At 40.1% G+C, this 144,179-nt stretch overlaps 4 protein-coding genes across 14 annotated transcripts; 3 read left to right on the top strand and 1 right to left on the bottom strand.

Moving 5' to 3' along the window:
- Window positions 1-21,512: 21,512 nt before the first annotated feature.
- Window positions 21,513-31,569, top strand: LOC131366133 (protein LKAAEAR1-like). 2 transcript variants are annotated; one of them, XR_009206769.1, is made up of 6 exons: window positions 21,513-21,637; window positions 24,859-25,199; window positions 26,862-26,981; window positions 28,991-29,129; window positions 30,554-30,666; window positions 30,961-31,569. XR_009206769.1 is itself a non-coding variant. In XM_058410334.1 (5 exons), the coding sequence occupies exons 2-4, from the start codon at window positions 24,906-24,908 to the stop codon at window positions 30,611-30,613; spliced, it is 474 nt and encodes a 157-aa protein (XP_058266317.1). In that variant the 5' UTR covers window positions 21,513-21,637; window positions 24,859-24,905; the 3' UTR covers window positions 30,614-30,666; window positions 30,961-31,569. The 2 variants fall into 2 exon arrangements, 1 of the variants encoding a protein (XP_058266317.1); XM_058410334.1 differs by lacking the exon at window positions 28,991-29,129.
- Window positions 31,570-33,243: 1,674 nt separating this feature from the next.
- Window positions 33,244-85,468, top strand: rgs19 (regulator of G protein signaling 19). Of its 9 annotated transcripts, none has more exons than XM_058410879.1 (6): window positions 33,282-33,410; window positions 46,431-46,541; window positions 66,985-67,124; window positions 68,911-68,997; window positions 69,960-70,194; window positions 77,139-85,468. In XM_058410879.1, exons 2-6 carry the CDS (start codon window positions 46,527-46,529, stop codon window positions 77,325-77,327), a joined length of 666 nt encoding a protein of 221 aa, XP_058266862.1. In that variant the 5' UTR covers window positions 33,282-33,410; window positions 46,431-46,526; the 3' UTR covers window positions 77,328-85,468. The 9 variants fall into 9 exon arrangements, with proteins under 9 accessions (XP_058266859.1, XP_058266862.1, XP_058266857.1 ...); XM_058410874.1 differs by having other exon boundaries at window positions 66,992-67,124; XM_058410873.1 differs by lacking the exon at window positions 33,282-33,410 and adding an exon at window positions 41,797-42,055 and having other exon boundaries at window positions 66,992-67,124.
- A 3,780-nt stretch (window positions 85,469-89,248) lies between these two features.
- On the bottom strand, window positions 89,249-98,653 carry tcea2 (transcription elongation factor A (SII), 2). Of its 2 annotated transcripts, XM_058410872.1 has the most exons (10): window positions 98,427-98,652; window positions 97,547-97,609; window positions 95,135-95,240; window positions 94,849-94,942; window positions 94,479-94,633; window positions 94,083-94,139; window positions 93,752-93,906; window positions 93,468-93,614; window positions 90,959-91,030; window positions 89,249-90,730 (listed from the first exon to the last, which is right to left on the bottom strand). In XM_058410872.1, exons 1-10 carry the CDS (start codon window positions 98,493-98,495, stop codon window positions 90,722-90,724), a joined length of 927 nt encoding a protein of 308 aa, XP_058266855.1. In that variant the 5' UTR covers window positions 98,496-98,652; the 3' UTR covers window positions 89,249-90,721. The 2 variants fall into 2 exon arrangements, with proteins under 2 accessions (XP_058266855.1, XP_058266854.1); XM_058410871.1 differs by lacking the exon at window positions 89,249-90,730 and having other exon boundaries at window positions 90,740-91,030; window positions 98,427-98,653.
- A 27,103-nt stretch (window positions 98,654-125,756) lies between these two features.
- Window positions 125,757-129,410, top strand: sox18 (SRY-box transcription factor 18). Its single transcript, XM_058410870.1, has 2 exons — window positions 125,757-126,331; window positions 127,369-129,410. The coding sequence occupies exons 1-2, from the start codon at window positions 126,007-126,009 to the stop codon at window positions 128,343-128,345; spliced, it is 1,302 nt and encodes a 433-aa protein (XP_058266853.1). The 5' UTR covers window positions 125,757-126,006; the 3' UTR covers window positions 128,346-129,410.
- The last annotated feature ends 14,769 nt before the right edge of the window (window positions 129,411-144,179 follow it).

Consider the following 144,179-nt stretch of genomic DNA (forward strand, 5'->3'; position numbering starts at 1 on the left):
ATCCAGACATATATTAGTATACTCTATGATAAGTATGAAGAAGCCATATCCACATGTTTATACCTTATGTGTACAATATTTACTGCTATGACTACAATGACAGAGAGAATAATGGGGTAATGCAAATCCTGACCATGTTTAATATGTGTAAGTTGGTGAGAGGCTCTACATCACAGGGCAAAGAGCAACTGTAATAATCACTTATCAAAGAGGGAGGAATGCAATTGTCTCTGCTGCCAGTCCCAATGGGTCATCCATCACCACGTTATCACTGGGCTCTTCGACGCAGCATTCCTCCTGAAACTCCTCAATACACTATAAGAAAAAGACAGCAAACTCCACCAGAGAACACTATTTATTATATATAGAATCATATCCGCTTTCACCATGCCCATGACATCCAAGAACGGTTCATCACCCCTCCACACATATAGACAATACTTCTCCTACTATATTCACCCTTCTGCAAAGTTTTTTTTTGCAAGTATTGCAAGCGATATGATACAGACCTGCATGAAAAAGTGGGTATTCTTAGGGGCAATGCATGAAAAATGTGAAAACACAACTCAAGATGCCCATGTCAGGGATAAATCTGGCATTCTAGACTCTGTTTTCGCTCCGGTTTGGCCAGAAAAAACATCAGCTGTGATACGAAGGAATCATCATGGCATTGTAACAGTATTTAAGATAATTAAAGCTATTTTTATCAAACTATTTGAAAGAAAAGTCTGTCTAGTGAAAAGGCTTACATTTTGTTTAATGTAAAAAATACTGGTTAAGTCATACATGATTCAAAATATTTTTTTTCTTCAAATGTAATGCTAGTGACCCTATATGTTTTGTTTTCTCAGTTTTCTAAATTACTTGTTTTTTCCTTTTTCTCTTTTTCCAATAAACGTGTGCTTGATGTACGTGTGATTCTGGATGGATTATAAGGTTTATGTGCTTAGTGTTTTTAATAGAGGTGTCAGTTGTCCAGGTGATTGGACACGTGTTAGAATCTTGGCAAGCCCTCTCTTTGGTTCTATTATATTATGAGTAATAATAAATAAAACAGAAAATCAGACACCGACACATAGTTAAGGAAAGATATGTTATAGGCAAGATAACATAGTTATCATAGTTAAGGCAAGATATGGACATTGGTGAAATTGGTGAACAGCCACTTCTTAAATACATCTGCTAACACGTGAGAACCAAGCGTGAACTTGCCAAGTTTCATGACAGGTGTGAGATACACAGAGATTAAAAGACTAAGAATCCCTAAGGTCAATAGGAACATTTCAGCAGAACCCAGGCATTAATTTACCTTTCAGTACTGCATGACCCTGCTGTTCCTAATGCTGTGCTCACCTGTTGCTAAGCCCCATGGTGCATGCATTAATTACTATAATTAATGCACTGAAAGAGACATGTTCCTTCCTCTGCCCAGTTTGCACCTTTTAAGAGATCTCTGAATGTGCTCACAGTGTACATAGTTACATTTGGTAATACAGTCCCTCCAGGATTTCATCATTTTGCAAATACAGAAATTAACACAAAATCAAGCATACTCTGTGATATTCGGAGAAGCTTGCAATTTCGTGAATTTTTGGCCAAGATACATTGTGTGATGTTATCACAGCACGCATTCAGCCAAAGCACTCTTCAGTTAATATGCACCCAATGTAAGTACAGATATCATACAAATCAATTACATATGGTAGTAGTTTTAAATAAGAAACCTGTGCAATTTTGCAAATTCCAGTAGTTTTATACAAATAAACAAATAAATGAAAAAATGAATACAATATATTGCCAAAAGTTTTGGAACACCCCTCCAAATCATTTAATTCAGGCGTTGTTTCTCAGGGGTTGGGCTCGGCCCCTTAGTCCTAGTGAAAGGAACTCTTAATGCTTCAGCATACCAAGACATTTTGGACAATTTCATGCTCTCAACTTTGTGGAAACAGTTTAGGGATGGCCCACACCAGTGTACTGTATTGTGACTGTAAAGTTCCATAAAGACATGGATGAACGAGTTTGGTGTGGAGGCTGGCCTGCACAGAGTCCTGACCTCAACCTGATAGAATACCTTTGGGATGAATTAGAGTGGAGACTCTAATTCCCATTACAATCATAAACACACTCCTAAACCTTGTGGAAAGCCTTCCCAGAAGAGTTGAAGCTGTTATAGCTGCAAAGGATGGGCCAACTCCATATTACATTCATGTACATGTAAAGGCAGACGTCCCAAAACTTTTGGCAATGTAGTGTATGCTGCAGTATTTTTGACTGCAACAATCACAAGCCTTGTGGCAGGACTGGTAAGATTTAAGAAAGTCTTTTGCAATTATGGGTATTTACATTTCCAGCGAAATTCTGCCCTTACAACCTGCATGCCTCAGCAGCAACTGAGATTCATCACACCTGGCGATGTGAGCCTGTGAGCTGTGTAGCTGCAGAATCCTCTTCATGTCTGGAGTGGAAACTGATGTGGTCTTCTACTGCGGTAGCTCTTCTGTCCCAAGAGTTGACTTATTCTGAGATGTTTTTCTGCCAACCATGGTTATATAGAGTGCTTATTAGAGTTACTATAGCCATCCTGTCAGCTGAAAACTGTCTGGCCATCATCCTCTGTTCTCTTTTATCAACAAGGTGTTTCTGCTCTCAGAACTGCTGAACTCACAGAATCACAGAGATCATAATTTTCTCTGTTTGATGTGAGTATCTATGCATTGTGCTGCTGATACATGATTGGCTGAATGGATAATTGCATGAATGAGCAGATGAAATGGTGTTCCTGAAATAATGGTCTGTAATTGTATTTAATCTGTCTGGAGAAGATCATCTATCAAGTCCAAGTATATTCCATAATTGCTCACTAAATGAACAGAGGGAAAATGATAATAGTAAACATAATAGTTTTTCATTATGTTTTTATTCATCGCAGGGCACCATGCAGAGTCACACACTTTTGGAAAGTGGCAGAAAATGTGAGATCCTGGAGAAAACCCACAAGGACATGGAGAGTCTATGAAAAACTTCATACACATAGTAACCAGAGAAACAGGGGAAGCTGTGATGTTACCCACACATCCACTGTGTCACCAACCGAACAAAGCTGTGGACAACTTTGTCTTAACTGACCTGAATGCATCTACAGCTATAATGATGGAAAAACAGTGCAGCCTTTGATTGCAGAAGATACCTCAGTATGTCATTCAAATGTGCTGGAGGAGAAATAATGATTTGGTGTTGCCAAAAAATGCTTATTGTTTTTTTTTATCCATTAGTGCCACTGTGACATTAGTTCCTATTTTCCTGACTAATTTTTAAAAACCATAGAGCAGAACAGCAGCACTGAACTTGATTAGCAGTTCATTATATAACCTTGTGTAACATCAGAGGAAAATGCTAACAAGATAGATGGTTCCCATAGATACACTAACCTTTTTAGCCCCATTTGTGCTGTTGTGTGTCTATGTTATTCTAATATTCACTAAAAGCTCTCTTTCTCATGTATGCATTTTATTGAAATGTCAGCAGCAACCTTGTGTGCTGGTGAAAGCTTTAGGTTATCTATCAGCGTGGTCTGGCTTGCTCGCTAAAGCAGAGCAATAAGAATGAATCAGGTGCAGGAAGATATGAAATGGGAAAAGGGATCCTTCCATCTTTTTTATTGTCAAAGAGCAATTTTGAAAAGATTGAGTTATATATAAAGAATGAAATCTACCCTTCTTTTTTTTGCTTTTAAATACCATAATGCATAGTTATCATTTAAGCTCTCTCTCTCTCACACACACACACACACACACACACACAATACTAGCCAGACCAGTCAGATTGCACATGCTGACCCCTGTCCACTGGCACACAAGCATCAGAACCTGCACTATGGAGTAATGATAAAGCCTGGTCTGATGAATCACATTTTCTTTTTCATCATGTGGACAGCCAGGCACGTGTGCAATGCTTACCTGAAGAAGATGACAAAGCAAAAGGATGTACTATGGTCAAGATGTTGACTTGGTCTCCATTCTCCAGATCTATGGAGGCCTCAGTTCTGGACGTAAACTTACTGGACATAAAGGATCTGCTGCTAAAGTCTTGGAGCCAGTACCTTATTGCAGAGTAATTCAGTCAGTAATTTGTGTGACCAATGTCAGTGAGATTATTAGATAGACCAGCAATGGCTCCTTGTCTTTAAAGGGCAGAGTAATTATGAAAAAGGAAAAAAGGTCATGTGCTACTTTCCTGGCAGTTGATTATTCGGAGACGTGCCTAGTGAGGATGCAGTAAACATTAACATGTCTCAAGGATGTAGACTTTCTAAAAGTGTTATATGATACAGGCATTTAATGTAAATATGTGTGTACTTGAATCTCCTAGGAACATAGTACCTGACTTCCCTGACTAGTTTTACTGTATCTGACATTAGTTGCTGGAGAGAGAGAGAGAGAGAGAGAGAGAGAGAGAGAGAGATATGCTAATTCTGGGCTTAAATCATACTCAGTGTGCAATACACAGTGCAGGGTAAACAAGCCCTCTTAGCACAACAGGCATTTTCAGAGACCACCTGCTGCACCAACCCTGCATTTATATTCCATTCTCTCAGTTCATGCTTGAAAGCTGCCTCAATAATGCCGCTTAGTCGTGTCCACGTTTTATATGCCGCCATTCTTGGGCTTATGTAAGTACTAAATGTAATTAAGATCTCTGGTTCTAATAGGAGTTGGTTTATGGTTTGCCTCTGGCAGGTTAATTATAGATTTGTCAGTGCCATGTCAGCCTTGTAGTTGCTGGTCCAATTATCTGCTCAGAATTTTTGATATGATTTTTTTATCTAGAAAATGATGGTGGCAGCATCGTGCCATGGGGCTGCTTCTCTTCAGCTGGGACTAGGACTTTTCAAGATAGAGGGGATCGTGAATACCTAATCTATTTGGACACAGATCTCAAAAACCTGTGGAATAATTTGAAGACACAGGAGGTTCTTTTACAATCGGATAAATCTGGAGCAAAGGATAAGTGGAATAATTATTAAATCAAAATATGCTTGAGACCTTTAGCTTAAAAGAATGCTGTATAAAATGCAGACGGTGCCTTAACAAAGTATTAGACACTTCAGAACGTTTGTTATTCACTTGAATTATGTTGGTTGCTATATTACATACGACAGTTTGGACTATGACAAGTGTACTAAATATCTTTAGAATTTAAATACAGTAAAGTGAATGTGTTGAACAGATGTTCCTGGCTTGAAATGCCTGACAAGCCTGTCATGCGTCCGAAAATCAGCCTCTTGATTTCACACAAAGCAACGATAAACAACCTAGAAATCATACCAATATCCGAAACAGAACATTTCTCAGTCTGTCTCTAGCATTACATTGAGTCCAGCTGGCAGACGGTTCCAGATGGTAAGGGGGTGACGAAATGATGATGTGCATCATTTCCCCAATTGAATTTGAGTCCCAAAATACCTCAGTGGCCAGCCACTAAGGAGTTTACTCCTGCCTCAATTACAACCCTGGAGGATTTGTTCTAGCTTGATGATGCTGGAGTGTTTCAGTGGGTTGGAGCTGACACTGTTCTGATACACTAATGGGTCACATAATGCATGCCCAGCCATGTTTCTCTTGTAAGTATAGGCTGCTATGGCAGAGAGACAGACAGGGAATGAGGGGCAAGTCTTTTGGATTTCGCTACACACAGATGGGAACATGAGGAAATGTCAAATGAGGAAAATGTTGGTTTACCTGAAAAACTGCCAGAATAGCTCAAAAAGCAACTTGGATTTTTTTTGAAACTGTACAAGAGGGATGAACAACATTCTTTCAAAAGCATTTTGAAAAATATTTCCTCAGTGTTTTGATGATGGTTGTGGAGAGCTCTGTCTAAAATGGGGATCCAATATCTCCCACAGGGGTTCAACTGAGATGAGATCTTCTAAATAGGTTTTCATCATAGGATTAAGATGTTCAATCAGATAAAGCAATTGACCAGTGGAAATGTGTAAGACATATATTTTAAGCATTTTTTAACAATAATGAGCAGTTATAATAGTATATAATAGTATAATAGTATTTATAACACATATAAACATGTGGTTTTAAATTACAGTATCAATATAGACCGATCAGTCATAACATTATGACCACCTGCCTAATATTGTGTTGGTCCCTCTTTTTTGCTGCCAAAACAGTCCTGACCCATCGAGGCACGGAGATCCCTGAAGGTGTGCTGTGGTATCTGGCACCAAGATTGTTAGCAATCCATTAAGTCCTGTAAGTTGCAAGATGGAGCCTCCATGGATCGGACTTGTTTGTCACAGATGCTTGATTGATTGGAGATCTGGGGAATATGGAGGCCAAGTCAACACCACAAACTCATCGTTGTGCTCATCAAACCATTCCTGAAGCATTTTTGCTTTGTGGAAATGTGCATTATCCTGCTGAAAGCCATCAGGGAATACCATTTCCATGAAAGAGTGTAGATGGTCTGCAACAATGCTTAGGTAGGTGGTACATGTTAAAGTAACATCCACATGGATGGCAGGACCCAAGGTTTCCCAGCAGAACATTGCCCAAAGCATGACACTGCCTCCGCCGGCTCGCCTTCTTCCCATAGTACATCCTGGTGCCAGGTGTTCCCCATGTAAACGATGCACACGCACCCGGCCATCTACTTTCTATCAGAACCAGCATTAACTTCTTCAGCAATTTGAGCAACGGTAGCTCGTCTGTTGGATCGGATCACACGGACCAGCCTTCGCTCCCCACGTGTATCAATGAGCCTCGGCCGTCCATGACCCTGTCGCCGGTTCACCACTGTTCCTTCCTTGGACCACTTTTAATAGATACTGACCACTGCAGACCGGGAACACCCCACAAGAGCTGCAGTTTTGGAGATGCTCTGATCCAGTCATCTAGCCATCACAATTTGGCCCTTCGTCAAACTCGCTCAAATCCTTACACTTGTCCATTTTTCCTGCTTCTAACACATCAACTTTGAGGACAAAATGTTGACTTGCTGCCTAATATATCCCACCCACTAACAGGTGCCATGATGAGGGGATCATCAGTCTTATTCACTTCACCTCTCACTGCTCATAATGTCATGCCTGATCGGTGTACAATGAATTTGAATCATTTATTCAGGTCCAGCTTTCTAGTATACTTGTATACTATACTATGATCATGCATTTTAGTAGTCTTTTATTTAGATTTGGTTAACATTCTCCAGCATGACAATGTTAATAGTAGCAGGACAATATCGATAACCAATTGATCTATTTCATCTTGATCTATTTCCATATATGTCTCTTTCTTAATTTAATGTAAATTTCCATTGAAAATGAAAATCAACAAGGTAGTGCTAAATCCAAAGTGGTCCTTTGTTGTTGTTCACGCTGTTGCCACTGACTTCGTTAAAAGGCAAAAGGAGCCGCCATTACCATATTTTTCTACTATTGCTTCCTTTTTCTACTTATTTCTCCACTGCCAGGTCTGATATAGCCTGCAGATAGAAATAACCATGGAGGAAATGTCAGGGGAAAACTCCCTGCCACGTCTCAGAAATAAAGTGCAGCAGTCCTCTGCTGCAGGGTCACTTAGCTTGGCATGAAAAAAATCACAGTATGATAACTGTGCAACCCAATATTACAGTTTCCGTATCACAACATGCCATATTCACAAAAGTGCTAGTGAATTTCTGGGCTCGAATTCTAAAGATTACATGTACATAGTTCACCCCTTTGAGATTGGTAGCATTATCTGAGATGTTTTGGCCATGCAAGCACTTGCCTTTAAATCAGGGAGATACTGCAGATTGTACAAGCAGAATGTATTGTGTTTTTTTCTTTGCTGTTAAATGTAATAAAACTTAAAGAGCAATTAACAGTTTAAGCATATGCAAATATAAATAATAAAAAGATGAGCAGCATCTTTCACTATCATGAAGCATCAGGTCAGCAGAACACAGAACATAAGGAGCCCCTAGCACAGTGCCTGCTTTTTTCAGAACCTCCATTATCACTCCAGTTCCCAAGAAACAGAAACTCTTGCTTCAATGATTACAGACCAGTTGCTTTAAAATCATACAGTATGTAATCATAAAGTGCTTCTAAGAATACTTCTGCACCACCCCAAACCAATGACTGGCACATTTCAAAATCCTCTCCAGTTCACATACAGGGCTAGCAGGTCTGCTATAAACCTGGCTTTGCAACACATTCCTCAGCATCTGTACAGCTCTTATACCTACTCTTGAATTCTGTCTGTGGATTTTAGCTCTGCTTTTAATAATCCCTGACCTACTTTTGGACAAACTAAGGCAGCTTAACATATCTCCACTTCTCTGCCAATGTATTATCAATTTCCTGTTCAGCAGGAAACAGTATCTCAGGATCAGGCCCTGCCTTACCTCAACACCAGTGCTATATGTGCTTTCTCCCCTACTCTATTCATTGTACGCCAACAACCTCACGTCTGAAAGTGACTCCATCAAGCTCATCACGTTTGCAGATGGGACTCATATCAAACATTCATTTGGGACAGAAATGAGTTGTCTGTTGTGCATCTAAAAATGTATAGTTGAACATGCAAAAACCATGGAGATAATTGATTTTAGAAGGAAGCATCCATCACACCTTCCTTTAGAAACAAATGGCTGAACAATCATCAGAGCAGAGTCACATAAATGCCTGGGTACGGGCATTCAGCGGGATCTCAAATGTGACCAACATAATCACCAAGACGACCGTGCAACTCATGAACCTTCTGTGAGAAAATTGAAGCTGTCAAGGAAACTACTGGTTATATTCTACAAAAAAAAAAAAAAAAAAAATCAATAGTCACATCGACTATTTCTGTCTGGTTCACTTTCCACTCCAAACCCAAGAAGCAGCTCAGACAAAAATGCTCACCATCATCCATGGGGAAGTGATGATGGGGAGAATCATGGCAGTCTTTTTCATCGTTACCCATCACACAATGGAAACCCACAATAAGAAATCCAATACCAGTTGACACCTGCACACTTTCTTCCCCCAGGCTACAATCCCTCTAATAAAGACCCTTCTTACACCCCTCCCTTCTGACACCAGTCACTTTATTACACCGGTACAATTCAATTGCAATTGCACTAACACCTGAAGTAACTGCACAATAACACTAATTAGGCATAGAAATGTTTATATTACACCTGCTCTATCAGAAATAATCCACATATTAGATAAAATACTACCTTCTTGTACAAATATATTATATTTAATTTTTGCATTGTATTGAACTGCATTGAAATGTTTTGTATTATACTGAACTGCATTGTATTGTATTGTGTTGCGTTGTACTCTGCATCATAACAATTCTTTGTACACCCAGTACATGACCCCTGCACACTTTCTTTCCCCCCAGGCTACAATTTTTCTAATAAAGACCCTTCACACATCCCTCCCCTCTTACAGGCAGCACAAGTCATTTTGTTACACTGGTATAATTCAATTGTAATTGACCAAATCCTGATGAAGCTGCACAATAAGACTAATTATAGTCATAATAATAGATATATTACACCCCTATATGCTGCTGTATCAGCCGTGTCCACACATTAGATAAAAAATAGTATTATATTGTATTGTATTGCATTGAGCTGTATTGTACTGTTTTGTATTAAACTGTGTGTTGTATTGTATTGTACTTTGTACCAAAATGTACTTGGCTGTAATAAAGGTTTTTGATTGAAATAAATATCTAATGAGTTTAATATACTGCCAGTATTCCAGTCTTGCTTTATGAATAGACATTGTTGTAACAATATGGCTTGAACCTGTATTATTCTCCAGGTTATAATATAGACATTGATACAGCAGATCCAAAGTCCAAATTCCAGCCCCAAGAACAAATGTGACCCATGGACAGATGTTAATTGGCCTGCAGAGAGAGTAAGCTAGATGGCTTCGCACCCAGCACTTTGAATTTTTTTCCTTCCACATGATTATATAAGTGGATTGTGTTAACATTGTTTGGGGTCACCAAAATGCATCATTGCTCCACATATTTAGATTGGGAACTATCATTTTTTTACCAACAATAATTCTTTAAGCAGCAATAAGAGCAAACTGGATTTGGAATCAAACCCAGGACACAGTGGTGAAAGCCCAGGATCCGAGCCATTTTGGCCCTCTTTTCTATAGCCTTGCTTTTCCCCTGACTAAAAGTGAAAAGGAACAATTTCAAGAACTGGAAATAATATTTTCTACCAAATTAGATCCACAGCAAATGTTTGTGTCTTGTATGTCACTTGAATATCAAAGGACATGAGGAAACAAATCCTGGGCACTAAAAAATATGCAGAGAATAAGAAGGCAGAGAAACTGAAGCAACTGGAAGGTGTCTGAAGCAACTTTTTATCTGAAAATGACACAAACGCTTACTAGAGTGACTACGCTTGCAACAAATAAGAAAACCTTTTGTGATCACTTGAAAGAGTCCTTAAAGTCGTCCATGTCATTTATCTTGACAAGAAGCATTAACATACTGGATGAATTAAACTTAATTACATAATTATTACACTAAAATAAAATTCTACACTCTATATTTAAGCTCTAAAATTATATATTGATGAATCTTGGATTTTGTTCTGGTCTACTATGGCCTAGTTTGAGAAAATCTGGACATACCTTATCTAGGTTCAGAGTGGCCGAATGCTTGAAACTGAATACAGAATGCAGCAGTGAATCATACAGTAATTTATCCACATAAAAATGTCTCTTGAGAAGCAATGCCCTTAGGGTAAGACATTATTTTTTTATTAGAATTTTTTTAATTATATTTTCAATACACAGACAATACAAGTTTATACTGTCATGTTGGTGCATTTTATTTTGCCCTCATATGGAATTCCATTTCTGTGTTTACTAAAAACTGTCAGAGAGTGGTGCTGGACTTAATAATGTTCAAAAAAAAAAAATTTTAAGTTCAAGGTCAGACACATAACACCAATATCCAATATCCAAAAGATACAAAAGCAGTAGGAAAAATGATACCCACCAAAGGGAGGACAAAGGAGTCTAGAGGGCAAGAGAGGGAGAGGCAAGAAAATGAGGAAAAAATAGAATAAGGAGGTAACAAGGAAGGAAGTATAAGCAAAAAAAAAAAAAAGATGTTTGTTTACTCCACATACAGCATCAGGTGGATGGAATTGAGGTTCTAATGCTTCACCATCATCTGAATCTAAAGCTACAAGGCTTTAGGAAAAGGAAATGTCAACTTGACTCCATAACTCTTTGCGTTTTGGACAGGTTATGATTAAAAGCTTTTTAATGGGGGTTGCATAACTTAAGTATCCGTCAAAGTGATAGGTTTGACAAGGCCAGGGGTATTCATCATGACATAAAAGGTTCCAGCCTGGTAGTGGATACAGCCTTTTATAATATATCAGGTTATCCTTCAGGACTATAGCATTGTGTACAGCCACAGGTAACCATAGCAACCAATCTAGGAACTTTCCCTGTGTGCTCACAAGTAGCTTGAATTTGTATATATATATGTATATATATATATATATATATATATATATATATATATATATATATATATATACATATACATATACATACATACATACATACATACATACATACATATATATATATATATATATATATATATATATATATATATATATATATATATGTGTGTGTGTGTGTGTGTGTATCTATATGTATATGTATATGTATATGTATATGTATATATATATATATATATATATATATATATATATATATATATATATATATATATATATATATATATATATATACAAATTCAAGCTACTTGTGAGCACACAGGGAAAGTTCCTAGATTGGTTGCTATGTATATATATTTATACATACATATATATATATATATATATATATATATATATATATGTATATTATTTAAATATTACATCCCATTTGCTTCTGGTGGCTTTAGATGCCATGGTGACCCTCACTGTATCCAAACATAATGTTAGCTTCTTACACAGCTCTTACACTTCTTACATAGCACAACTTAGAGAAGGCAGGTCATCAGCAGTGGGTTGATGCCCTGTGACATTATGTCTGTCTGGCTGACTTTATGAGTGGTCCTGTGGACAGCAGAGTGGGGATGCTGAAAGCTCTCGCACCCACACTGTCATCTTTTGCATCTTCTGCAAAAGAAGAAGAAAAAAGCTACATTTGTCCTCAGAAGTAACATCCTGCAGATCCCTGACCTATGGATGTTTTCAGACATTATGTGATTCTTATTTATTTATTGACTGATTTTTTCATTAAAAACGTAAGTTTATAATCGTGGTGACAACATAAATTGTGTCAGGTTCAAAAATTTCTTGCTTACGAAGATAAGAATATACACCGATCAGGCATAACATTATGAACATTGACCAGAAAAGTGAATAACACTGATGATCTCCTCATCATGGCACCTGTTAGTGGGTGGGATATATTAGGCAGCAAGTCAACATTTTGTCCTCAAAGTTGATGTGTTAGAAGCAGGAAAAATGGGCAAGTGTAAGGATTTGAGCTTTGAGTTTGACGAAGGGCCAAATTGTGATGGCTAGACCACTGGATCAGAGCATCTATCAAAAGTGGTCCAAGAAAGGAACAGTGGTGAACCGGTGACAGGGTCATGGGCGGTCAAGGCTCATTGATGCACGTGGGGAGCGAAGGCTGGCCGGTGTGATCAGATCCAACAGACGAGCTACTGTTGCTCAAATTGCTGAAGAAATTAATGCTGGTTCTGATAGAAAGGTGTCAGAATACACACTGCAGGACAGGTCAGGGCTGTTTTGGCAGGAAAAGGGGGCCACCACAATATTAGGCAGGTGGTCATAATGTTATGCCTGTTCAGTGTATGAATAACATGATGTTTAATGTTAAAGCGTCACTGGTTAGGTTGTGGCTATAAAACAGACAGTCTGGAGTGGTTTTCCAATCTGAAGTGGTTAACACTTTTGACACATGTCAAAGACTCGTCTGAATTGAATTTTTCATGCTCTTTGTCAATTCATCCAAACATCATCCATTACTATCACACACACTATCAGTTCACTGATCAGAACAGCGAGAAGGTAATTGTACTGTATTGAGCTGTATTGTATTGTATTATATTGTATTGTAATGAATTGTATTACATTGTATTGCAGTGTATTGCATTGATTTGTATTGCATTGTATTATATTGTATTGTAATGAATTGTTGTGCATTGTATTGTATTGTTTAGTATTGATTTGTATTGCACTGTATTGTACTGCATTGCACTGTATTGTACTGCAAAAAATGGTTATATAAAAATCTGTAAAATGTCAGTTTCTGTACTAATGAAATTCTTTCTGTGCTAATGACTGTAGCCCTGTAGCTAGTCTCTGGTCCTTCATCTGCATCATTTACAACAGGCTGCTACCAACGATCAGCTAGAGAAGACAAGCTGGTTCCTCAAGGCCAGTATGTTGGGGTTTTTTTAAGTACTCTAACCCAGGTTAAAGGTAACTGCAAAACATACATCATTTTGTGTAATTCCCTTTTCTATTATTGAAATATAATTGGACATGATTCAGTCAAAACCCTGAAGGAACTGATTGTGGACTCCCCTGGAGACACAATTCAACTGGAAATGTGTCCTATTCACAATGCTGAACATTACAAAATGAATCCAGTAGCATCTCTCTGAAAGGCTTGACAATATACTGGCTGCAGCTACTGAACATCTTCCACCGACAATTTCCTCTTCTATACACTTCGGTTATTGGAGAGCTTTTATAGAAAATGTCATTTTCAGCAACATCTTGTGTTTTGTTCCGGATCTGTTCCTCACGCAATGTTTACCAACTAGCTGTGGTCGCAGGTCTGTTTATATCTGAGATTAATATAATGTCACAGCAGGGACATAATTGAGCTCTTTGCTGATTAGTAATTTACATCACTTTTCTGTGGTCTGTGCCCTTCAGCTACAATCTGATTGCAGCGACTATCAATCAAAAGCCCATGGGCCAGAAGATTATAGGAGCAAAGCAACAAGCACCACAAACATAAAAGACTTTCATGAAAACAAACGTGACTAAACAGTTTTCTAATCGAATATGCACAAAAAAAGTACGCATACGCAGATACACCGTATTTACAGGCTATATCAAATTAATTCTAAGATGTTTAGCAAGCGATTTGTATCAGAGATTAATAGCATGCCAAGAAAACTGCTATAAAGCCAGAAAATAAAACAGCGTGCCTAGCTTTTACCCTATTCACTATGCAATCACTGCTAACATCAAATAACATTATAACTAACTTTTCAAAAGTCCTGCTTTTATAGAGTCTCTTGCAGCTTAGCTAATCAAGAGCATTTGATTAGCTGCTTTTGGACTGTAACTTACTTAGCTACTTTCAAGGGGCATTAAGCAGGAGTAATCTTCTATTCCCCAAGAATGGGTTTCTGACATTTAAAGCTCTGCTCACAGGACCTGTAGAGTTCAGCTATAGAGAGTTACCAAGTTTGACTACCATAAGGATTAATATTATCGTTAGCACGACATCACTTTCAAGTTAATACTGAGGAAACGTTTTTGATTCAGCTCTCTGTTAACATCGATATTGAACTATGCTGTTCATCAGCAGTTAACATATACAGAAGAAGAAGAACTGAGGGCAAGAAGCTTTTATTGTCAACACACATACATTACACATATCCCAGCTAAGGAAGTTGGCGTCAGAAGGTAAGGGCAGCTATGATACAGTGCCCCTGAAGCAGGGAGGGTTAAGGGCCTTGTTCAATTGCCCAGCAGTGGAGCTTGGTGGTTCTGGGGCTTGAACCCCGATCAGCAACCCAGAACATTTACCACTTGAACCACTGCTGACCCCAAAATAAATATAGGATGGCGGTGCTGGACTTTCAAAACACTTAGATTTGACTCTTAGATTGTTTGGCAATTGTGGTTTATTTACCCTGATTTTGCTTGTTAGAGCAGTGAGCAACAGAGCTCTGTGTATAGGCTGGCTGATGTTAATATTTCAGCAGTTCAGCTCCCGTCCACTTAGCCATTCAACATTTTCTCAGTGTTACGCTAGGGTCCTGCTTGTATACAGCAGCTAGCATCAGAGCTCTGTGGCTAATTTTTATAACCACTCTGTTAATATGGTATTAAACAGACACATTTCATGACAAGCAGATTCCCATATAGTGAGAAACTGATCATGTTATACAGCTATTCTGCTTGTTAAAGCAGCTACAATCAGATATCTATATTTCCAGTGTGCAAGGTGGCTGATGTTAGCATTTTAGCATTTGCTTACTTTTCCATTCAGCAGCATGATAGGCGATAAGTGATAGTACTAAACAATAGGTGAAATCTGACTCATAGTGAATTATGACATTTATTGTTAACAAATTCTCAGAGATTTTTTTTTTTTGCTGTTACTATTAGCATTGTTACCATAGCACCATGTAATATTCCATTAATTTCAATGTGATTCAGAAAAAGCATTTCTGAAACATATCTTTCCAGGAAAAACTGCAATTCCATTTCGTGCTTAATTTCATCATTGGTAATAAAAAAAAACCTGTCAGCTCAACACTCTCTGCAGGCCAGTCAAGTTCCTCCACACCAAACTCACTCATCCATGTCTTTATGGACCTTGCTTTGGTCACTGGTGTGCAGTCATGTGGGAACAGGAAGGGGTCATCCCCAAACTGTTCCCACAAAGCATGAAATTGTCCAAAATTTCTTGGTATGAAGCTGAAGCATTAAGAGTTCCTTTCACTGGAACTAAGGGGCCGAGCCCAACCCCTGAGTTCAATGATTTGGAGGGCTGTCCCAAAACTTTTGGAATTATAGTGTATTTTCTGAAGCCTCTCAGCTTGAAAAAAATGAGACATGAACACTCAGCCAGCTTCACCTACATCTTATAATAGCTATTTGATGCTCAATATATGGCTTGTTCGATTCCAAACACTTTTTGATATATTTGGGTTTTTACAGTGACTGATAACTGTCCAATATGTAGTGAACCAGGGTCCTTACTAGTGCTGAACTCATGTACACAATACACTGATTCACCACCTAGGGAGCTAGGGAGCTGACTGAGATGCACCCTTTGTCTCATTTCAAAATCATATCATGCCTCATGTCCTTTAAGTCCAGGCCTGTTTCCTGATTTTGGTTTCATATTGTACTCCTTGGGTTTGACACCCAGGCACCTCTTTTCCCCGTTTCTTATTCTACAGGGTGCGGCGAAATGATCTGACACATTTGTAGGTTTAATAAAAGCGAAATAGAGAAAAGAATGAAAAATGTGTTTTTATTTTCCAAATGTACATATAATGCCATTTTGTTTCATTTCGTTTGAAAAATTACATCAGTCAAATGGGTGCCGTTATTGTCCACACACTGTCGAAGGCGTTCACGAAACTTGTCCATAACTCGACGGGTCATTTCAGGTGGAATGGCAGCAATTTCTTGACGAATGGCATCTTTTAATTGTTCAATAGATCGAGGGCGATGAGTGTATACTTCTGATTTCAAATATCCCCACAGAAAAAAATCGCACGGGTTCAAATCAGGTGATCGGGCGGGCCAGCCGATATCACCGCGCAATGAGATCAAATGACCGGGGAACATCTCCCTCAAAATCCATTGAAAATCTATTGAACAATTAAAAGATGCCATTCGTCAAGAAATTGCTGCCATTCCACATGAAATGACCCGTTGAGTTATGGACAACTTTCGTGAACGCCTTCGACAGTGTGTGGACAATAACAGCACCCATTTGACTGATGTAATTTTTAAAACAAAATGAAACCAAATGGCATTATATGTACATTTGGAAAATAAAAACACATTTTTCATTCTTTACTCCATTTCGCTTTTATTAAACCTACAAATGTGTCAGATCATTTCTCCGCACCCTGTAGATTATTCTTCTTCAATGTTGCTGGTGTTAGATTTTGCTGTATTTGGCTGATCAGTGGTTTGGGTGGCTCACAAGCTTGTCGGTCTTCAAAATATCTTAATATCTGTGAGACAGATCTGTATACAAGAATACTGAACTGTAAGGACCTCATGTGGAGGGTCCTCAATACACAAAACTGAATGTCCTTTGTGTGTGTCGTCTGGCCCACACCTATCTCCTGTATGGGCCATCACCTGGCCCACACCCATCTCCTGTATGGGCCATCACCTAGCCCACACCCATCTCCTGTATGGGCCATCACCTGGCCCACACCCATCTCCTGTATGGCCATCCTGATGAAACCCCCCACAGACACAGTTGATTGTATCTGAGGGGCAGTCACAATGTGAATGTATTTGATTAATGATACACATAATCTTTCACTGGCCTGTGTTTTGCCACTTGCTGTCAATAAAGATTACTGGTTTTCCCCACCTTGAGTGTCTAATCTCTGTATTTATTCTGTCATTTCACACTGTTTAATTTCAGTTCCACATTTATTCCTTCAACCAAAGCAGTTGTTAAATGCTATACATGCATAAGAACATATTCATTTTGTAAGGTTTTTTTTTTGTAAGGCTGTTCTGTATCATTTGCATTGGACAGCAAAGTAGCAGAATTTACTTTTTTTATGGCAAAGCTGACACACAAGGAATATTATAAAGTGCTTTTCATCATCCATCATCTGAGTGTTATTAGATTGGCCAGTTAATTGTTGGTAAATTGAGCCATTAAATATTAAAAATGAAAGAAAGAAAGAAAGAAAGAAAGAAAGAAAGAAAGAAAGAAAGAAAGAAAGAAAGAAAGAAAGAAAGAAAGAAAGAAAAAACTCTATGTAATATGATATAACACCACAGATTGGTACTGTAAGTGGATATTGGATGATATTGTTCTCAGTGGTTGTGTTAACATGACTGAACATACAGGTCAAATCCTATTTTCGAGTTACAGAAATGTATTTGGTAAAATAATGTTTAAGAGGAACACACAGAGGTGTAAATATGTTGACACAGGGACACTGTCATTTTTCTACAGTTGAAATCAGTGCGATTTATGTACATAGACACCACTCGTGTTTTCTTTTTATTATTATTGTTATTATTACTGTTTGCCTTTCCTGCGGTCCACTGTAATGATTTAGAATCCAACTATCCAGTGTCACCCAAAAGAGGATCCTGGTTCATCGCAAGATCTCTTTCTAGCTGACTGATTAGAGATCTAGAAAAGATCTACAAAAGCTCCTTCATGACCATGTCTGTTGTTTGAAATGTTAAATGCCTTTTTGGAATTTCTTTGCCCTGGTTTGTTCAAGTAAAGCACATGTGCTACTTTAGTGACTTAGATAAGAACATTAATGAGATAATTCTTTAGTAGAGGGATATTCACATTTATGGCATATTGTTTACACAACAGACACCAACTAAATGTTCAAATCCAAATCACTTATAATAAAGCCTATTAAAGTATTCTGATAAACCACCATTAAACCATCATGGCACAAATCCTCCTAAAGAATACTGAATACAAGAATTTAATTCAAATATAATAGGGTAGCTATATAGTATAGTCACTTACTCCTTGCTTCTTCATGAAAGCCGAGGGATAAAAAATCTGATGCACTTTCCGTTAACATGCATACATTAGAGCTATTGTGCAAGGTAAGGGGCACCTCAGGCTTTTGAATGATTTGGACTTATCTCAGTAAAATGGTGAGTCATCTCTTCTCCTGCACTGTTCCATTAGACCACTAAAACACAAAAAGTCCACTGGCCTATTATGACAAATGGGAAGCTGACATACCAAAGTTAAGAGCCACAAATTGAGCAGAAGTTTTGACAGAACTGTCGATTTAGTATTTGTCACTCCTTGTCTTTGTGAAGTACTGGACCATGCTGAAATGTACTGCATATGATGATGCTTAATTGATTGTTCTTGCACAAATAATTGTGTGGACATGTGCAGGAATCTGGCCTGTTGATTAGTGCATAATGCTTGAATCTACCGGAAGGTTTTATTTTCTATTCTTAGTCAGTAAAATGATCATCGTAATAACAATCAGTGAGGATGAGGATGAATCCTTGAGATAAACCGCAGTCGAAAAGGAACTTTTTAATTATAATTGTTTTTATTTTCATTATTAGCTTAGTAATTATTTAATTAGCTTATTTGTCTCACACCTCTGGGGTTGGGGTTAGGGTTTGATACCCGACTCCACTATGTGTGCATAGTTTGTAGAAGTAGAAGTACTGAGGGCAAGAAGTCTTTATTATTGCCACACATACTTTACAGCACAATGGAATTATTTTCTTCACACATCTCAGCTGAGGAAGTTGGGGTCAGAGTGCAGGGGCAACACCCCGGGGGTAGAAAGGGTTAAGGACCTTGCTCAATGGCCCAACAGTGGAGCTTGGTGGTGCTGGGGCTTGAACCCTGATCAACTTCCCAGAGCATTTAACCAATTGAGGCACCTCTGCCAAAAATGTTTTCCCTTTGCTTTGGTGGTTTCCTCTATGCACGTCTTGACTCTATCAGTTTATTTGCCTTTTCTAAATTGTCCGCAGCGTGTGTGTATGTATGTAATTGGCCCTCTGATGGGTTGGCACCCCATCCAGAGAGTACCCGATCTTGTCCCCAAATGAACAGATGCATATTGCAGCCAGCTCAAATACAGTAAACATGTCTCCTAGTGACAGAAAGCAATGTCTACCACAAGGTGGATGGTATTATCATGATGGTATGAGTGAACATCTATGATCAATTTCAGTGTCAGAAAATGAACGTCTGTGTAACTGTAGAATCTGTGCTGATAGATAGCCTTGCACTTTACACTTAGTTCTGGGAAATCACTGTTAATCAGGTATTGACAGGAGAAATAATTCTTCAGCAGATTGCATGGGGCACTAATTAGCCCAACAGACTGTAGCATATTCACTTTCAGGCACAAATGGTTTTCTAGCATTAGCTCAAATGGGATTTGACAATTATGAAGTCTATAGTGCACTGCTTAGTTAATAAAAGATATTGCCATTGTCACATAGCACTGAGGAGCAAAATAAGATGGGTCAAGTGAATGACACCTATCTTTTCTCTTGCTTGCACCTAGAAACACTGCTCTAAGCCAGACAAATAGATTAGTGTCAGCCAAACACACTAGGCAATAGGCAGGTTTTAAGTAGCATTAACAGCGAACAGGCGATGAATTGCAAATAACCTAGCCTAATTATCCACAAGGAAGAATGAAGGCTGTGTGACTAAATGAGGGATAAATTGTAATTATATTTCCTCAGAGGCTGTTGTGTGTCAATACCCCCGTTACCCAGATGTAGGTTAAGAACAGTCATGTAGAATAAAAAAGAGATTTCTGAATTGTAAGTCAGCATGAGTTATTCAAAATCTACCTTTAATCCATGTCAAAGAAAAGTCTTAGTGAGCTTCAGAGAATTAACTTTAAGATTCAAGGCAGTATATGCCTCCTGGAAAGTAAAGCCTTTTATCTCCTTAAGAATGGAAAGCCGTCTCCTTTAAGGCAAGCTGAGATGCAACCAAAATCAATACAATCATGCTGGTTTGATGCTGGCTTGCTGAGAGGTTCTATGTGCAGTGAATGCAAAGCAAATGCAATATACCAACATACCAGCCCCATTCCTACAATACCTAGGGAGTAGCAGGATAACGAATAATATCTTACAGCCGGATGAAAAACGTGTGAAAACTGACCAGTGCCCCTGCAAAAGATTGCAAGGCTTAACAACACACATTACAGTGAAAAGGGTGCCATACAGTAAATATTGTTGAGCATGAATTTCTACAAAACAACAACAACAAAAGAATAGGGCTAATACAATGGGGATATCTTGTGTCTTAAGACATATTCAAGATCCTGGAGACAGGGTTGTACAGTGACACAGCAGTTTGTGTTGCTGCCTGACAGCTCCAACTGAGTCCCTGGTTCAATCATGAGCTCAGATTACTGTTTGTATTGAGTTTTGCATGTTCCCCTTGTGTCCACACAGGGTTCCTCCCACCTCCCAAATAAATGCTGGTAAGTGAATCAACTATTCTAAATGATCCCTATGTCTCAGTGTGTGTGCTTCATGCGATGAATAATACAGCATGAACTGGTGTATTACTGGTCACGTAAACACTTTGACATGTTCCTCAAACCATACCAGAACATTTTTACATTGATGCAGAGTGCATTATCTTTCTGGGAAGTGCCTTTAGGGAATGCCACTGAAAGACAAAGTAACATCCTCATTAATGCAGTACAATGCCTAGAGCATCACACACACACACACACACACACAAACACACAGGGTTAATAATATATATTAAACCAACCACTGGAAGTGCCTACTGTATAATAATGGGCATGTGGCTATCGGAACTGGACCATGGAACAATGGAAGAAGGTGATTTGGTCAGATGAATCTTTTTTCTTGTGTACAGCCACACAGGTCCGTGTGTGTCACTTGCCCGAAGAAGGGGGGGGTTATGAATGTGTAGTGCCACAACATTATAATGTCATTATATTAGATCACAGGTATGCGTTAGTGCGCGAGACCGCGCTTCTATGACAACGCCGGTACACAAAGCCGGTGTGAGAATGCGCGCTCCCGTTTTAGGAAACCGACGTTTATTTCACTTACAGTGGCACAAATAGCTCTGGTAAGCTACTACTATTCATTAGGCTGATTTTAATGTGTATTAACAGACGCTAAAGGCGATATTAATGACTATCATATAAATGTAATATTATTATGATGAGCATAATATTATTGTTTCAGCGAAATCTCACAGAGCGCCGGAGTAATGCATCATTTCTAAGTGTTGTCTGTGATAACAAGACTGTTAGATAAATAAGATATCTATCGAGTGTTATATAATGTAGATATATTGTGGTGATTTATGATTATGAATAATTGTTTAGTACTTTAACGTTTAGTTAACTTTTTTTCCCAGCTATTATAAAATAGTTGCCTTATAGCCTATAAACTACTGTATATCAGGGATCATGCTCAATCAAAATGGTAATACTTTACTATAAGGTATATACACCGATCAGGCATAACATTATGAGCAGTGAGAGGTGAAGTGAATAACACTGATTGTCTCCTCATCATGGCACCTGTTAGTGGGTGGGATATATTAGGCAGCAAGTCAACATTTTGTCCTCAAAGTTGATGTGTTAGAAGCAGGAAAAATGGACAAGCGTAAGGATTTGAGCTTTGAGTTTGACGAAGGGCCAAATTGTGATGGGTAAGAGCATCTCCAAACCTGCAGCTCTTGTGGGGTGTTCCCGGTCTGCAGTGGTCAGTATCTATCAAAAGCGGTCCAAGGAAGGAACAGTGGTGAACTGGCGACAGGGTCATGGACGGCCAAGGCTCATTGATGGATGTGAGGAGCGAAGGCTGGCCCGTGTGATCCGATCCAACAGACGAGCTACTGTTGCTCAAATTGCTGAAGAAGTTAATGCTGGTTCTGATAGAAAGGGGTCAGAATACACAGTGCATGATGGGCAGCAAAATGGAGACCAACACAATATTAGGCAGGTGGTCATAATGTTATACCTAGTTGGTGTAGGTGTCCATAAATTAAGTAATAATGTGATAATGTGAAATGACAGAAGGAAAAAGTCTTGTACACACTTACTGAAATTTACTTAATACGTACAAAAGCCTTTGTTGGTAATGACAGCTTCAAGACGCCTCCTGTATGGAGAAACTAGCTGCATGCATTGCTCAGGTGTGATTTGGGCCCATTCTTCCACACAAACAGTCTTCAAATGGGCTATGTAATTAACTTGGGAACTGCAAATTTCACAGTTTGTTCCAGCACAATTAATAGGTTGCTTTAAGACATTGTGATTACATTTAGCCCACTTTATTGACATGGTGTTAAAAAAATTGCTGTAGTGATGAGCTCACTGCAGCATTATTCACTCAAGCACAAGGTAAGGACTGTGGCAAGTGCTAATATGAGTAGTTGTGCTGATTTTTCACTATAAAATACATTTATTTTTCATGCCATAGGTGAAAGCTTTAATAATATGTATCCCTATGTAGTATATATATATATATATATTCTAATTCGTGCAATCTTTATTATTACCAAATGACTCACCTGATTTACAGAATAAGCAAATAAGCTCCTAATACTTGGCTATTATTAATGGCTATTCATATATGACTCATATACACAGATCAGGCATAACATTATGATCACCTGCCTAATATTGTGTTGATGCCCCTTTTGCTGCCAAAACAGCCCTGACCAGTCTTACACTATGTATTCTGACACCTTTCTATCAGAACCACCATTAGCTTCTTCAGTAATTTGAGCAACAGTAGCTCGTCTGTTGGATCGGATCACACGGGCCAGCCTTCACTCCACACGTGCATCGGTGAGCCTTAGCCGCCCATGACCCTGTCGCCAGTTCACCACTGTTCCTTTCTTGGACCTCTTTTAATAGATACTGACCACTGCAGACCACTTACCAGAGCTACACCCCACAAGAGCTGCAGTTTTGGAGATGCTCTGATCCAGTGGTCTTAGCCATCACAATTTGGTCATGATATTAATCAACTAAATGTATCTGTGGTGGATTTAGGTGTAAATTTTTGAAGGTTGCTGCTCTTTACTATGACTTTATACCTACACAACATTAATGAGGATCTACGAAGGTATAACACTTAGTTTCGATGTAGATATAAGATGCTATTTTTGAAAACTATGCATGCATTTTTATTTTTACTGTGATCATAACTAAGCTGTCAGTCTTGACATAGACACTTGGATACACATACACAGTCACATAGTGACTTATTACACAGATTTTCTGGAATGTTCCTGTAGTGTCAGCAGCAGTTCCAAAGACAAATGGCCTTTTTCAAGTCATATGCTTTCATAACTAGCGTCATATTTCACTCCACCTACATGCCAGGGCTGTAGGATTTACCTGGATAAAGTATTACATGAGAAACCTGATTTGTCATTATGACTAGCCAAAATGATGCTCGGAGCTGTCCTTCACACACACACACACACACTATTGGGAGGGATGTCATGTTTATCTTGTCGAACCTAAAGAGGCTTTCTGTAGCAGCTCTTGGAATGAGGGCTTAAAGCTCAGTCCACACTATATGCAATGGTAATTATTTTCACTACACCTTTGTGGCACCACACTGCTCCAAAGATGTACGGAATGTGTCTCTGATATGGTGACACTGCCAAGCAGACCCTGTTTTGTTAAAAACGCCCTGCATGCTGCTGTTTGGCTCCTGTTGCTCTGACAAGGACACATTTCCATCTGTGATGTTTTGAGTTCAGCCATACACTGATAACACACTTCTGAAAAGCCCGTAGCTCCAGCAAGCCTAGGAAAACCATTGCTGTGACTGTCTTCATCAGGCCTAGCATTCTCAACAGAAGCCACACATGGGATCCTGGCTGAATGTGAATTGAAAGCATAATAATATCTGGATGGCTAGCCTTTTTAATCTTCTAACAATGTGGCCTGGTTTGGTGTTAGAGCCCTCTGTTTCTATAGCAAATACTCCATCACGCATCACTTTGTTAGAAAGTGCCATGTGTACACAAATACATAAGATAATTCTTATTGTCCCAGGTGATGAGGAGGGGTGAAATATAACACTGAAATTATAGGCTAGGGTAGGGCAAACTAGCCAAGTAATGGATATAGAGATCTCTGGTCACTCAGTATGTAATGTAATCCAAAAACCATCTTATATTACTTTGTTAACTAGTATTTATAGATAAATGTGATAAAGATGTCTATGCTTTAGTATTAAGTAACATACTATTGTGATACTTTGAATAGATTAATTAAATACTTTAATAAGATTAATAAATATCTCATCTTCTTACAGAAAAACCTTAAAGCTCTGCTTCAAGCGTATGCAGTAAGCACACTGAGATGGAAAAGAAGAGGGGGAACAAAAAAAGTGTCGATTTGAAAAGGATGTGCCCTCAACAAAAGGCCCGATACCTAGCTTATGCTGAGCCCTCTAAAGAGGTACAAGCCTGGATGGCAGCTTCCCACCAACGCATCCTCTCAAGACTTGCTCATGAGAGAAAGAAAATACGGGTGAAAAATCCTCTTCGAGACCCGAATACAAAAGTGAACCATGACACACTTATTGGCCAATTAAAAGCCGCCGAAGCGAGGAACAGGATTCGACAGATGAGGCAGCAATGTCATAACTTGAAGGTAGGTTTGTCTTATAACCAAAGCTGAATGTGACATCATAAATTGCAATTACATTAATATATGTTAATACATTATTATTATTATTATTATTTTAGGTTTTGGTTGTATTCCAATAACCCAAGTGAAGTTCAGTAGCTTGAGCTCTTGGAGACACTGTCTGTTTATCTATCTATCTATCTATCTATCTATCTATCTATCTATCTATCTATCTATCTATCTATCTATCTATCTATCTATCTATCTATCTATCTATCTATCTATCTATCTATCTATCTATCTACACAAAGATATAAATAGAAATGTAAATCCTATTATATGACTAATGCAACCCCTCCTTTATAGGTGAGGAAAGCAAAGTGCATGTTTATATAATCGCTATATTATGTGTACATAGAAATAGGGGGTGTAATGCAATATTATACACCGGTCAGCCATAACATTATGAGCACTGACAGGTGAATAACACTGATTATCTCCTCATCATGGCACCTGTTAGTGGGTGGGATATATTAGGCAGAAAGTGAACATTTTGTCCTCAAAGTTGATGTTAGATACAGGAAAGGCTCACTGATGCATGTAGGGATTGCGGGTTGTGTATGGGGCTGCATGGCCACAGACCAGTCAGCATGCCCATGCTGACCCCTGTGCACCACCGACAGCGCCAACAATGGGCACGTGAGCATCAGAACTGGACCACGGAGCACTGGAAAAAGGCCTGGTCTGATGAATCTCATTTTACATCACGTGGCACCAGGATGCACTATAGGAAGAAGGCGAGCCAGCGGAGGCAGTGTCATTCTTTGGGCAATGTTCTGCTGGGAAACCTTGGGTCCTGCCATCCGTGTGGATGTTATTTTGACACGTACCACCTACCCAAACATTGTTGCATAGGTGGCCTCTGTCTCTTTCAGCAGGATAATGCGCCATGCCACAAAGCAAAATGGTTCAGGAATGGTTTGATCAGCACAACAACCAGTTTGAGGTGTTGACTTGGCCTCCGAACTTCCCAGATCTCAATCTAATCGAGCATCTGTTGGATGTGCTGCACAAACAAGTCCAATCCATGGAGGCCCCACCTCACAACTTACAGGACTGTTGCTAATATCTTGGTGCCAAATACCACAGCACACCTTCAGGGATCTAGTGGAGTCCATGCCTCAATGGGTCAGGGCTGTTTTGGCAGCAAAAGGGGGACCAACACAATATTACGCAGGTGGTCGTAATGTTATGGCTGATCGGTGCTTTGTAGGTATCCCACAGGATTTGTATTTGTTTAGAACACATATCAATAATAAAGAGAATACATCTGAATTAAATATATTAAGCACAAAGTATAAATGAAACTGGATCTATATTATTGGAATTGGAATATCTGCAATTCTACCTTCAAGTGTTGGGTCACATTTGCTGCTTGAGTCTAAAACTTTACAGGTCTGATAACATTTCTAGTTGCTGCTTTGTTCTTTTTAGCTCTGTGATATTTTCGTATTTGTTAGCCTTGTAAGAAAGCAAGCTTAAGGCTGAAATACAGCAAGCCTATTGAAAGGCTGGAGGGCTGGAGTTCTCCAGCAATAGGTTTGGCTAGATAATCTTGGGAGAGATGCTGCAGAGAGAAATAAATACTTGGCATTAAACACAATACTGTGTTCTGCGTATTGCTAGATGCAGGAAATTAACCTGATGATTTCGAGCCAGGCTAGCGTGCAGAGTGCTGTGCGTCTAGAGCTGCTCTTGGCAAAGGAGACACAGAGGAATAATGGAGACAGCCTGGACCAGCTACAGGTAACTTGGTGTCTGCTGCAGTGAAATAGCTAATGTGGGCTGCTCATTCAAAACGCAAGTGTATTTTCCCCCCAAAAATGTTTTTCACCATATATTTTTATGTTTCTGATTATTAATAGAAGATGTTGAATGTGAAGTTGTTGTTGTTTTTGGCTGTCGCCACGGCAGATCATTTGGTCCGAATGTTTCGATTTGGCACAGGTTTTACGCCGGATGCCCTTCCTGGCGCAACCCTCCCATTTTATCCAGGCTTGGGACCAGCACTGGGAGTTAACTCTTCAGTGGCTGGGTTAGCGCCCTGCCTGGGAATCGAACCCTGGCTGTGGCAATGAGAGCGCGGGATCCTGCTGCTGGGAGGCTAGAATATTGAATGTGAAGTAACGCCCTCAAATATATGAAGGTTTTCTGGCAGCTGGCCATTACTTGGAATGCATCATAAGTCACAGTGACAGGACTTGTGTTTTGCAATCATGAATATGCTGCACCACTCTACCAAATAGCTTCAGCAGTAAGTAAAATAATGAAGCTCCTCACAAGAGTGGCAAAAAAACGTATCTTCAAGGTTTTATGAGTCCAGACACTTTAATAGTATCTACTACTTGCATATTCTGCTCACTTCTTTTCCACTGCCGTAGCTCACGGTGCACTCAGCTGACAGCAGGAAGATGCAAATGGCGCAGTGACTGTAATGTAAATGAACTATCGGTGTGTTTGATGGGAGTCAATGGAGAATGTTTATTAATGTTTTTTTTGTGGGTGTGCATTTATTTTTTAAGACTTAAAGTCCATATTAAACCTGCAAAAATGTAGCACCGATTAAGCAGTTAAACTAAAAGCTAAAGGAAAATACTGACAAGCCTTCCAATTTATATTATCTGTGTTTTACAAAATCCCATTTGGCAATAACTACTCTGTACTTGGGATGGCTCTGAAGGCAGTTCGTCAAAAGGAACTACATATTAATTATTCAGAGATACTATGCACCAAAACAGAGGTTCAGATATCCCAAACATATCCAAGTCTATTGGTTCAACCTGAAAAAAAGCTCCTCAGGTACTAGGTGAAATATCTATAATATTAAATAAATAAATAAACAAACAGGCCCAGTCATCTTGCAACTTACAACTCCTCAATGTATGAAAACATTAATGAATCTAATTAAATGTCAAATGTTTCTATTCAAATATTCTCTGGTTTGGAAAACTCCATGCTGTAAAACCACATTACATCCTGTAAAAAAAAAAATATACAGGATAAAGAATCAGTTATTTGGTGCAGCCATCCCACACTTACATAAAAATATCTCTCACTGAAACATATCATCCCACATAGAAGAGCGCTAAAAATAGCTCATTTCCAACTGTAATTACTGTCTCTTACCATAGATTGTACAGGAGCAACTACTGGTTCTCAGAAAAGCTATCTATAAAAGTGCTGAGAGTCTTGAGTTATTGTCTGCAGATTTTGCCTTTCTGAATGTTAGCATTTAAACATCCATTTGGACAGTCTGTGATCCAGGGGGTAAATTAACTCCTGCTGTTTTGCTGGGGAAAAAATGTGTCACAAAAAGTGAGAATACTGTCACAAAGACTTACATTAACACTTTTGTGTGCTGACATTGGGATTGGATCTCTGGTCCGGTTAAACCAGCAAGATACAAATTGAACTATGACTTCTGATATTAGAGTCGTTAATCAGATATCATCTACATAATTCAGAATATAAAAACTCCCTCTAAACTAACTCCCAAAAGATGTATACGGGATTCGACCAGCTGTGGAAGAATATTGCTTCTTCTTTTTGTCATTTATCTGTCGGGTTCATGTTATAACAAGATCTCTTTATGATAAAGCTAGGAGGTATTTACATTGTTGTCATAAGCAGCAGTGTTTGGTGTTAAATCTGTACCTCCATAATGTTGTTGGTGTTGCTCTTTTCATCATTTGGTCCGCACGTTTTTTATTTGGCACCGGATGCCCTTCCTGATGCAACCCTCCCATTTAATCCAGGCTTGGGACCGGCACTGAGAATGAACTCTCCACTGGCCAGGTTAGTTCCTTGCCTGGGAATCGAACCCGGGCCACAGCAACAAGAGCACAGGATCCCGCCGCCGGACCACCAGGAGGATGTTTTATCTCCATAATGAGGGTATAAAATAGGCTACTGCCACCACAACTGCTGTATGTGCATGTAATAATTGCATGAACATATTTTCTATATAATAAATAAGCAACCTCGGAATGTTTTCATTTTCGAAATCTTCTTCTTCTTCTTTGTTTTAGCAAAATACACTTACTTGTTAAGCTTGACAGAAATTTAAGACAGTCGTTTTCCTGACATTTTCCTAGAGAATGACGAGTGCCACTCTTGCACCTCTAACCAGCTCGTTTGAAATGAAAGTGATGATTATGACACTATGGTTTTACAAGAGAATAGAGGACCACCATGCAGGTTTTCTTGTGTAGTAGTAAACTAAACTGTGTAGCCATAAAATATCCCACTATATGACGCTTATCCTCTGGTCATTCTTATCAACCCAAGTGGCCCATTTTGCCTAGTGGTCTTGCACTCACTCATGGAACTACATACACTGTTATGCTGCTGCATTGCGGCTCACAACTCACCAACATTGCAAAGGCTCTCAGTCTTTCTGTTCCTCAGTAACCAAGCCTTCTACCCATTTCTGAACCTATTTCATCCTAGACTGCTGTTCACTTTTCTCACTACAAGCATATAGCCTCAGAGAACGGATAACAAATAGGCAGCAGTACTTTCAGAGCCTGTGAGATTCATGCACTGCTATTGTTAGGCTGCATTTAGAGCAAGGCTCTGTAAATGATGGTTGAAGATGCTCCGGTCCCAAACAATTTGGGCAGTGATCATTGTCCATCATCCAATTTCGCCTGGCTTGGAAAAACAAACAGCTCTCCATCATGCCGGGAATTACTAGAGGTTAGGAAAGTTCAACAATCCACATAAACAAGAGAAGATGGCCAGTAGATTCAGAGTTTGTTGTAGTGAGGGACCTTTAATACCCAAGAACCCATGCTTTTGGTATTACACAAGGAGTCACTGACTCTCCTGTTGTGTCACTCAAACACTTTTATTTGTGGTTTGTTCTGCCCTTCATAACATCATTAGTATGTTAGCTGATTGTGTCCACCTGTTCTTTGTTACTCTTAGATTAGTGTGTTTGTTACAGCTTGCTGTTTGTGTAGCATTGTGAAGTGTTATGGCGCATATTTGCAGCTTTATGTCCCAGCCTTCATGTTGACTGCATCTGTTGTGATGAACACCATCAAGACTGAATATAATTCGGTGGCAATTCACCTTTACTCTAATGTTAACCTCTTCATCTCTCAGCTTATTGCTCAATTACACATATTAGAACATATCATTAGCTAATTGCTCTGATTTATTCAGAAACTTCAGTGATTCAATTTATTAAAAGAGTATGCAGGTAACAGTCTGTGGAATCGGTGAATCGTTGTGACTTCATGCTATATGCAGTTGCTTCTCTGTCTTGTTTTTTTTTCCACACACTCAACGTCAGCTGTTTCCTTTCTTTACAGAGACGAAGAGTAGAGGAAATTCTGGACGACGAAAAGGGCCTAACTATAATCAGAAGATAAGTGAAGACATAAAGGGGGAAAAAATGGAACTGTATCCACATTTCCAATCAATGGTGAATACAAAATAATAAACAATATTATCTATACATTCCTTGGCTCCATTTTTTTTTATAATAGCTAGAAGAAAAATACCATAATATTGTTACCATAACACTGGTGAATTCTTTACTGATGACGGATATTGTAATCCACTGCAATGGTTCCTGTTTGCTACATAACAACTTTATTGAATAAAATAGTACTCATATAGAAGAAGGTGGCCTGGTCTGATGAATCACGTTTTCTTTTACATCACGTGGATGGCCGGGTGCGTGTGCGTCACTTACCTGGGGAACACATGGCACCAGGATGCACTATGGGATGAAGGCGAGCCGGCGGAGGCAGTGTCATGCTTTGGACAATGTTCTGCTGGGAAACCTTGGGTCCTGCCATCCATGTGGATGTTACTTTGACACGTACCACCTACCTAAGCATTGCTACAGACCATCTACACCCTTTCATGGAAACGGTATTCCCTGATGGCTGTGGCCTCTTTCAGCAGGATAATGCACCGTGCCACAAAGCAAAAATGGTTCAGGAATGGTTTGATGACCACAACAGTGAGTTAGAGGTGTTGACTTGGCCTCCAAATTCCCCAGATCTCAATCTAATCCAGCATCTGTTGGATGTGCTGGACAAACAAGTCCCATCCATGGAGGCCCCACCTCACAACTTACAGGACTTAAAGGATCTGCTGCTAACATCTTGGTGCCAGATCCCACAGCACACCTTCAGGGATAAAGTGGAGTCCATGGCTCGACAGATCAGGGCTGTTTTAGCAGCAAAAGGGCAACCAACACAATATTAGGCAGGTGGTCATAATGTTATGGCTGATCAGTATACATGTACATACTGTATATTCGAATGACATGTAACATGTATGAGCAGGTAATTTTGTTCTAAACTGAGTTCCAGAAAACAGGAATGTTGTGATTATACTGTAATTTGATGTCTGATTAAATGTTTCACAATATGCAAAGAACTGTATGTTGTTCATTCAGTCATAGTGTGGACAAATTATAGTATGTAATACCCACAGTATTATTACATCCTATTTCCCTTGTTCTATAATCATAGGGCTAACACTGGTCAGCCTACTCAAACCATTCAATGCTGTGCAGAGGTTTGTAAAAGAGATGGTTCAGTAACAGCACAATCTCCATGCAGTGAAAAATCTTTAGCCTGAGGTTTGCCAGGTCTTGCAGGTAAAGGAATTTTAAAAGAAAGATGAGGTTTTACAACCAACAGGCTGATTATCTTTTGTGCAAAACAGTCACAATACTGTGCTTGGATATGAAAATCATAATAATAACCTGTATGAGGTACAAAGCAGGCACTCTGGTCTGTGAAAACCTCAGTATGAACTGAACTTTCAAATAACACTAATGAAATTCAGAACGTGAAACAGGGATTTAAAGCTTAAACCTTTGCTTTGGGATGCTTAAAACTACAAGAGACACATGATTTCATTTCATTTATATCGATTAGGGTACGTCTTGCCATACACACACTCATTTAAACATATCATAATCATTTTTCAGTACAAAATAAAAATAATCATCAATTTGGTTTGTTATGAAATGGGCATGAATTGTTATGAATGTCACATTCCACAGAACCATCTTTTTTTTTTTTACCATCACTCTACTGCATATTGTCATGCACATTAGCATGCAAGGAGCAAGCTATAATCAAAGCCCAATTTTGTCTCTTTTTTTTTGTAATTAAAATCAATCCTCAATTAATACAACCTAGAAACCCAGCACATCAGTTATGGTACCTGCTATAAATCAGCCTTTCACTGGACTGCATTGACAAGTTGTGGGCATCTACAATGAAGCAGAGAGCTCTACTGACACCAAGTGGCAGTTACACTTTATCCTTTAATTCCTGCTTGCTAGAGTGTGAATAAATATTTCTTGAAGTGCTTGAAATCCTGAATGAAATTTGCTCAGGCAGGGTCAACATCTCAAACCTGCTTGATTAACGCATAACTGCCTTTAGATGAATTTGCTTCGTTTATTTAATATGCAATCGAACAAACATAATATGCATTACTGTTAATTAAACCATAAGAGAAATTTTGAGTATTATGATTGCTATACTTTTGCAGACAAGGTGTTCCGAGACTTTTCCTCCAGATTGTAAAGTGTTTGGCGCCTCCTGCTGGTTATAGGCGGGATTTATCTGAAGAATGGAATTCACTCTGCTAATATTAACACTCATTTATATAAAGGTGCTAGGCAAAACTGTACCAATAAAATGCATTGCAGGGAATTACGACTTTACAGAGTTGTTCATTTACAAGAAGAAGGCGTATACAACATTTTATTAGAGAATATACAGAGGTTATGGAACGTGTTTTAGCTGTTTGTCAAATTTATGAACGCATAACGAAAAGGTAAAAAAAAAAGGTGATGTTTTTGTTTCATACATTATCTGATATATGACAAAGAGGTTCTTGAGTAAAGCGACAAAGAGAGGAGTTGAAAATTTGAAAAATGAAAAATTACTGAGGAAGTCCTTCGTCAATCGGCCGAGCAGAACTGACTGAGTTCGCGCATGCGCTATTCATCCTTAGCCTGCCTCCGTCAAGGGTGTCGATTCCGAAGCTGGAACACTGGAGGAGGAAAAAACCGATACTGTATACCTATATATATATATACATATATATAAAAACAGCAACAAAAAAAAGAAACGGATGTGCTTCAGAAAACGAAACGGCTACCGCCCTCCAGACCATTTTAATGCCAAAATTGTAAGTATAACTAGCGATTTTAAACGAAAGGTTTCAGTTTGCCAGCGGATGGTGGGTTTTCCCGTTTCGGAAAGGTTCGTGATTTCCTCGAGAACGGGGTCGTCCTCTGTTAAATCTCTGATCTCCTTTATCACATCAGCACTAAAGCTCTATTTTTTTTTTATTCGTACTATTTTGGCTAGCCTGTAAAAGCGTGTAGGACTTGAAAAAAAAAAAACACCTTTCCTAGAAACCTACTAATGCCCGTGATAAGCTATGTAAACTAATGTGGCTATTTGTAACTGAGAAGGCGACTACTACAGCTTTATTTCCCATGTGTTACTGCTGCTGATTTGGGTTGCAGTAAAATGAGATGTTGTCTCGAACCCAGAAGAGGAAACCCTAGTTGACATTTGTCTTTGGTGGATCTGCTGCTGTTTCGAAACCTTACGGCTATGATTTAATTTCCCCCCGAAGTGTTGCATCTGAAGAATCGTGCGTCTTCTGGGTGCATTTGTTTAGTATTATTATAATTATCATTATTATAGGAAGAGCCCGGTGTAGAATTAAGGTTCGCTGCTGAGAGTTGTTAAGAGCCAGTTTTCTTTTTCGAGGAAAGAGCCTGTAGCTATCGAGTCAGCTTTCTGAATACAACCGGTTTTTAAAACAATGTGCTGGTTTAAGTGGTATTTCAGTCTTTTTTTTTTTTTTAAAAAAAGACCACACCAGTGCAATGCATTGTTTTAAAGCGAGCAATCACAAAACTCATCTAATGCACAGATTAGCCTACAGCGGTGTGGGAGGGGGTCAAACATATAGGAAGTGTGGGCGGAAAAAACAGCTTCTACTTAGGTGACTTTTTTTTTTCGCCTGGCTAATCATATATATATATATATATATATATATATATATATATATATATATATATATATATATAATCGTTGATATGGTCGGCATTCTCTCCTCTTGCATGCTCTTTTTCTTCACATCTCGAAAGATGTTCTCTCTCTCTTTCTCTCTTCACCCCCCGGTTCTGGCGTAGTAAAGCGCGTTCCCGCGTCACGCGCGACACCTTCGGGTTGAATGAATCGGGAGCGCGCGCCGCGTGCTGGTCTAAAGAGGAGTGGGCGGGTCCTGGAGCAAGAATGGCGCGTGGCGGCGCAGAGCTTTCGAACGCGTTCGCGTGCGTCGTCGCGTAGAGCGCGCGCTCCGTCGCGCGGGGTGGAGGCGGGGATAAGGGGGTGCACTTTTGACGTCATTCCGAGGACTCCCGAGGTATTTATGTGTAAGAATAGAGAGAGAGAGAGAGAGAGAAGAAGCACATGTTGTAGTTTCTTCTCTTTTTTTCGCTTTGTGACCTGTGTGATCATTTTACTAGTCCATTGGAAGAAAAACGTGGTGTATCTTGTTATTACTGCTGTTTAAAAAAAATACAGGAAAGAGTGTGTGGTTCTCTGAATATTGTTTCGTTACTCAAATGAAGTGCACAGAGTTGCTTTCCTTTTCACTGGGGCGCTACCCTCATACCCTACTCTGTTTTTTTGTATCTTTAAGCCATAAAGGTGCATGTTGTGTACCTTTTAAAGCTTTTTGTAAGATAATGATTGTGAGGTCCAGTTATTCTTATATCCATAAGAAAGATTATTAAACGTTTCCAAGATGTACCCTTGAAGGTACTACCCCAGTGACAAAGAAGCCCAGTGTGTCAGACTAGAATCGCATAATAGTACAAGCTAATACTCATTAGACCTTTTGACTATCAGTACCTTATATTACAAAAAACACACTGGCTTAAATGAAGCCAAGTTTTTTTTTGTCTGATCTGTAGATAGTGAGATCTCTCACTTTATACAGCTGAGCCATTGAGGGTTGCTCAAGGGCCAAGCAGTGGCAGCTTGGTGGACCTGTGATTCAAACTCACAACCTTCTGAACACCTTAACCACTAAGCTACCACATCCTTCAGTAGGTCAGTACTACAGGTTAACATACAAGACAATAAACGGTGCCTTATATACGCTACAATTCATTTTTTTAACCTGTCTTTATTTATATACATTACTGCACAATGAAATTCTTTCTTCACATATCCCATCCCTGGGAGTTGAGGTCAGAGCGCAGGGTCAGCCATAATGCATCACCCCTGGAGCAATTGGGGCCTTGATCAAGGGCCCAACGGTGGCAGCTTGGTGGTGCTGGGGCTTGAACCCCGATCAATGACCCAGAGCCTTAACCATTTGAGCTACCACCGTCCCAAGAAAGAATTAACAGTTATGATCCTGCCTGTAATAATGTGACATTTGGCTGTTGATTAGAAGGTTGTGAGTTTAAATCCCTGGAACACCGAGCTGCCATTGCTGGGGTCCTTGAGCAAGGCCCTTAACCCTCAACTGCACATCAATAAAAACGTTTAACTGCAGCTTTTATACTGACACTCACACTTAGTGAGCAAATCTGTCGCACAACAAATTGCATGATTTAATTTAACTTGATCCCAGGCCAATCATAACACATTTCTGAGGTTCGTTAAGTATGTCCTGAATATGCAGAAGTTGTCTCAGCAACACTGTGTCAAGCCAAACAAATTTCAGACCTGATAGATTAATACATACACGCTCTTGCCTAGGAGCTTTCGTCTGTTTGAATCTTGTGTATATGCAGCACTGCGATAAGAAAAAAAAAAGACGGTTTTAATAGTTTTAATTAGCTAGAATTTCCTAGTTAGTGTTGCAGTTATGATAGTGATAAAGCAGTGTTATAGACATCACATAGTTGCACAGTCGCAGTAGCATGTAGCACTCTCCTGTAAAGTTACCATTTAAACCCTTGCTTTCAGAGACAGGTTGTGATTGCCCGGGACATCGCATAGAAAAGGTTTCACAACAAATGCATTTATTTCTTGTCTTTAAAACCATGGTGAATCTGGTAAAAGAAGCATCATTACTATACAGTTGATTTGTTTTATAAGTTTCTCAACAGACATTTAAAGGACAAATAAAGAAAAACGTACACTCGTTTACTTTTTATTACTTTTTAGGGGAATATTTTAGTGGGTGCTATTAATAAATAAAAAAAGAAAAAACAATTATATATATATATATATATATATATATATATATATATATATATATAAAATTGTTTTTTTTCTTCCACATTGACACCTTGAAGGCTTCTGGTTTGATTCTTGTTATTTTATTTCGTTCGTTCTTTAGTATTTGCATTGCTAGTTTTTTGTGATTGTTGTGGGCAAAAAAAGTTCAATTTTGATTTTACTTTTTTATTTAATTGTAATTAAATTTAATTGAATTTATTAATCAAATTTAATGTATTAACTTAATTAAATTAATTTAGTTTCTTTTATTTAATTTAAATTATATATATATATATATATATATATATATATATATATATTTTTTTTTTTTTTATTCATTTATTATATATATATATATATATATATATATATATATATATATATATATATATATATATATATATATATATATATTTATTATAAATGAATAAATAAAATAAATAAATACTAAATATACTAAAAATTTATTATTAGTTATTATTATTATTATTATTATTAATTATTAATATTTTTTTATATTTTTTATTTTACTTATTATTATAAGTACTTGAATTGGTGAAACTGCAAGCACAGGATTCTTCTTCTTTGAAAACGGCCACAAGTGAAGACACATGTCGCTGATTTCTATGATAACTGTACTCACGTTTGACGCACAAGCTTCGGAATTTGTGTTGTGATGATGTCAGGTAACGCATCTTGGCTCAAATCTGCATGGATTCTGAAAAACTGCATACTCCTTCGCATATCGTCTGCTTAATTTCACACTGATGCATGACATGCATTTGCTTAGAAGACATTTTCATATAAAGCGACTTACAGATGAAGTAAAGTGATATATCAGGCAGAGGACAGTGTAAGTAGTGTTACGATATTTTTAAGAATTTTATTGGAGTGCTAGAGGAGCAAAGAGCATTGAGTAGATTTGTAAATTTCTGCAAAATCCTGGTGAAGTTTTATTTATAAATCACATGACCATGCAACTGGGCAAGTTAACCTCCCTGTTTGTGTCCATTATAGCATAATCTGCTGGTTAAGATCGGTGTAATGGTACTTACATGTTTGTGTTCCGTTAGTCAGAAATAAAATATGACGAATTAGAAGCTGTGACGTTTAATATATGCTGGCACAGGAGCTCTCGTTTAGTGGCAACTAACCTGTTAACCATTTATGTCATGTTCTTTTCATCGACTTCAGTTAACCTGGTCATGGTGGCGTGAGGTTAGGACACACCCCTTAATATGACCACCGTGTACACACACCTTGACACATTCACGCCTACGGACAATTTATAGCAGCCAATCCACCTACTGATATGTTTTAGGGAAGTGATAATGGGAAGAAAAACAAAAAACGCACCCCAAATGCTTGTGTAGCTGTTTAGCAGAACTTGATTTGAATATTTTATTAGTAGTGTTCAGTCAAATCCAGCGTATCTTAAATTCTTGTCATACAAAGATCCTGATAAATAGCTAGGATCGCTACAAGCTGCCCTTTAAAGCATAACTATTTGAAGGGTGATGTTTTGCCTAGCTAGTCTCTGGTCTGATGAAATGCCTCGCAATATGAATGTATCGCAGTATATAAAGATTTGGAGCTGACAAATTTGTGTTTTATAGATCTCAAAATAGTAGAATATTCATGTTATACAACTTTAAGGTACACTATGTTGCCAAAAGTTTTGGGACGTCTCCCTTTACATGCACATGAATGTTATTTGGAATTGTCCCACCCTTTGCAGCTATAACAGCTTCAACTCTTCTGGGAAGGCTTTCCACAAGGTTTAGGAGTGTGTTTATGGGAATTTTTGACCATTCCTCTAGAAGCACATTTGTGAGGTCAGGCACTGATGTTGGAGGAGAAGGTCTGGCTCGCAGTCTCCGCTCTAATTCATCACAAAGGTGTTCTATCAGATTGAGTTCAGGACTCTGTGTAGGTCAGTCAAGTTCCTCCACACCAAAGTCACTCATGTTGGAACAGGAAGGGGTCATCCCCAAACTGAATGAAATTGTCCAAAATGTCTTGGTATGAAGCTGAAGCATTAAGAGTTCCTTTCACTGGAACTAAGAGGCCGACCCAGAAAAAACAACACCTGAGTTCATTGAGTATTTGAAGGGGTGTCCCAAAACTTTTGGCGATATAGTGTATCAGATTCGCTGTCCTAGCTGACTGAATAGGTGTAACGTACTGAAACCCTCTGTGTGCGCTTAATTCGATTTGCACATGTAAGCAGCCAGGTGTAGAGTTGATATCCATGCAGTCACATAACCTTTAATAACCTTTAAAAAAGAGAAGGCACTGGTATGACGATGTGCTTTGCTGAGGAACAGCGACAGCATACAGATTCTAATCTCACGTTGATAAACAGATCATTTATTTTCGCTGTTCTCCGTTTTCAGTGGTGACTGCAGAGGCTTTTTGTTTATAAGATATAACCAAACTGGTTGAAGCCCAGTACATCAGTCAGCATTCCAGATATGGTCACTCATTTCGCATCAGATAACCAGGAGAGCATGTTCTTTTTCAGGTTTTACTATCATCCGCGAGGAATCCTCACTCAGCTGAGGGAAGAACTCTTATGTCATCCAGATCAGGTTAAATCAAATGACATCATTCCCCCAACTTCGCTAACTGTTCCTTAACCGTCTTCCTCGTCCACATGAGCACCTGAGAATGACTTCATTCACACTTCCTATCCATCATATGTTCGCCAAACAAACACGGCCCCAGACCGACAAACATTTCTTTTCTCGCTAAACAGGCTATTCCAGTTTGACACACATTTTGCTGTTCTTTTTAGCTAATAAGGCCTAACTTCAGTTCAGCTAGTGCTAGTTCCGGATCAGGAGAAAGTTACATTTTTGTTTGTTACATACACAAACAAACACAGAATGGTTTCTTTGTATATCCCAGCTAAGGAAGTTGGGGTCAGAGCGCAGGGGCAGAGCGCCCCTGGAGCAGAGAGGGTTAAGGGCCTTGCTCAGTTGCCCAGTAGTGGCAGCTCGGCGGTGCTGGGGCTTGAACCCTCGATCCGCCGATCAAAAACCCAGAGCCTTAAACACTTGAGCTACCTTAAACACATTTTTATATTTTTCCATAGGAAGAATCTATGGAAGAATCAGTGGAAGAAAAAAACAGCATGTGCTACTCAGGTTTGGTCAGAGCGTCTGGGCGTACAACAGACGACTGTATGACGATACGCTCCATAATAGTGTTGATGGCTGAAAAGAGCATGTTTCATTGTCATGTGCACAGTAAAAACACAGCAGTTTAGACCATACAATGAAATTCTTACTATGTGAGTCTCCCTTACACGTAAAAATAATAAATAACAAAGAAAAATATAATGTATATGCACCGATCAGGCATAACATTATGACCACCTGCCTAATATTGTGTTGGTCTCCCTTTTGCTGCCAAAACAGCTCTGTCCCATCATGCACTGTGTATTCTGACACCTTTCTATCAGAACCAGCATTAACTTCTTCAGCAATTTGAGCAACAGTAGCTCGTTTGTTGGATCGGATCACACGGACCATTCTTCGCTCCATACATGCATCAAACAGCCTTTGCTGCCCATGACCCTGTCGCTGGTTCACCACTGTTCCTTCCTTGGACCACTTTTGATAGATACTGACCACTGCAGACCTGGAACACCTCACAAAAGCTGCAGTTTAGGAGACGCTCTGATCCAGTGGTCTAGCCATCACAATTTGGCCCTTCGTCAAACTCGCTCAAATCCTTACACTTGTCCATTTTTCCTGCTTCTAACACATCAACTTTCAGGACAAAATGTTGACTTGCTGCCTAATATATCCCACCCACTAACAGGTGCCATGATGAGAAGATATTTAGTGTTATTCATGTCACCTGTTCATAATGTTATGCTTCATCGGTATATATATATATATATATATATATATATATATATATATATATATATATATATATATATATATAGTACTATACAGACTAAAAATATGACAGAAGTCATGAAGCTCTGCTTGTTAGTTAAAGCCGGCTACAAAATGAAAGTATTTATATCACATGCTGCACTGAGAGTGGTTAATTCTGCCAATTTTGCAGATATTAATCTTGTAAAACTTGTTGAGTAATGATTACTCTGACTTGTCGAGTAACTACAGTGTAACTAATAAGAAAAGAAAGTATCGACTACTGCAAAGAGCGGGAGTTCATAGTTCATAGTCAGGTGCAAATCCTGCACAGGAGCAAAACCAGAGGAGTGGAAAGAACACACTAAGGGTTTTTAAATCATATGCAAACGAAAAGCAGACGTTCTTGGGCGACGGCCAATCAGATTGCTTCATGTCACACGGGTCTCGTGAGTAAAGCTTTTAAAAGCCTACAGCAAAAAAACAGCCAGAAAATAATAATAGGAAGAAATGACATTCAATACTCAAATGCACATGGATGGGAACGGATAGGTTGATAGGATAAAATTGAGTACATTTGGAATTTTCATATAAGAGACAAGAACAAAGAAAGTTTTTGTCACTCGTCCTGGTCTGCAGTGGTCAATATCTATCAGAAGTGGTCCAAGGAAGGGACAGTGGTGAACCGGCGACAGGGTCATGGGTGCCCAAGTGGGGAGCGAAGGCTGGCCCGTGTGATCCGAACCAACAGGCGAGCTACTGTTGCTGAAATTGCTGAAGAAGTTAATGCTGGTTCTGATAGAAAGGGGTCAGAATACATAGTGCAGGACGGGTCAGGGCAGCAAAAGGGAGGCCAACACAATATTACGCAGGTGGTCATAATGTTATGCCTGGTTAGTGTAATTGCTAATAATTGTAACAAATTATTACTATTTATATTTTATTTTATTTTATATATATGTATATATATATATATATATATATATATATATATATATATATATATATATATATATATATATATATATATATATTTTTTTTTTTTTTCTTTTTTTTTTTTTTTTCTGTCCTTCGTGTTTTGGTCTGAAGGAGGCAGTTGAAGTGCGAGTCACTAAGAGATTAGCCATGCTTCACCATAACAAAAGACAGATCCTAAAAAGGAAGCATGAGTAATGTATGTCATTCCGTGGTCATCGCTGCGTTTGCTCCGTCTTTCCTTTGCCATGTTTTTTGCCATAATATCCCCATAGCGGAATGCCGCCATTCGAAATCAGCCAGCAAGAGTTTTTCCCACCTTGTTGTTTTTTTCTTCTCTTCCATAATTGCTCTTTTGTCACGAGTAACATGAAGCTGGTGTATCATAAGCCCTGATACTGCGTGTTAAATTTTTTTCTTCTTATGACTACTTTTTAGCCTTTTGCTGTCTTTGTGTATTTTCCACAGTACAGCTTTACCAACTTCCCTTTCTGTACCTTCTTTTTCTTCTCTTGTCTGTTGCTCGTTTCCCCTTTTTTGAGCTGATTTCATCTTCCTCCCCTCTTCTTCAGCTAAAGGAGAAGTAAAGTAAAGTAGGAGATGATAGCCATGCCACACTCACTCGTGCTTTTAGATATGACTATAATCAGAGACCACCCTGGCAATCAAACAACTTATTAATATTTTTTTACTTTGCCAGACCTGGGACAATGTAAGTATTATCTTTCCATTAGTAATGGGGGAATTCACTGCTTTGGGTGAAAATGAAAATGTTTATTTAGATAGGAAACACAAGCTAAGGTTTGGTGTGCTCTCAAGGCTTGAAAGTTGATAGATTGTAAGGCTGTACTATAATAGCCAGAGTGATAAAGACGTGTGTTTTGTTCAGAAACAGCTGGTTTGGGAACCAAATATCTTCACTGCATTTGATTTTTTTACTTTCTACGTTAAAAGCCGGTCATTCATTCAGACCATCTTCAAGAGTGGACTATTCCGTAGTCAGGTTGGTCATGTGATTGTAGATATATAGTGTAGATAGATCGGCAAGACAGAACAGCGTAGGACCGAACAGACAGGCGAAACATATGAATGGGGAGCATGTGGTTTAATGCCGCAACGAGTTACTAAAAAAAATAAAGGACAAGATGTAACCTTAGCCATTTTGGTAATATTGCAGACAGTTGTGGTTATTTCATTTAAAAAAACATCCAAAAATTTATATAATCACTAAAATAAGACTACTGTTTATGGCCACAGATTTATGTACAAATTATTACAATCCTTCCCTTAGCCAAGAATAATTTCTGATATATTTTCAAATGTTGTTAGGTCCCATTAAAAGGTCCTGATGTCCGTATACCGTATATTAATAGTGCTTCTCAAATGAACCCCCACTGGGCTGTGAAACATAGCCAGGGGTCTTTTTAATTTATTTACAGTGGTGGACATTATGAATATTAGAGTAATAGTTTATAGTTATTGAGTTTACTATGATGGCTTCAGTGCAATTTATTTAACAGTTAAAAAGATCACTGGCTGTAAAGAACCCTCATATTAAAAAACTCTTCTGGGAACTGAAGTCTAGTGCGACCATTTGTGTATGCTGTGGTGCATATTGGGAGTTTCATTGTATGGTATAGTATCCATAGGTCCAATGTACAGGAGAACGATACAGAATTCTCTTCTGCATCCCTGAAGGAATCGCTTCGGGAGCAGTGCTTTCCCCTGTCTCCCCCTGGAGCATGGACAGGGTGACATGAAGCTTGTGGCACAGGTTAGGGTCAAGGATGTCATGTGATTGGTCCCAGCACTGCTCTTCTCGTTTATCCATAGGTCTGCCGGCATTCATTGTCAAGTGGAGGTACCGGGGTTATGGGAGGAAGGTTGGTGGCTATGGGGCTGGTTCAAACTGGTGATACGTGAAACTATGCAACAGTGTCCACTTGCTAGGTGATTTTATTAATCTGCTCACAGGCATGGGGTTGTTGTATGTCTCGGGTGGCGTGTCATCCTCGGTCTCCTGGTTGGTAACGCAGGGTTTGGCCTCTGTGTCAATTTTTGCTCACATGTTTGGTATTCTCCCAGATTGTTTGCTCCAGTTGTCTCCAGCAGTTGAGTCAGTGGGGCAGGTGTTCCAGGGAAATAAAAGGGGGCTTGTACCCGAGCACTGCACCCAATGTGGATATCTGAATCTTTGGTCCAGTGCCTTCTGCATATCCTCGTCCATAGCCTGCTGCTTGGCCAGTGACTTGGCTGCCTGGACAAATGGATCCCAGATGACACAGTTGTAGGGCCTGTAGTGGTGGTGGTTTGGTTGGGGTAGTCTACTGGTCTTGATCACCCTGAAATCTTCAATTAGATACTGGGACTCTGAGAGAACGGTGAATGAGTCCGTGGTTCTTTGCGCTTTCCAGAGAAGTGGAGTCTACAGTGAGCTTTTCTCTCCATTTATCTGCATCTCATGGCAGTCTTTGAACCTAGAAAATCCATTTTGTTTCTGCAACACTTACAGGTTACTTCCTGTGCAATAACACAAACCAAAATTAGTGCAATTAGAGCCATGTACATAAATAATTATCAATAAGTATAATATTTTAAAACCGATTTCTTGATGGTTGTGTAACGGAGGCCAGTGGAAGGTGCTGTGCAGGTAAACCTCACTCCCCTGATCTCAAAAGGCGCAATAGTGACTGATGCTAGTGGCTGCAGTCTTTAGTCTCCTTGTTATTGCGCCCGTCTCCCATGCCGGAGACCCGCTCGGAGCAGGTGCGAACACGACCCCGGGGGTTACAGTAGGACAACAAATAATTTTTTCTGCACAACATGAGAGCCCAAAAATATGTTTACTTCCTGATCCTGATCACGTATTTCGTTATGTTATTGTAATATATAATTCTTATCAGTTCAGGAAAGACTTTATGCAAAGACTGCAACATTCCTGTTCTTATCCAGGGAAAGTTTTCACTGCACAGTTATCTAAGTTGATTCGCATATTATGTAAATGTTGAATTGAGCTGTCCAAGATGAAGGGTTTTTGTTGTTTTTTAATAATATCTAAAACACAAATACTTGTGCTAAAGCCCAATAGAAGATCGGTGTATAGAAAATATGGCAGAGAATATCAGCCTTGTTGCTTTCAACTGCTACTCTACTGTAAGAGATTTAAGAAAGAAAATAATGAACATCCGGAATGATTAATAAAATGATATGGGATTGAGAAGATGGCAAGCATATAAAAGAAGCTAATAAAATAGCACTAGATTCAGTATATTCCTGGTCAGAAAGCAGGAATCTTAGGCTGGAGTGACTCCGTATCTGTGGAGTGATACAAGTAGGGCTGAAATGATACAGCGTGTGATATCGCATGGCTCAAAACAAGACTTTTCCCGAACAACAGTGTGCAAAATAGAGTAAGCCATACTCCAGACAATAGCGCTTATATTACGTGAAGTATAATAAGCTTTAAAATTTATTCAAACCCATACTCCTTTTTCTGAAAACTTCCTCTTTATCTGAAATCGGGAGAGGCTACAGGGGTTTAAAAATAGCAGGCTTCTCCTAAGCATGCTGTTTTTCACGAGTCATACTAGTCGGCACTAATAACAGACACACACACACATACACACACACACACACACATACCCTCTCTCTCTCTCTCTCTCTCTCTCTCTCATGCTCTAAGACAGGATTTCCCAGCTGGTTCATTCTGGGTTAAAGAGATCACTGCGCCGATCGGGAAGTTCATATTCACAAAAGTGAAGGTTTCAGAAAAATGTTAGAGCTGTATCTCGTTATAGAACTGCTAGATAACAGCTGAATGCAAAATATCCCTTTGCGTCACAGCGACTTTAAAGTCTCTACTGGCACAGCGACTTTAAAAACTCTCGGCGATGTTTGTTTGTTTGTTTGTTTGTTTGTTTGTTGGCAACAGTTAATTATACACAGATGTTTATGCGGTCATGAGATCATTTGTAATATGTGTTTTTAATTCGCTCGTTTGGCTGCTTGAATTAATAAATTAATGGCAAATATTTTATTAGTCTGAGGTATTTGTTTCTGATGGAATGTTTGTTTGTTTTTTTCACTACGTTGCAATTTCACTCTGAAGGTGGAAAATGTTTCGACATGATTTTTCGTTTTCTCGTGACAACATTTTATATCCATTGTACACTATATTGCCAAAGGTTTTGGGACGCCCCTCCAAATCATTGAATTCAGGTGTTGTTTTTCAGGGGTTGGGTTCGGCCCCTTAGTTCCAGTGAAAGGAACTCTTAATGCTTCAGCTTCATACCAAGACATTTTGGACAGTTTCATGCTTTGTGGGAACAGTTTGGGGATGACCCCTTCCTGTTCCAACATGACTGCACACCAGTGACCAAAGCAAGGTCCATAAAGACATGGATGAGGGAGTTTGGTGTGGAGGAACTTGACTGATATCAACCCCATAGATCACCTTTAGAATGAATTAGAGTGGAGACTGCGAGTCAGACCTTCTCAGTGCCTGACCTCACAAATGCACTTCTAGAGGAATGGTCAAATATTCCCATGAACACACTCCTAAACCTTGTGGAAAGCCTTCCCAGAATAGTTGAAGCTGTTATCGCTGCAAAGGGCGGGACAACTCCATATTACATTCATGTGCATGTAAAGGCAGACGTCCCAAAACTTTTGGCAATATAGTGTATGTGCGTAACGTGAGATACATTGAGACTGTACTGTATATATAAATATATAAAAATATAAATATACTGTATATATATAAAAATATGATATTTTAAGCCAACTGTCATGCTTTTGCTACGCCTAGTTCGATCTTCAGTCTATTTTTATTGTGTGTAGCGTTAGTTATGACCCGATGTAAGTTCTGCTTTCTTCCTGAATGTCAGTCCCGTATCTGCCATGTACTAATGGTCTTGATTGCATTTCTTGCAATGCAAATGTACTGAATAATGCATAAGCACTCAAACTGAAATAAGCACTGTCCTCTTCTTTCTCTTTTTTCCCTCCTCTATGTGTGCGTATGTGTTTGTTCCTGTACATCATTGCATTTCCACGGTGTGTGTGTGTGTGTCTGCGTGTTTGTGAAGGAGAGGTCCGCAGCCTGCGGGGGGATGACATGCATGTGTCCAGGCTTTTAACAACGTTGAGGATTGTAAGACTAGTTGGCTGCCGTCCGCCAAGCCATGATGGACATTCTGGTAACTCGCCTCTCTCGCTCGCCTGTGGTTGTCTCCTCTTTTTGTCCAGTTTTTTAGGAATGTCAGTATGACTCGACTGTGTGTTGTGTGTAATGCTGATGATGCACATACACATGCATGCAAGCCTTCTATAATGCAGTTAAATCAGTTTTGACAGGCACACCCTACAGTTTGCAACGTACGCAGCATTGTATACAAGAATATAAGGAACATGCTTACCTTATAAAACGTGCTCATAGCGTACACGATACGGCCAAAGGTTTTTGGACATCTGACCCATATGTGATTTTTTTGATCAGCCCGTTACAGATTTAGTCCATCTTTTGCTGTTTTAATAACCTGATTTAATATTTTGAAGCCTGGCTGCTGGTTCAGCCACAAGAGCAGTTGTGAGGTCAGGCACTGATGTCGAGTGACGAGGCCTGGGGTGCAGTCAGCATTCCAAATGATCCCAAAGGTGTTCAGTGGGGTTGTGGTCAGGGCTCTGCGCACATCTTCCGCACCAGCACAGGGGCATTATCATGATGAAACAGACCACTAACTTCCAGTGATTTAGCATTAAATTGTAATGCTAGAGTGTACAAATGTACGCTTTAAACTTAATGGCGATATGATCACGTATTGGTGTCATGTTCGGGTGTCCGCATACTTTTGGTTGTAGAGTCCACACTGCATGCGCACTGCATTTCTCCTGACTATATGTTACTCCTGACTTTTTCAGTCGGATTTTTTAAGTCTGTATTTAATGCTTTTGGACTTAACACCTCCTGTGTACCAGTATGTTTAAATTTTGACACCATGTGGGGGATGTGGTAGCTCAGTGGTTCGACTCCCAGGTCCTGCAAGCTGCCACTGCCTGGCTCTTGACCCTCAATTGCTTAGTTGATATATAAAATGAGATTAGATGTGAGTCACTCTGGATAAGGGAGTCTACCTAATGCCAGAAATGCAAATGATGTAAATGTTTACACCACGTCCCTAGCATGCTGATACGTCTCCGCTATTGTCATTGCCATCAACATGGGTGCAGCCAAAGTCTGCTGCCATGCACCTTTAGAGCTAGAGGCTACGTAAAGTCCTTAGATATTTTCTGCTGGTTTTCTGCTGAAGAAACTGTAACTAAACACCAACATTAGAGACACCCCGCCTGAGGGTGGTGGTAGCTCTGGGTTGTTGATCAGAAGATCAAGCCCCAGCATTGCCAAGCTAGCTGCGACTTTTGGGCCCTTGAGCTAAGTTCCTGCATCATGGCTGACCCCGCGCTCCAAGGATGGGATATGCGACAAATAAAGGCTACTTAAATACATAGTGGGCCATTCCCACAGCTGGGAGAGAAGTGTAATGAGGGAGAGATGTGTAAGAGTGTAGAGTGGGAGTGTGGGATAAGACTCAGAGTTAGTCACATGATTTACGTCCAGTCAGGCATGGCATCTGGATAAAGTTAGAGTAAAGCAAGATTTAGATGTAAAAACAGACAACCAGACGGACATTCTTCCTGTGCGTGTGTATGTGTGTAGAACTAAGTGAAGCCAGCAGAGAGCTCTTAAGCACTCGGCCCTGGTTGCATATCTTGCATTCATCTCGCATATCTCTAGGCTGTCACGTTTAGTTGTGTGTGAAACGCAAATGGAAATGAAAAGAAAAGTAAGGTGCTGGTCGCTACAAGCTGTCAGCTGTCACTTTCAGTGAGTCTTGCCATGGTTTCTCTTGGTCTGATCTGGAGGGATAAACGCCATTGTTCCAAAAGATTTTCCCCTCAGTCGGCGTTCTGACTATTGCTCAATGTTGTGTTAGGTTGAGTTGAGATTTGCTGACTGTGCAGGTCATAGCATATGATTTACTTCATGTTTATCCTCATCAAACCATTCAGTGAGCCCTTGTTCCCTGTGGATGGGGGTGGAGTCATCCTGATAGAAACCACACCCATCAGGATAGAAGTGTAAAGGTGGCAAAAGCAACAGTTCAGCCATAGCATTATAAGGGATACCTGAAAACCTTCCCTTTTATTATGTCTTCAGGTTGTCCGTCTGAGATTCTCGGTAGCGAAAAGAACGAGCGGTTGAATGTTTGTAAGGGTCTAAGTTGAATTATAATTGCAAGCAGCAGATGAACTGAATGGATTTTCGCATTTATTCATGCCAGATCAAGGTTACAGCATGGTCAAATAGCTTCTCGTACATTTGAAGTATACATCCAGGGGGATACAATTTAGTAACATGAAGGACTAGACATCTTTGTTGATGGCGTTGACATTGATTTCAACTTCACTTGTTTAGCCAAGCGTGAATTATGCACACCCAGCAGAAAAGGGGGAAAAAATGTGAACGCTTCTGGTAGCCATTACATCTGCTTCGTGATGACTTTATCAAAGCGAACTTCACAAGCTTTGGTCTTTAGATCTTGTTTCGGTCTTAGAAAATTACTGGGTAGGATTCCCACACCATTACACCACCTCCACCACAAGCCATGTTGGGCCCATGCTGTTGGTACTGAATTATAACCCTAGCATGTATGAACCTTATCAGGACCACACATTTTTCAGTTTCAACTCAGCTTCCTTTTTCGGCTACCAGAACACGTTATAGATTATAAGATGTGGTTATGTGAGTTATTGCTGCCTTGTACCGGTCTGGCCATTCTCTGTCGACCTCTCTCGCCAAGGCGTCTCCATCCACAGTACAGTCACTCACTGGATGTGTTTTTCTTTATTGCACCATTGTGATTAAACTCTGAGTAAGCTCTAGAAACTGTTGCGTGTGAAAATCCCAGATCAGCAGTTATAGAAATACTCAAAACAGCCCATCTGGCACCATGTCATGGTCAAAATGACTCTGATGGTTGATGCAAACATTATGCAAAGTTCTGCCTGGCCCAGATCTGCATGACTGAGTAGGTGTGCAGATTTTTCTTAATAAAGTGCTCAGTGAGTGTACAACCAGCGCTTGAGATCAAAATAGGTAGCGTAAATTTTTTTTATAGCATTATATTGTCTCTCTCTCTTACTCTTTCTCATGTTGCCCCCAGGGGAGACATGACTAGTCATAGTTTCTCATGACTAATGCCAGGTTATAGAAGTCAGTCTGGTTACTTTTGTTGGCACTCAGCACAGTTTTTTTTTTTTTGTCTTTCTATAAAAGGAGCTCTTTCGAATGGCTGGAGTTTGACTTCTAAAATAATGCATAATAATTCTTTAAAAAAATAATTGCCGCAGGGTGTCAAAAATCAAAATGATTCTTACTCTTTAATGAAACATGATCTTGTGCTACTGTTTGTGTACGTATGTGTATGAAAGGTCAGTGAAAACATTTTTCGCCGCTTGGCAGTTACTGACGCCAGGTTTTTGTTCTGAAAAATATAAAAAACTACCTTGAAAGCATTCATGTGATAAAATAGGATGTTGTTAAGGTGAGCACTATATGAGTCCCAGTCTCTTTCAAGTTGCATGCAGAACAGGAAATGACTTTGTTTCCTTGGGGGTGAGGCTGAAGATCTCGGAGCCAGCCTGAGATTCGCTTTTCGTTTGACATTTCCAAATTTAGCGTGTTGCATTTCAGTGTGAAGTTTGCATTGCATCATTCGGTTACCCTCTGTCTTTCACACTCTCAGAAACTCCAGATTGCCTCAGAAGCTTTTTCGTGAAGAAATCAAGTTACGAATATTGTGAATGTGAATTTTGAGCTTTTGTTTCACTGCTTGATCGAAGCAAAAACTCTTGGTGTGATTTAAGGCTTTGGAACACTTTAGACTCGAGTTTTTCTCTGGTTGTTCATGTTGCTGGAAAATAGTTGGAGAAAAAAACTACTTGTTTGTGTCAGGTGCTAATTGACAAATTTACGCCCGGTTCATTTTTTTAATTTTTTTTTACTTCCTGTTGCTTCATGTGAGTCGTGCCAGTCAACTTGACAAGCTTTGTTTTCCAATATTGAGAACAAATGACAAAATAAATGAATTTTTATAAATGTGACCTGCTTTGAGAGTAAGGACTGTTAAGAAGCCTTATTCTCATATGGGTTTTCCATATACCCTCTATTGCCAAAAGTTTTGGGACACCCCTCCAAATCATTGAATTCAGGTCTTGTTTTTCAGGGGTTGGTCTCAGCCCCTTAGTTCCAGTGAAAGGAACTCTTAATGCTTCAGCTTCATACCAAGACATTTTGGACAATTTCATGCTCCCAGCTTTGTGGGAACAGTTTGGGGATGACCCCTTCCTGTTCCAACATGACTGCACACCAGTGCACAAAGCAAGGTCCATAAAGACATGGATGAGTGAGTTTGGTGTGGAGGAACTTGACTGACCAGTCAAGTTCCTCCACACCAAACTCACTCATCCATGTCTTTATGGACAGAGTCCTGACCTCAACCCCGTAGAACACCTTTGGGATGAATTAGAGTGGAGACTGTGAGCCAGACCTTCTCGTCCAACATCAGTGTCTGACCTCACAAATGCACTTTTAGAGGAATGGTCAAAAAATTCCCATAAACACACTCCTAAGCCTTGTGGAAAGCCTTCCCAGAAGAGTTGAAGCTGTTATAGCTGCAAAGGGCGGGACAACTCCATATTACATCTGCATTTAAAGGCAGGTGTCCCAAAACTTTTGGCAGTATAGTGTAGCTCTGATTAAAGGACAATATAGATATTGTAGTGTTGACTGTAAGCATTATGTCCTGACTAGTGCAAAGTATATATAGCTACATGTTGAAACTGTGCTTTTTTCATAGGTTAAAACGTAGCGTGATTATTGTGGGGGAAAAAAACAGCATATACACCAGGACAAGGAATACTGGGATCAGTTTCTTACCACTGACACATGATATTCACAGCACCCCATCCAGACTGAGTGAGAGTGATGTTTTTACAGTCCTCCCACTTCCAGCTCCCTGTCTCCATGTGGCCCTTGAGGCCGATGCCTTCAGCATTTAGCCGCGCTTGCCAAATCGAATTTCAATTCATTTCACATGTTGATACTATATATAGCGCCGATTTTCTGTCACATTTGTTTGTGACCACTCTCTCTCTCTCTCTCTCTGTTTAATATTTGGTCTGGACCATCATTTCCTCACAAGGATAGAATATCTGACAGTTTTAACCATGTGGGGGACATTTAGCTGATCCCTACATAGTAAACATTTTTTACATTTTAAAAGAAGCAGATTTTATTTTAAGCTTAAAAGTTAGAGTGCATTAATACACTGTATTAAGACTTATTTCAGTAGAAGATCCTCACATGAATAATAAAGCAAGTGTGTGTGTGTGTGTGTGTGGGTGTGTGTGTTATGAGGATTATTTGATGATATTTATTTGTTGATCCCATGACTGTTCTGTTGTTTCTGTTCTATCTTTATTACACTCTTTTATATCTTTATTATGCTCTTTATTTCCACCAGCTTCAATATGCCTTCATCGAAAAGAATATAGTGTAATGTGGAGGTGATGGAATATCATACATTTATTAGCTAAACGTTTCAGTGTGCTGCCCAGTCCCATGTTGTGGGTAATTTAATAACATGGAGTGAAGTAGTGTGCTAATGAAGTACACTGATGTAGGTTAAAGGATCTTCCTCTGTCCTCCAAAAATATACATATTCTATTCAAGTTCATGTTCTTTATTTCCTCTTAACAAGTTTATCCGTGACGTGGTCATGTGGTGTAAGCAGAACAGTTATATGATGGCTTTGCAGCTTTTTTTGTGGTTTCTCTGTGTCTGTTATATGTGCACACTGATTGATCCACCTAGTAAAATTTGTCCTACTGTCAACCAGATCGTATGAGACATGCATTTCTAAAGCCTGAGGTCACTCATTTGGCTCTAGGCTACAGAGATACATACTTGGATAGAGTTTGGTCGCATGACTGTGAAGTGTGTAACATAACATATCACATGAAAACTTTGCATAGGTTTTCTCCAAAGGGTTTTGTGCTTCTATAGGTCAAATGTGCTTAGATAGGCAAAAGCTTGCTTCTATAGACATAAAATACGCTTTTACAGACAAAAGCTTGATTCTATAGTCAAAACAATTGCTTCTGTAGACAAGAAGTGTGATTCTATAGACAAAAAATGTGCTTCAACAGAAAAAAACAGGCTTCTATAGACATAAAATATGCTTTTATAGACAAAAGCTTGATTCTATAGTCAAAAAATTGCTTCTATAGACATAAAATGCGCTTTTATAGAAAAGCTTGATTCTATAGACACAAAGTGTCCTTTTATAGACAAAAGCTTGATTCTATAGACAAATACATTGCTTCTATAGACACAAAATAGGCTTTTATAGACAAAGGTTTGATTTTATGGTCAAAGAAATTGCTTCTATAGATATAAAATACGCTTTTATAGACAAAAGCTTGCTTCTATAGACGCAAAATGTGCTTTTATAGACAAAAGCTTGCTTCTATAGGCGCAAAATGTGCTTTTATAGACAAAAGCTTGCTTCTATAGACGCAAAATGTGCTTTTATAGACAAAAGCTTGATTCTGTAGTCAAAAAAAATTGCTTCTGTACACGAAAAGTGTGATTCTATAGACAAAAAGTCAACAGAAAAAAACAGGCTTCTATGGAAACAAAATGTGATTCTATAGACAGGAAATGTGCTGAAAAACTGCGATGAAATGTAAATTCTGTCGATAGCAAATGTGATTCTGTAGAGATAGAATTGCGTCTATAGACAGGAAGTGTGTTTCAATGGAAATAATGTGCTTCTATAGACAAGAACTGTGATTCTATAGACAGGAAATGCCTTTATACTGAGTATTCAGTAGTTTGTTCTTTTAAATAATGTACATTTGATTACTGTTAGTACTACTTCAGATATAAAAGAGCCTCAGCTCAAGTCTCTGCATTGCAATCAGCTGTTAGTAGTACCATTTTGTGCTGCCATGGACAGCTTTTATGGTGTGTTAGGAGACGAATAGAAAACGTCCAAGGGGAGGACATGAAGGGAAACCAATAATGATACAGCTGGTGATGGCTAGAAATAACATCAAGATAGCCGTGGGATACCATGGGAAGATGTTATGATCTTTTTGGGGGCTAGGAAGGTTTTTAGATGTGCTATAATGAAATAACTTTGCACACTCAAGTCACAGCTCTCTGTCTCACACTCAGAGGTGAATAATAGCTGAGTAGAAAAGAACAGTGTGGAAAAATGGGCTGGGAAGGCAAGTAGTGATCAAGTTCATGTCAAAAGCGGGAAGAGACCCGAAGAGTTCACCGCTGAGAACCTCATGTGGAGTAAATTTAATAAAACTGTATTAGTCTTATTTGTTTACTCTGCACATGCTCATACCCATATAAGGTGAAGTGGTTCCAATAAAACTTGCATAACACTTACTTCACATCGAAATCCCAAAACTTTTCATTTGTATTCTCATGCCCACATGGTCCTGAACCTTTTACCCCCTACGATCTCCGACTTCTGGCCTGTGCTGTAAGATGAGGGACTCTAGGGTTGGGTAAGACAGGAAGTCAGCACATCACTTTGGCATGATGCACTAAAGGACTCTGCACTTCCTTCTTTTACTTCAACTCCATTAATGGATTCACCAAATACAATAAAATAATAATAATAATAATAATCAGGGTATAAAATGAAATGGTGTTGAACACTTTTAGACACAAACACTGTGGTGTGGAATGCACACCGGCCCTCTGAAGAAGACGCGATCCTGTCTTCTAGCGATTTTGAAACTTGTACAAGACGTACACGAAAGTTACAGGCTGTCCAAATTTTCGCACAGAAACGTAGCACCGAGGACGTGTCTTCGTGTGTGTGCGCTTATCATTTTCTCTGGTCCGCAGAGTGGCAGAAAGAGGAAGAGACAACGCTGACTCACAAGGTTTCACACACGCCCTTGTGTCGCTTACAACATCGGGCCAGTTACAACACTTCCCTTGTCTTCCTGTTGCTCGCTTGCTCTGCTGTGGACTGTACAGAGGCCAAATCTCTGTAACTCAGGAGTTAACCATGTCCATATCACCCAGGTTTTGATCAGCCTGTATTCATTATGTTTCATGTGTGTGTGTTATTCTTCTTCTCCCATCCCTGTGCAAGCAGTTATTTATACTAGGATTCACTTACATGGACGTCAGACTGTTAGATAATTGTGAGTTTGGAGCGATATGTTCTGTTAAACATGTTCAAAAACGTTATATAAAAGTGTTGTGGCTTTCACAGAGGTTTCATTTCAACTTTAGATGGGGTCACGATGATGTGTTGAAGCGTGTTTGCTTATGAGGTTTATGAGTAAGCATGGCAGTCACAAACTCCTCAAAGCAATAACTGTGCCTTAGTGCCTTATCTACGGTGCCGCATGTCAACCACCGGATTGGTTAGTGTGTTCGGCTCCAGCTGCAAGCGAGTAGATCAGGTTTTGTTCACTGCAGCTTCGCACCTGACAACATGATATGATTGCGTTATTGTGTACGGAGTTGTTTACAAAAATCAAAACATCATCGCAGAATATATGCGTGAGGCTGTATTCTGCGTTCTAAAAGCCGACAGGATCGCACACATTCCTTTTTAAAATAAAATAGGCACGGAACAAGTGACGATAGTAGCGGACGATAGTAACTAGATCTAATCGGACTATTTAAATGTCTGTCCGCAGCTTTAAGATCTCCAAAAATAAACGATGCTCCAGCTCATAACGTGCAACAAGGCATCCTCGTTCTGATGCATCTTAGCTTCCCTAGTTCGTGCTGCCACACAGATACAGTCACAAACGTCTAACATCACGTGAACAGAGGTTTAAGTAAACATCACCATACAAGGGTTGCGTCACTGTACAACAGCTCAATACGTATCTTTGCTGCTCAGCACATGCAAGTTTAGTTTACATTATTTTTAGCGAGATTTATATTGAGCTTATTTAGCCTCCTGACTTCAGTTTTGCAGCTTTGCAAGCATTCCTGACTTTGATAATGAGTAAAAAAAATTTGACTAAATGCTAAAACTAGCAATTTTTCTACCTTACTTATAGAATGTTTCAATTCAAGTCTTTTTTTTTTAAATAAAAAACCCACAAAAACTGGCAGTTTTGGAAAATGCTGCAGCAAAATGAAGCATTTTTGGCAAAAAAAAAACAAAAAACAGTATGTCATATTGGAGAAACTGGTTTTTAGAGGATATATAAAATCACTCTTACATTCTATGTAACTATTCACAAGTCAACTTCACTTCTGTCATGTTTTATTTTATTTTGTTTTGTTTTGTTTTGTTTTGTTTTGTTTTGTTTTGTTTTGTTTTATTTTATTTTATTTTATTTTATTTTATTTTATTTTATTAGCTGCACTTCAACCTTTACAGAAAACAGGCCACTGACCTTAGGAGTGAAAATTGACATGCCATAGCCTCCACGTCAGTAGACCTTGCAGCCTCGTAGTTGTTTATAAAGTCGAGTTAAATCCTGTGTGGAAACTACTGAGCAAATGGAACACACAGGTATTAATATGAAGAGAATAAATGCTCCATTTGGAAGCCAGGCTATGATCTGTTTTGAATAGAACGTCACACAGGCTTTTCACAGAGGTTACAGGCTAGCGTGAGATGAATCCTGACTCCGGTTCTTTTTCACAACTGCGACCTGCACTTGAGCGAGTGACTGGTGAATTTTCTTTTGGGTTCACTTTTTTGAGAAGAAGTCCGGTTGGCGCTGTCTGCCACTAGAAGCCGATATATCGGGGAAAGGTAGTGCCAAAAGAACCACACAGAGTCGCAGTGCCCTTCAGAGTTTTATTGAGACGGGCAGGGAGTATTTATACGAACCAAAGACGTGGTTCTTTGTCATTATGTATTGTAAGTGACATATCCATGAGTAACAAAAGGACTTGAACGATTGCATTTCTGCCCTTATCCAGAGCGACTTACATTTTTAATACAACCGAGCAATTAAAGGCCCAGCACTGGCATTCAAACTCACAACCTTCTGAGCAGTAGCCCAAAACCTTAACCACTGTGCTGCTACATCCCAATTGGCAGCAGGTGTCAACAAAGATGGTTGCAGAGGTCACTACCGGAAAAGGTGTTGTCCATGGGTAACAAAAGGCATTAACGATGGACATCAAAGGTGTCAACAGAGGTGATATCTCTACAGACGAGCTAACGATGGAGTGTCTGTGCTCGACACTTTGTTTATTCAATCAAGACAAATGAATCCCTTGGTCTTAAACAAAGGTTATCGTGGTCATAAGATAAGGTCAGGAATTCAAGAAAACGCTCAACTGATCCATTCTGTTGCTAGTCAGTACACTGGTCAGTCCTAAACACTGTTGTTGATCTGTGTTAGATGAGTGTTAGATAAAGGCTAGACTGCAGCACTTTTTTTTTTTGCTTACAGTTTACAGTAACTCCTGGCTGACAGCGACTTAGACTCTCACATGTACTCAGTTAACCTCGGGAACTGCCTGTTCAGCTGAGGTGGCTGACTGTAAGCTATTTCCCGCTCGATATCTGCATCCGAGAATAAAACAAGGCGTGACAGAAACCGTAGTAGCCTCTGAACTGAACTTGTAGTAGTCTGACAGTTATCTGATTTTTACTGAGCATCCGTAATAGGAGAGGACAGTTCACTCTGCTTTGTACACGCTCCATACCCAAACGCCCCCTGTCTCCTTCCAAAGCTAGGCCCATGGCTATTAAATAAGCATGTTTAACTGTGAGACTAGACTAAATATGCATCACTTTAAGTGTATGACCTTGTGTTTAGGGGGCACTAGCTCCTCAGTGAGGTCAAATAAGGTGAAATGAAGTCTGTACTATCGTTCAATGCATGTTCCTACCGCTGTGACTCGATGTTGCATAATTTCCTCGATTTCATGTGTGACTTGACGCGCCCCTTCTGGAATCTCCATTTTATGAGCTGTGGAAAAACCTCAGTTTTTATAAAGTAGTATGCAAGTAGAGTTTCCTGACAGTGCAGGAACTGGCTTAATAGAATCTCCAGCAGTATGAGAGCTTGCTCGGTGTATCAGTGTCTATTCCCGGAGCTTCACACCATACATCTTATCTCTTATCATGCATTTTGGAATTCCAAACCACTTGTTAGTAAATTCCATGATTGGAGTCAAATGAACTTCAGGAGAGCTGGTGAGAATGTGAGTATGAACTTGTCTAGAGTTGTCTGTCTCTGGGCCTTTGCAAGAGCGCCATTCCTGCAATTCCCGTTTGCCGTTCCAGCCGATATTCCACCATCGTGCCGTGAGGTTCTGGGTATTTAGCACACTTATAGATGTTATAGATTGTTGTCAGATTGTGTACCACTCTGACTCTTAAGTGTCTCCCCGTAACAATACACTGACTCGGCTGGGAGTTTGTCCCTGATGTGATTCTGTTGATCTAAGACTGCAAGAATGGAAGACTAATCACACAGATTACTTCTCAAATAAGTGCTTAATTGGTTAAAACCCCTGAGTGAGAGTCATATTGCTCTTTAAACATACAGCATCAAGAGAAGACAAAAACCCCAGCCAGCTGCCATGCCCCCCCCCCCAGACAAGAATGTGCTTTCTATTTTTTTTGTCTGCTGCTCTTTTGGGTCAAGTGATGCAGCAGTTAGGGTTGCCAGGACTTCACCAAATCCCCCCCAATAGGATTTTGGAGGAAGGGTTAATAAGATGAGAAGTGGCTCAGCATATCTGGCTCCACACAAGCATGTTGAGATAGTGAGAAACACACTCACACACACCCTTGTTTTTTTGCTCACAGCTTTTTTTTTTAACCACAGTCGACCCGAAACCTCGAAAAAAACCTCTCACACTCATTGTGATTTGAGAGACATTGATATTGTGTGCAAGAAGAGGGCTGCAACTAATTGTTATTATTTTAAATACTGTGGATATATATATATATATATATATATATATATATTGCCAAAAGTTTTGGGACATCTGCCTTTACATGCACCTGACTGCAGTGATAGCAGTTAAAAGACACCGCCATGGTGTATCTCCAGAATGTCCTCATGGACAGAAGTGAGCACCTCCAAGCACTGAGACTCCAACCAGAAGTAAGGCATCAGGATGGATCAGGCAGCTCCAAAAAGAAGAAGCAGCCAAGGAACAACAAACTTTATAGAGTTAGTTAGATATCCATAAAATGATACACTATATTGCCAAACGTTTTGGGACGTCTGTCTTTACATGCACATGAATGTAATATGGAGTTGGCTCAACCTTTACAGCTATAACAGCTTCAACTCTTCTGGGAAGGCTTTCCACAAGGTTTAGGAGTGTGTTTATGGGAATTTTTGACCATTCATCTAGAAGCGTATTTGTGAGGTCAGGCACTGATGTTGGATGAGAAGGTCTGGCTCGCAGTCTCCACTCAAACTCGCTCATCCATGTCTTTATGGACCTTGTTTTGGGCACTGGTGTGCAGTCATGTTGGAACAGGAAGGGGTCATCCCCAAACTGTTCCCACAAAGTTGGGAGCATGAAATTGTCCAAAATGTCTTGGTATGAAGCTGAAGCATTAAGAGTTCCTTTCACTTGAGCTAAGGGGCCGAGACCAACCCCTGAAAAACACCACTTGAATTCAATGATTTGGAGGGGTGTTCCAAAACTTTTTTGGCAATATAGTGTATATATAGTGTCCCAAAACGTAGTGTATGTGCAAACATAGTGTATGTATAGATTACATTTATTAACAAAACATGATTTCATTGCTAATTCCAATTCAAACAATTTTCTAAATTACGAGATACGTTGGCACTGATGGGAACTAGAACAAAATTTAGGCAATGCTAGGTAACACATGCTAGGTAGAATGGCACGGCAGTAATTTGTCTTACGAAACACCAGCTTATGGGCTCAGTGTTTGTTTTTATTCAGGGCTCGTAAAATGAATTGTGTTGTTAATGTCGCTCAGTTCAGTCACGTGGAACACACCGATGTACACGTTCGAATTAAGTTGAAGCTTCTTTTTTTTTTTCAGCGTATTACCGATATTTAATCAGACAAGCCATCGAGGCAAGGGAATATCCAGTGCTTAAGTTCACCACTTTTTCAAATCAGACACCTAAATGAACATAAGGTTGGAGTTTCCGGAAAAGAATTTTGAATACGAAGGTTGAATTGATTTTGCTTGTCGTGACTGCACGAGGGGAATCATTTGATTGTGTAGAATCGACTCCAAAGATCTGGAATTGACTCGTGGAATCAGGAAAATGACTCTTTTTGGATCGACTCCCAGCAACTTTGATGTGAACTGAACACAGGATGATGATGATGATGATGATGATGATGATGACTAGAAACACAGTATATCCTTAAACATATACCTGTTATAGAAATGTTCTTTGTCAAATTACAGACTCTACTACAGGTTTGTTAACTGGTAACAAGAGAATTGATTCAGTTTCGCTACATAGGTGATACTATTACGCAACTCTGCGTAATGAGCACTCTGTTTTATTAATACAGGTCTTTATATATAAAGAAAATGTGCAAAAGGCACGTAGAAGAGTTTGGTATCATGGCATCGATTGTGCTGTAAAGTGAGAAAACGCTTAACTCATAGGCTTCATACATTCCAACAAAAGATATTGTTTTCCGAAAAGGGTAGGAAGGATCAATAAATACGATCAAGGATTTATTTAAAGGCACTAGTTATGTCACCATTCCAATATATTGTGATCCACTTTGGAGGATTTTGGCAATGCTCCAGTGCAGTAGCATTCTCGCTACAGTGCGCTCCTTAACACACCGTTAATAATTAATGAATATTATTGCCGTCTGTTTTGATAATCGTGTAATAGTGAGATATAAAGTTAGGTGCATCAGAAAGGAAGTAGATTGCCAGGGCTGAAAAAAAGACAAATGCTGTCCTGACAGTCACTGGACGGTGCCAGACGCAATCACATGAGTCTGTTGATGTCAGCCGAGCCAAGATTCTCCAGAGGTGAACTTACCAGGAGTGAGTGGAAGCCACCGGGGACAAACGAGCTGATTTTTTCCCCCTTCTATTTGCTTTAACAGTGTGTGTGAAAGTGTGCAGTGTGTTGTCACGCCTCAACTACCCTAACACTTCTCTCTCTCTCTCTCTCTCTCTCTCTCCCAGTCTCTCTCTCTCTCTTTCCCTATTTCTCTCTCTCTTTCTCTCTCATCCCCCCCCCCCCCCCCCAACCCACACACACATGCACACACAACGGCTTACCTCTCCTCTTGATGTAGATTAAACAGACGCTCACACCTACTGAACCCTGTGGAAGAAAATAGACTCAGCACTGAGTAGAAACAAAAGAAGAGCAGACAGGAGGGATACGGGGCTGCCAAGAGCTAAAAATATCCCGAGTTACTGTCCGCTGGCTGAAACTACATTATGTCATGCTGAAAAGCAGGGAGAGGGGGAAGGCCAAGAAGAGAAATTTGGAAAGGAAAGCACTTGCTCTTTCTATAAACATTCAACCAACACACACTGCTCTGTGCTTATTAAGAGCATTCTACATTCAGGAGAAGAATATGAAGAAGGTCTACATTGGCTTTTAAAACCCAGCAACTGAAGTGCAAAATCAAAAGCACTTTCTAAGAGGAAACGTACAATTCCTTCTTTATGCAGTTGTTCTTAGGAAGAAGAGGAGCAAACAGGGTTGGAGCAAATACAATGAAACCTCAGCATACAAATGCCCTCCCTTACGGATTTTCTCCTAAATTTGCATCGGCATACGAAGCATTTTCAGCATACGAATGAACCGAACCGAACGATGGCTAAGTTGCGCCTACGTCCGGGAGCCGTTCAGAACTTGTTTGCGGGAGTGGAAAGCCAAGCGAAGCGAGTTTACGAATTTTTTTTCAGTCAGCAAAATCTATTTGGAAAGGGTCAACCCACGATACCAACATTGCCTTTGGCATGCGTTCAAAAGCTAGTTGATTTTTCGGGCGTTTTTTTTGTTGACAGATTGGTGACGTTGGTGCTCTGTTCTATTTTAGAGCCCAAGCCCAAGCTTGGTGGCACGACTTCCTGTGAGGAGCCTTGACATGGAATGCTTGGCTTGGGTCAGTTCTTTGTAAGCAGCCGTACAGTTTCCATACGTTTCGTATTGCTAATATTGCGAATATTGCTAAGTTTTGGGCGGCTGGAACAGATTATCTGCGTTTACGTGATCTCTTATGGGAAAATTCGTTTTGCAATACAAATTTTCGCCTTAAGAACTTCCACAGAGCAAATCGAATCCGTATGTCGAGGTTCCACTCTACTTAGGAATGCTGTCGATCGTTAGGTCGTATTTGAAACTATCACTTGCAGTAATAATTGCACAAAAATCCACAGGTATAATAATAGGCTTTCTCTTATCCATGAGCAATACGATAAGAAGACGCTAGGTCTCGATCTGAATTCTGAATGCTTTCTTCTTTTCAGGAAGTCGCAGCACCTTTTAAAAGCTGAGAGCTCGAGTGTTGTAGTGGTGATATTCTCAGTCAGAGTAACGTGTGTCGACTATCACATGGTATATCGGCGAACAATTATTGCATGCTGTTGGGTACTCCACAGGATAAATGTCTACTTCCTTCCACCCTCACACACACTTCCCCTCGCTGTTTCAGCTCACGGCTGTGCAGCCATGCAAAGGAATATGATAGTGTGTGTATTGTCCTCAGCTACAGAGGGTTGTTGTTACAATTTAAGGCTTGTTGGTTTGGCCAGAGCTTTCATTATGAGATCCTTTTACTGTAACAAGGCAGTGTGTGTGTTTGGGTCTATAGAGCACCTCCATTCATCTAAATATGCCTCTATACTCTCATCAGGTCATTAAGCAACAAAGCACTTTTGTTTTAACACTCCCCAGTTCCCTTTCGCTTGCTTACTGACACACACACACAAACATGGCATGTCCTCTGTGTGTGTAGTTGTGGCTGTCATGCTACTCTGATGGTATTAGTAATGGTCAGTGGACAGAGGCATAGGGCCCCTCTATTTGGGCCTAAATGTATTTAGAAAAGAATTACGACAGCCTTTTTGGAAAATTAAAAATAACACCAGAGCTGAGGGAAAAAAAAATGTGGCTGTATTTTTAGTGCCTGATGTGCTAAACTGTTTGCCCCATGTGTAATTATACAGCATTCTGCATGAAAAAACAAATACATGATGTGAACAAAACTAAAACACAAACCTAAATGTGCAGCATGCAAAGTGGGTTGGGCTCGGCCTCTTAGTTCCAATGAAAGGAACTCTTAATGCTTCAGCTTCATACCGAGACATTTTGGACAATTTCATGCTCCCAACTTTGTGGGAACAGTTTGGGGATGACCCCTTCCTGTTCCAACATGACTGCACACCAGTGCACAAAGCAAGGTCCATAAAGACATGGATAAGCGAGTTTGGTGTGGAGGAACTTGACTGGCCTGCACAGAGTCCTGACCTCAACCTGATAGAACACCTTTGGGATGAATTAGAGCAGAGAGCCTTCTTGTCCAAAATCAGTGCCTGACCTCACAGATGCACTTCTAGAGAAATGTCAAAAACTGTGGAAAGCCTTTCCAAAAGACTTGGAGCTGTTATATCTGCAAAGGGTGGGACAACTCCATATTACATTCATGTGCATGTCAAGGCAGATGTTCCAAAACTTTTGGCAATATAGTGTATACTGTTCAATGTTCTGAAGTTTGGGAAATTAACAGCGACTAGTTTTGCATGTCATTTTCTCCAATTGCCCAAACTGGGTGTAAATTAAAGCCTGTGTGTTTTGCCTGGAGCTGTGAGGGCTGTATTTACCTCCAGAAATGGATTTTCAACTGATATTTTTATTTATGACAAAATGTGAAATAATGCAAGACCATTTTCAACCTTGTGTATTTAATGTATACTGTGTGTTAACTGTACTGCTTCTGTCACACAGATCTGGCTGCTGTGGGTACAGTATCTTCACATTTAATAAGGAAATAGACTTTCTTTTGCATGGGTGGCATTGTGTGACAAATTTCAAAAAGGAAATAGAAGCCACAGCTGAACACACAAACAATTTACACACAAAGCTCAAGAAAGATAATTACTAAGAAAACAGGCGTATTAGATGTTATGACATTTCATTTTTAGTACAGTAAAAACTTAGAAACTGTAGAAACTCGGGTTTCTGACACCAGTTCTGAGCAGTCCCTAAAAAGCAACCTGCACCTCACCTGTGGTAGCCAGTCCTAGCCAAAATTTGAGCTTTAGTGTTAATAAAATAATAATTTGCATATTTATTTCAAGTCTTCAAAACATGCAGCAGCTTTTTAAAGCATGTCACGTGTCTCCTGATATACTGTACAAACACCCGGGCCCCTTGTGCTTTGTTTCACTGTTGGTTTAATCACGTTTCCACTCTATCAGTCTTAAGAACTCCATGGATCTACATGGAATTTTAAAACTACTGCTGGCACTCATGAAACAATTTAACTTAACCCTGTACAAGTGTGAATGTAAAACTAGTCAGTAAATATTTACATCATTAAGCTGAGCAGTAGCAGGACACACACGTGATGTCACTGAGACGGCATTGTGCAGGGTATAACACAGCCAAGGCTATGCTAGACTGATGCTAGAGCAACATCATTCTCCCATACACTATATTGCCAAAAGTTTTGCGACGTCTGCTTTTACATGCATATGAATTTAAAATGGAGTTGGCTCACTCTTTGTAGCTATAACAGCTTCAACTTTTCTGGGAAGACTTTCCACAAGGTTTAGGAGTGTGTTTCATCTAGAAGTGCATTTGTGAGGTCAGGCACGAGAAGGTCTGGCTCGCAGTCTCCGCTCTGATTTATCCCAAAGGTGTTCTATGGGGTTGAGGTCAGGACTCTGTGCAGGCCAGTCAAGTTCCTCCACACCAAACTCGCTCATCCATGTCTTTATGGACTTTGCTTTGTGCACTGGTGTGCAGTCATGTTGGAACAGGAACATCCTCAAACTCTTCCCACAAAGTTAGGAGCATGAAACTGTCCAAAATGTCTTGGTATGCTGAAGCATTAAGAGTTCCTATCATTGGAACTAAGGGGCCGAGCCCAACCCCTGAAAAACAACACCTGAATATGCTATGCTATGACATTTTGGCAAATAAAAACCTGTCTTCTTTTGCTCAAATATTTGGACAGGATACACTATATGAGCCAAAGTATGTGCTCATTCTTAAACCATGGGTATTGACACAGAATTGGGCTACTTTTCTCAGGAACAGAAGTGAGGTCAGGCACTGATCAAGTAAGGAGCTCTGGGCATCCCAAAGATGTTCAGTACAGTTGAGGTCAGGGCAAACTTTGTCTCTATGGCTTCCTGGATTTGTCATGATGAAACAGGTTTGAGCATTTTAATTCCAGCAAATGCCCTTACAATTTATCACAATTTTTATACAAGTGAACAATTGAGGGTTAAGAGCCCTGCTCAGAGCAGCAGTAACAGCTTGTTGGACCTGGGATTTGAACTCACAACCTTCCAATTAGTAGGCGAACACCATCGCCCTGACATTAGCACAGGCTACATATGATGTTTCAGACATATGGGTGCGATGGTCAGGTATCCACATATTTATGGCCCTGTAATGTAGGTGAGAATGTCCTGTGCTTTAATAATAATTAATATTTAAATCTGCTCCCAAAACATGGCCAATTAACTTCAGGATGTTGAATTCATGGTTTTAAAGTTGGCATTAAAGTCCATATTGACGACATATTGGATGGTTGCTCGACAACCCCATCCGCCGTCTCGACCCCCTCACCAACTCCCCGGTCTGTCCACGTCTGAAATCTGGCAGCCCTATTTTAAAGTATTGTGATAATATCATGGTGTGTCCTTGGCACTTCTCTCTGGTGGAATCAGCAGGTTGGCGAGGAGAGTGTGATATTTCCGCGGGTGGATGTGTGTGGTGGTGAAAACCTTGCTGTCGCCTCATGGCACAACCAAGTGACTCATTATGCCGTCTGGTTTCCTTTGATTTCTTTGGCGCTCACTCTGATAGTTTATGTTCAGGGACAGATTTACTGACTGTGCTGTTTTTGGTACTTTTCAGATGCTCTAATAATTGGACAGATAAAAGTAGGACTAGATGATTGACTAATGGAATGTAGAATAGATTCTAGACAGACACACGGACTGACAGATAGATAGATAGATAGATAGATAGATAGATAGATAGATAGATAGATAGATAGATAGATAGATAGATAGATAGATAGATAGATAGATAGACAGACAGAGAGATAGACAGACTCGTAGAAGATCTCCAGCATCTTGTTGTAAACATTGAAAGATCAGAATATAGAGTCTGCTCATTCCCTTGTATACAGCGTCAGTGGGTCCTCCAGTTGTTTAAGTTTACACCCAAATACTTGTAGTTGTCAACAATTCCAACCTCCTTGCTCATGATGGATATTGATATGGGCTCAATCAAAGTTTTAGTCCTTCTAAAGTCCACCACCATCTCCTTGATCTTTATAAACCCAGTGGCTATAGGAAGCATGATCAACCTGTGCTTTTGTGGTATTGCAGTCACTTAAATTTACATTTCTATGTGATTGCATGACGTAATATCTGATAGAGGCTTTGTGTTTGAGTGTAGAGCAAACTTCGATTCCTCTGTGGTTGCATGACTGTGTACATCTCGATGTACAGTATGACCTCTGTATCGTGTGTGAGTGTAAATGTATTTTGTAAGTAATCATGTGATCACATGTCCCGCAGTGGAAAATAGGATCCAAAAGTCTGAGTTCACCCCAAGCACAGTTTTTTTTAATAGTAATGAAGCAGCAAATGCAGTTTTGTTAAATTGTACCTCTCACGCTGCACCATTCTTCAATAATATAAGTGACAATTATTTCTCTTTACTGCATGCAATATCAATGAATAATGTATGGTGGCCGAGAAGTGCAAAACAAAATAACGAATCAGAAAACAAAATATGAACTCATCCGAAAACATAATAATAAATAAATGAATCCAAAAAAAAAAAAAACAAATCCGAAAACAAAATAATAAATCCAAAAAAATAGCAAATTAGAAAAGAAAATAACAAAAAAGAAAACAAAATAAATCTGAAAACACAATAACAAATCCAAAAATCACAATAACAAAACACAAGGACAATTCAGAAAAGGTAAAGGTAGGTATAGGAATTCTTACTGCTGACTGGACAAGACATCTGTCAATCAAGATATCGTTATTTTGTTTTTGGCTTTGTTATTTTGTTTTGCACTTCTCGGCCACCAAGAGAACCATGTTGAACCATCTTAATATGAGGAATTGGACATTAAGATAAAAGATAAAAGCAACACAGTCTTGAGATCATAGCGAATAAATGAAATGAAATATACTGTCCGAATAAATTTGACAAATTGATTCAAAGACAGTATATTCAGATATATTTGGCTAAATCTAAATGGCTAAATGGTTCTTGGTAGTGGACTCACAGTTAGACACTGCTGGGTGTGTGTGTGTGTGTGTGTGTGTGTGCCATCCAGTTGCCTTACTATGTGTGTCTCAGTACACAGGCCCTGTCCCAGCAGAGCGCGAGTCTCCGATGGCACGGAGCGAGATGTCCCCGAGCCGGGCGCAGCACTCGCCGCCCACACAGAGACCCAACGCCTGCTGCTTCTGCTGGTGCTGCTGCTGTAGCTGCTCTTGGTATGACTTATTCACCAATTTCACTCTCTCTCATAATGGGGTTTCCATTCAATTGTTCATATGAGGACATAGAGCTAAAGTGTAGTGTATAGAATATGTCTAAAACCCCACATTTTTTTCGGATTCATTAACCAGTGATGTACCGATTGGGAGAAGTTAAGACATAACGCTATTAATAGCTAAATGAGCCACAATATAGCAAGTATGAACGTGTGTCATCATGTTGGTGCACAGAGATTCACACGCCGGATAGAAAAGCCATTGACTTTTACTTTCCCTACGTTTCTCCTGCACATTTACATTTACAGTAATACACTTATTTCCCACATCTGCTTCCCCCACCTCTATTTCAATTAAATTAAATTATTTTTAGCTTCGATTGGTTGCCTTGTGACTGGCGACCTGTCCAGGGTGTACCCCTGCCTTTCGCCCTAAGTGCGCTGGGATAGGCTCCAACAGACCCCAGTGACCCTAATTAGGAATAAGTAGGTATAGACAATGGATAGATGGATGGATGGTTGCCTTGTTGCAGTTTATTTGGTAGTCCTCAGTTGATCTCATTTCCTTTCTTTCTGTCACATGGAGTTTTCCAGCTACTTCCTCTTCATAACTGATTGCATAAGTTTTTCTGTCCGTTTACATGTGTTTCTGAATATGTCTGTGTGTGCGTGTGTGTGTGTGTGTGTGTGTGTTAGCGCTGTGTACTGGGAACTGTAGGAACAACTGTGATTAAGATTGCTCTCGTTTCTACCAAGAGCTCTGTGGGATATGGCAGCATATTCACTGAACACACTAACACACACACACACACACACACACACACACATGTACGTTGTTAGCCACTTGGGAATGCTTTTACTGCCTAATAACAGAGCTCCTCTAGATCTATTTCTGACAGGCTCCCCATAAACGATAGCATAAAGCTGCAACTGGAAGATCTAGCACTGCAGCCAGGCTACACACGTCTGTGTTAGGTGTAAGTGGTGGACCACAGTGCGGAGTTAGCAGCACGTGGCCACATGCTAAAGCGGGGCCTGAGGTTTTGCAGCCTGTAAGCCTGACAAGCTCAGTACTGCTATATTGGCAAGCTTTGTGGTCACCAGCAGAAGAAAGTCAGTAATGGAAACAGATTTGAAGACCACATTGACCATACAGCAAACTGCCCACAGTGTTCAAAGCAGAAACGTGTATATATATATATATATATATATATATATATATATATATATATATATATATATATATTCGGCTCTAAGTTGTAATATCGAAGGAGTGTGTAGGAGTGTGATGATTTAATGTAGCCATGTATTTGCATGCAGTTTCACTTAATATAACAGACCACAAACCACATGGGCAAAATTTAGTCACAGCCACACGAACTGTGTGTAATTGAGGTGGACAGATTACAGATGAATGAAAAATTTACATGGATCATTTGGACTTTTTTTGTCTCCTTGTATATGTTACAATCCCATTATACATTCAGGTCATTGATTAGTTGCCATGCAAGCGCACCCAGAGCGAGACGAGAATCCCAGGTCTATTCCATGACCCAAGATTGCAGCACTACACATGCTTTAACATCTCTGTGTGATAAATAGCATGTGTATGTGTACAATAATAAGGGTGAGCTGGAGAGCGTATGTGTTAGGAATGTTTGTCCCTTCATATCACGTGTATCTGTGTGCGTGTTTGTGTGTGTGTATGTGTGTGTATATGTGTGTGGCCAGGCCAAGATGGTTCGGGCACAACTGTTATTTCTCAATGCCGTTTTACCACCTTCCAGTCTCACTATTAGGAGAGAAGATGAGAGTCGCCGAAGATTGAAAGCCCAGGAGACTAAGCTGGAGACCATACCAAACTGTGAAGCTTGGTGAGATCATACACACACAAACACATACACATACAAAGACTTCATTTTTACTTATTCTCGGTGTGGGCATATGACGGCGATTTCTAGCTTGAGCATTATAATAAGTGTAAGAATCTCGCAACCATCGATATATTGTTTAAATATAAACAGCATGTTTATTCCGCTTCATTAGCAGTTACTATGTATGACATTTGCTCAGAACTACCAATCAAACCCCAGCACTTTTAGCCATCACTGGAATCCAAGTGTGATCGATCCCAGCACATAAGACAATAAGACATTTACATTTCTACCATTTGTTATTCACTTCAGAGTGTCCTTCCTGGTCCACATGACACCTTTCAAAATGACCAATTTTTCATGCAAAACCTGCTTCAGTCTTTTAGGCCTCCTGGTGGTCCAGCGGCAAAATCCCATGCTCTCATGGGTTCAATTCCTGGGCAGGAAGCTACGGTTGCATCAGGAAGGGCATCCAGCATAAGACTTGTGCCAAATGGACCAAACAGTCCATTGTGGCGATCCCGAGCAGGGAGCAGCAACGTGCAGGGGGAGCAAAGAACAACAAACAGTTATATGACTGTCAATTTGCCTGCTAGCTTGCCAGCTGATTACCCTTGTAGGTAGTTAGTTCAAAGGCAATCTAATGACGTAATAGATAGATACTTTTCATGAATCATAAGGGGAATTCTTCATGTACTGGAATACAGGGCAGGTTGAAAGCTGTAGGTCTTAGATGAATTTTTATCATTAGTGTGATGGACTTTGGAGATTTGCATACCACTGCATGCCCAAGCTTGTTCTAAGAAAGGGACAAAGATGAATTTCTGGCAAGCCACTAATAGTGTGAAATCTCAGGTGTTTTCTGCTCCACAGAGAATTTCTGTGCAGTGCATTGTCCAAAAACCCACTCATCTCCAGCCCGAATTAATTAAATGTTCTGTTTTGTTTTGTTTTTTTCTCAGCACCAAACCAACGGTGGAGGAGATTAAACAGTGGGCTCAGTCCTTCGATAAGCTGATGAAGAACCCGGCAGGCCGGAACGTGTTCCGCGAGTTTCTGCGCACAGAGTACAGCGAGGAGAACATGCTCTTCTGGCTGGCTTGCGAGGATCTGAAGAAGGAGATCAACAAGAGCATGATAGATGAGAAAGCACGCGTGATCTACGAAGACTACATCTCTATACTTTCACCAAAAGAGGTAACAATAGTAATAATTATAATAAGACCCTGTTGTCCATAATTGCAGTTCAAAGTGCAATGCAGCATGTGATAAAAACATAAAAAATAAAAACATGAGTACAAATCAATAGACAACACAAAGCAAGGTTTTTATTAGAGCAATTAGGTAAGGAAATAAAAATAAATAAAAATAAAACATTATGCAAAATGAAAATATGAAAGAGATCCAGTGCATAAAACCATAACACCAAAATCACTACACCAGAGAATGGTGTTAAAGGAACTAACTGTTCTACAGACTCGCGTGTAAGAATATATAAGCATATATTTACACGTTTTACATTAGTATTCGTATAACTCATGATGCGCCCGCATTTAAACACACTCTCATCTCCCTCACCATGCGCACACTGTGCAATATACACACATATACTTGTAGTGCGAAGTGCAGGAAAGGGTCAAGTCTGGCATCTGTGTGATGCTAGGCAGAACCGGGAATAACGACGAGCCTTGTTTGGAGCCATTGCAAATTTTTATTTATTTTTTTTTCTGATCTGAAATAATATCCTGTTTGCTGGGAACTTTCTCTGTAATACCAGCTTGTATTATTATGATGATTATAGTTATTAGGTTCACCCCTTTCTGAGATCTTACCAGAGTGTGCTGATCTTATCACAATATGTGTGTGTGTGTGTGTGTACACCTGGTTCTTTGGCATTACTGTAAATATATTTTGTTTATTTAGTCATATCCTTAATCTTACTGGAATTTTTATTATCAGGATGGCATGGTGGTGCAGTCAGTAGTGTTTGTGTGTTTGTTTGTTTGTTGTCCCAAACAAACATGTTTGTTTGCGTGGTATTTTGCAATGAGCTGTAGTCTCATCCTGAATTCCTGGCTCATGCCCAGCGTTCCCGGAACAGGCTCCGGATTCATCACGATACCTGACCAGGATAGTGCTGACCAAAGCTATGCTCATACATACAGCGACATCATCACTGCAAGTCACTATACTATCAAATCATCAGTAGGCGTTCCTATTACTAATTGCCGTAGTAATCATGTTGTTGGCACGACTAACATTTCACCTGACAGCAGATCAGTTTTCTTAAAAACTATTGAACATTCTGGAGGTAGATTTAGTGTTCAGCAGTGTATACACATACACTACTCACAAAAAGTTAAGGATTTTTGGCTTTTGGGTGAAATTTATGTAAAATGTAAAAAGTTCAGACTACAGTGAGTAGGGCATTTAAGTAGAAGCATGCAATGGTGATTTCCTCAACTCAAACAATTTATTGAAACAAAAGCCAACAACAGTGGTGGGTATACCACAACAAAAATCTCAATGTCTCAATAATTTGTCATGTGCCCTTGACCATCAATTACAGCTTGACAACGACGTCTCATGCTGTTCACGAGTCGACTTATTGTCTGCTGAGGCATGGCATTCCACTCTTCTTGAAGGGCGGCCCTCAGGTCATTGAGGTTCTGGGGTGCAGGGTTACGAGCCTCTACACGGCAACTCAGCTGATCCCATAGGTTTTCTATGGGATTCAGGTCTGGAGAAAGTGTAGGCCACTCCATTTGAGGTACCCCAGCCTCCAGCAGCCGTTCCCTAATGATGCGACCTCGATGAGCTGGAGCATTGTCGTCCATGAAGATGAAATTAGGCCTGTGTTGTTCATGCAGGGGCACAATGACTGGATTAATGATGTTATTCAGGTAGTATTGGCTTGTCACTGTACCATTCACAAGATGTAGGGCAGTTCTGTATTGAGTGGACACACCTGCCCAGACTGTAACACCACCACAACAGTGGCTGATGCATAGCGCTCTCCTTGACGTCTCCAACATCGTTGTCGGCCATCATTTCTGCTCAACGTGAATCGACTTTTATCAGAGAACAGCACTGAGGCCCACCGGTCCCTCGTCCAGCGTGAATGCTCCCTGGCCCAATGCCTGTGCCTGGTGGTGTGGTCAGGTACCCTTGCAGATCGTCTAGCATGCAGATGTAAACGGTTTCAAATGGTCTGACGTGACACTTGGGTGCCTCTCACCTCCCTTAAATGTGCCTGGAGTTGAGCGGCATTCATCATCCGGTTCCGCAGGGCACTGTTCACAATGAAGCGGTCATCATCGTGGGATGTGGCCAAAGGACGTCCACTTCTATTCCTTTCTGTGACTCTTCCAGTCTCTCTGTATCTCTGTCGCAACCTGCTGATGACACTCTGTGACACTCTAAGCTCAGTGGCCACTTCCCTCTGAGAACATCCTGTTTGAAGCCTCGCAATGGTGAGGTACTGTTGATCAATTGTTATGTGTGCTCTTGGTCTCATGATGTCAAAATGTGAACAGCATGATGAAGAGGACTGTTTAAGTACCAATTCGAATTGAACCAGAAAATTTATTGGTCGATTCATGGATCAAACACTACTTGTGAATTTTGCCGTTAAGCACCTTGTTAGAGAACCGCAAGTTATGCAAAAAGTACTGAAACACTGAGCAGTTGGACATGTGCATTCAAAAGTGTAGAGAAGGTCCAATTACCTGTAATCACCCATAAAGGTTATAGTGCATTTTAGGTGCATCCTGAAATTTCACCCGAAAGCCGAATATCCTTAACTTTTTGTGAGTAGTGTATATTACCAAAAGTTTTGGGACGTCTGCCTTTACATGCACATGAATGTAATATGGAGTTGTCCCGCCCTTTGTAGCTATAACAGCTTCAACTCTTCTGGGAAGGCTTTCTACAAGGTTTAGGAGTGTGTTTATGGGAATTTTTGACCATTCCTCTAGAAGAACATTTGTGAGGTCAGACACTGATGTTGGATGAGAAGGTCTGGCTCACAGTTTCAACTCTAATTCATCCCAAAGGTGTTCTATCGGGTTGAGGTCAGGACTCTGTGCAGGCCAGTCAAGTTCCTCCACACCAAACTCACTCATCCATGTCTTTATGGACCTTGCTTTGTGCACTGGTGTGCAGTCATGTTGGAACAGGAAGAGATCATCCCCAAACTGTTCCCACAAAGCTGGGAGCATGAAATTGTCCAAAATGCCTTGGTATGAAGCTGAAGCATTAAGAGTTCCTTTCACTGGAACTAAGGGGCCGAGCCCAACCCCTGAAAAACAACACCTGAATTCAATGATTTAGAGGGGTGTCCCAAAACTTTTGGCAATATAGTGTATATGCATCATATCGTATAAGAAGCACTGTCTGCTCTTTGACACAAGACAGTTGCTCCATAGTTGCATAAAGTTCAACTTTGATGTTCAACAAATTTGTCATGTTTGCTGGACACGCCCTCATCGGCTCTCTCGGGCTGTTTTGTCTGTACGAGTTTACACGTAGCATGAGGATGAATAGATGGATAATTGTAGGGACACTCACATACAGTTCTTTATAGCAGGTCTCTCTCATTTACCTAAGAATGGTGTTTGTAGTGGGATGATTTATTTCTCCAAGTTGTATTTGTGCATTGTTAAAATTGTAGATACCGTCCGTTTTTAGAATTGCAGAGTCATCATTCTGCTCTTCTTGACACCGGGGACAAAAAGCAGTATTTTTAACCACAATGGCTCTGCATGAACTAGCTGTTTAGTGTGTGTGAATATTTACACAAAGGTCAGAGGGAGAAAGGTCAGAGGGAGAAAGCTGTATGCGTCTGCAACTTACAGCAGTGGAAGTGGAAAAGACGTCAGGTTGTGTTTAATGCGTAGCATTAATAACAAATGCACACCCACTTCCACACACTTCATAATGAGGAACACGGCGCTCTTTCACGTTACCTAACCCTCTTCTGCCATCTGTCCGTCTAACAGCTCACTCTATCTATAGCCCAGCATGCTGATCTCTCTATGGTCTTTAATTAACTATCTCCTCTCTTTCTCTCTTTTCCGTGAGAGCAGGAAATAAAGATCTCATGAAGTAATAAAAGTGTATTGTGAGTAATGAAAGCTGCTTTGGGTCAGCTGTAGTGGAGTGGCTCAGCAGGAGTGGGTATTTTTTCTGTGTGTGTGTGTGTGTGTGTGTGTGTCTACCACTGCACTTTCCACACCACCTCCTCTTTCAGCAGAGAATTTGAAGTATCAAGGATTTGGCAGTAAAGCATTCCCCAAGTCTACACAAATTCTAAACAGTATTTTAACTTGGGCAAATTATTATAAGCTTCAATGTAGTGTGTGTGTGTGTGTGTGTGTGTGAACATGTACACATGTACATACAGGTTAGGATGTGACCTGCTGGAGCAGGTTTGGTTTTAATTTCCCAATCCGTGGAAACCCCATTAGATATCCAAGCAGCGATCCCAAATACTCACACACAGACACGTTGATTAATGTGATTGTAGATTACCTTTTTTTTTCAGGAAGGGATTAAACATTTCAGCGATCTGTATTAGGAAACACGTGTTCAAAGTGTGTCTGACATCCGCAATTAAATCCTACACTTTATTCTTTGGACCAGTGTGAAAATGGCGACATTTTCAGGAAAAGGGGTGTAACACCTGGCAACGTGATTTCAGTGTGAAAGTACAGATTATCAGGTTTCATGAAGCTATCCACATCATTTATTTTCTTATGATATGGAAGTGGGGATCATGCGTCCAAGTAGAATTTAGTCTGATCTGATTTAGTCTCACACACACTCCTAGTATCTCACTATATTTGACTTTGTTAATGGTATATAATAGCTAGCAACTATGGACACACTGAAACCACTGAAGAGTCTATAGACTAAGCTAAGCTACATTATGTACACACACGCACACGTGTGTTTATCTTAATATCCGTATTTGGACCTTCCAACGACATAATTGTGAATGTGTGCATACATTTGTGTGCATGTGACAGATATCTTTTAAATCTAGGGCTTATAGCCATTGTTATCCCCGCAAGGTCAAAAATGTTCCTTGAGGGAACATTTGATCCTCACCAAGATATAAAAACATGCCCAAACACACTCACACACACACTTAGTCAAAGTCGGTGTGTTTTTGTAATGCTTCATCTGTTGTCTGTACAATTACAGTACTTGTTCTGCATCATATGAGTGTCTAGAAGCAGTGTGTATTTGTGTGTCTTGTGTACATTAGTCTAGGCCTGCCTAATATAGACCGAAAATGTTTTAAACGGATTAAGAGAGTTCGTTTCACTGGAACTAAGGGGTCGAGCCCAACCCCTGAAAAACAATACCTGAATTCAGTGATTTGGAGGGGTGTCCCAAAACTTTTGGCAGTTTAGTGTACATGCTTGCTGCCTGATGGAATGCACGGGTCCTGTGTTAGGGCCAATGTTAATTTAAACCTTGTGTGTCTTTAATGTGTTATGCTAGGGTTGATTCATCAGTGTGTGTTGACTCACAGCACCTCTTCAAGAGCAATCTCTCTCTGTCTCTCTCTCTCTCTCTCTCTCTCTCTCTGCAACATTAGGTATAATCCACAGGAAGCTATAAATTGTGTTCCCTTTGGCCTCTAAGGCTGTAGTGTGCTGAGCGAGGGAGTTAGTGATGAAGGGATAGGGGGCTGGTTTTGGTGGGGAGGGGGTTGTGTTGGGGGTCACAGAAATGAGAAACAGGGTCAGTTTTTGCTCACGTTGACGTTGTCCCATACACAACCATATACAGTGCAGCATGTAGTGAACTGCGACTTTCTGCATCATAAACGTGGAATAAAACAGAGTTCCAATAAAAATAGAAATAGACTTACCTGTACATGTAATATCTGACATCTCACGACACTTTCAGATTTTGCACATGGTATTTTTCCATTTTTTTTCCCCCCACTTTCATATGTGGTGCTGATTAGTGATGGACTTCAGACTGACCAGTTAGAGTTCATGGAGCTCATCAATCCATCACATGTTGAGCAGAAATTCATCTTGTTCCTTTGTTTATCTTCTTGGTTATGTGGGCATGAAATTTAAACAGGATTTTCTTCTATCCTGGCCACAGAATAGTATTACAGGAACACTGTGCTCATGGCAAAAATACACAATAGGTGGGATAGCAGCCAGTCACAGGGCACCGCACACACACACACACACACACACAAACTCATTCACTCCTGAGGTCAATTTAAATGTGGCCCATCCACCTACCGTAATGTTTCGAGAGGTGGGAGGAAATCCAGACTATCCCAACATGTGGACAAAATCTGCAGTAACCCAATCTCAGGAATGAACCCTGTACCCTGGAGCTGTTAGGAATCAGTGCTACCTGCTGTTTTTGGAAGTAGGCCATATTAAAAGTCAGTGGTTCTCGAGGCTTGTAGAATGAACACAACCAGTCAGTGTGTCTTGCAGATTCTATATAATTGCTTCTGTTTTTTGTTTATTTATTTATTTTTTAGTATTAACTGCCTGTTCCACTAAAAAACCTACATTATATTGGCCAAAACTTTTGGGACGTCTGCCTTTACATGCACATTAATTTAACATGGAGTTGGTCCGCCCTTTAGAGCTATAACAGCTTCAACTCTTCTGGGAAGGCTTTCCACAAGGTTTAGGAGTGTGTTTATGGGAATTTTTGACCATTCCATGTCTTTATGGACTTTGCTTTGTGCACTGGTGTGCAGTCATGTTGGAACAGGAAGCGGCCATCCCCAAACTGTTCCCACAAAGTTGGGAGCATGAAATTGTCCAAAATGTCTTGGTATGCTGAAGCAAAAAAATTAAAAAAATTGAATCCTTAAAGGGTTGGATATGTATGTGATTTAATGAACAGTGGTTGGTAGAATAATGGGGAATATTATACAGGTGGCCAAAAGCCAGAAAACTAAAAGTCAGTGTTTTTATTTTTTTTTTTTATCTTGGTATAAAAAGTTAGATTATCGGTCTACCACAAACTGTTTAAAGCTTGTCACTTTTTTTGCCCCCCCCCTCTCTGTCTCTGTCTCTGTCTCTCTCTCTCTCTCTCTCTCTCTCTCTCTCTCTCTCTCTCTCTCTCTCTCTCTCTCTCTCTGGCAGGTGAGTTTGGACTCACGGGTGCGTGAAGTAATCAACAGGAAGATGCAGGAGCCAACTCCGCACACGTTTGAGGACGCACAGCTGCAGATCTACACGCTCATGCACAGAGACTCGTACCCACGCTTCCTCAACTCAACCATCTATAGATCACTGGTGCAGGGGGGCTCACGCTCCTCCTCTGAATCCTAGACCCACCTCTCTTTCTCTTTCTCTCTCTCTCTCTCTCTCTCTCTCTCTCTCTCTCTCTCTCTCTCTCCCCCCCCCTCTCCCCCCCCCTCTCTCTATCCATTCATCCTTCCATCACACAACCACTAAAGGAGAAAGTACATGTTTAGCTTCTTGTCATGGTTGGATAATCCTCCCCCCTGTTTCGGTTTGACTTCACCTCTCTGTCGTCTTGGAGGGGCACTCCATCCCTCCGGAATATTCTGAACCCGCACAGACTGAAACTGGAAGACACAGGGTTGAAGAAGTAGTCCTAGTCATTCCACTGCTTGTGACGATGGAAACAACTACTGATCCACGCGAGTCTCTTTGTCCTTTGTTCAGTTTGTTTTCCATAGGTACGTGTACGAACACAGTTTTAGAACTCGTTTTATCTTTTTATCTGATGTCATGAGTTGACAAAAGACGAGAGAGCCTCTGCAATAAGACACACACTGGAGTCGACTTTCTCCACTCCGCATACGACCGGTTTGCCTATTATACATATACCTTTGACCTGTCCACTGTCTCCCTTCTCTGAGATCAGCTCATGGGGTTGGGTGGTGGTGGATGGCTACGTTTGTTACCGGAGGGGCCGAAAGTTTCCCAGTTGCAAATAAAAAAATAATAATAATTTAAAAATAATAAAAAAAAATTTTTAAAAAAAAAGGAAAGAAAAGAATATTTAGAACGTTAACGAGTTTTAACAAATGCTACGGGGAACATAGATGTAGATACAAAGAGAAAAAAAAAAAGCGAGTGGTGAGAAAATGCGTAAGTCTTAATTAGACTGGTCACTCAAAATGCATTTTAAATTTAGTATTGTTCATGTTATTTATTTTCTATTTTGTCAACTTTAGTTTCTTGTATAGTCAGTTTTTTAAAAAAAAATCCGGTACGGATGACGCAAACCGAGCAAGGTCACGAGTGCTTCATAGTGCACTGTGTGTGGTGTGTGTGAGTGTGTGTTAGTGTGAGAGTGGGTGAGAGCATGCATGTGTCTGTAGGTAAGCAAACCTCAGCCTCTCTGGCACGTCCTTATTTACAGGATGAAAAGCTTGATGGGTCACATGACCTTTGTCCTTGGCAAAAATTGCAGAAAAAAAGAAAAAAAATCAGAGATGCTGCTTTTTGGGTTTCTTTAGTACTTCTTCAGTATTGTAATATTTTGGCAAATAAACTCCTTAATTCAGATGAATTTATAAGGATGGTTTATAGATGCAAAGCACCTCAAAAACCTCTCGTGCATGTGTTATTTTTTCACATATCAAGCGAAACCAGTGTTAGTGTTGCTATTACCTTATTACCTGAACAGCTGCACTGTGATTGTCCTCACTGGCTGTCCTTCTCTTCACATCCTCGTTTATTAATCACAAGAGGAAGCAACCTGTAAGGCTTTACTTAATGATGCTCACTTCAATTAGAATAAAAACCAGAACAACCCCTAGCAGAAAATCCCCTTCAGTTATATTTGGAGCCAAATCAGTCTGTCAGAGGTGGTGGACTCTGGCAGAACACCAAGCATTTTATAGCAAAAGTGGTGCTTCACATCTATGACATTATGCGTCCTCGTTGACATTTCTACAGTTTGTGAGTAGTCACTTATAGCATGACGAATGGAACTCTGCCTGAGCATCTGGGCCTTGACTTGACTTGTGCAGGACTTGCATTCATTGTGCTACAGGAATGTTTTAAAGTGCACAAACAGCTGTATTGAATTCATCTGATTTTAGGACCGCCAAAAGTCTGAAATTAGGCTTCGGCGCACAGAGGCTTGGGATGGGACTTCAGTGATATAAGATGGTCACAGATATCAGCAAGCAAACACACACACTAAGGCCTTGTCCACATGTATATGGATATTTTTGAAGACAGTATGTTGGGGCACTGAAAATGAAACCACCTGAAATTTTACATTTTAAAACTCACTGTTTTTTTGGGGGGGAAGGAAAGTGTTGCTTCCAGGAACTGTGTAGAAATTATTAATAGGACCTAAGCATTACCTTAATCACTAGTTCCATCTGAGTGTCAGGCTACATTTGTGAATTTTTCATTTTAGAGCTTTAATCGAGCCGCAACACTGACCAGAAGAAAACAGTAAAACAAGATGAACGTTTTACTAAATTACTGAATTTACTTTTGTTGTTTCTCCAAATATCTCTACCACTCAGTGCACATGCTTACAACAGTCTATAAAATACTACACTATATTGGCCAAAAGTTTTGGGACATCTGCCTTTACATGCACATGAATGTAATATGGAGTTGTCCCGCCCTTCGCAGCTACAACAGCTTCAACTCTTCTGGGAAGGATTTCCACAAGGTTTAGGAGTGTGTTTATGGAAATTTTTTTACCATTCCTATAGAAGTGAATTTGTGAGGTCTGTGTGAGGTACTGATGTTGGACGAGAAGGCCTGGCTCACAGTCTAATTTATCCCAAAGGTGTTCTATGGGGTTGACGGTCAGGACTCTGTACTGGACAGTCAAGTTCCTCCACACCAAACTCACTCATCCATGTCTTTATGGACTTTGCTTTGTGCACTGGTGTGCAGTCATGTTGGAACAGGAAGGGGTCATCCCCAAAAGCATGAAATTCTCCAAAATGTCTTGGTATGCTGAAACAGTAAGAGTTCCTTTCACTGGAACAAAGGGGCCAAGCACAACCCCTGACTGAATTTAATGATTTGGAGGGGTGTCCCAAAACGTTTGGCAGTATAGTTTATCTCCATCCAGTTGATTGGCCTGCTCATACAAACAATTTTGCATTTTTTGCATGGACAGTGATACTATATGAGCACAAGTGTGTGGAGACCTGATTATAACATTCCATATGTGGGTTTTTCTCGAATTGTTGCCACAAAGTTTAAAGCCCAAATTTAAATGGGAATAATTTCCCAAATTGACTATGTATGCTTTGGTATTAAGATTTCCCTTCACTGAACCTGTTCCAGCATGACAATGCCGCTGTGCACAAAAGTCCATAAAGTCATAGTATGCTAAGTTGTGGATGAACTCATCCCCACTGAACACTACTGAGCTGAATTTATACACCATGCCTTCTTGTCTGAGCTCACCACAGCCAAGGTCCAAAATCCCCCCCCCCCCCCCAAAAAATGTGCAGGCTGTTAACAGTAAAGGGAGGACCAGCCCCGTTATATTGGAATGGGATGTTCAGTAATCAATTGTCCACATACTTTTGACCATATGGTGTATTTTTAAACATGCTGATTGTGCAAATTTGTTCTTAAAATAAGAACCATGTTTTCAAAAATCACTGTATGTTTGTGGATGGGGCCTTATAGACACAAACCCAGCTTTAACCCTTACTGTGCTGATAGTGCTGGTACTGTATGTTTAGATGATAATCTTTTTTTTTCTTCTGGAAATTACAAGCTGTAGCCTATTCGTGTAACGCTGGGTGGATGGGTTGAGCTGAGCTGAGGCTTATTATACCTTTTCCCTTCAATAACTCCCTAGAACACTTGGTCTATTAGTAGTACATCAAGGCTACTGGAGTTGTGAAGACGTACTTGCTCACAGGGCAACTATGATAATAAACCCTTAATGCCAGCTGACCTAAACATTTATAATAAAGCCGCTTGCAGGTTTACCTAACATGACTGATATACCAGATATACACTGAGCTTCATGAACATCATGTATTGTGACATTCTACTGCTTGGAAAGTGTCACAACGCAGCCTTATGTTATCTAAACTCTGTTACTTGACTCAGGTGTTATGTCAACTTGACTTGAAACCAACAAAGCTGTCTTTATGGCATTCGATGCCTGTCGGAAAAAAAATCTATCTATATTAAAGTAGGGGTATATAAAAGTTGTTATGAAGGGCTTATGCAGGTGGCATGTAGCGCTATGAATGGCAAGTGAAATGTTTAGGACATATCTACTAAAGGGGCTTCGATTTAAAGAAAAATCTTGTTAAAGAATGGCTGCAAGTCTGTAAAACACTTCCAGAAGCCTTGATATGGTACTGCTAGAAACCTCAGTGACTAAAAACCTTCATATAAAGCAAATACGTTTTCCATATACTACTGTAAAAGTGTAGAAAAAGTGATCACTGTATACTATATTGATTTTTACGTTTGTCTCCTTTAAAAACCTAGGAATTATCCAATCTGGCAACTCTCCAAACACTTTCAATAAGCGCTGTCTCCTAGTCAGGGTCGAGGCGGATCCGGAGCCTATTCCCGGGAACACACCCAGGATGGGATGCCGGTCCATCACCGTGGTACCAGTCCGCAAGCAGTACATGTTTATCATTATGTAAATACTAGGCCTGGCATGACAGTGCAGTTTCATCTAAGAGCATTAAAGTCTATTTAGGATTCCGTAGCTGCTCCTACACACACACACAAACGCTTTAACATTCCCACACTATAGCTCAAACACAACACAAAGTTCTATGAAATCCATTACATTTCTATATACATCAGTTATTTTAATTAGCATGATGCCTCACCTAAAAAAAGAAAAAGAAATGGTCACTTTATAACCAGCTAGCTTTCTAGGATTTCGTTTCGCTGTAGTTTCTAGCCGCCTCGCATGCACCGCGAGTGCTACGAACTCCATTTTGGTGTTGACCTGAAATCGATGCTGGTGCTACCACTGTGAGCTTGTGTACCTCCCATGCCCTCTGCGTCTGTACATTTCAATAATGTGAATTTGAACGACAACCACTGTTCTGTGTGTGTGTGTGTGTGTGTTAGTCCTCAGTGCGAGAGGAGAATTGGGCAGATCCAATAGGCAGTGTTATGAACTCTTTCATTACGGCACTGATCTAAATACTGTTTTTATTTGTTCATTAGCTGTATTTGTGTAAAGCCATTTCTACCTGACTGAGGCATACCTTTCCCCTGAAATCCCCAGTCTGGAGGACGTTTTGGGTCAATATTGTTTTGAGTATCCTTGCTATTTGTAAGGGCCTCTCCAGTACCTAATTAGCTTATTAGCTCAGGTGACTTATTTTATTTTATTTTATTTTATTTTTTTTGGAGGGCTTGGGTATCGACCGAGTGTGTAACAGAACAGCAAAACCTTCTAAAAGACAACCTGAGGTTATTTTGGTTTCAGATTCAGTGGGGCTATTTATAAATGTATAGAGGAGCAATAAAATATTCAATAATTTAAATTGAGGTAGTATATGGCCTACCAATCATGTAAAGTCTAAAATAAAAATAAATCCTTACTCAAGTGAAAGAGCAAAAGTTAAAATACAGCTTCTATTTTTTTTTTTTTTTTTTTTTTGTTACTCAGGGTAAAGTACCAGATACAAAACAACAGGTAAATATTTGGAGCGATAGATATTAGGTCACTTTTATTATTATTTTTTTTTTTATCATATTATCAGATTTTAATCATAACAAGCTCATCCTCATTTTTCCCTCCATTTTGGTGTAAGTCATAGCACTAGTATAAATGGGTACAAATATGATGCGGAAAAATGTAGGAATGGACAAATATATATATAACCGCATTAAGCGACCATGTCACGCCCATTAGAATGTAGAACTTTGATCAATTCCTTGCACAAAAAGTTCCAAAAAATACTGTAGATATTATAGAATTAGCCAATTTATTTCCGAACGTACTTGAACCTTCCACCATTTGTGAGTACTTGTTTGGAAGCTGTTCAGAAAAAGAATTGAACACAATTGATCACCACGAAGACAGATTCAACACACTCGCTGTGTGATGGGATCGATGAACCACTCTGTACATAATCCAGCTAGTCAAATATTTAATTATGGGCAGTTTTGCTATCCAGCATGTACACATGATCATCCACTCTGATATTATTTTAAAGGTGTACCTGTTTTGAGTTTGGATTAAACCCACTGAATTCAAGTGACCAGTTAAACTAATAACATTAATACGATAATAGATGATGGGGGGGGGCATAATTGAAAACACAGTGCTGGTCTCTTTCTCCTGAATACTTAGACTTGAATTCCCACCAAATTGAAAAGATCTCTCTCTTTCTGATTTCTTGTTATAATGATGTAAAAAAAAAAAGAAGACATTTCCAGTCCTCATCAGTGAGAGTTTGCGTGTGGTTTATGTCTAGAAACGAAATCCCACGAAAGAGCTCATTCAAGCACGGCCCTCCCACCTCCCCGTTATCCCATTATATGTCACATCTGTAAATATCAATTCGACAAAGAATATATGAGATAGAAATATCAAAAGAGAATTTAACCATAGAATCAGACGTTCTATTTAGAATTATTAGAGTTAGATTTATCAGCTTATTGGCCAAACGGGATTAATGATACAATTTTTTTTTTTCTTCTTCCTCAAACAAAATACCAGTTGTGCATGACAATGTACATTTGCATTTATAACATATATATACATATATATATATATATATATATATATATATATATAATGTGTGTGTTTGTGTGTGCGCAATTTAGTAATTTAGTCTTGTTCATATTTTCCAATAAGATGTGACCAGTCTAAGGCGTGTACGAGGGGCGTGTACGAGGGGCGTGTACGAGGGGTGTGTACGCGCTTCTGTAATAAGTGTGTGAGGTTCAGTGAACCTGTATAAGACCGTTCAGTGAGGTTAAGGTGTTAGTTGGGCCTTTGGTCAAGATTATTTTTATCCTAGATTTCTACGAAAATGTTTAAAGACATATCAACCCTCAACCCTCTGTAACTACTTCACACACTAGACAAAACATCACAGCACAGGCCAAAACAGACCTTTTTTTATTATTATTATTTTTTCCACAGCTAGTGTTCGAGCTAGAGAGAAGGACTCTTGAGACGTATGCTCGCTTATGTTTACATACATTTCTCTAGGTGCCAAATTAGCCTAGCCTTCTTACAGTCTGAGACTGAACATGTGGGACTACAGAAGAACTGTGTGTTATAATGCTCTTCTAATAATCCTCTGCATAATTAATGTATGTCCAAGGCTCCCCCCCCCTCCTCCTCCATGAAAATGTGTCCCTTCTTTTTCTGTACTACTTTTGTCATGTACGAATGCTGTGTGTTACTTCTTCAGAGAGTTTTGAAACCTCATGGCTCAGTCTCACACACACACACACACACACACTTACATTCATTTTCCTTGCTCGTATGTTGTTTTTGCTTCGTCCTGCTATCCAGAGCAACGTGCCACACAGCAGAGACGCACGTTCCACACTCATGGACTTTTACGGGACAGTTATTTATTGACGTTAGCATTACATTTTATAAAAGTATGCGTATGGACCAAAAAGCTTTTATTTTGAAGATTCTCACCAGTCAGAAATTTTACATCCCCACCACCACCGAGGCCATATCATCCCAGTTTTGGAAGATGACTTCATTAAGAAATGATCCTCATTCATTCCTTGACTTTGAAATAGGTTGCATTTTTTTTTAACGTTTTTATTTTCCCTCTTTTTTAAAAGAAGATATGATTATAATGATAATAAAGATGTTTGTGTTATTATTCAGCTGTGATGTTTACAACATTGTGTGGATTTACAATGGCAATAATTGTGGGGTTTTAAATATGTTTCAAAATGACATCATAATGTCTTGAAATAACGGGTTATTAATTTGGAATAATGATTCGTGTCATGCCTGTAGATTCTCAATTTACAGCTCATAATAGTTCATAATATAGTAATATTACACTATATTGCCAAAGGTTTTGGGACATCTGCCTTTACATGCACATGAATTTAATATGTTTCAACTCTTCTAGGAAGGTGTTCCACAAGGTTTAGGAGTGTGTTTATGGGAATTTTTGACCATTCCTCTAGAAGCACATTTGTGAGGTCAGGCACTGATGTTGGACGAGAAGGTCTGGCTCAAAGGTGTTCTATCAGGTTGAGGTCAGGACTCAGTCAAGTTCCTCCACACCAAATTCGCTCATCCATGTCTTTATGGACCTTGCTTTGTGCACTGGTGTGCAGTCATGTTGGAACAGGAAGGGGTCATCCCCAAACTGTTCCCACAAAGAGCATGAAATTGTCCAAAATGTCTTGGTATGAAGCTGAAGCATTAAGAGTTCCTTTCACTGGAACTAAGGGGCCGAGCCCAACCCCTGAATTCAATGATTTGGAGGGGTGTCCCAAAACTTTTGGCAATATAGTGTATGTATATTTGCTTTCATCTGGTCTTATACTCAACATCATTAGTTTGAGTTTTATTGATTGTGGCTGTATAAGTGTAAACAGGAAGGTCATTAGTGCTGTGTTCCTCTCTTCCACATTCTTTATATATTAAGTGATCTGCAAGCCCTGTCATGTTCAGGAAATTTCCGAACGGAGGAACAGTGTCAATCTTTCACGTTCAGATACAGTGGAGAGAAACCTTCTAGACCCCGTAAATATGAAACCAATATCAATCATTTATCTGGCATTAATCATGCCAGAAAAACTAAAATATTTTAGTAAAAGAAAAAAAATTAAACAATGTTGGTTGAGTAAAGGGGTTGGGCAATGAAACTGAATATACAATAATTTATTATACTGCTGTAGGGTCTCCTTTTGTGGTGTAGGGTCTCCTTTTGTGGTGTAGGGTCTCCTTTTGTGGTGTAGGGTTTCCTTTTGTGGTGTAGGGTTTCCTTTTGTGGTGTAGGGTTTCCTTTTGTGGTGTGCAAGAACACTGACCAGGTCACTATAAGATGCTGGTGGAGGAAAACTTTTCCTGACTCGCTCCTTCAAAACACCCTCAGTGCCTCAGTAATATTCAGGTAGTGTGTCTGTGCAGGACATGGGAGATGTTTCACTTCACTTCACGTTCCTCAGACCACTCTGAAGTCTGACTGTGTGTTAGTGCATTATCTCCCTGATACACTACAACACCTTCATGGCCAGAACCACTGGGTATACATGACCTCCTTCCTTCCTTCATACCTCCCTCCCTTACTTCTTTCTTTCTTTCTTTCTTTCTTTCTTTCTTTCTTTCTTTCTTTCTTTCTTTCTTTTTCCTTCTTTCTTTCTTTCCTTCATACCTTCTTTCCATTCTTTCCATCTTACCGTCATTCTTTCCTTCCATTCTTTCCATCTTACCGTCATTCTTTCCTTCCATCTTTCTTACCTTCTTACCGTATTTCTGACTTGCTTTCCATCATTCTTTCTTTTTCTTCACCGCCCCACTTTCTATTTGTTTTTCAACAACAAAAAATTACATTTTAGATATGAACTTTAAAATTGAATGAAAAAAATGTATATTTTTTTAAATATATCTTTTTACATGAATGATATTTCCTCTCTTACTGATTCTGTTTCCCCGACAGAACCACATTCAGAAAGAAACATTTTATTGTTGTTGTTGTTTTTCAAGTTCATAGTAAAGGTGAGTAATGGGTGATGAGGTTCCCTTGAAATAGTGACAGTCACACCGAAACCACCAAATGCAAATAGTGACAGACAGGAAGCTTCTTCACACACATTCACACTGAATGTTAGTGTAGTGTAGAAAACACACACACATACACACACACTTTGTGCTAAGGTTTAGTCATGTCCTGTTAACTGCAGCACATAATGCTTAAGGAGCACTGGGTTAATTCTGTAGATCTTATTACCTTCAGCTGAACCCGAAGCTGGCATAACTTGCTTGTTTCCCCTTTTTACATGACAAGATGTGCGTGTTTAGACAAGCTATTAACAGACAGTTGTTTGTTGCAAAAAAAAAAAAAAAGAAGAAGAAGACACATCTGAATGTGTGTGTGTGTGTGTTTTATCCAGGCCATGGTGTACATTCCCACATCTTGTCTTGTGTTTCTGAGACTCCCTGAGTAATATCTTCATTACAGACAATGAACATATAAATGAATATATAGTGCATTTTATCTGAATGTGCTATGCTTAAAAAAAACAAGAAGCAATACATTCAAAATATATTCTTTCCTTTCCCCTTTCCTTTCCTCTTCCCTTTCCCAAACCCCTTGCCCTTCCCTTTCCCCCTTCCATTTCCTCCCTCCAATGGTGTAAAACAGAGATTTCAGGAAGAACTGAGGATTCTTCTTGATACAGCAATAAAGGCAGAGTGAGGAGGTTCTAAGCGAATAAATACAGTACATCTCATTCACCAAGGGAGAATTTAACTGCTGAACAAATTTCTTTTGGAGGTTTGAATTAAAAGTGTTTTTGTTAACGAAGGAACATAAGTAATGTCTTGGCCCCTTGCAGCCATAACAGCTTCAACTCTTCTGAGAAGGCTTTCCACAAGGTTTAGGAGTGTGTTTATGGGAATCTTTGACCATTCCTTTAGATGTGCATTTGTGAGGTCAGACACTGATGTTGGACGAGAAGGTCTGGCTCACAGTCTCCACTCTAATTCATCCCAAAGGTGTTCTGTCAGGTTGAGGTCAGGACTCTGTGCAGGCCAGTCAAGTTCCTCCACACCAAACTCACTCATCCATGTCTTTATGGACCTTGCTTTGTGCACTGGTGTGCAGTCATGTTGGAACAGGAAGGGGTCATCCCCAAACTGTTCCCACAAAGTTGGGAGCATCAAATTGTCCAAAATGTCTTGGTACGAAGCTGAAGCATTAAGAGTTCCTTTCACTGGAACTAAAGGGCCGAGAACAACCCCTGAATTCAATGATTTGGAGGGGTGTCCCAAAACTTTTGGCAATATAGTGTTGGATAAATACCAGCTTCAGAGACAGTTACCAAATATACTTCGCTTTCTGATCTGGGATACAGCTGTCTGTCTGATCCCCTCATTACTGTGTCATCCGTTGATTTCTCCTGCTTTCACAAGCACCTCCATGGCACCATGAGGAACACCACTTTGCATCCAACAAGCTTGAACAAGATTTGTTCTCAGTTGAGGTAATTAGACAACTTTAGGACAGATTGGCATGGACTGCAGCTGGGGCAGGGGCCAAACACTTCCCGCCAGTTCCAGCTCCTTGTGAGAGTTCAGCCAGCTGATCGAGTTCAGCATTAGAGGTGACAATAGTGAGGCATCAGAGTGATCCCATTAGCTTCGTGTGACTGCTCCACACTCCAGATCAAAGAGAAAGCTGGGGCAGATCTAAACCCTGGCTTTTATATTATTAGCATGACACAAATGTGAAACGTGGCTTTTTCCACACTTGAACCGTCACTGGTGAGGAGTTTATTAGATCAGACAGCACTGAAAGCTGAACGTAGAGAACCAAAATATTTACATTTGTTTTATATGAATTGGTATTTTAAAAAAATTGAATGATGTTGTTTCAGCTGCTCTCTGTTCGGGGGTCGCTACAACGGATCATTTGGTCCGCATGTTTCAGTTTAGCACAGGTTTTATGCCGGATGACCTTCCTGACGCAACCCTCCCATTTTATCCAGGCTGGTGACCGGCGCGGAAAGTTAACTCTTCAGTGGCTGAGGTTATCTCCCTGCCCAGGAATCGAACCCGGGATCCTGCCGCTGGACCTCAGGGAGATGAGATGAGATGCAGATAGTACTAGGTGTACTCTAAATGACACAGAAGTCCAAAGATGAACGCCTCTAAATATAGACTGTTTATGGATTTGCCAAGATTTGTGGCTGTTCTAAGAAATCACGGATGGCTAATGTCCCATTTGAGTTCACTTAATTTGCTGTGTGTGAATTTGTGTGTCTGTGTGTGTTGGACCCTCATCAGTTACATAACTGAAGTGAGAGACGACCAGCGACTTGAGAGCGTGACCTACTCACTCCCCTCTAGTGGCAACACTGAAAATACAGGGATGAATCCATCTACATTTTTAAAGCCTCTCTTTAACACCTCACAGCTGTGCTGGTTTTTGAATCTCTTTTCAATTTTCTAGCATGTTTAATAACAGACAACAATTTTACAGCTTTTTCAGTCTTGAGAAACTTTTATTTTCCCAGAAAATCACTTGAATTAGTGAAATCACAAAGCACAGGATTCTTTCATTACTACTACTACCACCACCTCCAGAGGAGACAGGTACACTATTTTGCCAAAAATTTTTGGAACGTCTCCCTTTACATGCACATGAATGTAATATGGAGTTGTCCCGCCCTTTGCACCTATAACAGCTTCAACTCTTCTGGGAAGGCTTTCCACAAGGTTTAGGAGTGTGTTTATGGGAACGTTTGACCATTCCTCTAGAAGCATATTTGTGAGGTCAGACACTGATGTTGGACGAGAAGGTCTGGCTCACAGTCTCCACTCTAATTCATCCCAAAGGTGTTCTATGGGGTTGAGGTCAGGACTCTGTGCAGGTCAGTCCAGTTCCTCCACACCAGACTCACTCATCCATGTCTTTATGGACCTTGCTTTGTGCACTGGTGTGCAGTCATGTTGGAACAGGATCCAAAGTGGAACTAAGGGGGCAAGCCCAACCCCTGAAAAATACCACCTGAATTTAATGATTTGGAGTGGTGTCCCAAAACCTTTGGCAATATAATGTATGTAATTACTCATGCTGAATGCATTTTGTGGAAATCTGCAGAAAATCTGCTCCTTTAAATATTGTGGTCGATTTTCCTTTCATTTCAAGATCTTAAAGGAACTGATACGGATGCATGCATGGCACTATTTGCTTACTGGACACTGCAGTTACATCGGGTTCATCGAGTTCTTGCCTTCCTGCTGGAATATGTTAATGTTTAAATTGCTTAACTATTAGTCGATTCTGCATAAATCACCAGATACTCAGACACACAACATCTCTGCATATCTTTCTCCAAATTTATTCCGACCAACAGGTCTACAAGTTCATCATACATGACAAATCTTGTCAATCAGATCCACTTTTCACACATTATTCAGCTGCAGAAGAAAAAAGTTCCACTTTATCTGGAAGGTCTCCTATAGATGATCTTATGACACTGATGCAAATAATCAGTTTTTCTTTTTTCCCCTCGGTTGTGACCGAATATCTTTAGGACCGTCCGTCCTTTTTAAATGATCACCGGAAATTCATTAAGCATCTACAAACGACTATCCAAATAAAGTGTGAAATAATAAATCGTTCCCGAATGCACACTCTGCATATGTCTATCTACAACACACTTTTACAAATCTTACTGATGTGCAAAAGAATTTTGTACAAATCTTTAAGCGTGAAAGCACAAAAAGGCACAAAAAGAGTGCTTCATCAAGGGAGGGGGGAGCAGTATCAAATGAGCTAATGCTGACTTACAAAGTCCAGTTAACTCAAGCGCTTAAAGGTAATGAACATACTCTCAGTACAAAAAAAATGCTATAAAATAAAAATTTACATCAAACGCCTTTTTTTTCTTCTTGCATATACAGCAATATGCATACAGAATATATTACAAAGCTATGAAATGAGTATAAAAATGGCATTTCTTCTGGGGAGAAAAAAAAAAAGTAACAAAAGTACCTTCTCACAATGTTTATCTGTCAATCTGTTTACATGAAGAATCCTGATGCTGTCTTAACAAAACTAAAACAGGATAAAAGCAGAGAAAAGCAGAATTATATCTATATTCTGAGTATTTTTACTCTAGCACATACATTTATTCGGCTAAAAGCACGCTCCCTTCATTTACACTGAGCAAACAGCGCCACCATGTGGCCTCATCAACTCAGTACCTAAACTCGCTTTATTTAGACCACATTCAGATCACAGGAAACCATGTACCATGTTTGAGGATTATTTTGTGCGTCTTACCTTCCACCGGTTGCCACACTCGTTGCACATCACAAATGTGGTCATGGGTTCATCAGCACTGCGAGTCTGAACCTGTATAAAGTGAGAATGTGTGTTCACCGAGTGCTCGGTTCCGACACGCTAAGACACGGCTTTACACGCAGGAACACACTCCTGCGTTAGTGTCAGGGGGTCTTAGAGCCATCAGAGTATCAGGAAATTTGAGGCCTGTGCAGGCCTGCCCAGGGCAGGGAGTGTGATCGTACTTGTCAATGTGTTTAGCTCTCTAGCAGCAGAAACAGAGGTGAGACAAATTCTGCTAAGATCACTTCATATAAACAGGTAAACTGATTGTATATAACCTTAGAAACCGGGAAGTTTTGTGATTGTGTTCTTTGTTCAGTACGTCTAGGATTTTACAGATTTCTTCTGATTGAATTTCGACCGCATATTTGTGCTTAAGCATAGGCTTCTTCTTTTCTAACACACATGCAGGGCCTGGACAATGAAACTGAAACAGACCACAATAATTTGTTAGTACTGTGTAAGAATATTGTGCTTTTGCTGTGGAAATTCAATTGTTTTCGAACTGTTTTTTATTTTCATTTATACTTTCCTTAAAAAGGGCAAAAATGTGTGGACATCACACCCATATGTGGTTCTTCCCCAAAACCACATTTTTTTTTTTTTTTTGCTTTAAGGCAAAAGTGATAATTAAGAGGCTCGAGGAACAAACCACTGAAATTTTAGGATCATGGCCAGGAAATACCCCAGATCTTAATCCCATTGAGAACTTGTGGTCAATCCTCAAGAGGCGGGTGGACAACAAAGATCCACAAATTCTGACAAACTCCAAGCACTGATTATGCAAGAATGGGCTGCCATCAGTCAGGATTTGGCCCAGAAGTTGATGGACAGCATGTAGAATGTCTAGAATGTCTTTGTGTGCGGAAGCAATAAGACGTCCCTTCAAAAGGCTCAAAGCTGTTTCAGGATGACAATGCCACAAAGTCCACAAACAAGTGAGGTCCATGAAGACAGGCTGGGAGTGGAAGAACCCGAGTGGCCTGCACCGAGCCCTGATCTCAGCCTCACCTTTGGAATGAACTGGAACGTTCCAGGCTCCCTCACTGACATCAGTGTCTGATCTAATGCTCTTGTGGCTAGAATAGGCAAATCCTTTCAGTCATGCTCTAAACTCTATTGGAAAGCCTTCCCAGAAGTGTGGTGGCTGTTTTAAATCAGCGGCCGGACTAAACGTTTGTGTTTTCAAGTTTCATGTAGTCCAGGACTTGCACACAGATTCTGATCTGGCCTGGAGGTGTGTGTTTAAACCACTGAAAGCACAGGTAGCTCCAGTCAGTTTAACCATACAGTTCCAGCTGTATACAGAGAGAGATATTTATTGTAAGCATTTCCTAATTTCCTTAATTATATACATGGATGATTTTCATTTAACTTACATTATTTATTTCAACTCATTCCAATAAATGCCACCTACTAACCTCCACTACTTTTTCCTCTGAATTCTAAATTTACACCGACCAGCCAAACATTATGACCACCTGCCTAGTATTGTGTGGGTTCCCCTTTTCCTACTAAAACAGCCCTGACCCATCATGCACTGTGTATTCTGACACCTTTCTGTCAGAACCAGCATTAACTTCTTCAGAAATTTGAGCAACAGTAGCTCGTCTGTTGGATCAGATCAATGAGCCTTGGCCATCAATGACCCTGTCGCCGGTTCACCACTGTTCCTTCCTTGGAGCACTTTTGATAGACACTGACCACTGCAGACCGGGAACACCCCACAAGAGCTGCAGTTTTGGAGATGCTCTGATCCAGTCGTCTTAGCCATGACAATTTATCCCTTTGTTAAGCTCGCTCAAATCCTTACGCTTGTCCATTTTTCCTACTTCTAACACGTCAACTTTGAGGACAAAATGTTGACTTGCTGCCTAATATATCCCACCCACTAACAGGTGCCATGATGAGGAGGTCATCAGTCTTATTCACTTCACCTCTCACTGCTCAGAATGTTATACCTGATCGGTGTAGAAGAAGAACTGAGGGCAATAAGTTGCCACACATATTACAGCACAGTGGAATTCTTTTCTTCACGTATCCCAGCTGAAGAAGTTGGGGTCAGAGCACAGGGGCAGCTATGATACAGCACATCTGGTGCAGAGAGGGTTAAGGGCCTTGTTCAGGGGCTCAAAAGTGGAACTTGGTGGTGCTGGGGCTTAACACCCGATCAGCAACCTAGAGCCTTAACCACATGAGTCACCACTGCCCCTAATCTAATGACCCATTTATAAAATTACCAACAAATTTTATGCATTATTTGCATCATTACTGTTCAATTTTGCACAACAAACATATGCAATAACTGTGTAATACACACCAAAACCTTGGATTATCCCACAGACATAAAACAGCCTGAAACTCACACAGTTGTGAGCAGGTAAATAGTTTGAACAGCAACTGTTTAATAACTATAATCATACTGCATGGAGGTGTGGCTCTTTACCTGCGTGTAGGTGCAGCTCTTGCTCTTGCACTTTCCACAGACAAACATGTCAGTCTCGGTGCCGCCTACTTTAGAGAGCTGGTGCTCCCGGATGGACTCTTTAGTTAACGCCTTCCTTATTTCTTTCAGCTCAGCACTTGCCATCTCCTGCAACACACACACACACACACACACACACACACACACACACGGGGAGAAAAATGCAGGAATTTTACCCGGACACAACAAATGCTAAACGAACAATACATATTCAGGCATGGATATGGCTGCAGGCAAGTACACACCTCTGCAGTCATGGTGGCAATGCGTTCGGGGCTGATGTTGCCACACAGCACGTTTCGGCGCAGGTCAGGGTTCTTCTGGTCTTTCAGGTTGGAGATGCGACTCCTCAACCGGGCCTTATACTTCATGTCAGTGGATTTAAACTCTTTATAGATGCGTAAAAGTCAGTTAAGAAAGCACAAAGATCCCTTCGAGGTTAACTTAACACCGTATACAGATAGATGCCTTCCTTATCTTCCAAACATTATTTTCAGAACTCAAGGTATCCTTCAAGCTCAAGGATTTCTATCCAGCTCTGTGATACAAAAGCTCCAAAACCACACAGAAGGATATAATCTTCGATCTCTGCTGCCAAAGCTTCACAATCTGCTCCGATTGTTTTGTAATCATCTGTGGAAAAAGGCAAATTAAATGATATAATTCTAAAAAAAAAATATATATATTACAGGCTCTAATGTTTAGGAGTGAAAACAAACTTTTATTCATTGGTTAGAAATACGGCGATGTAATGGCCTATGCGAGTGCAACTGTAGTGGGAGGAAAACACACTAGGGTTTTTCCTCTAATGGGCAGAACACTGTGTATGTGAAGGAATCCTGAGACACAAGGTCCATGGACTGAGCCCCAAGGTCATCCTTTATGTGTAATGAAACTGATCTAATGAAAGCCGTAATTAAAAGAATAATAACGGGAAGTATATGATCACTGACGGGTGTTGATTTGACCTACCGTCCGTCTGCAGGGCTGCGACGAGCAGCTCTCTGCATTTATTGCGTACGCTGTCAGTGGTAACTGGAGGAGGGGGGAACGAGGTCATCTTAGGGGTTGTTGGGGTCGTAGGGGTCGTAGAGGTGGTGGGAGTCTTTGGCATCTCTGGTTTCTTACTTGGGGGGGGGCAAGAACACTAACTGTAACAGTGATTCCACTCTTCGGACAAACTTTCAATTTATTTTAATACATTTCAGTAATACTGTTGTATCCAATGAAAAACATATGGTGCAGAATTTATTGGCACCCTTACATAATATTTTATATATATATTTATTGAGCTGATATTTTCTGCTATTAATTTTTATTCTTCACTCACACACACACACACCTGAAATCACTGGATCCAGGTCCGTCTTTCGATGACGATGACTGAAGAGGGGGAGGTATCTTTTTCTTCTCCTCTGACTTGCCCTCAGATCCATCTACAAAAGGTATGGACGATGAACTTAATGTCCACTTCTATTTACACCTTGAAACATTACCGCACAGAGTACACGTACAGTATTTACTTATAAGGCAGCCTGTGTCATCGGAGCATACATTAGACATTAACTTTCAGTAAAACAAATTGTTGTCAAGAAGAAACAGCGGGGAGAAAAACATGAGAACGGTACCAAGCAGTTTCTTCCAGGTCTTGATGAGGGACTTGGCCAGAGTCTGTACCTCCTCGTCTGAACTCTGCTTCCTCACAGCATTCACGGACATCCCGATCCGTGTGGACTGGACACAATGGGTAAAGTATACACAGGTAGAGAGTCTCACTGTCAAAATGCATTTTTCTGATTACGTTGAAAAGAAACAGTACTGGAAGTGAAAGCTGGGTAGAAGATAAAAAAGTAAAGCTAAAAAAGTCGGTTTAATGATCATAATGAATCTGAAAATTCATATAATCTGAATTTATAATCTGAAAATGAATCTATAATCTGAAAATATCTGAAAGAGAAATCGGAGAGGAATCTAATTGAAGTACATTTATTTAAAATATATATTTAACAAAACCACAGATCAATTATTGCCAACCCGGAAATATAGGGGTGAGACTATGAGGGGGGGGGGGCAAGGATTCTGAAAGCAGTCCTCCTCTTCAGCTCCCCAAACAGGTTCTCAATGCAGTTTAGATCAAGAGACTGGGAAGTTTGTGTCAAAAGTGTGATCACTGTACTTTTTTTTTGCATGTTATTTTGACCTTCTGGATGTTCCTGGTTGTAGCCACAGATCTCATTTTGAAAATCTGAGCATCTATGGAACGTGCAGGACAAACAAGTCCGATCCATGGAGGCCCCACCGTGCGACTTACAGGGCTTAATGCATCTGCTGCTAACAATCTTGGTGCCAGATACCACAGCACACCTTCAGGGATCTAGTGCCTTGACGGGTCAGGGCTGTTTTGGCGGCAAAAAGTGGAACCAACACAATATTACGCAGGTGGTCATAATGTTATGGCTGATCTGTGCCTATCTTAACAGGTTTGCCAGGACCTTTAGCAAAACACACCCCTATAATATTACAGTCACCACCGCAATTAAGTGAGGATTATGTACTCTCTCTTTTTTTTTTTTTTTCATTCTGGGAATTTGTGCCTCTTTTTATTCCACAGCCACCTTAAGCGTCTGTCACCAAAAAAACCCCAAAGGTAAAAGGAAAAAAAAAATTACAAATTTATAAATCATGTCACAGATAAAATGAAAGTGAAAAATATTTAGTAATTTCTCTGCACACAAGTAATACCAAAACAGCCTACATGTGTGTGTATTGGCCACTGAGTCCACTTAGCCCTTAGTACAAATAAGCAAGACCTACAGTTTCCCACACAGCGTTCCCACATACTATGTGCAGAAATGATCAATGCAATAGACGGCCCTAGACACGCTCTTCTAAAGTATTCAGAACCAGCAGAACTTCATTAGCACTCAGCACTGTGTAGTAAAAAAAAAAAAAAAAGTATTTACACTGTGTAAGGTCATTGTATCATAGCTTAGATGAAGTACTGCACTTTAAATACTGCAGTTAATGAACTAAAGGTTTTTAGATGACGAAGATGAAGTTTATACCCTTTTAAACATTTTTTACAACAATGGTATAAAAGAAAATGTTGAATATTTGCCTATCGACTACGTAATTAATCACCTTAGTAAATCAGTGGGAACACTCTGAAGACTCACTATGACACCTGATCATCGCAGCCATATACATTGATCTGGCAAAACATTATGACCACCTGCCTGATATTGTGTTGGTCCCTCTTTTGCTGCCAAAACAGCCCTGACCCGTCGAAGCGCTAGATCCCTGAAGGTGTGCTGTGGTATCTGGCACCGAGATATTAGCAGCAGATCCTTTAAGTCTTGTAATTTGCTAGGTAGGGCCTCCATGGGATACTTACAGGACTTAAAGGATACTTTTGATAGAGCTGCAGTTTTGGAGATGCTCTGATCCAGTGGTCTAGCCATCACAATTTGGCCCTTCGTCAAACTCGCTCAAATCCTTACGCTTGTCCATTCTTCCTGTTTCTAACACATGAGGATAAAATATACCTGATCGGTGTATATTACAATTCTTATTCACGTCACTGAGGCCCAAAACTGTACATGACAATGCCCCTATGTATAAAGCACCATCCATAAAGACATGGCTTGCCAAGGCTGGTGCAGAAGATATAGTATATATATATATGCTTTCCTTCGAGTAAACAACGTTTTGAACGTTTTGAGCCAGAAAACCCCCGAGAATCCTGCCTTTAAAACTTATTCGACGTTTTGTGTGATGCCCAATAACGCTGAATAAACTCGACACACTTGAGTGTTTGACAACAGGGCCGTGGGCATCTGAACGCTATTCCCTCTTCCTGTGAAAGTAAACAGTCCTTGGTTATGTTTATTGATAAAACATACTAAACTTTCCAGCGAAGGTCTGGCTTGTGAAACTAAACAAGAGTGTTAAGGGTACCCCATTGTGGAGAATTGCAGGAAGAGTGAGTTGATATAAATAAATAAATAGAAATGATGAATATAAATAACTTTTAAAGTTACCTGCAAGGTCTCGAGTGACATCTTCATGTTCTTTAGTTCCCTTAAAAGGTCCATGGCACCATCCTAACGTTGAAATAAAACAAACAGCATTTTTTTATTAATCTATTTTAACAAAGACTCCTGGATTAACTTTCTGGGGACAAATCACATCAGGTGTTTGTTTTTAATGAAAGCAAAACACTTAATTTGCAGGACCAGTATATGCACGGAGCTGATAACTGGATCAAACTGGTGGGAAAGTAGTACTGGTACTCGGTAAAGTACTGGTAGTGAACCTGTGTTAGATCTAAGTGAGAGAACTCAAGGTTTAGTCCATCTGAGGCAGAAACTGAATCGATGGCAGGTCAGTTCTGGAAGCATCCATGTACAAGGAGTAAACTGGACAAGAACCAGTCGCCAGCTCATCAGCTCCAGTGGCTCGATACACACAGTACCACATGAAGAAAATGTACATGCAGGCCGTCCTGATAAAAGATGAACAAGTTTATCTCTCTCTCTCTCTCTCTGTCTCTCTCTCGCTGACGAATTGACTCGAGCTGGACCTCTTAAAATGTTAACCCAAACACCGCTGTGGTCAACAAACACACGCCTCACATGATGCAAAGCTCAGCTCCGACATTCCACTAAGTAGCTTTATAATTGAATGAGGCAATGGCGGCTGTTTTGAAGGCATCTGATCCGGTTACAATGTAGCTTTCAACCTGACATGAGACCAGGGTGCACAGGAAGAACGGCTGAGGCTGCTGCTATTACTACAGACCCAAACACAGATTTCTGCCCCAGCTAAATGCCCTCCATAGCTGAAAGTGCATGTGACCTGAACGCGCCCCGGCTCTACCTGCTTCCTGATGCTGCACACTGGGCGATCAGTCCCACTTACCGTGTTGTTTTTGTGCACCATTTTGTCCAGCTTTTTGGCGATGCGCTCGACTTCTTGATCCTTCGCCATGTTTAAAATGATCTTGCTCCTTAAGGTCGTACCTCCATTTATATTGCAGTAAATGCGCTAGTGTTATTTTATTTTATTTCTTTCCCTTCACGCTCTCTTGATGCCCAAATGAATGGAAACCGCTGCCTTTCCTTTTCCTTTTTTTTGCAGCACTCTGCTTTTTGTGAACTGAGGAATTGTGGGACTTGCAGTCTTGTCTTCTTTTCTTTTTTTTTTCCCTTACGCCCAATAAAAATGCAACCGCTTGTTTCATGTAAAAATGTAAAAAAAAAATAAAATAAAAAAGAAATAAATTCTAACCATTAGGTTTGAAGATCATCATCATTTTAGCTATTTAACACTGGCACTTTACACACACACTGAACTGAACTGACCTGCAGCAGAGGAGTCAGTGATGTCCAAGTGTGTGATTTATTAATTGTCCTCATTTACTCATTTATGGCTTTCTTCATGATTAGTGTACTTCCCTAGATGTCACATTCGTTCTTTGTTTATTTTGTATTGATGCAAATTCATCAGAATAAACGTGCTTACACTGACCAGGCATAACATTATGACCACCTGGGCTCAACAAACTGCGATGCAGTGTGTATTCTGACACCTTTCTGTCAGAACCAGCATTAACTTCTTCAGCAATCTACAAGGGCCAGCCTTCGCTCCCCACGTGCATCAATGAGCCTCGGCCACCCATGACCCTGTCACCGGTTCACCACTGTTCCTTCCTTGGACCACTTTTGATAGACACTGACCACTGCAGACCGGGAACACCCCACAAGAGCTGCAGTTTTGGAGATCCAGTGGTCTAGCCATCACAATTTGGCCCTTCGGTTAAACTCTCTTGAATCCTTACGCTTGTCCATTTTTCCTGCTTCTAACTTCGAGGACAAAATGTTGACTTGCTGCCTAATATATCCCACCCACTAACAGGTGCCATGATGATCAGTGTTATTCACTTCACCTGTCAGTGGTCATTATGTTTTTTTGTACATTTGTATACACATTAAACCCCAAAAATCTAGTTTTAAATTTATTCTAATTGAATTCACATGGTCTATGTGTGGCCCTGCGATGGACTGGCGACCTGTCCAGGGTGTACCCCTGCCTTTCGCCCTATGTGTGCTGGGATAGGCTCCAGCAGACCCCCGTGACCCTAGGAGTCCTAGGAATAAGCAGGTATAGACAATGAAGGAATGAATGAATGAATTCACATGATTATTTCACTGTGAAGACCTTCTCAAGACTGAAGAACCGTTGGAATATCGTTCCATCGCTGTTTAATCAAGAGAACACTATCATTATAAAAAATACCTTTATGCCATTTTTTCAGTGATGACAATCAACAGTTTGGAAACCTGCTCTAACATGTATGAGCATCTAAACTTTCCTGAATGCAAGCCATCTAGAAACAGAGATTCCTGGTTCTTAATACAGAAAATGTACACTATATTGCCAGAAGTTTTGGGATGTCTGCCTTTACATGCACATGAACTTTAATGACATCCTATTCTTAATCCGTAGGGTTTAATATGGAGTTGTCCCACCCTTTGCAACTATAACAGCTTCAACTCTTCTAGGCTTTCCATAAAGTTTAGGAGTGTGCTTATGGGAATTTTTTTGACCATTCCTCTAGGAACGCATTTGTGAAGTCAGGTACTGATGTTGGATGAGAAGGCCTGGCTCGCAGTCTCCATTCTAATTCATTCCAAAGGTGTTCTATCGAATGAGGTCAGGACTCATCCATGTCTTTATGGACCTTGCTTTGTGCACTGGTGTGCAGTCATGTTGGAACAGGAAGGGGTCATCCCCAAACTGAAATTCCAAAGTTGCTGACTTCTGTGCACTGTGCACGTCAGCATGAGCTGACCCCTCTCTGACCCCTATCACTTCGTTTCTGTTGTTCCCAATTGCTTCCACTTTGTTATAAAACAGTGGAATAATTAGTAGTGGGGAAATTTCACAAACGGACCTATTGCACAGGTGGGAACCTGTCACGGTACCACACTTGAATTCACTGAGCTCCTGAGAGCGACCCATTCTTTCCCAAATGTTTGTAGAAGTAGTCTGCATGCCTAATTTTATACACCTGTGGCCATGGAAGTGGAACTGTATATGTAGTGAGGAAAAAATGCATTGTGGTTTAGTGTGTTCATTCTAGTTACTGGGGTCTGTGAGGTTTATGAAAGAAATGAACAGTTGTATAAACACTATTGATGAAAGTGGACCATCCACTCTCTGAGAATTTTTTCTACTGGATTTTGGAGTGTGGTTGTCAGGATTTGTGGTCATTCACCATTAACAAAAGAATTGATGAGGTCAGTTGAAGAGGTCTGGCGTGCGGTCAGTGTTTCAGTGTCAGTGTTTCATCGTCAAGTGATCAATGGGGTTGGTGAATGGTGATCAGGGCTCGGTGCAGGACCCTCGAGTTCTTCCAGTCCTGCTTGGACAGCAATTGTGAAATATCTGAAAATGAGATCTTTTTATATCTCATATAAACAAAAAGTATCTTATGTTACCATAATATATTGTTTTTTATAATATATAGACAATATATTCGAAATACAATGGACTTTACAACATTCAAATTATTGCTTCTTTCAATATAAGGATTGAAGTGACAATTCTTTTTCTTATGTGGAGAAATATATTAACTAATATATTGACTTAAGCTGCATACTGCAGTGAATATTATATATTAAAATAATATTGTAATAAAATTTCATTTAAAATGTTCTTACATTCTATATCGAGGGATATTCTGTAAAGTGACTTGTTTACCAGTAGAGAGCGCTGTTGTTGCACGATTAAAAGATGTTCGGGTGTTTTTTTTGTTTTTGTTTTTTTAGGTTCAGGAGACACAGTATTTGCAATAGTAAATAATTTCCTTTGAATATATATCTATTGACCTCTTGTGTTAATATGGGGAATGGTCTCATATTAGCATTTTTTTTCCTTTTGGAATGAAAACGAAGTGATTTCATCCATTCTTCATCAGTTCATCTCCTTATCCTGTACAGGTTAGAGATGGAGACTGCTCTGGATGCCAGTCTATCACACCAGGGCACTTCATTCCAGTAATTTAATGTAGCCCACTTTTTTTGGCAGGTTGAAGGAAACCAGAGAACCCAGAAGAAACCCACATAAACAGACCAACAGGGAAAAATCCGCACAGCACAGGATCCTAGAGTTGGCTTGTGAGACGCTAGCCAATGCACCAACATGCCATCTCTATACATTTGCATACAATGTGGAAAAATATAGTTCATGCCTGGTAGACATGCATGACAAAAATACTAAGTTCAGAGCAGCGCAAAACAGCAAATACCTGCTATATTTTTTTACTGAAGTGGTTTTTATATGAGATATATAGAAGATATATGAGATAAACAGAAAACACATCCAAAAGCCTGATTGTCTATTCCTGTTTGTTTTCAATGTGATCAGTCCTTGGTAACAAGCACACTTTAGTTGTTCAGGATTCATTTGGATATACTGCATATGTTGAGCTGTACCAAATCCTCTTGCCATCAAAATCATAAAGGCATGCTTGAAGTGTCAGCAGCTCAGGACCCCAACATTACCTCACACTGCAGCGGCATTATTTACCATGTATATTGTGACATTGTGCAGCGATGATGCCTGGTGTGTTCGTTATGGTGGCGACAGCATGGTGTGCTGCAAGTTTAGGGTTTAGGAAACCCCACCTTGTGTGTGTGTGTGTGTGTGTATTTGGAAGGGGAAAGTCCAGCACTTGTGTGGTTAGGAAACACACACTTTAACATTTCTTTAAGGTCATCGCTGATTACAACCAGGCCATGATAAATCCGTAGACCCACTCTACAAGTCCACAAGGACCTGCTTTAACTGTCAAACAATGCCTTTACAACAACCCAAGTCAACTGCATTACATTTTTCTTCTACAGTTTTCTTCACTCATAGTCGCTCATAGGCTTTCCGTTTTTTTCAAAATTATTTCACAAAATAAATTAAGTATTCATTTTAGTAAAAAAACAAACAAAAAAATGGATATATTTTCCGAATTTTTAATATAAAAATTCAAAATTGTAATGATGATATACAATTAGATGCTAATGGCTAAGCAAAAAGGCTGGACTACACTGATATACACAAATCAGGCATATTATTATGACCCCCTGCCTAGTATTGCCAAAACAGCCCTGACCCATCGAGGCATGGACAGATTACTGAAGGTGTGCTGTGGAATCTGGCACCAAGATCCAAGTCCTGGAAGTGGCAAGGTGGGGCCTCCACTTAAAGGATACTTACAGGACTTTGAAGGACTTTCTGTACTTAAAGGATACTTTTAATAGATACTGATCAGTGCAGACCGGGAACACCCCACAAGAGCTGCAGTTTTAGAGATTCTCTGATCCAGTCGCCTCTCACCTCACGATTTGGCCCTTTGTCAAACACGGGCAGGGGTAAGGATTTGAGCGAGTTTGATGAAGGGCCAAATTGTGATGGCTAGACCACTGGATCAGAGCATCTCCAAAACTGCAGCTCTTGTGGGGTGTTCCTGGTCTGCAGTGGTCAGTATCAGTATCAAAAGTAGGCTTTAACAGCTCTCAGGTTTTGAAAGTTTGAAAGTTTGAAAGAAAGAAAGAAAGAAAGAAAGAAAGAAAGAAAGAAAGAAAGAAAGAAAGAAAGAAAGAAAGAAAGAAAGAAAGAAAGAAAGAAAGAAAGAAAGAAAGAAAGAAAGAAAGAAAGAAAGAAAGAAAGAAATTATGTTGACCTTATAGCATGCAAAATGAAGGCAAAGCCAAAATGAAGTACAATGCCAAAAAATGAGAATAGAAGCCCTTAACCTCATTTATAAAGCTCACATTTTTAGGAAAGACAGATTTGGAAACCAAAAAAATGGAAAGCCTGCACATGTATAATTGCTTAGCACTGATAGTGGACAAAGTTTTAATGCTAATTGAGTGCTAATCAAAACAAGGGAAATTTCTCAACAGTAGAAAACTCACCAGTTTGAAAAGTGATTATTTTAGCACTGATAACGTAAGACAATGATCAGTCAAGGGAAGAGGTGATGAGGCTCCTATTCATCCATTAACTTCAACTGATAAGACTAGAGAGACAGATGATGTTGATGAACTCAGTTTCCATTATAAGATTATAGAGCTTTGCTCATGTTGTTTTTGCATAAATATATTAGGTTAAAATGTGAAAAAAAAAGGTGTGCTGGATGTTTTCTTGTAAACAGTTTGATTAATTTGGATTTGTTTAGCAGTGGACATTGTCACAAATCAGCTTTACAGAAATTCTCTAAGAGGACACGAGGAAGAAACCTCGAGAGGAACCAGACTCAAGAGGGAACCCGTCCTGTCTTGGGTGACGCTAAACAGCGTGATTCTCTCTTCTCGAATTGTCCACTATAGATGAATAGTGCTAATTGTTTCATTAGGGTTAATTAAGTCTATTATATCAAATTGAATTTATTAACTGTTCAGTGACCAGTTAAAAATTCAACAGTCATCTTTTGGGTGTCTATGTTAGGTAAAGGAAAGGGAGAAGGAGCACATTTTTATTATTATTATTATTATTATTATTATTATTATTATTATTATTATTATTATTTATTGTTATTATTATTATTATTAGTTATTGTGCTCTTGTCCCTTAATGGTTTAAGATTTTGTATGCTGTGTGCAAACAGGGACTCTGGCAAGACTATCTATAACAGTAAGACTAAAAGGAAGAGCCCAAAGACATGAGTCCACCCTAAAAGTCAGCCATTCTAGTGTCAACCAACCTGACTGATAGATTTTTTTTTTTTTTTATCTAAGACCTTATAACGAGCTTATTAACAAAAGGCTTGACTAAACAAATGCTCATCATATACATAAAGACTGAAATTATATATAAATCTCAATCACTTACTGGAAGGCTGTTCTATAACTGCAGAGAACCAGCGTTGCCAGACTGGACGGGTTCCCACCCAATCAGGCTCCTTTGGGTCAAGTCTAATTGGGAAAAAATGCATTGGGGGGTTGAAAAAATTTGGGCTGGTTTTTGATGCAACTGGCGTGTTTTTATTTTTGACTATAAACATGATATTTTATTCATTTTCCATTCAAACCAACTTTACAATAATGCATAATATGTAATGGTGACATTTTAATTATATGGTTCAGTTTAGCCTATAAGGTTCAGGGGAGTCCTGTCCAGTCAGACTTCAATCTTGATTGGCGGGTTTGTTGTAATCGTTGTACTCGTTAAACCAATATCACAAAATTATTAGCGAAGCTGTAAGTGTTTTTATCACCATCACCATCATGCCAAAGTGGGGGAAATATAGAAAGTCCTACCGAAAAGAATGGGAGAGCGAGCTGTTCTATAACATTTCAAGATCAATTCTGCGAAGATTCTCTGCATTAAGTCCCTATTAAAAGGTAAGCGTGTTTATACACTATTATTCTGCTATAAAATTCTGTTTGATCATTAAATAAAACATATACAGGTAGTGTGTGTGTCTAAAATAGTGCGCTTTGCACTAACCCATTTGTTTTGGTTTTTCTGTTTGTTATTGTATAAGTTATCACAGTAAGCTGGAACTCTTCGGTCCAATCTGGCAACACTGCAGAGAACACGAACACTCTACCCCCTGCTGGAGCCTTCAATATTCTAGGTACCAACAAAGAACCTGCATCTTTTGATCAAAGTAGGCATGGTAGATGACCAAAGGTTGGACATCATTCTGTGCTTCAACAGAAGTATCTTATAATCAATGAGCCAATGCTGTGCTGGAATTTCCAAACAGAAAGCATTACAAAAGAGGATTTTCTGCATCATCTAGTAACCTTCACATTTTTTTTTATCTTAGGAATAATTCTGAGATGAAAGAAGTCTATTCTAGTAACAATATCTACATGATCTCAAACAAAAGACTGGAAACAATATTCACACCAAGGTCTTTTACCGCTGCACATGATGTAACCATCCAGAGTTTGCTATGTAATCAGAAAGCTTACTTTTCATTGTCTGTGGTCCAAATACGCATACTTCTGTCGTGTTAGAATTAGTTAAACGGCAGTTACTCAGCACCCAGTGTCTAATAGGCTTTACACAGTACTCGACTTTAATAAGCTGATGGCTCTCATCTGGTTTGCTGAAACATACTGTGTGTCATCGAGAGTGGAAGCAAATATAATGATTATATGAATAATTGTACCCAGAGGTAGCTTATTTAGCGCGTTGGGCCTGAAACAGATCCTTGTTATTATCTGTCGCTGTCTTTCAGTAGATTAGTAGCAGTTTACTTAAAGATATATGAAAGAAATTTCTGTCTAGAGGTCTGAAACTTTATATAATGGCTATGTTAAAATTTCACCATTTTCTCAGGCCACCACATGAATGTAAATGTTTCTGTGCAACACGGATGCCTACCCATGCTTATGGGAAATTACAATGATCTCTACTCTATGTGTTGTACATAATATTCAGAAATTGAGACTTCTTTATGCCGAGAGTCGGTAATGATCAGGTTCATAAATTTTGATGTAAACCAGATCTTTGTGTGCAAATCTGAAATCAGAGGTCTTTTTAAGTCTCTCCTAGAGAGTGCCTGTCATTATCTAAACGTTTGGATTGGGCAAAAGCAACCACAAAAGCTTTATAGCATAGCCTCTATGTGACTCTTTCACAATGAAGGCTAGGACTTGGATGCTTGTCCTAATCTCCCCATATGTGCCGTGTCGTTACAGTAAGTGTGCTGGTATGTGTTTATTATGGAGTGATGCAAACGTATCCAAACCTCGCCAAGTGTGACACAACCCCAGAGCGATGGGTTAAATACCAAATTCTACAGGGACTAATTAAGGACTAATTATGTATGTTTAGACTACCGTCTGCATGGAAAAGAGCATGTTTTCCCCCTCAATATTCCTCTTTCAACAGCATAGTTTTTTCTCATCGTCATCATCATCATCTAAATTGTAAGTCAGTTTTGTAACGAAATTCAATCTGGATCTCTTGTGTAATATCAGTATCCCTGGAGTTATAGTGTGTTTAGTTCATGAATATTTTCAGCTCATGAACAGCCCCAGATTCTGCTGGAAAATGATAGAAGGTGTGCCTCATTAAACTAAACACTGTGCTTTATACAAAAAACATCATCCAAGACTGAAACTGAAAATCTTCCAAGATCTTATTAGAGACAAAGAGACATTATCCTCTTCACTGTCAAGGGTCCTCTCTGTCTGAATGTGTGTTCTTGATTTCTAACACATGTATCAGAACACATAAAACACTCGCGCAGCCAGAAAGACAGGAACAGTCCCAGGCATGGTGTTTATGTCTTGTGGGAAATATTTTAGCCCAGCAGCAATCTGTTAAGTGCACACATTGCTAATGGATCTTTTTGAAAATGTCATTATAAATTCTATATGGCTTAGAAAGTGCATACAGAGTCAGTGTGGTTCAGAAAACAAAGCTGCTATTCTGTGGGCTGGGTAAATTTAAATGTCTAGCAGGAAACATCGATTAATAATAGATAACGAGAAAGCCCTGAAAGACCACATCTTGCTTTGTGTCTGATCAAATGAGAAGTATAAAACAAAGTTCTTTGCGTATGCACACATCATCTCATAACTGGAATTCTCTGTAACCCTAGTTCAAACCAGTTTGAACTGGTAAACCACAACCAGCCTAAACAAGTGCCTGTCATACTTCTCTATTCATCTTACTCCACTGGCTTTCTGAAGCTGCTTACAACACGGAACATACATGAAGTCACTCATCAGGGTTCGTCATGATTATCTGAATGGAATGAGCGGCTCAGCTTAACTTTCCCGTTGACCTTTGTTTCTTGCTGTTACATATGCACTGATCAGGCATAACATTATAACCACCTGCCTAATATTCTGTCGGTCCCCCTTTTGCTGCCGAAACAACCCTGACCCGTCGAGGCATGGACTCCACTAGATCCCTGAAGGTGTGCTGTGGTATCTGGTTACCAAGATGTTAGCAGCAGACCCTTTAAGTCTTGTAAGTTGCAAGGTGGGATCTCCATGGGGTACTTACAGGACTTAAAGGATACTTTTGTCACATTCGTTTTTTGTATTGGCACTTATTGATGCAAATTCCTCAGGTTAAACGACCAGGCATAACATTATGACCACCTGGGCCCCCTGACTGGTCTGCGTCTATGCAGCCCCATACACAACGAACCGTGATGCCCTGTGTATTCTGACACCTTTCTATCAGAACCAGCATTAACTTCTTCAGCAATTTGATCAACAGTAGCTCGTCTGTTGGATCGGATCACACGGGCCAGCCTTCTCTCCCCACGTACATCAATGAGCCTCGGCCGCCCATGACCATGTCGCCGGTTCACCACTGTTCCTTCCTTGGACCACTTTTGATAGATACTGACCACTGCAGACCAGGAACACCCCACAAGAGCTGCAGTTTTGGAGATGCTCTGATCCAGTGGCCCTTTTTCAAACTCGCAAAATTCATTCTAGTTTCAACATGAAGTCTATCATTAGGTCTATCATCTGTTCTAAAGCTATCAAAGCACTAAGCCACTGCAGCAAAACTGTTCATAATCAACCGCATTGCAAAGCTATCTTCATGGGTTTTAATTGATACTATCCACAATGGTCTCGTGTATATTTTAAGAGTGGCAACTTTACAAGTTGGTGGAATTTGAACAACCTTCCAATCAGCAGGCCAACATTTTAACCACTGAGCTAACACTTTCCTCCTGTAAAGAGCTGAAACTTTACCTAAGTAAGCTGGATTTTAACCAAACGCCTTTTTTGTTTGCTTTGTTCGCCTATGTGCATTCACATTACAAGCTTCGTTGCACAATTCAGTTTCAAATTTTTCTGTGTGTGTTCAGATCAGATCAGATCAAGGTTTCTAGGGTTCACTTTCGTAAGGAGTGAGCTGTATCTGACTTCAATGTGAATGCACCTGTCCCTTCAAACCCCTCCTCATGCACACACCGATATCAATTTTGTGTCACAAATAACGAAAAAAAATCGTGTTGACAAAATCAATCACAATGGAAGCAATTAATGATTGCACTTATAGCATGAGCCTGCTTCATAATTTGCTCTGGAGGTCAGAAAGCAGCTTGTGAGCTGTACATGATTAGGACAAAAAGGGAGGAAACGGCCAGATGGCTAGGTTTCGCTGTTTTTTGCAGCTATTGCTGGCACTACTACACCAAATAATATGTGGGTTCAGGACAGTTGCCAGCAACGGAGGGACTGTGGTGTGAAAGGGATTTACAGGGTACTTCTATGAGAGAGTATTCCTTTGACATTTAAGCTTAGTTTGTCTTTGGGTGCACTTCTTTTTGGGGGTAATTGTTTTGAATGTTACTTGGATACAGGAGCAATGTGTTTCTTTCTTTAAATATCAAGACATCACAATTAACCCCATCCTTCCACTGAATAAAATGGCTGCTGTTAGTGTGTTTGTCTATTACAGTATTGTTTTGGCACACTGCTGACACTGGATAGTGATGACAACAGTGATTTCCACAAGCGCTTCGGGAACAAAACCACGAATTCCGATCCGATCGATGTCATTCATGTCATATAGCCACATGTTATAATTGGATATGTATCCGATCTAGGTGCACATCATGAAAGGTCTCATTCTGATACACGCAGATCTGAAAGAAAAGATCACATCTGGGTCTTATTAAGGAAGAAGATTAATTTGTCACTGCTTTCCTTTCACAGTAAATGTCACCGGGTTATTGGTTAAATCCCACAGAAATACAGACATAAGCCAATACACTCAGTTTGTCAACAGTCTTAATCCCAGCTGATGAATGCAGATGTAATCTCTGACTTGTAGCACAGTTGTAAGGTTTTAATGCTCATTTGAAAAATTGCCAACAGCACAAAGGTCACTGATTAAATCAGTGATTATTTCAGCACAGATATATAGGAATCAGTTGAGTTAAGAGATGAGGTTACTGTCAGATGTTTACCTCAGGAGACAGGACCAGAGAGACTGACGATATGGATGATGCTGATGATTTGCGTTTCCATCATAAACCTAAAAATAGATCAAGTTAAAAATCTAGTAGAAGGTGAGGTGTTTGTTTGATTTAACCAGTTTCCTACATCAGGTTTTTAAGATAACTCCAAGCCAGATACTATAGAGACAAAAACAGTGGTATTAAAGACTAGTTTCTAATGAAATATAGTGACTATTCTTTTTGAAAATACAAACAAAGGCTATTATTATTCAACATGGATGACTGCCGGAGATGTTAGACATCTCTGTATTGTCGGTATTTATCCTGTATATGACTGTTTATGTGAGGTACATATAAATCAAGCAAAAAAAACAAAAAAGTGGCACTTCGAGCTTAAGACAAATGTCCTAATTCCCTGTAATCTTGGCATGCCTGTTTTCTCTGCTATCTCAGCCTGAGGTGCTGAGATGTTGCCTTTCTCGAACAGGAAGTACAGTAATTCAGGCACACAATGAATGCCGGTAAACACATTATGTATACACACATGCATGCACACAGGCGCCAGGACCCTTGGCACACTAAACTCTGTTGACCCTTCTCACGCACTTCTGTAGACAGAAAAGTATCCCCAAGTCTGAGACCCTATGTCTATCCATTTGTTTAGCATTTCAGATTGCAGACTACTCTACCCCCAGTGCCAAAGCTACACTGTTCAGACAGTCTCTCCATCACCCTCACCCTGTTGTACGCTCTCTCTTTCTCTCAGCCCAAAGAACCCCATAAAGCTCCTCCTGACCATTGTTTATCCCATATATACCCCTCTGACCCACACTGCTGCAGACTATGGCCCCATGTTTCTGACCCAGTTAACCACCTCATTATTTCTCCTCATCAAGTCTTCCTCAGGCCTTCATCCTTGCTTGGCTCCTCCCACTGCACATAACCCTGCTCCCACCAGCCATACCCAGCCTTGACCCCATGGCTCGGGGGAGTTGAGCGTTTCCCCTTGGCTGGGCTCAGCAGGGCGGCCGGGCTGCTGTGTGTGGGAAGGCCTGAGCGTTCTCTCTCTCACACACATACCGCTTACACACCGCTGCTCTTTCCATTCAGCACTTCCTCCTCCTTTCTCCTGCCTGCTACTTCACAGACACATTCCCCTCTTTTGTTTTTGTCTATTTACCTCATGTTGTGTCCTTGCTTTTTGCCTCTTTTTCTCTCTCCTTATCTGTCTCTATCTCCCTCTCTCTCTCTCTCTCTCTCTCTCTCTCTCTCTCCCTTCACTTCCTCGTGTCATTGTCTTTTTTTTCCTCTTTCTCTCATTTTCTGTTTCTCTCACTGTGTTCTCTCTTTGTCTCTGGGGTAATTGGGAGAAGAATAGAGGGGTGTAAATCTGTGCAATGTTCATTTCCTTGCAGACGTAAGACTCAGTGGGATTGTGGATTTTGGGGATGGTGATTTTTGCCTGTCAGCTTCCCTCACTTCTACTCTACATCTCATTTTTCCTCATTCCTTGTACAGCCTCAGAGAAACATCAGTGTCTACTGTCAGTCTCATGCTGATGCAGAAGTCATACAGCTTGTATGAAATGTAATGAGTGCCTAAATAGATAGTGGGATGGTTTGGTCTGTGGTCCTAGTTATTGTAATTCAACAAAAATTTACTTCACTCCTGAATTTATTGAACGTCTGCATTGGTGCAGAAGGTACGGATGCCGCCTCACAGCTTCAGGGTCTCAGGTATGATCTTGAGCTCAGGTTACTGTCCTCCTGAGTGTCTTTGCATCTTCTCTATATACCATACTGATAGGTGTATTGGTTTCCCGTCCCATTCAGTCCAGTATTGTGCTAGGCTTCCTAGGATATGCTCAGGATCCCCCATGACCATGATAAAGAGCTTACGAAACATTCAGGAATGTTATACATACACAAAACAAATTGCGTAATACACTACATTGCCAAAAGTTTTGGGACACCCCACCAAATCATTGAATTCAGGTGGTGTTTTTCAAGGCTCTGCACCTTAGTTCCAGTGAAAGGATCTCTTAATGCTTCAGCTTCATACCAAGACATTTTGGACAATTTCATGCTCCCAACTTTGTGGGAACAGTTTAGGGATGGCTCCTTCCTGTTCCATGACTGTACACCAGTATACAAAGCAAGGTCCATAAAGACAAAGATGATCTGAAGGCTGGTATGGATTCAGGTTTTCATTCTAATCAAGCAGGAACCGCACCTGATTCCACCTGTTTGTTTAATCAGTTGAACTTGGCTTTAATTAAACGATCAGATGTGGCTTCTGTTTTGTTGGAAAGAAATCCTGAACCCACGCCAGCCCTTTCCGGATAAGATGAACACCCCTGACCTAGAGGATTAAAAGTGATCTCTGCTGGAGGGCAGGTCCGAGTCAAAGCATCTCTGTCTGCCAGGTCTTCCTGTCACCTGATGATATTTCATGACTCCTCTGGGGCTGAATTCTCACATGTGCGGCAGCATGGATATGCTACATACAGGACCAGCTCTTTCTATTTAAAACTATTAACATCTTAGATATGATTCGACGAATCTTCATCACAAATTTCATGCACTTCAACAGTTTTGGCTGCAACAAACACATATATGTGGCAGTTATCTTGCATATATGTACGGTTAGAAAACATGCAAGCATTACCCCAGCCCTGAGCGTTCCAGCTTCAAGCCTTTTAAGTGCGATACTTTATAACCTTCTGTGATCCGTGTTCTGCCATTATTGTATTTGCTTAGTAAGTTCCCTTTACTAATCTCCACCCAAACTGATCACTACCAAAGGGATTCATCCATCAGTTCCCCCGGAGCATTCAGCATGCATAAAAAGTCACACTGGTCCAAAGAAATGTATGTGTTTGTGATTAATGTCTGCTTTTTGAATCATCTGCATCTGTATGTTCATGAATTTTCGGGAAATTGTTGCTTTTGGTCATGCTCATGTGTACTACAGGACCCATTCTGTGTAAATGAACTAGAGGAATTTTTCTATACATTTGGGCTGTGTGTGGTGGATGGTTTTTTTTTTCATTATTTTCTTTCAGCATGCCTGCACACATTGTCCCTGGTCCTGTAGCATGTCATTGTGGCATTGTTGGAGCGAGTCCTGCTAAGAATGTGTACGCGTGTGTGAGCCAGAGCAGAGACGAGTGTGATACTATATCTGTGTGGGTATTTGCTTATTTTTGTAAGTTTAGAGGAAGCCTTCGCTGAAAATGTGTGCATGGTTGTGTGTGTGTGTGTGTGTGTGTGTGTGGGTAAGTGCATGTAGGATGAGGCCTTAGAGGCAAGATTCAGCACTGGATTGTGTGTGTGACTGTGTGTGGGTGTTAGAGTGGTCACCAGGGTGCCATAAAGACTAGCCAATGCACAGCTTTCCTGACCCCAGTCATGTTATGAAAAAAAATGTTGTATAGTTCTACAATGAACAATTTGACATCCCACCTCTCTCTCTCTCTCTCTCTCTCTCTCATACACACACACACACACACACTCTTATTCTTAATACCACCCTTTTCTGGAGCAGCACAATTACCAGAAAACCCCCCACCCTACCCTTCAGCAACCTCCTCAGGCCTACTTTGCCCCCCCCCCCCACACACACACACATACACACACACATACACACACACAAGCATATACATACAACTCATTTGTATATCTTAACCACAGCCTTGCTGGCAGCATGACAAACTGAAGAAAATTGGTCACTCACACACACAAAGACACACAGGAACACATGCACAGATGCTGCTTTTTATTGAGAAGGTTTAAATGCCTGTTCAGAAGGCTTTGTCTGTGAATTTCGAAAGGAAATTGTACAGTTGAATTCAGATTCATTCATAAATTCGTTCGGTTTGATTGCTCTCTATGGCAGAAAACAAACCGCTTAAGTAGAGTAAATAATTTTGATTTTGGCTAATGCTTATCTTTTGGTTTAGTACTTTCCTGTCCTGCCTTCCTGCACGATGAAGACACATGTAAGCTGCCTTTGCAGCAAGAGGTGTGTGGGGGTGGTTTAGATAGAGTGTGGATCTGTTCAGAACCGTGACCTCCACTCATTTCCCCCGTATGTCTGACAGCAGTCTCGGTCCATCTGTGGCTTGCAGTGATTACATCATCAAGGTAAAAGTCATGGTAAAGATTTTGCACCGCAGGCACACACACTGAATAGCCCCAAAGCCATAGCCCATAGTGTACAGATACAACCTATCATTTATGCCAAAGGCAGTTTTGCAACAGTCCTGTTTATAAACTTTGATCTGCCTACACACTCTTTAGAAGTGAGTGGACAAGCATCTTTCACAGTGACCTCATTAAGCGTCCAACAGTTGGTGCATCGCCTGACTCCACTTTTTCTTCTCTGGACAAATGACTACTGGGTTTAACAACTTCGAAATTAAAGGGACTGCAAGATCCAGCTCTTCTTCGAGATACTACCTGAAGTTCGAGTGATGTTCATCGTGTCAGCCATCTGAGTGGTCATGTATCACCTTCCTCACACTGAAGCATGGTGATGGTAGCATTTGTGGTGGACTGAAGAGGTTTTTCTGGTCAGGTTTTTTAGTGTTTCCATGTAGCTAAATATTCCTGATTCAGACTTTCTGTCATCTGCACACACTAATGAACCCACCAGGTGAAACCATTTCACCATTGATCCGATCGTGTCTTGGTCATCCTGTATAGAGCAACAGGAGGTGGGAGTACCATTATGAAGCAATCATAATAGTGTGTGTGTGTTTGACAAGAGCCAAATTGTGATGGCTAAGACCACTGGATCAGAGCATCTCCAAATCTGCAGCTCTTGTGTGGTCCAAGAAAGGAACAGTGGTGAACCGGCCAAGGCTCACTGATGCACGTGGGGAGAGAAGGCTGGACCATGTGATCCGATCCAACAGACAAGCTACTGTTGATCAAATTGCTGAAGAAGTTAATGCTGGTTCTGATAGAACGGTGTCAGAATACACAGTGCATGGTGGGTCAGGGCTGTTTTGGCAGCAAAATTCAACACAATATTAGGCAGTTCAGCACAACATTCAACACAACATTATGAGATAGAATGAGATATCTATCTATCTATGGTCCTGATCCTGGTACTGGAGAACCCAGTGTCACATTGACAGATTAGTCTTAAACAGAGCAGCATGTGCATAAAAAAATGCTAATGTGGGCACTGTAGTAGAATAGCCTGAGATTCCCTGTAGGAGGTGGTGTGACTTCTTTGCACTGGAACTGAATGTGAACGCAACACTTGTTCAGGAAATAAAGTAACCTGCCCTTCCAAAACAAGACGTGTACCATGAGTGGCAGGGGAGCGCTGTGGGACAAAGAAGAAATGAAGCACCCTACTGAGCATAATGCAAGCCATGTTGTGTTCTGCATGAAACCAGACCAACGCTGCAGGGGTCGCTGGGAACAATCACACTCGGATTCGGACCGCAGCAAATGAGCCCAGTGTGAAAACCACCTTAGTGTGTTAATTAGCTGATTAGTTGACTTGAGCAGGGAAAACACTAAAATGTGTCCAAGGACCTGTCTCTTAGTGACTTGGTCTCTAGTCTGTTTCTGTTTACTGTTTCTGTGTGTGTCTGTGTCTGAGTGTGTGTGTGTGTGTGTGAGGTAAAGAGAAAGGGAATAAGATCCATGCTGCTTATTCAGCAACTCTGTTGTGTTTCAGTGAGTGTTCACAATGTGTGTGTGAGAGAGAGTGTGTGTGTGTGTGTGTATGTGCGTGGGTGTGTGTTTGTGTGTGAGATCTTTAGCACTGCTTTCTTAGTGGACCTGAAATCTCTACCAAAGCCAAACCAGCCAACTATTACTCAGCAGGATTCTGTCTCCGTCAGTGTGCACACACATGCCCGCTGTTATATATAAAGTCCAACGGAGTGTGTGTGTATGTGTGTAAACACCAGTCTATATTTAAAGCCTAATTTTGTGTGTGTGTTAAATACTCTATATTTAAAGCCTAATTGTTGTTGTGGAGACTCTGTTTACCTTCTCTGGAGCCATGTGGCATGTCAGTCAGGGAATACACCACACACTCTCCCACACACACACACACACACACATTTAGATACCATCCTATTATCCAAAAATGCTCTCACAAGCGTATTGCCCAAGTGTGCTATATGTTTTCACTTGACCACATTTGTTACAAACGAACTGTTTCTTACACACACACACACACACACACACACACATACACACTGATGCACATACACATCAGTTTTCAAATCCCTGCCCTCATGTATTTAAAATTTTCCAAATAGCTGCACTGACCACAGAATAGTTTCCCTGACTTTGTGGCAAACACAAACAGTGGAAGCTCTTGGCTTTTTAAGATGGTTGCCTTGTTCAAAAGGAGTCTCCTGCTCCTGGATGAAGCTGGCCTTTCTCATTTCAGGATCTTGACAACTTGAGAGTGGACACCACATTGGTTACTTTCTAGTAGCACAGTATCATTGCAGCATGAGATGTCATAAAGTTTCAACTCTAGGCCTTGCTCAGCTCCATGAGAGAACTGCAGCATCGGGTCACAAAAATCTGATCGAAATGGGCTATAAATTCTGTCAAAATGTCAGTCATAGCATGTTGAACATGAGACACGCGTATCTACCGTAATCATAACTAACAAATATTTGACAACATTAATTGGGGTGAACAATGGTCAGGAGGAGCTTTCTGGGGTTCTTAGAATGGGGCTAAGAGAAAGAGAAAGAGAGAGACTTAACCGTTCAGTGAACCCCTGAAACTGCACAAATATATACACTTTATTGCCAAAAGTTTTGGGACACCCCTCCAAATCATTGAATTAAGGTGTTGCTTTTCAGGGGTTGGGTTCGGCCCCTTAGTTCCAGTGAAAGGAACTCTTAATGCTTCAGCTTCATACCAAGACATTTTGGACAATTGGGCGGGTCAACTCCATATTGCATTCATGTGCATGTAAAAGCAGACGTCCCAAAACCTTTGGCAACAAGTGTAGTCTTACAGTCAATAATCTCTGTGTTTCTGTTTTAAAATGAATGTTAGTTAATACAATCACCTTGCTATCTTCAGAGAAGGAAAATATTTCAATTAGTGCCCTTGTCATGGAACAATGATTTTAACTGCTAGGCATATTTTTTAATAATGTGAATAATATAAATACAACTTGGGATACGAATCAGTTAAAAAATGACATCCTTCATTATACTATTTTTCACTGGTTTGCCCCCTTACTTACTAAAGGTTCCCCTGCATGAATGATCTAATAATTATTATTAAAATCAAGCATGCTTCTTTTAGAGTGGCCATGAAGGTCTGTATATACCAAAAAAAAAATGCATTGTGCAGCAACATCACTTTGGAAGACCCCCTACATGGACTCCACACTTTTAAGCATCTAAACCAAGCTAGCAGTTCATAATAGCTGATGTTCTCTGCTGCTCCGATCTGCCATAACCTAATCACTGCTCATGCCTGATAGTACAGAGCTCCCCGAAACCCAATATCACATTTGTTGTCCCTTGAAAAAGGCCAAGTTATTTGCATATCAGCTCTTTTTATTGCAATAAAAAAGTATGAGTGTTTGGGGGATTTATGGCAATGGGAGATTTTGGAAAAGTACATGAGGTCCAAAAATATAGAGTTTACCAAACCAAATGAGGAGAAGAAGGAGACAGAAAAAAAATAAAAAGAGCAACATTCCTTTCTTGTATATTATGAAATATTGCATAAAATACAGACTTTGGATTTAAGGCAGTAGCATAAACCACACTACCCTTTAGTTATAACCACACAGCCTTTATCCAGTAGGCAAATAAATACAAAGGATTTAATTGTAGGAGACGGCATTGGGGTTTTGTTTTTTTTTTTGAGTTGTAACTACAACTTTTAAAGGATTTGTATACAATTTGTCTTTTTTAAAAATAGCCAACGATCTGCCTACCATTACTAAATACTCTTAGTAGTGCATATCTTACTATTTTTCATGAAGCGCATTTTCCCACTTGGGAATTTTAAGAGGCCTGATGCTTTAAGCTTTAATAATAACTGTATGATTTGCTAATCCAAAAATGTTTGTTGAAGAATCAGTTAACTCATGAACCCATCAGGATTTGTCTTGTTCAACTCAAAATCCAACAAATGCCATAGACCCAGAAGCTGATTCCATGGGCTATTGTAAAGGTGTATATATCACTAATAGGCTATAACATAGACTACAATAAAAATGTATTTATAATTTTTAAATATCTCACTAGATACTATAAATTTCTACCTTCTAGGAACTGCTGCTGCAATCATAAATCCTCATACGGTTGTATTGAACATCCTTTCATCACATTTATTACAGTATACTTATCTACCGATGACTTATAATCCCTCTATCAAGTGTCACTGAGTCTGGTTTCTCTCAAGATTTCTTCCTCATCTTCTTCTTTTTCTTCTTCTTTCAGCTTTTCCCTTCAGGGGTCTCCACAGCGAATCATCTCTCTCCACCTATCCCTATCTTCTGCATCCTCAACACTTGCACCTACTAGCTTCATATCCTCATTTATTACCTCCATATACCTCCTCTTTGGCCTTCCTCTTTGCCTCCTGCCTGGCAGCTCCATGTCCAACATTCTCCTACCAATCTACTCATGATGATTCACATGATTAAATTTGGCAATGTTTTACACCGGAAGCTTTTCCCGGCACAGAAGTCACTGGACTGTGACCCCCTGGCTTGATTAAGGCTTCTTCCTCATATAGTCTGTAAAATATGTAAAAATGTGAGTGTTTCCTATATCTGAGTGTCTGTAAGGCTGGTCTTTTGATTTGAATTGAACAATAACATCATTGCCTCATGAGTTTTGTTTTTAATACTACAACCATGATATTTGTGGCATAAATTAATACAAATGGAAGCTGTAACTATATTACAGAGGGTTTATATATATTTATATATATTGTGACATCACAGTCTTTTTTCCTTGAAGTGAGCTCACAGGGCACAGATTCCTGGAATTCTGACGGAATTAAAATATAAATGTTCATTAAAAGGTTTAAAATAAACGATCTGGCTTTAATTGGTAACCGAAGGTTATTCTAATCCATCCATCTATTTTCTGAACCGCTTATCCAACACTGAATAAGTAATTCTTCTTCTTCTTTTGCTTTTTTTCTGTTTCTTTACCTCAAGGAAATAACACACTCTGAAGAATACGTTTCAGCATCACCAGAGCAGTAACCCTTGGCTTCCATTAAATTTCACAGTTGTGTGGACTTCAAGATGGAGTTCACAACGTCTTTTCTGTCACCTGAAACCTGACCAGTGGACATACTGTGTGGACCAGGAGACAGCCATGGACAGAGCCACTTGGGGACTTTCACACCATCACAGATCTGCCATTTCACCTGTCAGCTTGTGACAGCAAAGAATTAGTGTCTATAATGACCTTAGAAACTACACTGACCTAATAGTTCCTCATGGGCCATTGATTGCTGTAGTAGAAAGGACATTAATCAGTTACAGTTACATTATTTACTGTTAAGGTGTCACCCAAATGAGGATGGGTTCCCTTCTGAGCCTGGTTCCTCTCAAGGTTTCTTCCTCATATCATCCCAGGGAGTTTTTCCTTGCCACCGTCGCCACAGGCTTGCTCATTAGTAATGAAATAAAATAGTTTAATAATTTAATGTAATAATTTATTCTTATTTCTAGTTATTTGGTTAATTTTTTCCCCTTTCTCCCTTCCTTTTCTTTTGTAAAGCTGCTTTGAGACAATGTTCATTGTAAAAGGCGCTATACAAAATAAATTGAATTTAATTGAATTGAATACCCTAGGCCGAAGCTGAATCGTGTGAGCTGTGCGAAAAGCGTTTGCGATTGTAAGAGCACGCTGGACAACTGCCGCGTCAGCTAGCAGCTATTCTTAGCTCTCCGTCCAGTCTCCTAATCAGCATTGCTAACACCGTTTATCACTGTGAAATGCCTTGGGCTCTGCACTCTCGCGTGAAGAGAGAAGATTTATTTGAAGTGAATAGCTTACACTTCCTGTGTCTCAGGCCAAGTCACTATCCTAACACTGCCGGTCAGAAGGGGAGAGGAAGGTAACGGGGAGATGGGTCTCGCCTGGTGGCTACAGATAGAAGATGTGTACCCTGGGAAAGTGACCTATGAGCTGCCACACCTCTACACTTAGTACTACTCATGCTAAAATCTGATTCTTATACACTGCTGTTAAAAGAGTTGGGCTGAGCTTTATATAGACACTTCCTCTTGGAAAAAACCCTTTTGATTGGATTCAGACTGTCTCATCTCGCAGGAATGCAGTCTTTTTTCGGCATCTTGCTAATTCTATTATGTGCTAATTGCTCTTTCTTTGTCTAATTAAACACAACTTTTAATAAATAAGAATTTTACCCAGAGTTGAAACTACATCTATACATGTGTATCTATTAGAATCGGAGGAAATAACGAGATGGAATTATGCAAGCTAAGCTAATTCACCGGAATGTTTTGATCACATTTTGCTTCCCTGACCATCTAATCAGACAATTTGTCTTGAAGGTGTGGACACATAGGACAGATTAATAAATTGACAGGAGATTTGAACTGGCTACGTGCCTTAGCTGGACTGCAAAAGGTAGGTCTATTGAGCAAACAAGCTGTGTCCGGCTAACAGAAAATACGTCATGACTGACAGTCATTTGATTTTTTTCACCAATTTCAAATGGAGGATAGCTGCTAATATATAAGTACTGTAGTTAATGTGAATTTCTTATCAAGGTTACTAGAAGTAAGTTCTTGACCTGGAAACAAGTTATGATTCACGACACTTCTCATAAAAGCCTTCATATCATATCATCTTCTTGAGAAATACAGCAGCAGCTGAAATCTAGATTAAGCGGTGACATAATGGCTGGACTTTGGGTAAACAATGCTGATGCGATTATTGATGAGTGTGTATATTCGTTATGTAACAGCATTATCCATGTGTGTGTGTGTGTGTGTGTGTATGTGTGTGTGTGTGTGTGTCGCCGGTATGATGGCTGCCGGGGGATTCCCAAACACTGTGTATTCTTATCCATCAGCACATTTCCCATCTGCTAAAGGTAGAGAATAGCAGTGTTTGTGTGTGTGTGTGTGTGTTTGTGTGTGGATATGACCTCTCCCACACTTGGGAACAAACACACTTGCACACACACATACACACACAAACACACACACACACACACACACACACACACTGGCCTACTTTCAAACTGATACAGACAGATAAACCTAGCAATTCCACAGCATACTTACTCATACCATCATATAAGAATGGCTAGAATTTTCCTCTGTGTGTGTGTGTGTGTGTGTTATGGTTGTGTGAGTGAATTTTCAAACATGCATCCTCCCCCATGTGGTAAATAAAGAAATAAAAGATGAGAAAGTAGCGAAGTTCTCCTCCTCTAGCCGCCGAGTCTGGAGCCTTTGCCAAATTTCCGCTGTGGTGTAGGTGTGGTGCCTCCACTCTCCTCTCGCGCTCTCTCTCACACACACACACACACACACACTCCCACACTTACTGACAGAGACAGGCAGACAGTGGTGAAGAGGGGGCGCTGCCACTCTCGACAGGCAGGAGGCCAGAGGACAGTGACGCCGGGCATGGCACACAAAAATGCACGCATGCACAATTACACACAGTTCAAAAGGCATAGTCAGGGTTGGAGGACTAATGTCCTCTTTTTCCCTTCCTACCCTTTATTCTTAGCTCTTTCAGCACCTTTGTCTCTCTATCTCTTTCTACCTCTCTTCCCCTCATTTGCTCACTCTGATCTTATCAGGACTCATAAAAGCAGCAAGTAGGAACATCCCTGACTTCCTGTTTCTTGAGGTATGGGTGGAGAAATGTTAGTTCAGATGCAGCAGCGCACACACATACACACACACACAACTTCAGTGGCAAGAATACTCAAGGGGAAACACGGAGCAGACAGCTAGGCGAAGGCCTCTGTCATGTGTCCAACTTTCATCATCTGAGAAAAAGAAAAAGGACAAAGGGAAAGCGTCACCGTGCATACTACTGTACGTGCTCCATGATATATCCCACCCTTCCCTTGCCAGTAAGATGTGTGCGTGTGTGTGTGTGTGTGTGTGTGTAGGTTGCATAGTTGTCCAGCTAAATATAAATTCTTTTAATGTTAAATATTGACAGTGACCTATAACAGAGAGAGAGAGAGAGAGAATTTTATATATATATATATATATTAATAGTATTAATTTAGAATAAAAAACAGTGGATTGAGAATAGCGCTCCTTTACTGTACTGCACAGTAACTTACAGTTACCGTGTATTTCTGACATATGATGAAATGAATGAAAATTAAAATGATATTCAGTGATGTAACTCATATTAAGCCTGATTTATTATAGGCTTTAAAATATCTTCTAGGAAAAATGAATGAATCCAGCAAGAATCTGTGCACTCAACTATCTGCTAATGCTAATTCCGCTCCTTCTTCTTTACATTATCCGGCTTATGCTTTGCTAATCATTGTGGTAGATTACCTTAATAACAAAAGCAATTTTTGTGAAGCTCAGAAGGACATATTTGTTCTCTAAAACTGAGGAATTGTTGCTATATCAGAGGCTAAGCTCGTGTGGAGAGAGAATGCTTGCAGTTAACATTTAAACAGTTAGCATTTTCCCACATTGACATCGGTGGGAGTCTGGATTTGTTAAAAAAAAACAAAAAACAATTTTGTTTAACAAAATTCTAAATGGCTCTAAATTCTAAATAACTTTTTTGTCATTATTTGTATTTAAAATGCTGTTTTATTATTTAAATAAATTAATTAATAAATTATTGTTAATAAATTAATTAATAAATTATTAAATAGATAAATTATTAAACAGATAAATAAATCTGTTTAATAATTATACTGCATTATACTGAGCATTATATCACCAGTTCTCACTTTTATGACTACATCCATACCGAGACGTAAAGCATTACGATCCTACTACTTTGTCTTATCTCTGCATTCTTGCTTTTATATTGTGCTATAATTTTTAACATTTTTTTTTTACTGCTAAGCTCTGATAAATACATTTTTTTTTAAATTGAAGTATAATGCTCAGATATAATGCTATAATACTTCAATAAATACCCCAACAAAAATTCATTCAATAGAAACTATTAAAATATCATTTTCCAGTGCATTCAAAATGCTAATTATACAGTATAATGACAAAAAATTACTAAAAAGGTTTTAGCAGATAAAAAAAAATGTATTTATCAGAGCTTAGCAGTAAAAAAAAAATGTTAAAAATTATAGCACAATATAAAAGCAAGAATGCAGAGACAAGACAAAGTAGTAGGATCGTAATGCTTTACGTCTCGGTATGGATGTAGTCATAAAAGTGAGAACTGGTGATATAATGCTCAGTTGGGGGGGAATGTTGGCTGAACATCGCCTGGATGGACTGCATAGGTGTGGAGCCATCGACTTAAAGCACTAATTTGTGGTTTCCACATGGAGACAGGCATAGCGCTCGCAGTTCACTAACAAGCCACATGTTCAGCTTTCCCTTGGAATCAAATCCATGGGAATGTTTTGCATCCATCACAGACAAGAGGTTATTACTCCATCTTCCCATACATACATAAATTCACCAAAATGTAAGTGTATGGGCGTCTACAAGTCTACATGTGTGTGAGAGGGTGTGTGTGGTCATGCCTATTTTAAATGTGTATGTGCTGAAGGATGGTTTTGTTTCTATTTCTTGAGAATTTTTAAGAGAAATGGATTTGAAACATCCACATCCACACACTGGCTGCCAGGTTAGATGGGAACTAGCCAAGTATAACGTATAGTGGTGTTGAATATAGCCTTTACTAAAGAGAGAGGCAGTTTATAATCAGTAGTCAAGATGAAAAACAAAAAAGATCCAGTCTATTCATTCATTCATTCATTCATTCATTCATACATTTTGGGAGAATAAAAGATTAAGACCATTCCCAAAAATGCAACTCTGGACATTTATGTCAATTGAGTAATCATGAGTCATCAGTTTTAGACAACGCTGTATTTTTCCTCTTTCCTTTTTGTCGCTATGACGTTGAAGCATTTGTTTCAAATACATAAAACTAGATACACTAAATGATCAAAAGTTTGTGGACACCTGGCCATTTCACTCATATGTGCGTTTTGAACATCCCATTTCTTCTGCTGTTGTAATAAGTTCCACTCTTCTGGAAAGGCTTTTCACTACAAGGTTGTGGGGATTCACTCATTCAGCCACATGAGCATTAGTGACATCAGGCTCTGATGTGAGGTGAGGAGGCCTGGCATGGAGTCCTGTCTCCAGTGTTCACTGGGGTTGAGGTGCAATTGACTTCATTCTTCTACTTCTACCTTGTCTTCATGGACATCATGGTGTGCACAGGGGCATGAACATGTTTGGACCCCTTAATTCCAGGTAAGGAACCAAAAATGTAATGCTGAAGTATACAAGACATCCTAGACAACTGTGCATTTCTTTTTTTACAGAAGACCCATATACTGTATATGTATGATGACCAGGTGTAGACACTGCCAGATCGAATTTTATACAGAATAATGCAAATATTAGTAGATCACATTAGTTGATTACAGAGGTCAGAGTAGAACAACCAGACTGGTGCAATGGTTCGAGCTGACCGAGGGGCTACAATAACTATTCTTTAAAACGGCGGTGGTCAACAAGGTATTTCACCCAGCTGGTTGAAAATTTCCCCCACACAATACTGTGTAAACTCTTAGAACTGTTGTGTGTAAAAAAAACAATCCCAGGAGATCAGCAGTTTCTGAAACACACAAACCAGCAGATCTGACACCAACAACCATGGCGCAGTCAAAGTGTCTGAGATCGCATTTTTCCCCAGTCTGAACATTAACTGGAGCTCTTAGTTGTATCTACGTGATTTTATGCATCACACAGCTGCCACTTGATTGGATAATTATAGAGATGCACAGGACTATAGGTTGCTATGAGCATGTAGATACCTCCAAAAGTATTGGAACACCAATCCCAATTCTGCCCTTTTGCTACACACCAAAGACACTTTAGATTGCGGTCAGAAGATGAATACGAGATCAGAATTTCAGCTCCCTGATATTCACATTTTGACGTGTTAAACACCTCAGAACATGGCACCTTTTGTTGTCATACCTTCAAAGTCTTTGTATAGCAAGAACTGTTCTTGCCATTCCAATACTTTCAGAGGGGATATAGTGATATTGTTTACTGTACTAATTTACTCTGACCTAAAGGTTCAGAATAACAATTATTTCTGCCATTTTAATGATTAATTCATTCTATACCCCAGCCTCCTACCTCTTCACCCTGTTTGTGACTTCACATACCCTTCTGAAATTGACACTAGGGCACGATGGATAAATATTAATGTTGTCATCCAATTTATTTGCCAGAACCTATCATTGTGATGTTCTACTGGAAAAAAAAAAATCTGTTTAATTATCCCTCGTGCACTAAGAAGTAGATAATGAATGTTTTTCATTCAGATAATAAAAAATAAAGATGGTGTAACAAAAACAGATAGGTCGATGGTCTGTGAATGTAATTAACTCAAGCTTCTGAACAGGTCGGTTTTCATTACACTAATGGTGCTATGCATGTAAATATAAACTGATTGTTTTCCTGCGTATTTATTTCATCGTATTTGTATTATTACAAATCTTTGGTCCAGTTTACTGTTTGCTCCTTCGTATTATCAAACTTCATGTTGTAGTTTTCCCAATGAGAGTTAATTCATGTGTAGAACACAGCGAGTAACGCGAGTGTTCTAACAAAAGACCAAACTCAGACAGAGCCATATGATATTTATCATAATACCCAAAATCATGTTACTATGCAGCAGAAACAGTGTGCAGTGGACCATATCTGGGCAGTATGTTTTGTTTTTTTTCTTTGATTCAGATTGGCCGAACTTAACGTTTGCTTTCCTCATTAAGATTAACACTAATGAGCATGACTTTCCTTGTGGTCCCCCCTCAACCACAACCCTGTACTTGGATCTCAGCAGGGGCTGAGTGTGTGTGTGTCTTTGTGTGTGCATGCATGAGAGATTTAGTGTGGGTGTATGAGTGTGTATGTGAGTGTATACTCTGTGCTAGAGTAAAACAATGGCCCTCTCAGATTACATCTCTGTGTCTGTGGAGGTTGCTGGGGAGGTGCTGGTGGGGGGGGGGGGGGGACGTCCTGTGACAACCAGCCATCTGATTGGATAAGGCCACTTATATATCTACAACACAGGGCCATCAAACCTCACTACAACATTCAAGTTTGGAGCTGAAAACACTCAGCTTGCTTGGACAGCAGGAGCTACTGAGATCACTGTTATCCATCGTTGGGAATTTATTTTTCTTTTCTGCTAACATCAGATCAGAATTCCTGCTTTTATCCTTGCCATCTTTTTATTTCCGGGACAAACGACCAGAAAAAAACTCCTGCAATTGTCTTTAATTTAGCTAACTTTGTATCATCATCACAAGGTGGTCTTTTGCTGGAATGAATATATCTGAGTCTAGTTATTGTCCAGAGGCCAGCACTCAGCCCAGCCAGGTTGTGGAGTGTGGAGCATGGGTTGCTTCGTCATCTTCCAGCCCAGTAGGTCCTGAGCGGAGCCGTCGGTTTGATCATGAAGCAGGTGGTGGAGTGAAGGAGAGGAGAACAGGAAGCCCGGATTCAAGCCAACCCAGTGAGGGAAAGTGTGGGGCCGAGCCGAGGATCCGCAGGCCCATGAACGCCTTTATGGTGTGGGCTAAAGATGAACGCAAGAGACTGGCTTTGCAGAATCCAGATCTGCACAACGCCGTGCTAAGCAAGATGCTAGGTAAGACTTCTCTACCTCTACGTCTACATCAGTGCAGTTTCAGAATTTTGAAAGATGTGTACAGTTGGTTATTAAGCAACTTTTTTTAGATTAAGGGTTAACTTCTAAAACATGCTTGTTTAGATACAAAAGCTAGAAAAATTACGCCTTAGTGGCTACAACAGAAGTCAGTAAAGTCAGTACATGCATACCTGTTGCACAAATAATACTGTAATCGGTTCATATTTATTCTGACTCTCAGTTTCACAAAACTAAATCATACATCTTGCTGATTTTTAATGAGGGATTCTTGCTTCCCAAGCAGAGTTTAGGACAGTCATATGGAGCAGGATAATTATGCTCTGATGGTCTCTGTGGTTTTGAGATCTGTTGTCATTACAAGTGTTTGTGCATGTGTTCAGACGTTTGGATAGTTACAGATGATTGAAGGTTTGTAAATATGTCGAAATACCTCACAAAGTCCCATAAAGAACGACGGATGAGAAAGAACAGAAACAAATGACCGCAGTAATGTGAAATGCCTACAAAGCCATGTTGTGCAATATTTGTACACTGCCGGACCTCAAGTAAGCAAAATGCTGACCTTGTTTTTAAAACGATGTTAAATTTCAGGTCAGATTCTCGCAGATATTCTAGAGCCTACAAGGTGCTAATTGTCTGTAGGCACTGAGCCGTTAGTAATTCAACCATAGGGTATAAAAATCTAACTATAACAAGTAAGTGGTCATATTGTTAAGTACTACTGAAGCCATTAACACAGGGTAGCAGTTAGAATGCAGGGATTCTGATTTTATTTCTTTAAAACCAAAAGTTTCATATAAAAATTTAAAATTCTACTCAAAATTTTTTGTTTTATTAGTTTTATTTATTACTTTTCAAATCATAAACTTTTCAATTTATTTCATCTATTAGTTTAGTCAAATATTAAACTCTTGCCATAAACAATATATTTAATTATACTAAATATATTTGTAAAATGAAGGTTAAACCCTAAATAATATTAACAGAAGTATAATAGCATTTTGTGTATTTTTTAGGTCAGTCCTGGAAGGCTCTGAGTACGCTGGACAAGCGTCCCTTCGTCGAGGAAGCCGAACGTCTCCGGTTGCAACATCTCCATGACCATCCCAACTATAAATACCGGCCTCGGCGCAAAAAGCAACCCAAAAAGATGAAGCGTGTAGAGCCTGGTCTGCTTCTCCATGGTCTAGGTGGATGCTCTGGGAGTGGAGATGCCTACCCCCAGCACCCCCATCCCCACCACCTTGGCATGGCACCTTTGGGCCATTTCCGAGACCTTCACCCAGGATCTGGTGCACAGGACCTGGAGATCTATGGCCTTCCCACGCCTGAGATGTCTCCTCTGGACGTGCTGGAGGAGGGTGGAGGAGACTCAGTCTTTTTTCCCCCTCACATGCAGGATGATGTGGGCTTGGCACCTTGGGTCAACTACCACCAGCACCAACAGCAAAGCCAAAGCCATCACTCTAACCATCATCCCCCAAATATTCACTCTCTCCACCAGTCCCACCCCCACCTCAACCAGAAACCTGCCGCAGGTTGCCGGTCCATGCAGGAGAAATGCTCTGACCCTACGAACCCTCACAATCTCTTCCCTTCCCATTCCAGTATAAGTCTCCCAGAACAAGCTAAGGTCCCACAACCCTCTAGCGTTCCACTTCAAGGTGTTTACTACGGGCATATTTATGGAAACACCCCACAGCAGCCTTTCACCTCTCAACTTGGCCAACTTTCTCCTCCTCCAGAATCTTCCACCACGGTTCCTACTCCCTCTGCCCCCCAGGTTCCACCACCTTCCCTGGACAATAATGACCACCTAGGACCTACGGCAGATTTCTGGAGCGAAGTGGACCATCATGAGTTCGAGCAGTATTTGAGTGCCAGCAGGACTCGAGTAAACAGGAGCGGTGCATGTGAAGAGAGCAGCACTCTCATATCAGCCCTGTCTGATGCCAGCAATGCTGTCTATTACAGCGCCTGTATTACTGGATAAAGACATTGCTCTAGATTTAAAATCAGGTGTATATGATTATTTTTTTTGTACAACACTATCTGTTCGTTCGATCGACTGCGTCGGCCTGATTTTAAAATTTCATCCTAGGTGTCAAGTGTCATTTCAGATGTTTAGGAAATTGAGTATTCAGAGGGGTTTTTTTATTTAGACGTTGCATAAGAATACGTATACATTACAGACTACAGAAAAAGTGAACCTCTTATAAAAGGCTTTATGACATAGTTCTCAAGGCCACAGACAATTTGTCAACAGACTCCATTCAGCTCCAGTCTTCATATATATATATATATACCAGTCAAAGCAACGTTCGTATCAAATGAGGCTCCAAAAGCAGGGACAATAAGAATGTGAATGTTTCATTTTCTCAGAGGGTTTTGTATTTTCATATTTGTTTTTATATATAATTTTTTTTTATATATAATTGTTCAAAAAAAAAAAAAAAAAAAAATATATATATATATATATATATATATTATGTTTGCACTGGGTCAGAATGTTTTGAACTGTATGAGAAACCACTCGAAGCTCCTTAATTCTGCACTTGATGTCTCTCAAGCAAATGTTCATGAAAGAGACCGCAAAAAATAAAAAATCATCTCTGGAATTTGGATCTCTTGAAGACTGTAATTTATTGTGTATTTTCTTGCCGTATGACTGAAAAGGTCATTTTAGTATATATGTATTTTATTAATCCTCTGTAAATGTATTCTGTAATCCTCTGAGTCAGCAACTGAGAGACATGTTGAGTTAGTAATAACTTTCCAGCTTTTGGTAGTAATTATCTTCAAATAGAAGTGTTTTCAATAAAATAAAAGGAGAAGTCTCTCAGCCATTAAATCAAAAAGAAGTAATTGGAAACACACGATTCATTTCATAGAATCATTTTCCCACACTGACGAGGACATATGCATTTTGATTTTATACATGTGAATAGTTTTTGTTCTTGCATTTCAAGTCTTCAAAATGCATTTGTATCGCACAGCCACACATTTCACCGAGTATTTTTCCGAAAAATAAAGGCTTCAAACATGCAAGGCTCATGAGAATTATTGTATCTGGAGTGTCTTTTTCGGTAGAGTGTGACAAAGCCCTTAGCGCTAGAGACGTCTGTGGTGACGCTTGTCCTTTAAGAGACTGAGAGAGGAAAAGAATAGTCGCAATGTTTAACAGCTCTCATTCATTTCCATCCCTTTTTCCCCCCCGTCTGATTTTTCTGATCACCCACAAAATGAGTTTGGCTCGTGAAGCTAAACCGCTAACGAAAATAAAACACTTTTGACCGAGACGAACAAAACTCAAACTCTATATCCACTTCTGGCTTTATAGAAGAATGTGAAAAATCTGGAGATTAATAGATTTGGAAAACGATAAAGACAGAGTAATGACACTAAACAGTCCTTAATTGTCTTCCTAATTGGTTTCTTTGTGGGTTTTCTTTTGGAAGTTATAGCTAATGCTATGTCCCGGTGTTTGAGCATGCCCCGATGTGCACTCTGTTTTTTTGTTCAGGGTGAATGAAATAGCGGCGATGTTGATGAGCGACTCTCTGCTTTCAAGCATGAGAGGGTTCATCTGATAAGCGGTAACCGATTAATTACGTATAAATTTAGAAAGAATATCAAAACAGAGGAAGATCCTGTGGAAAGCGGGGAAGTTTGGATAGCTGGAAAATGTGTGTGTGTGTGTGTGTGTAGCCATAATGGATAGTGATATCTCACAGGTTTGACCTTGTGGGGACATTTACCTGGTCCCTATGAGCTTTTATTAGAAAGACGTTTTTAGTTACTGAATTTCAGGTGAGGGTTAAATTTGGGTGCAGGGGTTAATTAGATGAAGTGTTAATTATGTCAATGGAAGGTCCTCACAGGGATAGTAATCTGTGTGTGTGTGTGTGTGTTTTCACTCCAGGGGAAGGATGTTAAAGGGAAGAGGTGCTTTTTCTGTCCAAATAGTTCACTCCCTGACCAGGAGAGAATAACATTATCTAATTCGATTGAGTTTTCTCAAGGTTAAGCAAAATATTCTGAAAGTTTTGATGTTGCTGTAAAATGTGATAAGAAGTCATGATACACACAGCAACGCACAGAGGACAAGTCAGTGCATGATGTGGCAGCAAGTAGATTTTCTGTCACTTCGCCATGTCTCTCACTGTTTAAAGTTTATTGCCCAGCTGTGGGTTCACGAATGGATGAGTGCACCATTTGGAGATGTATTCAAATCGAACTGACGATAAAACCTTTTCGTTTTCCGACTTCCCCTGGCCTGTAACACGAAAGCTGACCATTTTCATAAACATCGTTGTTACCTGATTTCAAAGGCAGACCGATTCGATTTACAGACCTCACGACATTTACACAATCTTTACATTTTCTCTCCATCTGTCTTCCCAAGCTGTTATTTTCTTAACTAGACTTTTATGTGTAAGAATGTTGGCACGAAGCATCAAAGCCCCTTAAAATCAGTTTCGCATTTTTATTGACAAAGGAACTCGAAATCTTTTATGTAGTATTATGTTATGAGTAGCACTTAGCACTTGCCTTTCCAGATGGACTGACTCTACGTCCGAGCTAATGGAGGAAGAAATAAAATGGAATTAGAGGTTATAGGAGAAAGAGGTTCTGCGCTATGCGTCTGTGTATATCAGATTTACAGTATATTTGGCGCTTAGTAGAATAGAAATGTCTGTGTGTGTGTGTGTGTGTGTTCCTTTGACATTAGGTGTGTAGGGTCACAGATCCTGCCATATTTGAGTGTTTTGTTATTGCAGCTGAGTATGTGTGTGTGTGTGTGTGTGTGTGCGTGCATGTCCTCACCCGACAGCTTCAGCTTTTCCATCAAACCGGACTGTGGACTCTCCCCAAAACCCCATCCAGAAAACTTAAAGCATGATGTCATTCCTGTTTTCTCTCTCTCTCTCTCTCTCTCGTTCTCTCTTTCTCTTTTTTTTTTCTTCCCTTCTTCTCCTTATCAGGACGTATGACCACCATCCCTACCCTCACTCTTCCCGTCTTCGACAGGAAGTAGCTCTACCTCCCCTTCCTGTGTAAGCGGTAAAGCGAGGGGAATGTGGATGAATGTGAGAGCATGGATATGTGTGTGTGTGTGTGTGTGTGTGCAGAGGAAACTCCATGCTGCTATGGTAAACCCCTTTGCCAAGCCTTCTTCAGCTACACAGGAGAAAGGTTAAAGGTCAAAGGAAAGGCCTGGCATTAGCAATGAGGTCAGAGCATGTGTGCTGGTGCTTTTATTAGAGTCCAACAAGATTAGGAGTGTCCCTTGCGCTAGCAGTGACAATATGTAATGACTAAAACACAACCTGGCATGCTCAGAGACTCAAGGACAAAGGGATATAATGCTGAATAAACCACCCTGGTACTGATTATTTTCTAACAACGGCAAGTGTTATTATTCCTAGTTTTATTAAAGAATGATGTCACGTTGAACCTGTTGGCATTTCCATTTCCAAGAAGTTTGCTCGTCTTATGCATTTATCCTTTTATTCATTTTGCTATAGGTGTGTGGGGACTAGTCAGGGACTAGTTAAGTGTTAAAGTAAGCATGTTATTTATTGATTTTTTAAAGATCCTGCTGTCTGGATTGAGGTTTGAAGTTCATTCCACCACTGATGGACAGTCAGTTTGGAAAGTTTTATGTTATAACAGCAGTTAAGCAGCTCACCAGCCTCTGTTTTCTCTCTCTTGAAGTTTATAAGATTGGTAAAAAGTATCTTGTCGTGTTACCGAGGATCCTCCGCCGGGAAGACTCGTGTGTCGCATGGGGCGTTATCTCGAGTTTTTACAAATGACACATCCGGAGACCAATTCCACTCCCATGGTCACAAACAGCTGCAGCATCATCATCAGGTTTTGAACTCATGATCTCATTCTGAAACCTTCAGAGGTAGCACGTCGAAGCAAATGGACTCTCTGTATGATTTGGCAAACGCGTATCATTTAGGAATATACCAGACGTTCTTTATGATACATTTGTGATCCTATATTCCCTGTACACATTCCATCGTTTTTTTTCTTCCAAGCAAACAAATTCGTGGACTGAACTTCAGCCCAACTCGAATGGAGTCCTGAGAATAATCTTGGAAGTCATGAGGGGTCGTTTTCTCCTTGGTTTAATGTAGTTTCCATGACAGTGCCATAATTGCCAGTGCAGCGTCTGGGAGCCGGGCTGTTGACCCGGAGTGACGCCTTGCTAAAGATCAGCAAGTGAGCCAGCAGACAGAACCAACCCTCATAAATGCTCACTTCTTTTTTTGGGGGGGGTTGTTTTGGGTGTTTTTGTTGTTGCTCATTTTTGAGGCTATTTTTTTTCCCCTTTCACACAATTCTCAGATTTCCATTTTCTTCTTCTCCAACATATAATTGTGCCTCGCTGTGCATAAGTGACCAGGACTTGGCCCAGAGAATCACAAATCACCCACATACACACACATACACACCGAGACAGAGAGATTAATACTCTTGTCTTGTCGTCTCATACACTTGGCCACTGCTGGACTTTGCACAGAGACAGTCTTCCAGACCAGTGACAACCACACACTCACCCACACAAACACATACACACATCATTTTCCCAGGACCCAAAGTCTCCTAACCCACTGGTGCCATGCGGGCGTTGTGAAACATCCACCATGGCTCTGTGAGTGTTTTTGACTTTTTTCCTCCTTTCTTGTGCTGCCATTTATTGGTCATCCGTATAATTACAAAAAACAACTCTGTGTTTTTGATGAGTGATGTTTTTTTTTTTCTTCAGTACTGTCTGGGATGTAAGAGCACTACTATTTAATCACTGATTTATCTCCGTTCCGTTAAACGTCCGTTTCCGAAGAGATGCACGCTGCAAACTGAGGACAAAAATCTTCTGTTTGAATTAAGTGGTTTTCTCTGGGAGAGAAACAGTCAGAGAGGCCGCAAGAGTGCGGTAAGTGGAGGAGAGCCAAAAACCAGGGGGTGGAGAGGGAAAGAGAGAAAGATGGACAGAAAAGGACACAGAGTAAGAAGGAGCTGAGAGAGAAGGAAAATATCCATAAGAATTAAGAAAAGCTATGAGTAAAAATGGTTTTAAGGAAAGGTTAGAGGAGGGGATAAAAGGGCTAGGTTTCATGAGAACGTCTGTATTATGCTTCGGCTTTTTTAGACTCTCGGCAATCGGCACACTTTCACTCCATAAAGTTGCATCGTTCATCAAAGTCCCTTCTTCTTCTTCTTCTTCTTCTTCATCTCCTTCACTTTGTTCTTTTTCCCCCTGCACATGTTGTTTATCAGCGGATCCCATTTTTTTGGCATTTGAAAGGTGAAAAAAAATCACTTGTTGAAAAGTCCCTCCCAAAAAATGAAAATGAGAATGTGGGTGAGGGGGCGAGAGTTGCTCTCGAGTCCACTAGCCACACTCAGTCTGGCAGATCAAAACATTTTCGTGTTTCTGATGGGAAGCCAAACATTTCCTATTACTCTTTTTTCCCCTAGTCACCCCTCATTTTCTCTTCTCCAGCCTTTGAGCAACATGGGAAGATTTGTTCATTCTGTGACAGTGTGTGGCCAACAAACCGACTTCACCTTAGCCAACAACCATTTTGTGGCTTATGACCATAAACTACCAGTTTCACAAACTTGTGCTAAATTAGGTTCATTTCGAAGATATTTCTGATATTTCTATTTTTGCTAAGGCATGAAGTTACATATTTCTGTTCATTTTATTTTAAGGACTCCTCCTTTCGAGCAGCCTGGGAGACAAATGTTTATTCTCACAGAAATAAGAATAATTAAGCCTTAAAATGGCAAAAGGTTTATTATAAAAATGGCAAAATCTTTATTACAATATATGTAACTATTACTATATCGTATAGTTTATATAGAGTAGCATGCTATTTTTTTTTTTACAGAGCCAGGGCCAGGCAGCAGACAAATAGGCTAATCTGATCAGGGACTTTATCCTTGGTGCACCATCCATTTTCTATACCCGCTTTATTCCTAATTAAGGTCACAGGGGTCTGCTGGAGCCTATCCCAGCACATATTGAGCGAAAGGCAGGGGTACACCCTGGACAGGTCACCAGTCCATCACAGGGCCACACATATGGACAGACAACCACACACACTCACTCCTATGGGCAATTTAGAATTACCAATCAACCTAATGTACATGTTTTTGGACTGTGGGAGGAAACCGGAGTACCCGGAGTAAACCCACACAGGCACAGGGCGAACATGCAAACTCCACACAGAAAGGCCCCTGCTTGTTCGAACCTGGGATTCGAACCCAGGACCTTCTTGCTGTGAGGCAACAGTGTTAATCACTAAGCCCTTGGTGCATATTAAGGTCATGTTATTCCCCTACACTAAACACAAACACACTAAATCTCAGTTTTAGTAATCTAATTAATAGCAAATTAGGTCATATCGAAAGGTCAGCCAGCATCTTCAAGCTGAAGCTAGGGTGGCTAAACACTAGATTAGCTACAATTGCAAGTTTACTGAAAACAGGCAAAAACTCCAAATATGTAGTCAAAACACAGGCACCAGCAAACAGTGATAAATGGGGGAACCACCAGAAATCATAGATATGAATCAAAACCAGACTAGCAAATGAGAGACCGAAGTGTCATCGCTAGCATAATAACAGGAGGGAAACTTCACAAACACTGAGCGAAAGTCGAAGGCAATATAAAGCAGGAGTGCGTGTACAAACAGGTGGGCATCATTAGAAGTCATGTGACTGAGCCCAGGAAGCTGACGGGACACGGAGCTTAAGGCGGAGGCTGTTGATGACATGACTGTTAGAATTGCTTACATCTTAAGTGATTAATGTAGTTCGTTTCACAGAAAACTGGGTAAGACAACTGAGTTTATAGCTTTAAATGAAGCTAGCCCTCCTACATGTACTTGGCTGAATGTGCGTTGTTAAGGCAGATGCCACGACTCGGCCCAAATCTGTTAAAAATCTGCAGTAATTTTGAGAAATTGCCTGGATTTGTCTTCATTTCTTTGATCACAAAATCCTGGAGAGACTGTTACAAGAATAAAATGGAATTGATGATCATGATAGTAATTCGGTTTTGGTACTGATGCCATGATTTCAATTTGCCTTTCACCTCTAGGTACCCTTAGTGCCCTCCTCAAGCTCCTCAAGCACATCCTAGACATAAAGAAAGATGACATAAAGATGACATAAAGAAAGATGACATGAAGATGACATAAAGAAAGATGCTTATTTTGTTCGAAATATTCTCACACTCTTTCATATTAAAGTCACTGACTGTGTTCTGCATGACATTTGTTATTGTAATAGACAAAGATGACGATATCCAGCATATGGTTTGAGCATATTTATTTTCAATCTGCCAGCTATTTAAGGCTATTCAATACATTCCAAGACATGTGTATGTTTTTGACATGGTTTATAATTTTGATATGCCTCCTAGCATCAATCTGTAACAACTCAACACTGTCTATGCTCTAGCTGACATCTTCATTTGATTAACGTCACTCTGGATTAAGAGGTAAATTCAGGATGTCCAGATCCACATGACAAAAACAAACCAATTTCAAACTGCTTCATAAAAATCAATAATGATTATAATCACCAAATCTAGTGCACTATTCATAAAACACCATGACACAACATACAGATTTCCTAAGCAGTTCTTTTTAAAGTCTTTCTTACGTTTTTTTTTTTTTTTTTAAATTAATGCATATGTAATAGTAAATAAGGAGAAGCTACACTATATTACCAAAAGTTTTGGGACATTTGTCTGTACATGCGCATGAATGTAATATGGAGTTGTCCCGCCCTTTGCAGCTATAACAGCTTCAACTCTTCTGGGAAGGCTTTCCACAAGGTTTAGGAGTGTGTTTATGGGAAAATTTGACCATTCCTCTAGAAGCACATTTGTGAGGTCAGACACTGATGTTGGACGAGAAGGCCTGACTCGCAGTCTCCACTCCGGTTGAGGTCAGGACTCAGTTTGAGTACAACTGCTCTATCTATTCTAATATACTCTATATTGCCAAAAGTATTGGTACACCCTTCCAAATCATTGAGTTCAGAGGTTGTTTTTCAGTGGTTGGGCTTGTTCCAGTGAAAGGAACTCTTAATGCTTCAGCATACCAAGATATTTTGGACAGTTTCATGCTCCCACTTTGTGGGAACAGTTTGGGGATGACCCCTTCCTGTTCCAACATGACTGCACACCAGTGAACAAAGCAAGGTCCATAAAGACATGGATGAGGGAGTTTGGTGTGGAGGAACTTGACTGGCCTGCAACCCCATAGAACACCTTTGGGATGAATTAAAGTGGAAACTGCGAGCCAGACCTTCTCGTCCAACATCAGTGCCTGACCTCACAAATGTACTTCTAAAGGAATGGTCAAAAATTCCCATAAACACACTCCTAAACCTTGTGGAAAGCCTTCCCAGAAGAGTTGAAGCTGTTATAGCTGCAAAGAACTCCATACTACATTCATGTGCATGTAAAGGCAGACGTCCCTATACCTTTGGCAATATAGTGTATTCCTGTAAATCTGCTTTGTAAGAATGCACATTGTTAAAAGTGCCATACAAATAAAATTGAATTGAACTGAATTGTTTTGCTGTTTTTACTGAAAGGAAAATACACACAAGGGTAGAATTTGTGTTATGTCACATTGTATAATCGCAGCCATTTTGAGAAGCGAACAGAGGGAGTGACTAGGGTCTGATTAAATCTCCACCTGCAAGACTGTTTGTGTGCCTGAGCGTCTGTGTGAGTGTGATTACACACACTTCCTATCCTCTTGTTTTTCCAGTTGCTTCCTTTTTCACACACAGTAATCACAGTGTTTCACACTTTATAAATTGAATGGCCAAGAGTCCCTGTGTGTTTATGTGGGGTGGTTTATGGAGCAAGCTATCTCTTCTAAGATTTAGACTTTAACTCAGACTTCAGAAAATATTAAGAAACAGTCACCATCCTAGCAGCACCAGTGTTTACAACCACATGAATCTTGCGACTGGGGAGACATGATGGCTTTGCGGATAGATTTAGACAAGATTTAGGGTTCGAGTCTGCACGTTCTCCTTGTCCTTCAGGAGTTTCCTCTGGGTTGTCCGGTTTCCTTCTCAGTCCAAAGACATGCCAAGTTTGATGATCGGCATCTCTGAAGTGCCCGTAGCATGTGAGTGCTCTGAAGTCTTTATCAATGAATACATTAACACTAGTTCAATAAATGTGTTTTTAAATACATACAATAATACGTAAAACAAACACGGAAAAATAAGAGCTAATTTAAGTGTTTCAGGATGAGGTAGCTCTTCATCCGGCGTTTGAAGACGGTCAGTGACTCGGCTGGACATCTAGGGGAAGATCATTCCACCACCTCGGTGCCAGAACAGAAAAGTGTCTAGATGTATTACCCTGAAAGATAGTCCCCCATCTTGTAGTCCCCTGGGATAGACTCCTGACCCTATGTAGGTTGAGTGGTACAGCAAATGGATGGACGGGAATCTTCTGACCACCACTTTTTTCTCTTGTGATCTCATTCATGTTGGTACAGAAGGCAGAAATAGCATTTGGATGGCATGCCAGTCTGTCACAGGGCACCCAAACACATTTATACACTCATCTACAGGCTGTTTAACTGGCATGTCTTTGGGAGGAAACAGAAGAGGCTGGAGGAAACCTGAGGAGAAACGCAGGGAGAAACACAAGGATAACTTTACATAGCTCACGATTGGACCCTGGTGCTGATTGTTAGCAATGCTATGAAGAAATACCAATGATTTTTAGCTTTGATCCACAACCATTGCCCATTCGTTCATTGAAATAAATGAAACTAGTTCTATTTAAAGTATTGACATTAAAAACCTGATATTATTACCTCTAGAGATGTCTGTCTGTCTGGAATTCTGTCAGTGATTTCTATTCTAATTCTATTTTCTTTCCTTCTGAGCCCATCTGCTAGAATATTTCAAATCATTTTGCAGCATTTTCAAGCATCTTTATCATCCAAGCATCTTTAGTGATTACAGAGCCAGAATACACTCTAAAGCAGACGGATAAGGCTTCCCCACCTCTCTATGTCTCCCATGTATTCTTGTTTTTTTCCCCTTTGTTCCTGTTCCATCAAGAGGTTATTTCCCAGACTCATCACTTTTTGTAAACAAACCCTTTTTATGAGCATCCATAAAGGTGTTTTTTTTTCTTCTCTGGGACTTTAATCTATTCAACCAGTTGGGGATTTTTTCATCTCGGTGTTATTGGTTAGCAATTAATCTTTGGTCCAATTACGCTAGACATTATTAGTTTTATCTGCAAGCATCTGTGGCACAATTTTGATGTTGTGTTATTAGCGGTGGTGGAACAAGTACAATATGCGGTGGCTTAAGTAAAAGCTCTGCTACTTTAGTAGAAAAAATTACTCAAGTAAGAGTAAATAAGTCTTCTGGAAAAAATACCAACACACCACCACCTCCACTATCAACAGGACTTAATGAACCGTAACATTAGTCTGCTAGTTACCTTAGCTAAATGCTGTTGGGTTTACGGTAGATTGATAAGATTGTTAGCTAGCTAGCTAACTTGTGGTAATTAATATGTACAGTGAGGGAAAAAATTATTTGATCCCCTGTTGATTTTGTACGTTTGCCCACTGACAAAGAAATGATCAGTCTGTAATTTTAATGGTGGGTTTATCTGAACAGTGAGAGACAGAATAACAACAAAAAAATCCAGAAAAACACATTTCAGAAAAGTTCTACATTGATTTGCATTTTAATGAGTGAAATAAGTATTTGACCCCTTTGCAAAACATGACTTAGTACTTGGTGGCAAACCCTTGTTGGCAATCACAGACGTCAGACATTTCTTGTAGTTGGCCACCAGGTTTGCACACATCTCACATCTCAAGGAATTTGGGCCCACTCCTCTTTGCATCCACGACCCATTTTCAATGCCCTGGCTGAGGGAAGGAGGTTCTCACTCAAGATGAGGAGATCATCAGTCTTATTCACTTGACCTCTCACTGCTCAGAATGTTGTGCCTATATACATCATTGTGACATCATAAGTGAGAAATCAGGTCTGAGCTAGTTTAGCTTACTCAGCTAGCTGCTGGTTTATCTTTACGTTTAAGTAGGTTGGATGTTGAGCTGTGAAATGCCAGTGTCTCCAGGGGATTTGGTTCAGTTAATTTGCACGTCGTTATCATGTTGTTTCCTTTGAACTGATAAATTGTCTCAGACATTACTGCTGCTGACAAAGCATTTAGTGCACGAGCTTTCAGTAAAAAAACAAAACAAAAACAAATCATTTTGGAAAACAAAAACCCCCACATACGCACGTACAAAACTGAATTAGAAAAAAATCATTTTTAGAGGGGTCGTAGTGAAACAAGCATACTGTTACAGCAGATAGCACAACAGATTCTAAAAGCCAAAAACAGTAAATAAAAATACCCTGATGAGGGGACGTGGTAGCTCAGTGGTGTTGGACTGTTGATCAGAAGGTTGTGAGTTTCAATCCCAGGTCCACAACGCTGCCCCTGCTGGGCCCTTAACCTTCAGTTGTACGAAAAATGAGGTAAAATGTAAGTCGCTCTGAATAAGAGTGCGTGCCAAATGTAAAACAGATTAAAGTAATAAATATGCAATAAAATGAAACAGTGCAAGGCAAACAGTAATATCCACGTTCACTCAGATTCAAGTAATGCCCCGCAGTCCAGCTCAAATTGCTTCACAGGCGGGAAAGTAAATTGAATTAGTTCAGAATTGTACATTCACTACTGTATTTTAATTGATTTACAGTCTTGTTCAATTTTACTCTGTAATGGTGATTAGACTCAAAAACAAAGTGCTGTGACAGTGAACCATGTACGCAAGCAGTGCAATTACTATACTGACAGTGAACCATACTATACTGTACTACTATACTGCACCCAGTGAACTAACATGAAAAGAGCTTGCCTGACTATAGACATCTGTGGTACTAAAATGCATGCTATGTGGCGTCAGAAGGTTGTGAGTTCGAATCCCAGGTCCAGCAAGCTTAGGCCCCTGAGCATGGCCCTTAATCCTCAGTGGTATAAAATGAGATGAAATGTAAGTCGCTCTGGATAAGGTTGTCTACCAAATGCCATAAATGCAAATTCTATAGAAACTGTTGAATTATTTGCCTATATTGTTGGTGACTTATATCTGTATCTTAGAGCATCTATCTAGAACACAAATAATAATCTACTGTGATATTTTTATAATATGAATGCATGTACAATATTAGCAAGTGGAAAAAGGTGCTGTCAGAATGAGATCATGCCGTTCTGTGAAAACTAACTGTGCATGGGTGTGTTTTACTGGGCAGTGCAATCTTTCAGAACTTGGAAAGAAAACCTTGACCATCATACCCGTGCGTACACCTCAGACGTCAACAAAACCCTCCAGAGCTATCTGCGCTATTCTTCCAGGCCAGAGGGGTTTGTGTGTGCGTGTGTGTGAACGAGAGTGTGTGTGTGAGGAAAAGAATCAGAAGCATTATTCAGGTTCCTGATTTGGTCCTAAGAGACAGTTATGAACTGCAGGAAAACAGGAAGCCGCTGAGCTCATGGTGATGCAGAGCAACAAGTTCGGAAAAAGAGAGTGGGAGAAAACAAGGGAAGGATCACACAAGGACATAATGCGAGCCGTCTGTTATAATAGGCGAAGAAAAGTCGAATATAACGTGGAAGAGAATGTAATACAATCGTCTGTGAGAAGCTCTTTACCAGAGAGGAGGACAGAGTGCATGCATGGGCATGCATACTAATCTCTCTTTCTAATGCTGTACATCTGCTAAGTATGAAATAAATGAAAGAAACGTGATTGTGAAATGCTGAGCTACTTAGGGACAAGACCTAGAAAAAATGCACAGTATTGAATATAGTGAAGAGATGTAGATAAATACACCGACCAGGCATAACATTATGACCACCTGCCTAATATTGTGTTGGTCCCCCTTTTGCTGCCAAAACAGCCCTGACCTGATGCACTGTGTATTCTGACACCTTTCTATCAGAACCAGCATTAACTTCTTCAGCAATTTGAGCAACAGTAGCTCGTCTGTTGGATCGGATCACACGGGCCAGCCTTCTCTCCCCACGTGCATCAATGAGCCTTGGCCGCCCATGACCCTGTCACCGGTTCACCACTGTTCCTTCCTTGTACCACTTTTGATAGATACTGACCACTGCAGACCGGGAACACCCCACAAGTTTTGGAGATACTCTGATCCAGTGGTCTAGCCATCACAATTTGGCCCTTCATCAAACTCGCTCAAATCCTTACGCTTGTCCATTTTTCCTGCTTCTAACACATCACCTTTGAGGACAAAATGTAGACTTGCTGCCTAATATATCCCACCCACTAACAGGTGCCATGATGAGGAGATCATCAGTCAACCTCTCCCTGCTCAGAATGCTATGCCTGATCGGTGTATACGGTAAACTAGCATAAATAGAAAAGCACACAAATGAATACATTCTATAGATCAGGCTTCATGCTCTCGGCTGCAGAGAATATTTGTACGTTGTACCTCCCCTTGGAATGCATCGGCATCGACGATGGGTCTGGCTAGAACCACAACCACTTCCTCATCTCTTTATCTATTTTGTTTTGCTGGAGGAAAAGTTTGTGGTGTGCTAGACTGGCTCAAATTCTAAAACCATGCCTACTGAGCCGAATTACATGCTTCACTGATAGAACAGAGATGACAGATAGGACCTCGACATTCCGGCATTTTTATTCCAAATAAATCACAAGCATGTGCCGTGACAGGAGCTGAAAGGATTCAATTGAGTTTCCACCAATTGACCAAAAACAAGTGTAAGAACAGACAGAGTGGCAACTAAACTAAACCACTTAAATGCAAATCTCCGAGCAACTGCTAGTACTCGAGAGGGATAAAGAATTTCGGCCGAAGTACGAACCCTGCGACTAACGTGCAATAGACAGCCGAATAATCCACGTAAACTCATACATTTAACTACTGTGCTTTTGATTAATTCAGGACACTGGGAAATAATTGTGGGTGTCAGTGATTTTTGCTTGCATGTCAAAGGAGATTGAGAAACTTAGGACTATCAAGGCCAAACGCTGGACAACAGCTGGTTTGAGGTTGTTTAGAAGCAAGGACAAGGGGGTGGGGGATGAGGGGGGGCTGACTTAATGTGTTTTATTTAAAACTACTGCTTCCTGCATTGTGGGGAAATGTGCTGGTTTAGCAGGTGTTTTGGGTTTTCTCACCCCCTAAACACACACACACACACACACATACACACACCTATTCTCATGTGTTGAACAGTCAATACAAACACACACACACACACATTGCTATTCTTACATATGCTGTTTGTAGTAGTACACACACACATACACACACACACACACAGCTTACATCCATGCCTGTATAAACAAACTCTTGCAGTCCTTTCCTGAGGCCTCAGTCAGGGGAGGTATTATTGACAGGATGCTCCCAGCAACAAAGTTTGGGAAATCACACACACACACACACACACACACACATGCATGCATACATATACACAAAAATGAACCCCCAAACAATAGCTGTTTAGCTCCTGTCGCCTCTAGGAGCCAGAATTCTTGCTTACCTAATGTTTGCTTAGAGCTTGTGGTTTTTTGGCTCTGAAATATTGATGTGTTGTTACAGACTGCACTTTTACACCTGCTTGGTGCATTATATTTCATCCTGAAAGGTGTATCTGTGTGAATGGCAATAGAAACCATCCATATTTTACATGTATACATGGCTCTTTTCTTAGCACCGCTGTGCAAATGTGAACAAAATGGGCACTGCTCTGCCATAAGGCATGCCATCCCTTCAGGATTTCACCGGGTCTTTTCGTGATTTCAAGCAAAAGGCTCGATTGTGCAATATTTTTAGTAGTTTTTAGAAAACTACTTGAATTGATGAAATGACCAGTAAAATGATTCTATGACATCTTTGATCACTGTATTCATATTTGAGGCACATGAATCAAAGAGAGTTTTGGCTGGATTCATGTTGTGATGATGTAATACAACATGTCTGGACCCAAATGTGCAGAAAATCTGCAGTGATGTTGAAAAATTTTGAGTTTATTCAGATTTGGTGTTCGTTTCTATGACTGCAAAACTGGTCAGTTCTGAAGGACTGGACATCAGGCTACAGATCAGAAGGTCATGTGTTCGAATCCCAGCACCGCCAAACTGGGCCACTGAGCTAAGGTCTTAAAGGTGAAGTTCACTTCCAGAATAAAAGTTTTCCTCACCCCTTGTCATCCAAGATGTTCATGCCTTTCATTCTTCAGTTGTAAAGAAATGATGTTTTTTGAGGAAAACATTTCAGGATTTTTCTCCATATAGTGGACTTCAATGGTGCCCATGAGTTTGAACTTCCAAAAATGCAGCTTCATAGAGCCCTAAACCGCGATCGCAGCCCAGGAAGAAGGCTCTTATCTAGCCACACCATCGGTTCCTTAGAAAAAAAAAAATTGTATACTTTTTTGAACCACAAAAGCTTGTCTAGCACTAGCTCTGGGATGAGTGTCCAGGAAAGATTTTCCTCATTCCTTTATGACTGAAGAATGAAAGACATCTTGGATGACAAGGGAGTGAGGAAATTATTTGTAGATTTTTTGTTCTGGAAGTGAACTTCTCCTTTAATCCTCAACTGCTCAGAGGTATAAATGATATAAGGGTCACTGTGATTGATAACGGTGTCTGTTAATTGCTTTCATTGTCAAATTTTTGGGTTCATTTTTGAATGCTAGCATTTACTGTACAAGGCTAAACATTTT

Source organism: Hemibagrus wyckioides, linkage group LG15, assembly GCF_019097595.1.
Source record: "Hemibagrus wyckioides isolate EC202008001 linkage group LG15, SWU_Hwy_1.0, whole genome shotgun sequence".
NCBI classification, from domain to species: Eukaryota; Metazoa; Chordata; class Actinopteri; order Siluriformes; family Bagridae; genus Hemibagrus; species Hemibagrus wyckioides.

Bases quoted from the DNA above. Each gene is read 5' to 3' on its own strand.
- LOC131366133 (XM_058410334.1), top strand. From the start codon at position 24,906: ATGGAAAAGAAGAGGGGGAACAAAAAAAGTGTCGATTTGAAAAGGATG. The intron at 25,200-26,861 runs GTAGGTTTGTCT...GCGTATTGCTAG, and splicing joins AGCAATGTCATAACTTGAAG to ATGCAGGAAATTAACCTGAT. The intron at 26,982-30,553 runs GTAACTTGGTGT...CTTTCTTTACAG, and splicing joins ACAGCCTGGACCAGCTACAG to AGACGAAGAGTAGAGGAAAT.
- tcea2 (XM_058410871.1), bottom strand. From the start codon at position 98,495: ATGGCGAAGGATCAAGAAGTCGAGCGCATCGCCAAAAAGCTGGACAAA. The intron at 95,241-97,546 runs GTAACTTTAAAA...CATTGTGTCCAG, and splicing joins TGTCACTCGAGACCTTGCAG to TCCACACGGATCGGGATGTC. The intron at 94,140-94,478 runs GTAGGTCAAATC...CTTTTTCCACAG, and splicing joins CGCAGCCCTGCAGACGGACG to ATGATTACAAAACAATCGGA.
- rgs19 (XM_058410874.1), top strand. From the start codon at position 46,460: ATGCATGTGTCCAGGCTTTTAACAACGTTGAGGATTGTAAGACTAGTT. The intron at 67,125-68,910 runs GTATGACTTATT...ACCACCTTCCAG, and splicing joins TGCTGCTGTAGCTGCTCTTG to TCTCACTATTAGGAGAGAAG. The intron at 68,998-69,959 runs GTGAGATCATAC...TTTTTTTCTCAG, and splicing joins ATACCAAACTGTGAAGCTTG to CACCAAACCAACGGTGGAGG.
- sox18 (XM_058410870.1), top strand. From the start codon at position 126,007: ATGAATATATCTGAGTCTAGTTATTGTCCAGAGGCCAGCACTCAGCCC. The intron at 126,332-127,368 runs GTAAGACTTCTC...TGTATTTTTTAG, and splicing joins CGTGCTAAGCAAGATGCTAG to GTCAGTCCTGGAAGGCTCTG.